At 43.2% G+C, this 144,179-nt stretch overlaps 1 protein-coding gene across 3 annotated transcripts; it reads right to left on the minus strand.

Annotated features, from left to right (window-relative positions):
• Nucleotides 1-8,051: 8,051 nt before the first annotated feature.
• FAT1 (FAT atypical cadherin 1) lies at nucleotides 8,052-116,195 on the minus strand. 3 transcript variants are annotated; one of them, XM_087814103.1, is made up of 27 exons: nucleotides 115,776-116,195; nucleotides 95,074-98,353; nucleotides 65,681-65,995; nucleotides 53,660-53,721; nucleotides 50,486-50,815; nucleotides 49,952-50,162; nucleotides 47,632-47,771; nucleotides 43,757-44,354; nucleotides 34,766-38,833; nucleotides 34,046-34,242; nucleotides 31,408-31,561; nucleotides 30,389-30,622; nucleotides 28,935-29,324; nucleotides 27,238-27,452; nucleotides 26,834-26,971; nucleotides 25,451-25,594; nucleotides 24,779-24,976; nucleotides 23,572-24,373; nucleotides 23,101-23,232; nucleotides 21,622-21,779; nucleotides 20,558-21,020; nucleotides 18,993-19,146; nucleotides 18,759-18,869; nucleotides 16,424-17,055; nucleotides 15,456-15,593; nucleotides 10,524-10,559; nucleotides 8,052-9,500 (listed from the first exon to the last, which is right to left on the minus strand). In XM_087814103.1, exons 2-27 carry the CDS (start codon nucleotides 98,333-98,335, stop codon nucleotides 8,875-8,877), a joined length of 13,908 nt encoding a protein of 4,635 aa, XP_087670229.1. In that variant the 5' UTR covers nucleotides 98,336-98,353; nucleotides 115,776-116,195; the 3' UTR covers nucleotides 8,052-8,874. The 3 variants fall into 3 exon arrangements, with proteins under 3 accessions (XP_087670229.1, XP_087670230.1, XP_087670231.1); XM_087814104.1 differs by lacking the exon at nucleotides 115,776-116,195 and adding an exon at nucleotides 113,088-113,151; XM_087814105.1 differs by lacking the exon at nucleotides 10,524-10,559.
• Nucleotides 116,196-144,179: the final 27,984 nt, after the last annotated feature.

A 144,179-nucleotide genomic window follows, 5' to 3' on the forward strand; every position in this document is an offset into this window, starting at 1 on the left:
GGTGTCCACCTGACCCTCGAAGGTGTCCACGGAATCTACAGCCTCAGTAGTAACTTACCAGCCCCCGGGCCTTGGGAGAGTCATTCCCGAAGCCTGTGTGATGTGGAAAGACAGGCCTGGCAGTTTCCAGCAAAGCGGCCGGATGGGTACTTACCAAGGAAGCAAATAAATGCACCTCTGACGGGGCCTCCCCCTTTCAGAGCCCTCCTGGCTCCCTGCCTTAAGGATAAAGCCCGAGGCTAAAGGCAATTCCCTTTCATTCCTTAATGTGCTCCTTCAGGAAGCAGTTTACAAACCTGGCTCAAAATACGGTCCTCGCCCTGCACATGGCCGCGTGCACCGTGGGTGTACAGAGGGGATGCAGAGGAGAAATGGAGACTCCACTAAGAATGAGGGCACTGGGAAGGAATCAGTGGATACATTAATGAGTTGAGTAATAGGCTTTTTAATGAATCCATTTTATCTTAGAGCCATTTTAAGTTCACAGCAAAATTGAAGGAAAGGACAGAGGTTTCCCGTATGCCCCTGTCCCACGCGCACAGCCTGCCGGCTGTCCACATCCCGCACACGGCGGCACCTTTATTAGAATCTATCGGCTGCACCCACGCAGCATCACCCAAAGGCGCGGGGTCACTCCTGGGGGCGTACATCCTATGGTTGGGACAATAGTGTAAGGACATGTATCCATCACTATGGTGTCACACGGAGTATTTTCACTGCCCTAAAAACCCTCCGTGCTCTGCTGATCCATCCCTGCCCCTCTCAAGCCCTGGCAACCACTGTGTGTGTGTGTGGGGGGGGGTATGAAGTGCGTGAGGGAAGCCTTGAAACCTGCTCTGCCTCTTGTACAAAACAGACCGAGCCCCGTTGACTGTAACCCTCTGCTTTCCCTCCATCCCATGGCACCTAGCCAGTTGAGTCCATCATTGTCCTTTACAGGAATTACTGTCACCGACTCCTAATTAACACCCCCCCCGGCTCCTATCTTACTCCCCTTCAATACATTCAGCAGTCAATGATTCCCCCCCTCAATTTAACTATAAAGTTCCCTTGTATTAAAAGCACATAAGCAGATACGCCCATCCACACGCCCTTCCGGGGGTGCCCACGGCTCCTGTGAATCAAGCCAAGCTCCACAGGTTTCCCAAGAACTTTCCTAACTGGGCCTCCCGGCCTCGACCTTGCTAACCATCCCTCCCGTCGCCCGCACCGGCTCGGCTCTCCAGCCCCGCGAGCCTTCTCTGGTCCTCACGCGTCGCTCTCACCCTCTGCCTCCCAGTTTCCCACGTTCCTTCTGCGTGAAACACTCCTGCCACCCGCTTCCCTGGAACCGCTTGGATGCCCGGGGGCTCCTCCCCCAGGTCTGGGCCACGCTCCCCGCCGCCGGGCTCCCCCAGTTCACTGCGTGTCCCCTATCCTGATACTGACCACGGGCCACCCTGCACCTCTCTTTTCTTGCTGGAACCCCACCGCCAGACTGCGAAGCAGCCGCAGTGTCTGGTATACAGTGGACACCAACGATTACTTGTTGAATAAAAGGAGGAAATAAGAAAACCCATTACTGTCCGGTGGCTTTACGGTAACGTGCTTTCCATGAATTATGCCTTTTATCGTATTTGGAAATTTGTAATTTATCAGGGAAAAGATGCTGTTTGTCAGATTAATAGATTTTTAATGCATTTGTCAAAGTCATGAGACTTTTAAATATTTATTTCTGCTGTCGACAGCCAGAAGGAAGCATGCCTTTCACTCAGAATCTCTGTATTGCGCTATTGGCTCAGTTAGCATGGGCTTTATCCGTTTGCACCGCATAACTCTAAGACGTAAAACAATGCAATGCAAGGATTTACATCTTATTTAGAGTATATATAGTTTTACTAAGTATACGTGTATCCTGATTTCAAGTGCTAATTATACCATAAAGTAAATAATCTTTTACTATTCCTTAATGTCATATTCACAAAGTTTCATTCTATTCTAATCCAAGTAAAATGCCGCTCACAGAGGAAAACAGTTTAAGGAGCATTATGAAGGGCTCGAGTTTCCTGTTGATGTGCATGAAAATACCTGACAAACGCAGGTTAGCAACGCGCCCGCTCTGTGCGCTGTGGAGGCGGTCATAAAACAGATGTCCCCGTGTTTCCGCTGGAAATCAGTGGAATCAGGGAAAGGTGGCTGCTGGTGTAAAAGCAAAGCGCCTGGGCTGGGGTTGGCAGGGGAGGGGGGCTTTGCCAGGAAGGCCTGAGACTTTCCTTCTGACGCAGAAGCCTCGCCTGCTGACCCCGTGGGGATGGCCACCACCTGGGGCGCCCGTGCTCGATCTTAGTATCTTGCGGGCCTATAGAAGGCACATTGAGAACATAGAAAAAAGTGGCAGTAAATTCAATATCAAGTTCCAGAGCGTGTATTTTAATACGATTTCTCCTAGAAAGGTGAAGAAAAAAGCTTCATGAAACTGAAAAAAAAATAGAGGCAACTTTTCCCCAAATGATAGGAATAGATAAGAATTTGGATAAACAAAACCATGGGTGTGGGGCCATTTCAAACAGAGGGGAAGCTATTGTCACAGGTGCCGAGACAGGAGGAAGGCCGGCCCCAGGACAGGGAGTGTCCTCTGTCCCTGCTCACTGAGCGATCTGTGAGAAGCTGCCTCATTCGTTTCTTTATAGGTCCACTTGCTGCACCTCCAAAAAATTACCGAACACAAAAGCTAAATCCGTTAAAACGCGTCTTTTTTCCTGTCATCTAGAGAGAAGATGATGAAGAAGTGGCGTGCGAACACACACACATCAGCAACCCCCCACAGCCCTAGGGTTTTTCTGCTGCCGAAACGAAAGCAAGAGAGACGTGCCAAGGACCGACCGGCGCGGGCTTCCTCGGCGTGCCAGTGAACTTGAGCCAGGAGCTCCTCTCTGGAGCCGGGGCCTCATCCTAAGCCTCCAGGGAGGGGCTTCGGTGGACGTGATCTGAGCAGGAGCCAGGCTTCTCCAGGGCCCCCACCAGCTCGCATCAGGGCCCCGGCCTGGCCTGCACTCCAGGAACCGCTGCTGAGCCCCTCTGAGAAATTCCAGTGGGACTCCGAACACGGGACCGTTATTTCAGCAGGAACATACACTAGAGCTTTGTAGGGGGTGGGAGAAAAAAACACTAAGCATCACAGTTCAGTTTTTATTAAATGTGTTGCTTCACATGCATAACCCTTGGCCACGTGGACACATTTTTTCTCAAAGGCCAAGTTTCGTTCACTTCTCTGTGCACAGGGTGTAGCCAAGAGTCAAGACTAAACAAGTACTTGTTAACACATCCCAACAGAGTAAGTGGAACTGAGTAAATGAATGATGGGAGGCGCACCTGAGCCTCAGGAGCACCCGCAGGTGGAGCCAAGGGGAAGTGGAGAGAGCACTCTTTCTATTCTGCTAAAGGAATCGGGGGGAAAGATGAGGCCGTGAGCTGTGGCCTTGATCCTGTCCACCCTTCACCTCGTGGTGAACACAGCTTCTGGCTTTCATGGGCTACAGCAGACACTCAGAAATTACTTTGGGATAAATGAACAGCAAGAGTAGCACCTTCAGACATCACTGCACCCGCATCACATAAAGTCTCCCCTGTTGAAGGCACCAAATTGGTCCAAAACAAGAAATCAAATGACCCAAACTCTCCTGGATTAGAGTCAGTTTGTCCAATGATCTAAACTAGTAGTTTAGGAAACATCTATGAACTGTAGCATGTTCTAGAGTGGTGCTTAGCACGCTACACTTTCTTTGGATACATTTTTAAAAAAATGAAGATTGGGATGGGAGTGGAAGAAAGCAGTAACCACAGCAAAGCATTTACTGAACACCTGCTTTGTGCCAGAGCTGCTGTTTTGGTTTGTGGGAAGGAGCTTTGGCGCCAGAGTCAGGACTTTGATTTCAGTTGCAACACTGAGCTGTGGGGAGTGACCTTCAGGAAGTTATCCTCTCTGTGCCTTGGTGTCCTGATCTGGAAAATGGGAATAATCATCCAGGGTTGCTGGATGGGTGCAGAACGTGTAATGAGCTCTCAGTAAGAACCACGCTCATTCAGGCTGCTTGTATTGATTGCACACAACCTCGATGGGGTTCTAGTCCACTTGCTTTTCAGCCGAGGAAACTAAGTAGGAGAAGTTAAGTCGTTGGTTCAACATCATAGTTAAAAAGTGATAGGCCACAGTTTTGAACCCAGGCCTGTGGCTCAAAAACTGCAACCAGCTTCTTCCTGCCACTGGCATCTGCAGGCCAACATTGCAGATTTGACAGACATGGAACTCTGCCTTGAAGTCTTAGAGACAGGCGTGGGGGGTCCACACCTACACCCCAGTGGGGATAGATTAACTGCTCCTTTCCCCGTATTTTCCTCTATCCTAAAACTGTTAACGTAGCATCCATGAACATGAACATGAATTGCCGCAATAGTCATGCATTTTACCCCTGGATATGACTGGATAAGCTCTGATCTAAAATCACTGCGCTCGTATCATCGCTTCTCTGCAGGCCCCGCGTGATGAGCTCTTTACAAGACGTATCTGGTCCAGTGATGCTCTCGTTCAGATGTTACCCACTTACTTTCTCCTCTCTGTCCAGCATAGTCTGAAAATGCAGCCTCTTCTATGGTCACGCTTCCCAACAGCCCAGTGACAAGTGTGCTAATTACCTAAGTGCTCACACAGACAGAGGTTTTCTTGGGAAAAAAGTACTTGTCATTCTTTTCAAGTGGCTCATTCTGTTCGAAGTGGAGGCAGGAAACTGCAGGCGAGAAAATTAAATTCTGACAGACGGCACCCTCTCAGCTGGGGCGCTAATTGAAATGGAACCTGCGCCTTTGACGAAGCGCCATCAGAAACGACACAGAATGTGTCCCCACACGTGAGAAGGCGGCCGCACTGACCTGCAGCTACTGAGCGGGGCCCGCAGGCCGGGGGCCCCGGGGGACCTGGGGCGAGGGGGTGGGAGAGTCTTCCAGCTCTGCGAGGTGGCAAACGTCGGTAGCACATTTATATGAAGTCCCTGAAAACTGAATCACAATGCAAGCTCATTTTACCAAGGTGATGCGGTTCTTGCCTAGACTTTATTTTTCATAGGATAAATCATAGGAGAGACAGCGGGATTCCTGGAGATCTCTGCATCGGAGCTGCCTTCCACGGACGTGCCGACTCCCCAGCCGCCTGGCAGTCGGGAGGCGCCCAGGGCCTCACCATACACGGCGGGCACCTCTGGGTTAGAGCAGCCCTGTCCCTTCCTGCGACGGTGCTGTGAAAATATCATCATCTTCTACACGTGCTGTGACGTGGGAAAGGCGGGGAAAACCGCTGCCCCAGAACTATCCCAGCAGAGCAGCACATCAATGTTAAGGAGAGGTGAGCGCGTAAAGGTGCCGCCTCTTACGCTGGTGTAGTTCTAGAACTTTGTTCTGTTATATGCAATATTTGAAAACAAGTAAACCACACATCTAGAAACTTGTTCCAAAGAGGAGCAAAAATGAAGATGTTAATGTTGGGGTTTCTGTGAAAAATTAATACCATCTTAAAAGTAGCAACATAGTTAAATGAGTTATAAATCTATACTGTGAAATGTGATCCTAAAATAGATCGATACTGCGAGGTGGGGAAAGCAGGGTGCAAAATTGGATACAAGACACCAAGTGTGTAAACCAATTTAGGTAGCGCCCTCAGAAAACAAAATCAGATTACACACACACACAGATGATATATGTGTTTAAGAGCGAGAAGGTTATAATTCTAGACTTGTTCAAATACTTTTTTTAACCAAAAACAATGTGATTTATAAAACGGCAATTGAAAAAAATCTTGATTATATTCCAGAAATCTTAAGAAAATGTGTCTGAAGTGATCAATTTTGTTTCTACTCTACACACCTGTACATGTTTGGGAATGCAGTATAGACATCTTCTATGATTTTTAAAAATTGAAATATATAAAAGATGTCACAAGACTTTCTTCTTATATAGGTGACTAAATGAGACTGACTGCTTCCAGCGTCATCTGAGATTTGAGCAGATGTAAGCCGTATATGACCAGGAGTGTCATCATGGGAACTCTAATAAAAGGGCACAGTTCTGCACACACATGTGCTGGTGTGGATGGCCTGCTATCTGTGCTGGGTCTGTATCACCCCTGGCAGCAGAAGTGCCAACAGGTAGCCATGAATAGAAGCTGTGTTTCCCCCCCTTGGAGTTTATTAATCATTAAGCTCAACAAGCACCTTTCAAATGTCTTATAATGCTTATGTTTCGATGTTTTAAACCATTAAAAGTGTTTGAACTGTCCTGCCTAAGAGAATGATCCCAAGATTCTTGGAGGAAACCAAGAAAAGAGCTACAGTGAGCATATTTGGAGCCTGGCAGTGCCTGGCACATAGTAGAAGTTCAATGAACAGTTGGTAGATGACTGAACACACCCGGAGCCCCTCGTTTAATGCAAACAGGTTGCAGGAGAAGAGTGTTCAGTATGTTCTTGTCTTAAATTGCCACCAACTCTCGTAAGCAGCTTTGCATTCCCAGGATCATGTTATCATGGTCTTCAAGTTACTCACGTTCAGCTCCTGAAAGCTCTCCTGAAAGAGGCGGCTCTGGGTCCCAAGCAGAGGGCTGTGCCTGGCGCACGTCAGGGCCCTGCCCTCCCCCGTCCCAGGACCACGTCCCCACGCTCGCAGACGTCACAGGGGAAAGAGCTCAGGCATCCAAAGCCTCCCCCAATCCCTGCTGACCACGTGGCCACTAATCTGTGTTCCAATGATCAGGAAATAACAGCAGGCAAAATTTCTATGGCAGGTCATGCTGACAATTCAAAGCACTGATTTCCTACAGGTTGGTCTAGTGTTTTCATTAAAAGGAGTATTGTATTTCTGCCCAATTTCTTCTCTTGAAAACTCAGAGCAGGGAAAGGGGAAAAAGTTAAACAGCTCCATTCTCAATGCAAGTAAGAGGCTGCTGTTACAGTGAACTGCTAGCAGTTCTAGCAGTTCACTGGGCTCCACACTGCAGCATCTGAAGACAGATGGCAGAGAAGGAAGCCGACCTTGGAGCCCACAGAGGAGACAGTGTGACTGGTCATACGCACTGGGAAGGGTGACCACTGGGGCGAGCGCCAGGCATCTGCCTGCTTCGGGACACAAGGGAGACCCCAGATTCTCAGTTCTGTCCTGAGCAGATCATGGGGAGATAACAAGGGTCATGTAGGGTTTTCTAGGTTCTATAGTCTTCCTCTAATATCATACTGAGTCAACAGACAGTCCTAAAATTAGTGACCCAAGGAAGAAACTATATATATATATATATATACATATGTATACTTAAAAATATGAAAAGAAAACTAGAAAAACAGCTTAAAGAGCTATGATTAGAGTGCATGAACTTGCAGTTTTTTGTTAAACATCTGATCTCTCTTTGATGTTTAAACTACATATATATATAATTTGATAAAATAAAGAAGGCATTTACATAAAGGGAAAAAGTGTCTTTCCAAAGTTCTAATACTCGATTCTTTGTAATTCATATCACAGTGGTTGGCACACAGTAGTTAGTGAATAAATATTTGCCAGATGCATGGATGGATTTGATTATAAATACGCAGGGAAAATAGCACCTGGATTTTACATTAAATCATATAAAAGTAGGGCGAGTTATTTGACAGCAGAAAGATAAAATGCTTCAAAAAGATTTTTTCATATAAACCATAGGTGAAAATTTAAATTACAGCCAATAAATAGTAATAAGATAAAGATATATATAAAGGAAAACTTAAGGTTTTAGTTAGAAAATACTTATAAGAGTGCTGTTTACCTTTAGCCTAGAATTCTGAGCCGTATCATGTAGCCATATACTGCCACCTAGTGGTTACATCTGTAATTATTGCCTGGTTTTGGCAACGGCAAAGGGACTTCGCTTTGAAGCCACACAGAGCTATTTCTACATGCGTTCTTCCATCCATCCACCCACTCATCCATCCATCCATCCTTCTCAATTCATTAAATAAATCCTGAACAGGAGTATAAATATGAAAGAAAAACAGGCAATAAAGCTAAAATATTTTATTAATAATTTATTGTCAGTAAGAAAGACTGGCTAATGGTAGTTTTCAGTAAAAACCTTTACAAGACCATTGCATCACAAATATACAGACACTATAAAAACTGTGTCATGATGGTTTTGGTTCTAAACAGGTATGCAGAAGGTCCCCGTTACACTTTCCAATAATGAAAAATGTTTATAATTCTAAAATACAGCAACCCATTTAAGACGTGTCATGGATCAGATCTTTTCTCATCTTATGTACAACTGGAAATGCATGACTACATTGAAATGTACGAATGAAATGTCAAACTTCAGTGAAAAAGGGCATAGAGTGAAACCCTGGTTATAGCAAAAGATCAGGGTGCTAGGCAATGACACTAACACCACCCAAATTCGGTCCAAAAAAAAAAACACCCACAAAATGTCCTGAAAATCGAGTTAAGCCTATGGAAAATCAAATCTGTACATAAAATTTACACACAAAAGAAGGGGACAGGAAATTTAAAATAATCAAATCTATATAAATACATGAATCATGCTAACAAGATGGTAGGGCTGATTTTCGTTGCATTATTTTAACACAGACAAATGCCAGTACAAAAAAAAAAAAAAACTTCAGACATGGCACAGCCGACTATACCTGCTCCCGTTACAGTAGGTTAGGACACTGGAAATGGCTAACACGTGGGGGCATGGGCCTCGGCGCAGCCACGCCCATTGCAGCTCACCGAAGGAAGCGGTAACAACACTGCAGAGAACAACGCAGACCACTCATATAACCTCTCGGTTCACTAAAGTCCAGGCACTTCAGGGGGAGTTGGAGCGTCAGACTTGCGTGTGCTGCTGGGAATCCAGTGGAGGAATTGTCACCTCTTCGAAGTGGCCGTCGTCCCCACTCTCATAGTCACTCATCATGACCTCAGACTCCACTTCGCAGCACGCCGACACGTCGGAGCAGGAGGCCGTGGAGTACACAGACAGGGGCAGGTGCTCGACGGCGGGCCCGTCACAGTTTCTGGGATACCCGGGAGGGTAAGGGGCGTAGGGTTCTCTGCGTGTGATGCTCTGGCCGGTGCCTGTTTTCTGAGGTTCAGACATATCGACAGGATAGAAATTGGGCAGGTACTGGTTCAGGTTGAACCGCTGCCGGTTTCTCGATGAGGAACCCAAGCTGCCTGTGGCAGGCATGTCTCTGGGAGGGTGTATGGATTCGAACTGGTCGCTGAACTCCGGAGGCAACGGTGGCAGTTCGTCCGGCGCAGGGAAGTCTTCTGGGGGGGGTGGGAAATCGCTCTCAATGTCATACCCTCCGGGGTAATAGTCTGTGTCGATGGAATTGGGATCTGCTGAGTACAGGGGTGTCTGCTCGTCAATGACCTCGTAATTGGGGAATTCCTGTATGTCTGGCAGAGGAACAGTTGGCATCCAATCCGATGTGTCCCAGTGGTAGCCTGGGTAGAAGAAAAAAGAACAGATTTTAATGCGTTTTCTCCCAAGACTGGGCCACGGAGAAAGTGCTCGGTGCATCAAACACACAAAGGTGCAAAGGCTCACACGCGTGCAGGCTCATCATCTGGAGACCCCTACGCTTTGCTTTGAATGCATCCCCCAGCCCCAACCCAGTACTGAGACCCTCTCAGAACTAGGTTCACTTTCTAAAAGGTGGTCTCAGTTTTATGCAAGTGCCTGACATTCAAAGAAGCACAGTTTGAACAGAAGCCGTGTGCTAGCATCTAATACATGCACTTTCCCCCAGAGGATTCCAGCCCTTGGCTTCCCTCCTGTGATGCAGAACCCATGGCTCTATGTGAAGATGGCCTCAGTCTTAGGGCATCAGGAAAGAAGTTCTGTCCTTTCAGAAAGAGGTCTCCATGTAGTAAAATATCAAATGTCGCCTGATTTGCACTAACTACTTGTCCTTAAAAAATACTCAAGGACGCAACTCTTTAAAATAGTAAAAGTAATCTTTAACATGCTAAAATTTAAAAAATAAATTTCCCATATAATAATGTAATAAGCTTCATATTAAAAAATTACACTATTTTTCATTAGCCCTAAAAAAACAATGAACTATATTAATACAGGTGTGTATCGAAGCATGCTTCCAAATCAAGCAAAATGCAATCAAACACTGAAACACAGCATGTTTTTGACAAACCACATCCATCAATTTGTTACTTTAAAAAAAGTCTACAGACCATTTTAGACGAGATAAAAGTATAATTATTTTTTAAAAACCCTCCCAATGTGGGGATATTTTTCTTCTGCCTTAGGATTTTGAAATCCTTTGGCAGAGAGGGAAAGGCGAGAGAATGGCGTTTAGAATGCAGGGCACAAACAAGGAGGTGCTTGGTTACTGTGGCATCCACCATCCACCATCCACCGAGCAAACAAGGGAAGCAAGTCAGCACTGGGGTCAATCTCTACCAACTTTTTTAGCGCATATCAGTGAATGACTGGCATGCATAAGTCACCTCTTGATTTGCTGAGGTCAGGAGCAGCCAAAGACTCTTTTGGTGGCAGAATAGAGAAAAAAGAAAACATTTATAATTAAAACAGAAAGATGGCTGCAAAGGAAATAAAGACAAGTACATGATACAATGCAAACCGTTTATGAAGGCCCAGTCAGCCACCAAGCCTTCAAGCCATTAGCTATGAAAATTCAAAATGCCTGAGACATTTATGCAGCACAAATATAACAATGGGACGTGAGAATGGAGAAACAAGATGACCGATGATGAACTAGCGACTCTGCCCAAAAATGCAAACATTATTTTCCTTTTCTTTTCCTTTCTGGCAATCTAAACCTGAAAGCACAGAATTTTGTTAGGAATAATTAAAGTATATAGACTGTCATGAAGTGTAAATTCATTTAAAAATTAAAATCACACCTTCATGTTACTGAGAAATATCATGAAAGCATTTCTGTCTAATACCAGGTAGCACTGGGTCACTTAGGTGATAACCCAAATGCATCTAAAGCTACATAACATACTGAATAAAAAAACACTATAGCCTTCCAATGTATATTAAAGTCAGACACACTCAAGAATGGACTTAGACACTTATAAGTAACTAACAGTCAATCTCTCCAACCCCCCACCTGAGTATGATTTGGTATTTATACTGTTCACCTTTCCTTGGAGGGACCATGAGCTACATACACTTACTGCTCACGCCACCCAAATCTGGAATTACACTCACTCTTTCCCGCTCTCATTTTATACACAGAGCCCCAGCATGAGTGAGAGAAAGCAGATGTAAATCCCAGGCCCACGGGGGCTGTTTAACCCGGCTAAGCTTCAGGCTCTCATCTTTGAAATGAGGGAGGAAATCCCTTAGAGTTATTACGAAGATTAAGGAAGATAACGCAGGTCGAGCCCTAACTGCTGGCTATCATCAAAATTCTTATGGTGACAGCTGTGATCATGATAGAAGTTTGGTTACCCTTAGTGATTTTCTAAATGCTTCCTATGACTTTCACAAACCCACGTAAAAAAGTAATTTGAAATGAAAAAAATTTCACTGATGGTTCTCTTCTAGGAATTTAAATCAATAACTGAAAAGACCATGGTGGCTCTAAAAATTAGTAAGCCACTATTTAGTTAACATGTATCTAAAAATTAGGTTTTTTCAATAGTCTAGTAAAAATGCAGTAATTCCTTTATAAAAAGAGGATTGACAACCTGTTAATAAATAAGCACTCAATAATTCTTAAAATTTAAGCCAGCTCTCAATTTTAAATTCAATTTACATTTCTAAATATGCCAAAAAAATATTTTCCAATAAACGAAGTTGCAGTGAAAAAACCATTCCAATTCTGCTTCTTTAAACTCCATCTATATTAAAAACATTAGGATCTCATCATGTTAAAACTAAAATTCACTCGGGCAAAATACAGATATTGTTTCTGATTCACCAAACAAAAGCACGGTCCTTCTTAGGAAAATAAGCGTCAGGCTCATCAGTAACTGTGATCGGCAACACTGAGGCCTCTCGCCTGCCTCCCGCTATTAAATGTGACCCAGAACCATCCCTCCTCTCCCCTCAATCCTGACATACATGTCCCAGCAAAACGGGACCTCGAAGTCTTATGTACTCTTGGTGGCCTATGCCCCTGGTTCTGAGAGTACGATCCCTAGGCCAGTGACCTCAGAATTCCCTGCGCACTTGTTAAAATGCAAATTCTCAGGCCCCCCCACTCAGAAGCTCTGGTGCTGGGACCCACCTTCAGGCTGGCTTTTAACAAGCCCTCCGGGTGAGCTGATTAATCCTGTGCAATTCGCATGATTACACAAACTTCAGTACACTAAGGGCTAATTTAACTTAAAGTAATTTTAAGGGAGGTGGTCAATACCCTTCCTCACAGTCTTGGAGAGATCTATGAGGATCTCCCTTCTGCCAAGCTCACCCATCTTCCTCGCGCGCACGTGGGGAAAACTCCAAAAGTGAGGCGTCAGCTGTAGGGGTTTCTAGGCACTGTGTGTTCTTTCTCCTGTTCATATGAACAGGACTTTTTTATACTAAAAATATTTTTAGGTGGGCAGAATTACTTCTAAACTTCTTGCCCTATAGAGGCAAGTTGTCGGGATCCTCTGGGTAACATGGGATGTCCTGGAAATTCACTACGAATGACAAAAGGTGACAGAAAGACACAACGCAGACAAGAATATTCCTGTGATGGACCTGGACTGCGACTACACACACGTGCACCAAATAAAGGTCCCAGCCCCTCAGAAGCAAGGTTACTTCTGACACTGCGTGAGGCGGGACGCACTCCTCTAGGACAGCCACCGGCACACACAGGCACACGCATCGCGACTGTACCTCCGTTAGTCGCCGTGTCAACCACGGCGCTGACGAGGCGTATTACAGTCACTACGGAAGCTTGCAAGAAGGGACAAAGGGAGGAAGTTAGGAAAATCTTCAATTCGTTAGAACACAGTACATTAAGGTTTCTCTATGTCATTTCTACCTTGAAATTTAAAAATGTGAAGGAAATACATCAACATAACTACACAAAACAGTTATGCACGACTCCTGCGCTCTTTGCTAGGCCCCATCTCAGAGATTTTACTATTCAAGCTAAATATTTGTTGTTATTAATCAAGGAAATAGAGTAACCATATCATATTGTAATTGAGGGGGAAAATTTAACTGTATGTTTTTCTACAATTACAATTATGGATCCAGTCATGACAAACAATCCTTACTTTAACAGCTCATGAGCAAAAGACTTCGCATCCAAAGAGTAAAATACTTCCTAAGACAATTTTCTGGGTCCATTTAATGAACTCATGCGTTGTTCCAGGAAAAAGAAATATAAAGAGCTACATAATAAGGTAAAATATGCAATATAAATACCAAAAAATAAAAAAGAGCTTTGTCTCTGTTCTATGTACTCCCAGCCCAAATTTCTTGCCTTTTTGTGGACAGGTTAACAGCTGGTAAGCGAACCCACCAGCAGAAAAATGCAGACTGTCTGCCTGGCTGTTTCCTGTGTAAATTCCTTGTCATTTGTACATCGGACAGTTTATGCCAAGAGAAGGGGGTGCACATGTCGTAGGGAGAGGGATGCTCTCGAAGATGCCACGTCCTGACCCTGGGAACTTGTGACTGTGTTACCATCCCCGGCAAGGGAGACTGTGCTGATTCCATCATGTTAAAGATTTTGCAATGGGAAGGTTTTCTGGAAGTATCTGTGTGAGCCCAGTGCAATCACAGGGTCCTTACAAGGGGAGAGCCGCTCCCAGCTGTGCTTGGAGGGGAAGTGACTGCAGAAGATGGCCAGCAAGATGCAATGTCGCTGTCTCTGAAAGACGGGGGAGAAGCCACGGGCAACCTCCAGAAACCAGAAATAGGAAGGAAACCGATTCGCCCCTGGATTCTCCAGAAAGGAAAGAGCCCTGCTATACCTTAATTTTAGCCCACTGAGACAAAGGTTAGCTTTGCAAGCCTCAGAGCTATAAGATAAATTTATCTTGTTTTCAGCTGCTGTGTTGGTGGTAATCTGTTACAGCAGCCTTCAAAAACTAAAAATATAAGTACAGACTCTTAATACAGACTTAAATTTACAATTGATAATGATAAAAAAAATATGATCAAGACTAAAATACAAACTCCTGAGTCTATCTTTTTTTCCCCTCACATTATATTATCTGGCAATTAATTTTTATAACTAATTTGACCATAATTTATTAAAAGTATTTAGGAGTTTTAAGAAGAATGTTTCAAGGGAAAATATTAGAAAATAAAGAAAATTCTGAAATGTATATAAAGAGCATTTAGAGATCAAAATATAGATTGTTATATAAACTGACAGCTATAACATTGTAGAATTAAATCTAATGAAAAAAATAATTCTATTTTGTTATGGTTGGTTTAATAAGCAAAGCTATGTTCATCTACTGCAACACTAAATAATAAACAGGCACATTCATCATACATAACATGCCTGAAACCAGAAATGAATGGAATGTGCTATGGTCACCTTTAGTTTGGAAAAGTTTGGTTTGCAATATATTACGGGCTACATTACTCCAGATTTAGAAACAAATAATTAATAGTGGGTTATTTCTTTCCACCAATAAGATATTTGAAATTTTAAACACATTATATTTTTATGCAAAAAGAAAATTACAGTCAACCTTATTAATTCTGGAATTTGAAAATTTCCCACTAAAAACTCACTTTACTGAACACTGACTATCTTCTCTACTGTTACGTGTTATTATGGCGAAGCTGGTTATCAATGCAGTTACCTCAGGGAAACCAGATACACGTGATGGCATCACAGACCCCACTGCCAAGCCTTCTTCATTAGAAAGATAAGGAAACTTACTGGCCATCTCTCACACTGTGCTCTCAGTCAGTACACTCTGATCCAAATGGGAGCTGGGGCCACAGGGAGTGGGGAAGAAACAGATAAAAACCTTGTAATACCAAAGGTGCCACTGAAGTGAACGCTGCAGACCATGCCCTCTCCTCTTAGAGGGGTGGGAGGGGAGGAGTGAATGAGGGAGGGAGTTGATGCTCAACAAAGTTATTAGGGTTTTCTTTTAAAAACCCACAGAACTTCTAACATTTTCTGTTGTGGAAAAAAGTCAATACAAGGTTGGCCACCAAGGTGAAAATTATCCCTCAATTAATTACATTTTCTTCCTTACTACCGGTAAGTTGCTCCAGTTCAAATTCCAATCCACTGCGAACATTTCAAATAGTTTCCCCAGCAGATGTTCATGCACATCTGTACTAGGTTATCAGTGGTCCAAAGTGAAACGTGGAAACATCGTGAGACGTAATAAGGGGACCAGGTGCATCCACAGTAGTATATATGTAACACCACGCGATCAGGATTATGACCAACAAGCAAGCGACCACAGCGGATCACAGTTCTGCTCACTCACCGTTGTCATCGCAGGACTCGGACTGAAAGGAGCTGAGGGACTGCACCTCGGACAGGCTCTCCCGGGCACTGTACGGGTGAGAAGGCTTTTCCTCCAGAGGCTTCTTGGAGAGACAGGGGTCCAGATCCACTACTTTAGCTAAAAGGGAGAAATGACAAACAGGCTCCATGAGGGTGTGGCCTGTGTCCTGTTCACGGCTGTACCTTGGCACAGAGCAAGCACTGCCAAGACTGAGGTTTATTGAATAAAAAGCAATGGAAAGAAGGTGAAACATTTGGGAGGAAAAAAAAATCAAACACAGAAATCCCAAACAAAAAACCTATAGCATTCTTGCAGATTCACAGAGTAGAAATTCTCAATACACTTGCCCATGGAAATAATTAGACCATATGGGGAACTAAAGTTTTGTTTTAAAATTGTACATAGAGTTCTTTTGAAAGCATCAAATATATGTTAGGCCACTGATATAAATATAGGGGTGAGCAAAAAGAGGTTTACAGTTGTGACATTCTTTTGAGTCAATAAAGCTGTTGCAATAATCATCACCTGCATGTCTTTTTCCACACAAACTGTAAACCTACTTTTGCCCAAGCCATCTTGTCTTTTCTGGCCATGTTTTAAAAAAATATCTTTATCATACAAATGCCCTCCCAATTTTTTTAATCATAAAAGCCCCCTAAATTTATAGCTGAGGACCCATATCAATTACAGAAATGAAATGATCTTTCCAGATTAACCGGAACAAGACCACATTCAATTCCTTAATTAAAATACCATCATCGCCACGATGTTCAGCCAGGGCTCAGGGCATTTGGAAGAGTTTTTCAAATCTTTCCGAGGTCTACAGAGCACACTGATCACTAACAAAGACCACATTTGGACTCGAAACAGCAGAGGCCCTGGCAGAACTTCTCATCTAGCTGTTCCTCTCAGCGACACTCCCCTGAGATGGGAAAAGTGGTTCCTACCGTCATAGTCGAAGTCCCAGTTAGGCTTCTGGATCGAGTCGCTGTCAGAAGGGGAGTTAGATGGGGGTGGTGGCGGCAAATTGGGGGCGACGCTGCAGACGGCCACTGCTTTGCGGTGTCCGTGCACGGACTCGGGGTTAAAGGTGCTGAATTCGGGGTGCTCTGGGATAGCAGACCCTTCGAAGGAATTCCGGTCCAGATTGTTCCTGGAGTCGCTTGGAATGCTCGGCGTGTAGGAGATGGGGCGGACAGGCACCTGGGGTGGTATGTCGGAGTAAATGTTTTTATTCAGTTTTGAATCAAAGTACGGCCTTTGTATGAAAGCTGTGCTGGGTCCCAAGTGCTTGTCCTCCGGCTCGGCCTGCTGTTTCTTCTTCCGACTGACCATCTTGCGGCAGAGAACAAACACCACCGCCAGTAAGAAAATCCCGACAACGAAGACGAGGATTCCTATGCCTTCGGCCAGCCCGATGTTCCACGGGGTCGACACGTACTTGTTGGGAGCCGCGTCCTCGCAGTGCTTCCCGTGGAACTCGCGGCTGCAGTTGCAGTGGTAGGAGCCGTGGGTGTTCTCACAAAGGGCCCCGTTGCGACAGGGGTTCCCGGCACACTCGTCAATGTCGCTCTGACACCTGCCGAGAGAGCCACGGATGAGGAGAGACCCTGGCGATGCGTGTCAGACTCTAACAGGCCTACTGAGTCTTAGAGAGGAAAGGCTAATCTAATGTCCCCCCCTTATTAAATAAGTTTTTTATTGATTTCAGAGACAGAGGGGGGAGAAAGAAAGAGAGACATCAATGATGAGAGGGAATCATCAATCAGCTGCCTCCTGCATGCCCCTTACTGGGGGATAGAGCCTGCAACCCTGGCATGTGCCCTGACCCGGACTTGAACTGTGTCCTCCAGGTTCATGGGTCAACACTCAGCCACTGAGCCACACTAGCCAGGCTCTAATCCCTTCTTAATAACATATTTCAAAACAAAATCAAATAGATGACAACCCAAAAACACATTATTCGCAATGATAACTACAACAAGAAACCTCCTGTGGAGTAATCAATCATTTGTTTCCATACTCAATGGGCATTTGGGAGATAAACATGAGGTCAAGCCTATTTAATTGCCATTTTCCTAGGACTCAGCAGATCACTAACTCATTGGTTGAACATCAATTTGTTTCTAATTCTGATCCAGAAATTTATAATGTGCACTTTGGTAAATGGTTATGCTGTTAACTGTTCTAATAGGTTAGGTTAAATTTCTAAGAAAAATCTTCCTCTAGGGGATTATGACAGTTCCATAAAACATGTGAAAGGCAAGGAAACTCTGTTTTCCATTTTAAATGTGTCTCCCTACTGAAAACCTCCCACAGCTCCTCACCCTTACAGAACGGTTCACATCCAAGTCCCTGCCACTCTGCCTTTCCAAACGGGCATTTTTTGCACCTGTGTGGATCTACCTGACACTTCTCAAACCCTTTCTCCTTTAATAAATATTTCTACACACCACCCCCTACACCGACCAGGCATTAAAATTTGACAACTGAGACATTTTTGTCCATTACATTAAGTATTAACGGATTAGAATTAGGAAAGTCAGTTTATGAATTAAGACCATGTAACTGGTGACAAACTTCAGGACGACAACCACAACTAGAGCAAAACCACATGGGAATACCTACACGCAGGTCACACTTACAGCTTCCTGACAAGACTAAGGGTGAAGGCTCATCGGAATGCCCAGCACTAGGCACTTACGAAAAACACTCACTGTGCAATTTTTTAAACTAAACTGGTAAAAAGTCTAAGGTGAAATGGCATCTGGAACAAAATCTATCTCTTTCAAGGTTTAAAACACTGCCTCATTTTCTGTCCTGGAAAATAATAATCACCTCTTAGGATTATGGTAAGGATTACAAAAGATGAGAGAGCTGGAAAAGGTTTCTAGAGGCTACAGAAGAGTTACAGTGTATTATGAAAAGACGTCGTTATCATCACTTTCAAAGACAGCAGACCACAGGTGTCTGCTTTAAAAAAACATAATAATCTCACTCATTCCACAAACATTTACTTCCTGCAAAAACCCACACGCTCTTTTTTTATAAATAATATCTTAAAAGCATAGGAAGTAGGTTTTTTCCAAGCATTATAACATGATATTCACCTGCTCAAATTTTTATTTTAAAGAGCAGAAAGATAACTAATATAAGAAGCTAGTACGAGAAGTGTCGAGTTCTGAAGCAACGTCATCCCAATTAAAAAAAATTTCGTGGCATCCGTTCATCTTTGTAACGTTACAGAGAGGTAGAAATAAAGTCTTGAGAAAAGCCAGTTACCTTTCTCCCCTGAAACCTGAATCGCACTGACAGACAGCACCATCCAGGCTGTCAAAGCAGGTCCCACCGTTTTTGCAGGGCTCGTCCTTGCAGTACGGACTAATCTGGCACCTAAGGAGTAAGTGACAGGCATAAACCCAGCAGTTCTACTGCCAATAAACACGGCAAAGCAGGAACATTAACAAGTGAATGGAGATGTTTCACACAGAAGTTAAAACGGAAAAATGCACACACCTCTGACCGGTATATAACCCTCTGCACTGGCAGATGAAGTCTCCACTGTCCACAATGCAGGTGCCACCATACAGGCAGGGGTTGGAGGAGCAGGGGTTGACGCTCACCTCACAGTAGGGCCCTATGTGCAAGGCGCTGCATTTGCAGTAATAACCTAAGTCAGGAGAGGGGAACAAAAAAGTCCCGTCGCTCAGTAGCTCACAATGTAAGTCTTAGGGAGTCGGCGTTTGCTTTGAGGTGAAGATTTAGTTTCCTAAGACCTGTAAAAGCCAGTAACAGTCCCATTCCCTCCAAGTAAGACATCATCTGTACCAAGCCGCTGCTGGTAACAGAAACACAGAGCACTAAAGACAGAACTCATAATTAGCTTTAGTTCATCCTAAAGTATGTAAGGTTACTGGGCCAAGCATACAGAACAGGGAAAAGGTAATCCTGTGCCCGAGTGGCCGCTGGATTGACAACACTTAGTGCTCAACATCCCAATTTATTTGCGGCTCACAAGCTTTTAAGGATTAAATGACACATTAAATGAAAAAGCTTTGAAAACCATAAGCTACCATTTTAAAAAAGGTGATCTGCGAATTTGTGTAAAGGAGCAAAAACAATGTCAGATTCTTCATTCTGTGAAGGCTGACAGGTATGGTGGAGACGGTTTCCAACGACTGGTCTTTGGGGAAGACGCAGGACTGCACGTCCCCACCGCCACCTCTGGAGCTGGTCATGGCCATGGGATTTTCTTTGGCCACAGAAGTGTGGCACTTTGGGCTCGGTCAGAGCTTTAGGAGCCACTGTGTGTGGTACCTGTGTTCCCTTCTGCCTGCTGCTACAGCGGTCTCAAGAAAATTCGACTCTTGGTCCCAGCCCTGATGACACAGTGAGGACAGCCTCCTTGTGCATGTGACAGGAGTACACTATAAACCTTTGTTCCGAGTATTACCGTGGGGATAACCTGGCCTACTCTGCATCTAGTATGCATAGACACGTTCCAAAGAAAAAAGGAGAAAACCAAGTCTTTTGAAATCTCACTTAATGAAAGGGTTGCTCTGACTTCTGTTCATTACACAAAGCTCTAGTTACTGGGCAAGACAACTGTCATTTTCATAACCGTGTTCTGTTACTGATAAGTGGACATACGGGTCCAGGATGCAGAAGCCAGAATCCTCCACTGAGCTAGGGCTTCAAGACAGGGATGGCAGCACTTCAGGAGGGGTCTAAGGCCTCTGGCACCCCATCTATAGCTAGTGGGTCAGCAGATAAAGGGGGCACGCAAGAAGAACTAAATGGTGCCAATTCTAAACCCCGCTGGGTCAGTGTCTGTGTTTGGAAGGAGAGGTCAGAAGGAGCTGTGGTTTGCCCACGGCCCCTGATGCGGAATGAGACGTGGCTGCAGGAGCTCAGCAGGCAGGCAGCTCCCGTCAGCCAGGCTGCTCTGCTCCCCTATTCGTAACACATACTGATGAATGTCTGACGATGACCTGAATAGAGAGAAACAACAGAAACACGCGCAGGGCGTCCCCTAAGCGCACACGTGTGACGTTAGAAACCAGCGACGTTACGCAGCCTACCTCCCGCGGGTGATGGGTTGCACAGGCCCCCGTTCTGGCAGGGGTTACTGGAGCAGTCTTCTGTAGCTGTGAGTAAGCATCCGGGAGACACGTCCACCGACTCCTCAATGAGGGCATAGCTTCTGGGCTTGTTATTTAAGGGGAGCTCCTGCCCATTCAAATAAATGGAGTCCATACAGCCCCTGAATCCATTCCCAACTTGGGGGCTTCTCCCATGCCTCGTGCCTTGCTGACGGATGTGGCCACCAAAAAACACGTGGTTATCCAGGTTCAGGGTTTTCAGAGTCCCCGGGGCGGTGCCTGACGCAGTGTGAACCTGGTCCAGGACCAGTCTAGCATAGTTGCCGGTCACTTCCAGGGACACTGCGTGCCACAGCCCATCGTTGACCTGGATGCTCTGAACAGACACGATGCCAGGGCCACTCCCACAGTCAAACTTGTACTGCAGTCTTCCGTTATGAATCTACGGCAAAAACAGCAACACTTCATGTTACTCCACAGAACCTCTGGTTATAGTCTCTGATCAGAAATTGGAGGGAGAGGTATGTGGGGCAACTGACAGACTGTTTGTTCATTGAACACATGATAATGGAGCTCTGGGGATATAAAGTTCAAGTGTGAACTGCACATCCAAAAAGCATCATGAAGTGACTAGTAATTAACTACTAACTGAACAACCACCAAAAATAGCATCGAGTAACATCAAAAGTCAAAAGTTAATCATGCTGGAAAAAAAAAAAGGCAGGTAAGATAATTATCACTTCAAGCTTATGCAGGATCTCTGTACAAAATCAACAAGATGTAATACTGCTTAGAGTTTCGATATTAACTATCACAGCTGCCTAAACATGTTTGTGAAAAACAAGTAACTCTCTGAAGTTACTGCACAGCAAACAGAGCCGCCTCACCCCACAGCTGAAAACCTGTGGAGGCATCAGTGAACTAGTTACATGAGGAATTCAACCACTTTACTTACTTGAATTATTTGTCAAACAGGGACAATCTGAACACAAAGTGGAATTAATATTTTTAAAGTCTCCGTAACCTGAGGTCCAGAAACCTACCTCCAAGATGCTGTAGTCAGTTCCTCGCGCATACATCACAACCGCGTGAGCAGAGTACGTCCTGAGCCTCATGGTCAGTTTCATCTCCAGCTTGTTTTCATTTTCCTTCAGACGGTATTTCACAAAGCTGTTTCCAGAAAATGTTACAGATGAACTCCCTGCGAATCACAGAGGGGGAAAAATGAATCAGAACCAAGTATAAGCATATTTTTTAAAGTGTGATTTCATCCGCCCAGAGGCTGACCCAAGTCTTTATTTAAGATTAGAACGTGATAAAATGCAATGCAACGGGACATGTCTAGTTGCTTAATAAACAGCCTAGCATAACTGGGTCTCCATTCAGAAGAGATGAGACTCCTGTATTGTAAAGAAATGAATTCTGAAACTACGAAAAAGCTAATTATAAAAACATTCAATGTAAAATTACTACAAGGCACTTAAGGAAAACATTTATATATCCTCAAAGTGGTTTGGGAAACCTTCTGAAACAAGATATAAAAACAGTCCGAATTCTACAAAATGATGAAAATGTATGTACAACTGACAACACAGAAATTAAAAAAGATACTATTAAACAAATCAAAAGATCAACGCTATACAGACAGTAGAATGCAGACAATGTTAACACTGTAACACACACAGCTCCACACGTGAAAATAAGAGACAAACAAAATAACCCCGATGACCAAGCCACTCACACAGGAAAAAATGTTCACAGGCCATGAACAAGTGAAAAGACAACATTGACAAGTAGCCAGAGGAATGCAAAGTAATTAGACCATCATTCCATGCCCATTACACAGGTATTTATTTTTCAAGTGAAAATCTTCGATACTGGCAAGAGAATGGGGACTGAGACCTTCACACAAGACTGGGAGAAATAAAAATTGGTATACATTTTTGGGAAACTGACACAATGGTTTGTTTAAAAATTAAAAATGTAGTTAGTTTTTGACATAGTAAGTCCTAGATTCAGAAATGGATGCACCAGCACCAATACATAAGGATACATAAGGATTCTTTTTTTAGCAGAAGGAAACATTTCAAACTATTCACTTGGGTGAGCTATCATTTAACAGGAAGGGGAAATTACTAGTTAAGCTTTATTCATCTCTACAACTGACATGTTATAGTAGACTTAATTTTACAATACTTTTCAACTCCATTTGAAAAAATGATTAGAAACACTGAAAGTAACTTTTAAAAATCAAAATATGGCCCAGCCGGGTGTGGCTCAGCGGTTGAGCATTGGCCTAGGATCCAGGAGATCGTGGTTTGATTCCCAGTCAGGGCACATGCCCGGGGTGCAGGCTCGATCCCCCAGGAGGGGGGCATGCAGGAGGCAGCCGATCAATGACTCTCATCATTGACGTTTCTGTCTCTCTCCCCCTTCCTCTCTCTGAAATCAATAAAGACATATTTTAAAAATTAATTAAGAAATAAAATAAATAAAAGTATGCCTAATCACTGGACTCTTACCTGGGCACTGACCAAACTTGCCACCGGGACAGACACAGGTATGCTTCTCCTCTCTGGGATCAGCGACACATTCCGATCCCTCAGGGCACGGATTGTCTTCACATCCATGACGGATAAGCGGGCATGTTCCCTCTAAAAAAAAAAAGAGGGGAGGAGAGAGAGCTAATTAATAGGAATTTCGAACAAACGGATCTTTAATGTGTAACTTTCAAAGACTGTACATAAAATCGTGTGCACACCCGAGGATATTTTTCCCACTGATTTCTAGAATGGTGGGGGGGAACACACAGACGTGAGAAACACTGACTGGCTGCCTCCCACACGTGCCCCAACCAGGGCCCAGGTGATCGAATGCACAACCCTGGTACGTGCCCAGGACTTGAACCTGAGACCCTTTGGTGCACAGGCCGGTGCTCTAACCACAGTGGCCAGGGCATGTACCACCTATTTTCATAGCCTTACGGGTGTTACCTTTGCAGAGACACACAGCCGTCCTGCGGTGGCGGGGGGTCACAAAGCTCAGTCTGGCCGTGCTGTGTGTGGACATCACATTCTCATCCACGGACACCTTTTCATCGCAGAATTTCCGAGGGCAGTCGAGCCCTGCGCAGAGCTTCTGGAACACGTCCAGTACCCTAACTCCAATGATTTCCTCAATGTCAGTCACGGACGCATTGATCCTGTGCAGAAGCTGCCTGGAGGACACCTGGGCGCCGCCTGACTTCTCTACGAACAGCAGCACGTCCAGGTGGGGGTGGGGCTCCGAGGGCTGCACGCTCACGACCTGAATGTCGCTCCTCCGCACGCCCAAGGCGTTGCGCAGGGCGCGCTGGAAGTTGCGCCAGTAGTCCCCGACAAACTCCTCGGGCGTGAGGTTGGCGAAGCGGATCGCGATGCTGTGGTTCAGCATCTCCTGCGTCACTTGCCGGACGTGCACCGTGACATCGGCCGCCGCGGTGAATTTCCCATCTGTCACGCTGACGTTGAGCAGGTACTGCCCCAGGTCCAGCTTTTTGTGTGCAATCAGCTTCCCCCCTGCGCTGGAGACGGAGAAGAGGTTGTCCATCTGGGGGTCGAGGCTGTAGGTTAAAGTGTCGTACACGTCCTGGTCTGTTGCGTGAATCTTCCCGATGACGCCGCCCGAGTACTCCTCCCCGAAAGCAGTGATGAAAATCTCCAGGGGCAGGATCGCGGGGGGATAGATGCTCTCTTCAATGACCATGATGTCGACGTAGGTCAGAGATGACAACTGAGGCTTTCCGTTGTCAGCCACCTGGGAGAAAAGAAAAAAAAAAGTCACCACCGTCTGCGTCATTGTTTACAGCTTCTTAAAAATGTATTCACATGTTCAAGATCTTAGAAATGACCAATTATCAGGTACTTATTTCTCCACGTTAGGAGCATATCAAGGACAAGGACATGTGGTCCCTTACAGCCCTTCCACGAATTGGTAGAGTCCAGCTCCATCAATGCCTACGATGAACTAACCAAATGAATCAACGAGCCCCCAAAGTGCCGTGGAATAAAAACGAAGGCATGGCAAAGAACAAAAAAAAAGACCACAACTCTACACACGTTTTGTTTTCTCAGGCAACGCAAGCTGTTTACACACAAGGAGACCACCAAGGCAGCGCTTCTCCGTGAAGCCACAACAAACCACGAGCACAGACATGGATACCTGCACACGCAGTGAGTAGCGATCTCTCACTTTCCTCTCCAGGGCCGCGGACGTCAGCAGGACTCCTTGCTGGTTCACTTCGAACGCGCTGTCGTCGTTTCCACTCTCGATGGTGAAGAAGAACGGGGGGCCGTTATGCGAAGAGTCCTTGTCTGTCACCACCAGCTGGAGCACACTGAACCCCACGGGCTTATTTTCCTGCACAGGTAAAAAACAAAAAATGCACACAGCTCTCAACAAAACCACACCTTTAGGGTAAGAGACCCATGCAAGTTTACTATAGTATGAAATTTATGGAAAGAAAAACCTTATGGCTGGTCTGTTTGGAAGGGAGAGAGAGAGAGAAAAGGAGGGGGGGCTATGATGGGAACGAAGGAGGGAAAAGGGGGGACTGGAAGGAAGAAGGCACTGTGGTGGGACATCAGAACGTCAAGAATCAGACTGGTGAGCGCATCTTAAAAACCAAAGCACATAAGGAGATAAAACGCTTGGTTGCATCTTAAAAATGCTCCTCCTTTAGTATTGATGAAGACCCCTCTAATTTCACTCCTCTCATTTTTCTAAAATGCAGTGTTAGGAAAAGAAAGACATTTCAGGCAAATAACTGAGGCCAATGAAAGAGCTCATTTCAAAAGGACTGCGTGCAAGGATCCCTCGGGGCCCCGAGATTACCTGGATGATCACACTGTAGTTTCCCTCGGAGAAGACCGGAGCGTTGTCGTTGACGTCAGACACGTCGATGTTCACCGTGGTCGTGTTGGCTCTGGGTGGACTGCCATTATCCGACGCCTGAACCGTGAGCGTGTAACCTGAAATCTTTTGGGGGACAAGACAGAGAGATGGCATGTCCCTTTTCACAAGGCCGAAGACCAGGATTTAGTCAGGAATGTACTCCTGACAGCCAAGAAGGGCCGATCTGAACGCCTGTCATCCTCTGCCATGTCCTCGCGTGGGCGTTTCCCTAACCTAACCTACAGCAAGTACGCTGCCAATAATGTAGCTGCAAAAGGGACTGTCTTTGCTCAACAAAGATGCCGACGGTGATTAGATTCTCTGATGCTTCTCCAATATGCACTCATTCTGTAAAGTGTTCAAACTTGAAAAACGTATGGATCTATTTCTTAAGACAGAAAAGTATCTCTAAGGCTGTGATAACAAGGGCGGCAACCTTCCCTAATGTCCCTCCCGGCCAGAAGGAGACGGACATTAAGCGGTTTCCCACCCTGAGGGCTTAGTGATTTCAACACCTCAGGCCTTTCCACATCAGCCTCTCCCATCAGTTTTACACTTGGACTGTGGTCAACTGTCTACAACTCCAGAGATTATCCCTTCATGACTTCCTATTAAAAAAGAGGAAAAAAAATGGAGTGAAATAAGGCAGCTTCTTTTCCAGGACAGCTCCCTGTTAAGCTCTCCCTTCCAGAATGAGAGGTGGAAGGAGCCGGAACGCTGCCGAAATCCCGGAGTATGTTCTGCAGCCCTTATCTCAGCACCTGTGGTTTTCCAAATGTCTACTATTATTTAAAACCCAGCTTCTGGCTCCATGAAGTGCCTCAAAACACTGGAGCCAAGAGTAATTTCTTCCTGACTGTAAACTCTTATCATCTAAACTTCATGTATGAAGCACATCTCTCATATTCTTACTGTATTTCCTTTTTTTTTTAAACATGTTTTTATTGATTTTAGAGAGAGAGGAAGGGAGAGGTATATAGAGAGAGAAACATCGGAGAGAGACATCAACTGGCTGCCTCCTGCACGCCCCCTACTGGGGATCGAGTCCACAACCCAGGCATGTGCCATCCCTGGGAATCGAACCCGGGATCTCTTGGTTTATGGGTAGACACTCAACCACTGTGCTACACCAGCCGGGCTCTCGCTGTATTTTCCTATTGTCATTGCTTTTCCAGTACTTGTATTTCACTTGTCAGTTCCGAAGGACAAGGCTGGCTGCACCCTGTCGGCACTCCCCACCACGCCGGCAGGTATGAGTACCAGGCACTGCTGGTTACTGATCTGGTAATCGGTGAGCAACTGAAGCCGAACTTTTTCACTTACTGTTTCCCGGTCTAGAAGTTTGGTCACTTTCACTTCTCCCCTGGCAGGGTCGATTGTAAACGGGCTCCCTTGATTGCCATCTATGATTGAATAGTGGATGTGGCTGTTTAACGGTCCATCGGCATCATCAGCCATGACCTACAAAATAGGACACTCTTGCTTAGGAGGCAGTGAAGGAAGGGACAGAAGTCTTGAAGAGAATTTCTGGTATCAACAGCTAGTTGTCGTAAGGCAATTATTTATAATAGAGTCAGTAACTAGCCTAACAAAAGACACTGCCATACCTTCTAAATATTTTCAAGTAAGGCCACGACAAAAAAGCTGGATCAATCTTATTAAAACAAACAACAACACACAAAACCTCCTACAGAAATCTAGGAGGAGAAAACTAGGCAAACACACACCGTGATGACGGGCTGCTCGAGGACAGCGTCCTCACTGATCACTGCCGTGTAGGTGTCCTGGCTGAACACCGGGGTGTTGTCGTTGATGTCTGTCACATTGACGTTCACAGTTGCCACATCACTTAGTGAAGGACTGCCCCCGTCAGTGGCTTCCACAGTCAGGTAATATTCGTGTGAGCTTTCATAATCCAGATTCTCAATGACAAATATGGCCCCTGTGCGAAAAATCAAAATTACTCCCAGCACTTTACAAATGCCACTGCTTTCTCGTGACTGAAACAGATGCTTTTAAGTAAATTTAACTTTCACTTCAAAGGTTTACTTACCACTTATGTATGTTTTCTAAAAAATTCAACAATTAAAAATGATGAATGTGCCCATCCCTGATCCTTACTTATATCTATTTTCCTGATATTCTCTGTGATATTTAAATCACTTCCCCAATCAATACCATCAACATCCCTGCTTATATCTATTTTCCTGATATTCTCTGTGATATTTAAATCACTTCCCCAATCAATACCATCAACATCCCTGCTATAAAAATGATTATATTTCTCATCTCTTCTAAATCAGACTTCACCCCGATTTAATAAAATAAAAACATAAAAATTCTCTCTTTGGCTTCCAGTTTCCTTTCCCTTCTCATACTTTTCTTTTATAGAAATACGCATCCTTTTAAAAAAAAAATCTCTAGAATAACTACTTCTCATCATTAAAAGAATTCCTTTTTAACAACTGTTTAACATCTTTCCTTTTCATCCCCTTACTGTCCATACTACTTAGAGCCCCCAAAATAAGTTTTATGCTGTGTTAAAAATAAATTTTAAAATAGCATCCTCGCACACTTACTCTTCACCTGAACTAGTTACATAGAATTAAATACCGTACGAACGGAGCAACTTTTCACAATGTTCTAAGACTTACAGCTATTCAGACCACAGGTGAACAAGACTAGGAAAGTATTTATGCAGCAAGAGTCTAAGCTCCTATGACTTCTGACTTTGTTGGCAGTCATCCAGCCAGTGTGATTCGAAGAACTACAACTGTTATATGTAACAAGCATAATAAAAAAGTCAACTGGGACATAACTGGGACAATTATCAGATGTCCCCATAGAAACTAAGATCAAAGAGGTGGGAACTGCTGTTTCGCTGGGAAGTTACTTCCCAGGAGTTCCACAACGGGGATGACTCTACTATCGTCCAGTCTTTATCTTCACTAACTTAATGCATCTCACATCTTTACTAAATCACTGGAGTGTGATCCTTTCATTTTCTATTTAAAGTTAATTTGCTTATAGTTATAATGGATATATCAGAAATGTACAAGGTGTCTCCCAAAAAAGTATACACACTTTAACAGCTGATTCTATTACATTCTGAAAAATGAAACGTATTTTAATAAACACTGCCTTTATAATTATTCAAGCGTGTAGACATTTTTTTGGGACACCCTGTATTTTATTATGTAGAACTATAAAGTCTTCGAAACCACTTTAAAAACCCCATTCGAAATAACAATACAAAGAGTGAATTTTATCTTTTTCATCCAATTCAAAGATTACCAATTTGATTATCTTGTTAGAATTATCTACTAACAATTTATGACCAGTCCCTTTGTATCAGGACGAGTGCCGGGCAATCTATACTTTTTTGCAGAATAAAGGGCATCCTCTGATTTACGTGGTAAGTTACCTGTTTTAGAATCTATGCTGAATTTCCCATGTTCATTCCCACTGATTATCGAGTAGGTGATCTCTGCGTTTGCTTCAATGTCCCGACTGGCTGCATACACCTGAAGGACTTCTGTCCCAATCACAATGTCCTCAGACACCGAGGCACCGTACTCCCGGTACTCAAACACGGGTGGGTTGTCATTTATATCCAGAACTGACACAACCACAGTGCCAGTCGCTGTCAACCTCCTTGGCAAACCCTGGTCCACGGCTCTCACAGTGAGGGTGTACACCGCCTGCAGCTCTCTATCCAGAGGCTTCTCCAACTGAATGATCCCGGAGAACTCATGAATGGAGAACTGCCCGTCGGCGGAGTTAACCAGAGAGTAGGCTACCTTCCGGTTCAGTCCTGTCAAGAGATGGCATGATGTCAGATGTTTTATTTCAAAGAATTTAAATTATATTTCTGGAAATATAAATTAAAAGGAAAAATGCTGAAACACATTTTAAAAATCCTTATGATTATGATCTTAAATAAGTAAACTTTTAGATTAACAATTTACTGAGTTCAAGTACGTATATTTCAAAGTTATCCAGCTTTTAAAAACTATGTTTTATACGAACTTACGCTATAATACTCAGTAGATCTTTTTTTTTTTAATCTTCACCTGAGGATATGTCTATTGATTTTATTTTTTAAAGAGAGAGAAAGAGAGAGAAATATGGATGTGAGAGAGAAACATGGATCGGTTGCCTCCCGCGTGCACCCTAATTGGGGACTGAATCCAAAGCCTAGGTATCTGTCCTGAAAGGAATGGAACCCGCAACCTTTCTGGTGTAGGGACAACGCTCCAATCAACTGAGCCACTTGGCCAGGGCCCCTGGTGATCTTTTAAAGTCTATTTATTATTTATCTACAGTGACAAAGATTTATTTGAAAAGTAGCATTTCTGCCAGTCTTCGAATTCTTCCGTATCAGTGTGACTGAAGTTATTTTTACTCTTATCAAAATGCTATGGACATCCTACACTTTTATTTCTCCACAAGAATTTGAAAGGTCTGTAGAACTGTAGCAATACAGCATTGGCTACTGTTATGTTCCTACGATACTAAAATATCTTAATGTCACTAACGGCTTAGTCACAAAATAATACTTCATTAACTCAATGGGAAATGAAGTTCCGTTAATAAAGTCACTGAGCAGAATTTTAGGGACACCCGATACCTTATAATAGCAAGTTTAGTGGGCACAATTCAGAGGCTTCAAATACTCATTTTAAAAGTGAATTCATTATTCTAAGTATTTCATCTTTCATTTTTAATGCTAAGGAATGAAATAACACAACAATGATGAGTTATTCGACATGCATGGGGTAAAATAATTCAACAGTCCAAATCTGGGAGGTGTTGTGCAAAGGAGGTTCCTAGGATCTGAGAACACAGTCTGAAGACAAAGTGCCGCCCAGGTGGTACCTGCATCCGCATCTGTGGCCTGCACTCTGGTCAACAGCGTCCCTGGCTCCGTGTTCTCGAACACGGTAATGGTGTGAGGGTCAGCAGAGAATTCGGGGGCGTTATCATTCACATCTTCTAATGTGAGCACAACGTTAGCCTGACAGAATCTTCCCCCTCCGTCTGTGGCCTTGACTAGAAGATTGTAAACCGCTTGCTCCTCGCGATCAAGGGGGGCTAATGTTTTCAGTTCACCTAGAAACAAACAAAAATAAAAGGACTCACCTGAAATTTAGGATGTGAACTGCAATACCAAGTCTTAAGTCTTCCCCTTTTCGCTTACAATTGCAAAATCTGAGCAACAGCCTTCCACTGGAGAGCAGTTTTATCAATTAAAGGGTCAGCAGCTGTGAGTACAGCAAGTTCCAGGTTTCTAAGCCCTGCCAGGTCCCAGAGATCCCGAGGCTAGAGCCTCCTGCGTTATATATAATGTCACGAAAGCAAAATAGCTACCTGATTTGTCTGATTTAAATTTTTTTAAATAACTCAATATTAGATTCAGATGTTCATAATTAGTTCTTTGGTGGGGAAGAGCTTAATAGAAAACTATTACTTGACCCCAATTTTAACGAAAGACAAATTATAACTGGAAAACAAGCCTAGCAATTTAAAGATGGGTAACATACCATGAGTTATTTTAATGAATATGCTCATAATAATTTATGATCACAAATTCGTGAAAACAAGCTATATATAAAATGAACAGAGCAAAAGTGAGAAGTATACTTTAACTTCTGAGTTCTGTTTTTTTTAAAAGGTGATATAAACTATTTTAAATCCTTGGTTGGTGATTTTATTATCTTACCCCAAATTTTGTACATCAAATTGCTTTGAGATTTCTAAAAGATGATCATTTTATAGCATCTGAGTACATCTGACAAGAACAAAATGTAATTTCAAATTCTGAGAGTGATCTAAAACTACCCACGTATACAATTTTGTTGGAACACAATTAACTTGGCCCCGAACTCCGTGATTACCTGTGTCTGGATTCAGTTTGAATTTCTCTGCACCTGGACCAGATAGTGAGTATGTGATCTCAGCGTTGGAACGGATATCTGCGTCCGTGGCGGAGACCTGCAGGATCAGCTTCCCGGGGAAAGCATCTTCTGGAATTGTGTCTGAATATAAAGTCTACGAAGATTTAAAACAACATTGTTAACATAAAACACTGAAAGCCAACATGACTGCCAAGGGAATAAATCATTTAACTTTGGCCACAGAAAACACAGGTAACGACTAACGTTAAAATCCAAGGAGCTTTCAAAACTGTTTTTCTTATAAAACAAGGAGCCAGGGAACAGTTAACAACTCCATGCTGCTGAAAGAGTCTGACTGGACATTTAACCGACAGGTTCTAAACACAGTAATTTATATCTCTGACTTGGGTTCATATTTACTTTAAATTCCTATGGAAAAATATAAGTAGTGCTGCTCCATATTTACCTAAAGATTGGGAGAAAATAGATCCGTTACATCAGATCTATTGATTTCCAATACAGAAATGTATCGTTTGCAATAGTTCTTAACACATATCCAAATGAACACCGTTGAGAAAGAAAAGAACTTCCAGTCCTGGGAGAAAACAAAGATTTCCCAAGGCCACGTGGCGGGAATGATGCTCAGGCCAGGGCCCTTCCCTCACCTGCTCTAGCCTCTCTCTTCATACCCAACCGGACTCTCCAATGAAGGGTTGCTTCCCATTCCAACTATTTAGAAATCCATGCCATAAACCAAAACGTAAGACAGGTAAGATTTTGTTGAATTTATTTTCTTAATCTGAACTCAATTTTAAGTGAACTACATTTTATGACTCATGAAACGAAATAGTTTACAATACTGACGATGTCAAATGATCTAGTGTCCCAATTTTACTATTCCCAAAGTTGACAGGGTACTACATTGAAAAAATATTAAAGTGTTGAAAAACACACGTTTAGTTTCTATAACACAGAAAATACCACCACCAGCGCAGTTTCACCTGGAGCCATCACGCGTCCACCCGCATCACCACACGGAGACCGCCATCTCGGAGCCAGGCACCATCCAAATGCTCCGCCTTCGGTCTCAGTCACATCCTGCTCGCCACCTGCCTCCTCGAAACTCCTCCTCCGCTCTCAGCCACCCACCCCGACAGCCACCCTGACCCTGACAGCCACCCACCCCGACAGCCACCCACCCCGACAGCCACCCTGACCCTGACAGCCACCCACCCCGACAGCCACCCTGACCCTGACAGCCACCCACCCCGACAGCCACCCTGACCCTGACAGCCACCCACCCCGACAGCCACCCACCCCGACAGCCACCCACCCCGACAGCCACCCTGACCCTGACAGCCACCCACCCCGACAGCCACCCTGACCCTGACAGCCACCCACCCCGACAGCCACCCACCCCGACAGCCACCCTGACCCCGAGTTCTCTTCCCTCCGTCTCTGCCTCGGGAAAGACCTTTCTGCTCTTTCCCCTTCTGGCTCCTACCCTCTCAAATGAATTCAATAATCAGTTATCCACAGAAACTGTCAAATTCACACATCCTTCCCTGATAGCCACCCTCAATCTCGCCATCTCTTAGACGTCTAAAAAAACATTCAGCTCAATGTCCCATGACCTTAAATGGAACAAATTGGAAGTGGGACCCAACACGCTTCCTCGAAAAGCAACTCCCCTCCAGGCTTATCTCTGGTCTCTCTCCCTCACTCCTGCAGAAAGCATTAAAGTCAGTCTTGACATGACATGCTAGCCAGGCCGTCACCTCCAGGCAGGGCCAGATGCTCCCAGAATCTCTGTCCTTTCCTTCCTTGGCCACCTCTCCTTACTCCCCACTATCCCCTGCTGTCACTGTTGCTCCCCAGATGGACACAATTCTACCAAACTCGCCTTCCTTAAGGACCTCCTGGTTCATGTCCTCTCCACGTTTTAAAGAGAACAGGATTCAGAGTCCCCATCTGCTCTAGGACAGAGGCCCACTTCCCCGGAAGGACCTTCGCAGCCTCTCACCCAGTTGACCCTCAGGCCCCATTCCTCGTCCACCCAGTTACCCCAACCAGCATCTCCCAAAGGAGAGTGTTCCCGTCCTCAGGGACAGTGCTCACTCCTGCTCAGGTCCCCAGGCTGCACCTCCCCGGGCGGCTCTGCTCTGGCGTGTCTGATCTCATGTGAAATGGTGGCTCCAGGGTTACAGGAGCCGCACTGTGAACCTCGTAGTTTCACGTGTTAAGAACAAGTGCCTCCCAAACTGTGAAAGCAAAACTGAGCTCTGTATAAAGAACTGCCGGCCAGGCACTTCCTCCAAAATCACCTCATCCCCAAATAAAGGGAATCAATCTCTCTCTCAAAACTTTACAGGGCATTTTTAGAGTTAAGCACAGCTGTAGTCCTGTCCGTAACTTACAGCATTTTTGAACAATGTTTTTAAGCCATCAGCACTCCCTGAAACAGTTCTGATGCTAATCCATCTCTTGTCCCATTTCTCACTCACCTCTGCTTAAACAGTAAGAGGTCACAATGTGAAACACACCTAATGACACCACGGCATCGCAGGACAGTCCTACCAGAAGGTTAAGAAAGAAATCTCAATTTGCAATCTAGAAATGTAAAGGAAGCGAGGCCTACCTTTTCACACACTGGACTGTTGTCATTTGCATCAAGAACTTTCACTTCAACTATAGCTTTTGATGAGAAGGTCCCATCGGTTGCCGTGACCGTCAGAAGATAACTGTCCCGTTTCTCCCTATCTAGAGGGTTTTTCACATAGACCTTCCATTCATTCTGTGTATTCTCAACAGCAAACTGCCCCAAAGGATCCCCTCCTATTAAATCAATGGAGAAGATGACAGTCAAACTTGTTGAAATAAAGGAAAAAATAAGTAACAGGAGAAATAAATGATACAATAGATTTATAATGTTATGGTTTAAAAAAAAAAGTTTTTAAAAAATAAATACTTTTAAATTTGGTATATTAGCTCTCCCATTAAAATTTGTATTTAAATACAGCCATAAGCCAAATAAAATATAAGGACTACTAAACAACACTTTAGCCTACACTGAAACTATAGCTCTTCTTTATAATTACAATATATTTATTATGCACTAAACATAAAGTTCAACAGAAAGAGTCATAAAAATAGAAAACAGTCTAATGAAACAACCGTTTCCTTTGCTCAGGCCAAGAACTTAAAATGTAGCTTAGCTGATGCTATTTCTCCCTATTTTCTATATACTTAACTAAAATCTTCCCCTTCACCTTCCGAGTTCCATACAATATATATCTCAGGATTTATACTTCTCATATACTTAGTTTTAAATTAAGCCGTTCGGTTGAAATTTTTTTACCTGTTATGTAATAGGTAACTTGTCTGTTAATTTCTTCAGAATCAGCATCTGTAGTACTCAAAATGGCAATGACACCGCCTGGTGGGTCATCTTCACTCACAGTCCCCTTATAAATCTCCGCAGTGAATCGCGGGGGACTGTCGTTGACGTCGGTGACGGTAACGTCCACGATGGCTGTGGAGGACAGCTGGACCTTTTCCCCGTGATCTGATGCCACCACTTTAATCTGGTAATTGTCTCTCTTTTCATGGTCAAGCTCCTTTAGGGTTGTAATCCAGCCTGTCTCCATGTTAATGGCAAAGGACTCGATGACTTCCACACTCTGGGACTGATCTAGACTATACATAACTTGGCCGTTGGTCCCCGAGTCCAGATCGGACGCCCTGATCTGGATGACTCTACTGCCCCCTGGCTGGTTTTCAACAATAAATGCCTCGTATGGGTTGGACTCCAAGACAGGGCTGTTATCATTTGCATCTTTCACTTGGATGCTAACATCCACAGAAGCCACCACCTCCTGGTCATCGTGAGTGCTCCTGGCGAGTATGGAAAACTGGTACCACTTTGTCGTCTCGTGATCAAGACCCTTCTCCAGCTTCAGCCTCCCGCTCTGTCTGTCGATCACAAAGAACTCATCCCTGTTGCTTTCAGGAGTATTCCCTTTGACCAGGCTGTAGAGGACAGTCCCACTGTGTTCTGCTCGGATGAGATCGATCTCCGTGCCAATGGGCATGTCTTCTGACACTGTGTAAGTGTAAAACGGTTCTGAGAATTTGGGAAGCTGCGTTTCAGGTGGGAGTATTTTAACATAGACGGGTACCACAGACTCCTTTGGGGGAGACCCGTTATCCACAGCTCTCACAAAGAAAGCGAAGAACTCGTTTTCTAAGCCGATTAAGCTTTCCTTTGTAGTGATGATGCCAGACAGTTTGTTAATTTCCAAATTCTCTTTAACACTCTCAGAATCTGCTTCCATGGCGTAGGTGACATCTGCGTTGGATCCCTCGTCGGCGTCACTTGCAAGGACTTTGATGACGGATGTCCCTTTGGGAGCATTGGATCCGATGTTGACTTCATACCCGGTTGCTCGAAACTGGGGTGCGTTGTCATTGTCATCGGTGAGGATGACATTAATGGTGCAGAAAGCAACTTTTCCTCCAGCATCCTTTGCCATTAAACGGACTGCGATTACTTTCTCCGCTGGGATTTCTCGATCAAGTTTTTCCAAAGTAAATACCTGTCCCCTCTCATTTGTGTAAAATCTGTCTTTAGCAAAGTCATTTACAATATGGTAAGTAATGTGGCCGTAAATACCGGCATCCCCGTCGGTTGCCTTGACCTCAATCACCAGGGTGTGTACGGGAGCGTTTTCAGCCAGCTCCACCTCGTACTCATTCTGAAGGAAAACAGGGCTGTGCAAATTGCCTCCAATTACAGTTACATGAACCTGAGCTGAACTTCTAAACACTCCATCCGAAACAGAAATGTTGAGACTGTAAAATGGCTTCAAGGTGTGTCGGCGGAGGTTTGAGAGTGTGATAATCCCCGTTTCACTGTCAATGACAAAATTCTTATGATCGTTTCCAGACAGAATGGAATATTCCAACTTGTCTATGTCTGAGCTGTCTGCATCATAGGCTTTCACACAGGTCACAAAATGCCCGTGGGCGGCATGCTCGCTAATCTTGGCCTCATAAATCTGCTGGTCAAAGAGTGGCGGGTTATCGTTGAGGTCCGTGACGTCCACTGTGACAATCACATCACTGCTCAGTGGAGGCATGCCACCATCGACAGCCCTCACGGAAATCTTGTGCTGCTGGAACTGCTCATAATCCAAGGTTCTGACTAGTGAAATGAGACCAGTGCTGCTATCAATGTGAAAATGGTCGTGACTCTTGCTATGATTCCCAAACATATGGTAAGAAATCCCCCTGTTGGGTTCTGAGTCAGAATCTGTCGCCCTAACCTGAACCACAGACGTTCCGATGACAGAAGCCTCGGACAGCGTGGCAGAATACGACGGCCGAGCAAACACAGGGGGGTTGTCATTGATGTCCTCCACTACTATGTCAACAAACACTTCAGCGTGGGCCCCAGTCAAGGAGTCAGTGGCTCGGATGCTCAGTTTATATGCTGGGTGGGACTCAAAGTCCAGGGGAGCTATGACGTTGACCACGCCGGTGTTGAAGTTAATGGTGAACTGGCTGAAAGGGTCGCCGTCAGTGATGCTGTAGAGCACTTTCAAGCCCTCCGGGCTGCTGGCCTGCACGTGGACAACGGGGCTGTGCACCTGGATGTTCTCCGGGATCTCGGCGCTGTAGAAAGGCTTTTCGAACACAGGCATTGCTTTATTCATCACAGTGATTGGAACGATAACTTCGGCCGAAAAGGCTGGGTTTCCTCCATCTTTTGCCACCACCGTGACGAGATACTGTTTATTCAAGGTGTCGGGTTCGAATTGCTTTTTCAGTGAAATTTCGCCTGAGGGCCCGATCTGAAAGTGCTCGTGATGTTCCTTCAGGTAGTAGTGCACCTCCCCGTTTCTGCCACTGTCTCTGTCCACGGCAGTAACGTAGCGAATGGTGTGGCCCACCGCGGCGTCCACCTTAACAACGGCATAGTAAGGGAGGTTGACAAACACTGGCGCGTTGTCATTTTGGTCTTCGACGGTGACCTTCACCACCACGTGGGCCACTGCTGCAGGCTTATGTTCCTGTGTCACCTCGACGACCACATCAAACGCCTCCTGCTGCTCCCGATCGAACGGGACGCCGGTGGTGGACAGAACGCCCGAGGTGCGGCTTATTTTAAACCTGCGATCTGGGTTGAGGATGTGATAGAACAGAGGCTCGTTGATCGGATTCCCAATAGCAGTGATGACGGCCAAGGTTCTGGCCTCAGTGGAATTCTCTTTCACGACTGCAGAGTAGAAATCTTGGGTGAACTTCAGCTGACTTTCTTTGCTCTCTTTCACGTTGATCTTCACAGAGGAGAAGCTCGCGAACCTGCCGTCAGAAGCTCGAACGGTTAGCTCGTAGCGGCTTCGCAGCTGAGTGGTGTTCTGCACCGTGACGGAGCCGGTCCTGTGGTCCATGGAGAACTTTTCCCCGATGTTGCCCTCCGTGATGGAGTACATCAACTGCGAGAAGGCGCGTGAGTCGGCATCTGTCGCGTTCACCGTGATGACTTTTACTCCTTTGTACGTTGGCAACAAGAGAGATGCTTCATACAGCGACTTGGAGAACACAGGCGGGCAGTCATTAATGTCAATTACGTGTATGGTCACATTAGCCGCGTATTCGGCAAATAACCGTGGTGTTCCCATGTCATGCACTTGCACAGTAAAGTGAAAGGTACTTGTTTCCTCATAGTCCAAACTGAGTACTGTATGAATAGCACCAGTGCTAGAATCAATAGCAAAATATTTGTGTATAGTTGGTTCAACAATGTGGTACACAAGCAAGGCATTCGACTCTTTATCAGCATCCGTGGCCCGAATCACTAACGGGACGTTCTTGTCCGTCAGGACCACGCTGTTGACGGAAGCGGATTCGCTGATGAGTCCTGTGTGTTCTGCCTGCATAAAAACGGGACAGTTGTCATTCTCATCCTGCAGGTGCACTCGAAGCGTTGTGTTCGCAGACAAGCCGGCCATATTCGTTCCCTGTATTGTCAATGTGTAAACGGGCAGAGTTTCAAAGTCCAGGGCTTTCTGAGTGATGATGCTTCCAGAATGTGGATTAATGTCAAAAGCATCAGCTATGTTTCCATCTTTGATCTCATAGACCACCGATGACTGACTATGGGCTGTAACCATTCCGACAAAACTCCCAATGCTGATGGTTTCACTAATTTCGACAGAATATTCTTTAGATGTAAACCGAGGAGAGGCGTTGTCAGCGATTGTGACAAAGATATGCACAGAGGTGATCTCACTCAAAGGCGGGCTGCCTTTATCTGTGGCTTTTACCATGAGGTCGTATTCCACTTGGTTACTGCGATCCAGTTCTTTGGCAGTTTTGATAGAGCCCAAGATGGGATCAATTGTAAAAGAATTTCCAATATTTCCTAGGAAGGGGAAGAAAAAAAACATGTTAGAGAAAACCACAGGGATCAACAGAAGTAGTATTTGGAAATACCGAAGCGAATGAAGATAACTTTAAAAATCGTATTCTGAAATTAAACAGAAATTCAGGGATTACCAATATGTGAATGGAACTTGTTTCATTTTTTAACTTGTTTCATTTTTATCCACGTAAAAAGGGCAGACTTTTCAGAGTTTTGTCCATAAATAATGAAAAACAAGAAACAGAAGAAATATCACTCTGTACTGAACACCAAATGCACTCTTTTGCCTGAACCAGGGATGTGCTATGGAAGGATATGGTTACCCTTCCATAAAGTAGTTGAGTCCACAATTTTCCAAGAGTCCTCAAAAACCCACTGGAACGTATTTATATTTTCAGCACTTATCACTTGAAAATACTCAAGATTCTTTTTACTTATAAAAGGGAAGACTTCAATTCATAAAGAAAATTGAATAAACTTTAAGAGAATTGCCCCTTATTTTAAATATTCAGGGAATTGATAATAAGCTTGTATATAACCTGCCCCACTCCACAGGTTTTGAAGATTTCAGTAACATTCTGTTCTGAATCTTCTTTAGGTCAGTGTATCCCCTAGGTCAGTGGCTGTCAAGTGGGGGTGACCCTGCCTAGAAGGGGACATTTAACAATGTCTGGAGACATTTTTGGTTGTCCCTACCTGGGGGAGAGGGTGCTACTAGCATCCCGTGGGTAGAGGCCAGGGATGCTGCTGAACTTCCTGCAATACCCAGGACGGGCCCCCCCACAAAAATTTGTGGTTCAAAAAGTCAGTGGTGCTGAGGCTCGGAAACCCTCCTCTAGCACAGATTGTTTTACTTGCTTTTCACTGGACCTTTTCCACCTGTATGACATGCATGTATTGAGCTGCAATTGCAACTCTGCAGTATTCCATTGTTGTGCATCATCGATTGAAATCCTCCTGACGAAAACCAGCAGTTGACGAGAGTTTAGCAGTTAACTAACTACCTTTTGGAACAGATTAAGGCAGTGAGAGGGTACGACCCGCCCAAGAACCCTTCCTTCTTTTCTGTTTTATAAACAAGAGTCCAGATCCATTATCCAAGATGTACAACTGAATTTATTTTTTGTGAATGAACTATTATTACATTTACCCCAAACAAGGCCAAACTGCTTTCTCAAACTGCTTTGCTCCAGGTTTGCAGTAGAGTGTAGCACTTTGTAGAACAGCATTACTTAGTGTGATTTACAAACCAGGGGATTAACCACCAAGCACTCCTCTCTCCACATCATTACTGGTAAACGCTTCCTCTACAGCCTTCATTTCCTTCCTTTAATACATCTTCCAAAAAATCCATGATAATTTTTTCTGCGGCTAGACCCAGCCTGGTTTTCATTAAGCCTGCCTGGCTCGGCGTCCAGACCCCATGGCCACGCCTCAGTCTGCAACGGGGCAGAGGCCCAGGCTCTCTCCCGGCTCCAAAGCTCTAAGCTGAACCCTGGCCCATGAACTGGGTCACGCTGCCTCCGCCAGGCCTTGCAGACACCGTCTCTGGCTTGCCTGTATCTCAGTCAACAATCCCAGATTCGCTCTGTCTTAGTCAGTCATCAAGGTCCTATCTCATCCTACCCATGCATCATTCCACCTTCCCAAACTGGGACTGGCTGCCTGGATCACGGAGGAGACTCTGAAAACCTTTGGACAGCTACCTTCATCCCCAGCTCCTGGACTTCCCTGTCTGTCCTAAAGAAGCCGCTGACCTACCAGATTTTATATTCATTCATTTATGTGCATTTCTCTCTTGTCTTGGACAGTGAAATCTTAGTGCTTCAAATACGCAGGGCATCACATTCTTCAGTAGCCTGACTTTGATAAAGACAGCTCCGGTCCTGGCACTGATAACAAGAAGGTAAACAGGAACCTGGCTGTTCAATTAATACATGGATCCCACATATACATAAACCAAGGCAGAAAGCACCAGATTTGCAGATGAGAGAGCAACATGGTGTTTATGTGGAAAAACACTGAAGGCTGCTGAGTAGCTTGAACATGTCCATCAGATCTAGTCATAGGCACGCTCACCAAATAGTGAAACACACGTATGGCATTTCTGAACAAATTCTGAAGTCTGTACTTGGTTGGGGGCCTTAGCTGGAGATACTGGTGATTTCTAAATAGCCTTAAACTGTCCTCCCTGTTGGAACAAACTTGCACATGTGTGCTCATTAGCTATGACTGTATGACACACAGGCACAGGGCATGTCAGAGAGCTGTGCACAGGAGTCTGTGTTTTCCCACAGTGGACATGCTGTGGATGCTGACCGCCTGCCAGTACAGCACCTCTCTAAAGCTTCAAGTGCAATAATATTTAACCTAAGTTTGGGGAAGAAAACCAATTCTGGTCAATAAGCATATTTACTGAGTGTCTTTGATTTCTAAGAGTTACAACAGTTTTGAAGTTATGACAATCTACTTTAAGAAAATAAAGACACCACCATCCTGCCTAGAGTATGGTGTTCATATGTCTCCAAGCATATAACTCAATTGTTACTGAAAATACCCTTTCATTAATTCCTTTTCCTCTAAAGACTCCTAATCAGACCCAACCTTTTGCTCAATAAATGGCTGCTAATTAAACATGCAGTGTTATGGTCTGAATTTATAACTAGTCTTTTGAACTTTCTAAAAGTAATTGGACAGAAATTAGAAGCAGGTGATTATGAATAAACTGTAAATGAAAAGGTGGCATGACCATTTTATAGTCCCTGCTCTTCTAACAGATTCACACACACAATTCTACAGCATTTAAAGGGAGTCGTTTCCTGTCAAGTAACCATTTAGCACTACTTTTCTATTACCAAATCTAAAAGAACTATATCTTCATAAAAGTCCAAGTTCTATGCCGGAATAGGCCCTTGATATTATCTATTCTCTGAGTGGAGATACAGTTCCATTCTTGGAATACCAATTACTAATTCCGTCCCTTGTTACAAGCATTTAAAGAATGCACATGCCCTCAGTCAGGCACCAACAATCACATTTTAACCACCCAGTTGTTGAAAATTATGTGAAAGCTAAGGGAAAGTTTAGCATTTTCTCCTACACAAGCCCAGCCAGTTTGTCTGTGGGGAAATGATTTTATTGAAAGGCCCAGGCATGCACAGATGGAATGTGCTGTGTTTTTAATGGCCAAATTTCTGAGCCAGTGGGAAAACCTTTAACTTTAGGCAAGGCACTAACTACACAAAAACACATTTGAATACTGCAACCATGGGCAGTGTGTAATGGACTAAATTTGGGTATTTTCAGTGAAATAAATGAAACTTCAAATATATTAAGAAATAAAAATAGTCTGACCATATAAAACACATCAACTAAGTTGTTTTAAAAAAATTACTCCCCAGCCTGGCCGGTGTGGCTCAGGGGCTGAGCCATGAACCAAAAAGTCACGGTTCAGTGCCCGGTGAGGGCACATGCCCGGGTTGTGGGCTCAATCCCCAGTAGGGGCATGCAGGAGGCAGCCAATTGATGTCTCCGTCATCAATGCTTTTCTCTCTCCCTCTCCCTTCCACTCTCTCTCAAATCAATAAAAAATATGTTTAAAAAAGAATCAGCATTGGAAACACTTTAAACAGCATTTGGGAAAATGCTGTTTAAAAGAAAAATTACTCTCCATTTGCTTGGCTTTTGAGTATAAGATCTATAGCTAATTTATACCTCTTCCAATTCTAACATCTCAGATAGATACAATTTCTAAATATGTAGAGGTGGGGGCTTAACAACAAAGTCAAGTTAAGTGGATGATCTCAACACTCTAAGATCATTATAAAGGCAGGACAGCGAGAGAGACATTGTACTAACCATGACCCTGAGAAAAGATAGAAAAATGAAAGCTGCCTTCTCGATACGGAATCACTTACTCGTACTAGTTGGCATGAGTAGGGAAAGTCGCAAAGCAAGGCCATTTCTGACTGCACGAATAATATGCTCTACGGCACACTGACCCCTGTCTCAAGCAAGGGCAGATTTCTTTTGCAAGAACATACCTGTGTGGACCAATGGTAACCCCCACACCTATCAAGTTCAAGTATGGATGAGTCTCCCGCGGCACCTGGCATGTAAGATGAGCTCAATGAGCCCATGGGATGGACGAATGAATGGCTGAGTAGCGGCATGAGACGGAACAGAGAACAAAAACATTTTGCTTTGCCACGGTGCTTCCTGGTGATCTTCCTTCCTGTAACCCCCAGCAGGACTCTGATCTCCTGCCTCATCGCCCCGAGAAGCACTGTCCACACTTCCAGCTGGCTCCCTGCCCCGGCTGCCTCTTGCCCAGCTTTGGCCCCTTCAGCTTTTCAACATGTCTAAGTCCAAATCCCATCCCCAGGACCTACTGCAACGACCCATGAATGAAACACACAGTTCAGGCTGCATGGGGCTGACAGGCGGCAACACCAAACCTGGGAGGAGCAGAGGCCCGACACCCTCTGAGATCTGGCTGGAATGTCCTGCTCTGCCCAGGAGAAAGCACCCCGAGGAGAAGCAAAGCATCATACTAACAGGCCAGCACTTTCCTAAGAGCGTTTCCTAGGTTAAGAAGGAAAATGACTGTGTGGTTAACAAGTTTAGAAATGCTGAAGTGGTCAAATCAAGTTTTCTTTACGGCAGGACTGCTCGGCCATGAATTACGCCAATATTTTGAGTTTCCAAGAGCCTGACCCAAACTTAGTTAGGACTCTCTAGCCTAGCTTTCCGAAGAGTTAAAACTTAAAATTTTTCTTTCTTTCTCCTAACATGTAAGGTCAATTCAAGTAATTTTTACAATGATACACAGAAAAGTTTTAATGTCAGAACTAATTTTAGAAACGAAGAAACGTGCTTTTGAACAAGTGCCGCGTCATAAAGGTGCGGAGCGCTCACAGGTACCTGACTCGATGGAGTACAGCACCTCGGCATTGGGCCCTCGGTCCCTGTCCAGCGCTGTGACCTGCAGCACCGCGGAGCCCACGGCGGCCGATTCGTAGACCCGCCCTTCGTAGGAGGAGCTCGTGAACCAGGGGGCGTGGTCGTTCGTGTCGCTGACATTCACCAGGACCCTGGCAAAGTTGCGCTTCACAGGGACGTCTTGATCTCGTACCTGAAAGAATCGACACATTATCAATCCTGCGGGGGTTTTCCTAACTGACAGCCAGTCTCCAGCGAAAGCCTCCGGGAGCTCAGGGTGGCAGGGCAGGGGCAGGACGCCTACCATGACAGTGAGGACATGCTGGTGGACGGCTTCGTGATCCAGAGCCTCAGAGGTATAGAGAGAGCCCGTGGCAGGGTCCAGACGAAACTTCTTGAGACTCAACGGATCGACACTGCTCTGCAGGGTGTAGATGAGTTTGTTTTTCTCATCTTTATCCACAGCACTGATCTGCAAAATTTCTGTTTCGGGCACTGTGTCTTCAGGAATAACAACTTCGTATTTCGATGTAGAAAACTGAGGACGATGGTCATTTGTGTCTATTACTTTGATGAATACCTATAATGATAAAATGATTCACATAATGATATTCCTAATTATGACATTTTAGTAAATAGGGAAAAAAATCAGACGCACATTGAAAAAACCGATTTTTTAGCAAAATGAAATACAAACATGAGAAAAGCAACACAAATCTAGAATCAAAATATCTTTAATGAGAACTTTCTAAATAGATGAGACTAACTTTGGAGAGAAAGTGTAACACCTTTCACATTTCCTTATGAAATGCAGAGGAGATATTCCTAGATTGCTCACATAACACTAACAGAATTTACTCTACCAGGGTTTACAGAAGACTAATCTCCTGTATCAGAGTTGCATCTGTAACTATCAACCTACCGAGGTACGAGGATGCCACTAGACTGTCGCAGTATCTAAATTTCTGGTTCTAATCTGAGATTCCAAATTCCTGTCAATAGATTTTTTTATATTTATTTAAAAAACTGAGAAATGTGCTTTAAAATTCTTATACTTCCGTGATCATAAAACCTATGTATAAATAGTAAACACATTTATTTCTTAAAAGCAATTAAAGTACAACGAAAAGATAAATTCTCTTGGCCCGGCCGGGCTTAGCTCAGCGGTTGAGCATCGACCTAGGATCCAGGAGATCGGGGTTTGACTCCCAGTCAGGGCACATGCCCCGGTTGCGGGCTGCAGCCGATCAATGACTCTCTCATCATTGATGTTTCTATCTCTCTCTCTGCCTCTCCCTCCCTCTCTCTGAAATCAATAAAGATATCTATTAAAAAAAAAGATAAAGTCTCTTAACTATATTAACATAGAATAATAACCTTAGAGAAAAAAAGTTAATGTTAAAAAACTCATTCCTGAGTAAAATCTTTTTACTTGACAGTAGGAAGATTAATTTTCAGAATGCAAAGAAAGAAGGCACAGTGAAAATCACTAATGATTATAAAAGATGGTTTAGTTATGAACAAGAGATCTGGGCTCCGCTGGCACATATGGAGCAACAGGGTTGTTTGCTGGTCCAAGTAGCACAGGTGGCCAAAGTCCCAGGAATGCACAGGTAAAGCTATTACCCACGCTGCTGCAGGCATACGGACCTGAGGCCTCTGCAAGAAGACTGTACCAGTGCTCAGAGAACACTAAATCAGTGATGGATTGTAACAACAAACTTTATGTGAATACTAAATGCAGTCACCAAAGCACAGAAAGGCTTTATGTGAAAGTTATGTAAATATTTAAAACTACGATGCCTCGCTCTTAAATGTCAATGGTGATCCAGAAGGGATGGGTAGAAAGGCAATTTCTATAAATTAAATCATCATATATTTATTTCCACTATAAATTTAAAAATTGTTTTTCTCGTGGAGTGGTCAGAAATAGTTTAATCCTGCTCCAAGATCATTCATCGCAAATAAACAGGAACAGGTAAAGTAAACACAGCCATTTCTGATAAGGTCATTCAACTGAAACATCTACTGGGCACTGATATGGGCAACACTGAGAGTATAAAATAAATGTGCCAGCCCCCTGCCCTCACAAAGCTGTCAGCCTCAGGGGCAATGTCTTGTACATACAAAGTCTAATGCAGTTTCCTACATGATCCAGTAAGTCTTTAAGAGTCCAGGGAGGGGCTGGGACATTCAGAGAGCTGTTCAGGGGGAAGTACGGCTTTGCTTGCATAGGTCTGGGGCTGGCAGATGACAATGTATAGCTATCTGGGTAGGAGGAAGAGCTCGGTCACAGGCATGAAGGCGAGGGTGGAACAGAACACCTTCTCTCTTAGGGACTGGAGAGAAGCACTTGGAACGGGACAGTACATGAAGGCGCAGTGAGGAGGTGGGATCGGGTATGCGGAGCCCGACCCCAGGGCAGAGGCTGCAGGGTTTCCGTGCTGTGTGCTCGGAACCTCCTGATCAGAGGACATTCCCCTTTACCCTTCCTCCCAGCCGGGCAGGCCACTCTGGCAGCCGGCGGCACAGGATGAATCGCAGGAACAAAGAATGAAGACAGGGAGGTGACTCGGTGTCGGGGGGGACCAGAGCCCACACCAGTGTCCATGCGCAATCCAGACACTTTGCGAGCGCTGACTGGTGATGGGGTCTGCGGGCGTTAAGAGCAAGCCCCCCCCAAGTCATCTCACTTAACCCAAGGAGGCACCCAGACGAGAAGGAAGCACAGAGGGTGACAGCCACTTGGCCGTGGACAAGACAGGCAGAGAGCCTGAGATTCAAACCAAATGGCCTGCTCCAGAGTATGCAGTATGGATGCTCGAGAGACACTGAAAGAAAGCATGAAGGCAGAGCTGTTTCAAAGAGAGAAAACAATGTCAGCTGGGTTTGATCAATTGCCTTGAGGTACGAGATAAAGCAAAGCAACCTGAATTAACACCGGTCAGCATCCTAGGCAGAGAACAGCAGGACAGCAAGCCAGAGAGCTGTTTCAGCAGAGCACTGGCACCCCCGCCCCCCACGGAGGACACGGGGCGGCGCAGTGCCACAAGCTCTCTAACGACAAGCCCATGTGACACCTGCGGCTACTGACGTCGGCGCAGCAAACCCGCCGTTGGTTCCTGAGCTGCGCCCACAAACAGGACTCTCCCTTGCACGCTCCTGCGCCTACCGCCCCGTTCTCACCTGTGTCCCTCTGCAGGTGCCACCTGCTGCTCTGCTCCCTGTTCTCAGACCCGCACCGGGAATGCACACCCAAGCACTGAGCACACGCAAGTACTCAACAAATTACCAAAACAGCCCACACTGAGAATCACAGAGAATTAATAAGAAAAAGCCAAATTTAAATTTAATTGAGAGGGTTTTAATATTTACATTTGAAATCCCAGTATCTGGCCATCTCTTAATCATCAGGAACAAATAAAGATGCTAAAGGACTTATTAGAACAATGTTATCAGTTATTTTAACACAGCCCGAGTTGGGGCAGCCAAGGCTTTAATCAGCTTCAATGAAAATGCCTTGGACAATTCCTCCTCAACAGGGATAGCCTTACACTAACACAGCTGAGTAAAACATGAGAAGATCTTGATGACATAACAAACAGTGTGTTGTTTTTACGTCTTTCAAAAATTTCAAAACTGGTTAATTACATGCAGAATCTAAATTGGGGTTTGTAGTTCATTTTCTTTCCCTAAATAAAAATTCTTGGTGTGCATGTGTGTTAACTGTATCAACATAGTAACTTCTGATTGGAGAACCTCAGGCGGCAGAATGAACTGTTCATATGCCTGCGGACCCTGCAATCACAATGTTGTCACAAATCCTCTGACAAACACATCCCTCATCGTTCCCTTACCTGAGTCAGTATAGTGCTGGTTCCATCTGTGGCCTCCACTGTGAGGTTATAGTTTGATTTCTGTTCGGCATCAAGAGGTTTGGCAACAATGATGGTTCCGGTGCCCTTGTCCACGTCAAAGTGACTGTCATAATTGCCACCTGGTTTAAATTAGGACAAATAAAAAAGTAAAAACAGGTAACAGGAAGAAAACCTGCCAGTTATCTTGTGGCTTTCTAATTCTTAATGGCAGTAAAAAAAAAAAAAAAAAATTTCTGACACATTCATCAAACTGATCAAGGTGATTCCAAGGAGCTTTCATTTTGAAAGACAAGGAAAGAAGGGCGATGAGAAAGGCATTGCTTTTAGTAAGGCAAGGTGGAGACCTAGCTGTCGAGGAAAAACTGAGTGAAAGAAAGTAAGAGAGCAACTCTAAAGGAGAAAAACATTGCCGACACTGCCCATGAATAACTGCCAATTTGCTTTCTACGGAGTCCTAAATATCTCTTTCATTTATATCTCAGTAGCCATACAAGGTATCATTTAGTAACCACAGTTGGCCGTTTAAAAATTTAATTTTTTTTTGAAGTTGGGACACTTTGGGCATACTGCCCTAATAAAAATACCTATTAAAAACAAATGTTACTTGGTAAAAAAAAAAAAAAAATAGTGGTAGTTAACAAGAGTTAGTCATGACTCATAAACTATCTGAATTTTTTTCCAATGTTGTCAAAGGGTAATGAAGCAAAAGTTTCTGTGCTGCTTACATTATCCAAATGCATTGCCAATTATATTCTAGGTAAACTCTTTTTTCAAGTCCACTGAACTTGAGATACTTACATCAATGAAATGGAATGAAAATGTCTGAAGGTCAAAATGAACTTCTACTAAATCTTACCAAACACGACACAAAACACGCACACACAAAACAAACTCTTCAGCTAAAACTAAGGTTCTAGGGAAGGATGAGAGTCTTTGCAGTTAAAACGGATGACCATGTGCACACTATGGAAAGCAAAGACAATGAAAGGTAGTCACTGGAAATGAAACAGCTCTAAAAACGGATGCTTTTATTGTAGATCTCATAATCTGAGGCAAATTATGTGATCTCAGCAGATACCTTCTGCTGTACAGTTCAGGTCACAAGTCATCTGAAAGATGTAAAACACGTCTCTAGCCAGTGTGTCTCCTGGCACAGCCAGAAAGAAGCAAGCAAGCATGGAAGAGAGCAGAGAAAAGGCAGAACCATCAATCAGACCGGTCCAAAGGCAGGCAGGTTAAACGGAAGGGAGAGGCTGCCCATCTGGAAACACGACAGGAATTAACAGAGAGCCAACGAGCTATTTGACTGTGGCTGACTATGAAAATAATCTTTTTTTTTTTTCTTTAAAACTAATTTGTAATGGTTTCATAGGTATGGATGAAATCCACAATTTCAAACATTGACCAAAATTATGAAAACAGCCTGTCTAGTGTGAAAGTTCAAGAGGAAAAGCCTGGACCACCTGCCTATGGTCCCTCAGCCTATGTCCTACCAGGCTCAATTTGCTGAAATAGCATTTGGGGGTACAGTGGCTGAGGGCTAGATGAGGGAATAGGGATATGAAGCTCCAACTAGAGATGACTCACAATACATGCTTTTGATTTTAAGTATCCCTATAATTAAAATAGTGTAAAGAAACAGAATAAAAAAAGCTAAGATGTCAAAGTCTAACGTTAGAATAGGGTATTACATTCTATGTCTAAGCTAAATTAAATGACAAAAAAAACCGAACTGGCTTAGGCATGTAATTTTTATCACAGGATAATTTAATCTAGTGATTCCGGCTTCATACTGAAAATGAGGTAAATAAAACTTATAAAGTCACAGTTGGCACTATCGTTTTTAAGTTATAAAATTAAAAATGTTAAACTTATTCCCTATAAAATACCGATGTGTGACAATCACATGGGCATAGTTATTTCAAACATTAGATGATATTCACTGAAAATACTAATGTGCCATATGTTACGTATCAAGAAGGAAAAATTAAAAAGCTGTACCTTTGGACTGGAAGTTGTACTTTTGGACCAAAATGTTTAGGTTTCTCTGTAACTCCCTGATGTACTTAAAAAAGCCTTATCTTTATACTGAGATGGTACATATAGAGCACTTATTTTAAACAAGTTTAATATACATTGGATATTGTAATAAATTTTGCAATCATCATACTTCAATTTAAATAAATTGGCCTTCCTCCCCTTCTTAAATTGTGAGATGTGCACAAAAATCCGAAAAGCACTAACAGGTTCTCCTCAGTGTAACCCACACAGGGACAGTGACTTCCACGAGAACACTTACCAATGATGTCGAACCAAAGAGGGGTACCAGGAGGCTCAACAGATATCACCCCAATCATGTGAGCAACTGGGTCGCTTTCCATGACCGTGAAGGTAAAAACTGACTCTTCAAAGGAAATGGGCTCAGGGGACGGTTTGGGTTTGGCGATCCATTCAATATGGAGTCGAGTCGTTGACCACTTTTGGGGGCGACCATTGTCAACTGCTTTAATCTATAAAATATGGGATAAAAACAGCAAATGAGCAGACGTAACATCCCATAACCGAAACACAGACTGGCCTGATCTTAGCCTGGGCCAATCTCAAACATTCGATGTCTGTATTTGCAGAGTCCCAGCGTTTAATGCTTGGTAAGAAGAGCAACCTCTTCACGCCACACTCAACAGATAACAGCTGAAAAGAGAAAGACAAACCCATACTTCGCCTTGTCATACCGAGGCCACTTACTGAACAAAGCTATAAGAGAAAGAGACATAAGGCTAGATTAATAATCAACATATCTAAGAAAGAATTCAAAGACCAGATCTTAACTCACTGAAAGAATATCATATTCTCCAGCGCCAGAAAACTTCTTGGATGAAACCAGGCCGGTGTTCGGCTCAATGAAAAATTTGCCGTGCTCGTTTCCTTCCTCGATGCTGTAGGAGATCTCCGCGTTGGCGCCCGCGTCCCGGTCCGCGGCTATGACGCGGTAGATGGGCTCGCGCCTGGCGCTCCGCTCCCGCTCCGCCCGCTCCCGCTCGGGGAGTCTGATTTTGTAGAACTTTTGCAGGAACTGAGGCTTGTTGTCATTTTCATCAAGGATTTTCACAATCACTCTGGCAACAGTTGACTTGGGAGGGCTGCCGTTGTCTGTCACCGTAACCTGTTTTTTAAAGGCAGGAGATCAGCAGATGTTTTTCAAAGACACTATATAAAAACCTCTACGGGTCACAGAGCTCTGACCCAAACCGTGTCCTCCGCTTCTGACGACAGCCCTGTGCGGAGGCAAGGCCACGGCTCTCGTTTCAGACAGAAACTCGGGGAGGGGGCAAGGGCTAAGAAAGAGCTGGCTGTGACGCCTAACTTCTCCTTACCAGGCCACTTCTCTTCCTCACACTACCACTTTTTAAAAAACTTATTTTAGAGAGGGAGAGGGTGAGGGAGAGGGAGGGACAGTGATTTGTTGTCCACTTACTTATACATTCATTGGTTGATTCTTATATGTGCCCTGACCGGGGACTGAACCTGCACCTTGGCGTATCGGGACAGCACTCTAACCAACGGAGCTACCAGGCCAGGGCCCTCACATCACCATTACCGTACTGTGAACATCACCAAAATGTTAAGCCATCAAAAGCTTAGTATTTTTAAGCCAAGGGAGAGATAATACATTAAGATTTTGCTTTAAATATCTAAAGAGTCCTCTTAAAAATATATACACTGCATACACTTAAAAATAAAATCTCCACATAGTACATTAAAAAACTATTATTTTTAAGTTTCATCAATAAAATAAGCTAAATGATCCATTTAAAATGTATGTTAAGCAGCATGCCTTTTAATACTAGTAATCATTTTATTTTGTATTTTGTTTGGCTCTTGCACAGAAGTTTTCCATGTTTAGTAGGGTGAACATAAACATTTAAATTTAAGACCAATTTATGAAATAAAATTTTCAGTAAAAGAAATGTAAAATAACTTTTATTCTAAGTAAGTTACTGTGATCAGTTTAGGAATAAAAATCGAGGATCCCTGAGGATGCACTGGGGTGTGCGTCTAGATGCGTAAGAAACAATCCTACCCTGAAATCCAATGTCCACTTTTACTTCAGTGTGTAGATTAACGGTAACGGCCTTAGTAACAGTTACCCCACCCTCACCCGCATCCTCCCAGATTAATTACCGAAACACTAAAAACTAGAGCCCGCTGAAGTTTCCCACAGAACCGTTTTCTGTTTGAAGCTTGGCAGGTGTAAATCCTGTTATTTATGCAAGTTTGAATGGGTCCCAACCGTAGCTGTCAGAAGTATTTAAGTAAAGTAGTTGCTTTCCTTCAAGTACACACAATTTACCTTCCCAAACTCTCAAAATAAAAATTACTACAGTAATTTTAATGTCTCAAAACATTTCCTTTTGATCAGTTTTCATGCTATTTGGGAAGAAAAAGAGAAATACGAGCAAGCGTTATGCTTTATAGAATTCATCATCAAACTGTTCCTAAGCTTGGGGTTCAACGATCAAGAGCCAATAGCACGGTTTTGAACACGTGACTAAAAAAACTGGCTTCTTTAAGATTTAGTAAGATCTTCGAAGCCGTCAGTATCTGAGACCTGCTCCCACTGACAGTCACTGACACGAGCGGCTCTGGCGTGAGGCACGCAGCTGGCGGGGTGCAGCAGGAGCAGGTGTGGGATCTGCTGCTCCAGACAGTCTGCCATCTGTCTCTTCTCTTCGGGAACCATACTGTCCCCTCTGTCAGTCACACTAGTGACTGAATGAAAACGGAAAACTCTGATGTATCATTAAAAAAATGAATTCAAGGGAACTATACAACTTATGACTAAACAGTTAGATGTAACACATGAAGAAATTACTAATTATAATCGTGGTTGTGAAACCGCCTTTTCTAGACAGGATATACACACACACACACAATAACACGTGTGTGTGTGTGTGTGTGTGTGTGTGTGTGTATATAGTCTACAAAATGAAATATTTTACTGAAAAGTCAGAACATTTTGACTAAACATGAAATGAAATTAAGCAGGTGGCATTATGAACAGCAATAATATAAAAAGACAGGACTTTAAAAAAAAAAAATCACAGTTTAGAATTTTCTCAGTTATGCGTACGGAAGAGATAATTCACAATTAAACGAAAGCACTGGTCTTCGCGAGGTCTGGCTGCACTACTCAACACCGGCCACTAACGTGTGATGGGGACACGTTAACAGAGGTCACAGGACTGCGTGCTCGGTTCCCCTCCCCTACGGTGGCCTTCTCGCGGCCCCTCCCGGGTTCAGCGCGGGCAGGGCACCTGCAGGAGCGTCAGGCTGCGGCCACATTCCCTGCTACCTTCCCCTGCCAGGCATCTCCTGTCCACCAAAAACAGGGCAGGCAGAAAAGATGAGGGGTCTTTCTTCTGCCAAGGACTGGAGGCATTTTAAATACCCCAAGAAAAAGATGCCTCATCAGAAGAGAGCATCTTAGAAAAGTCAGTCAGACTTTCAATCTACTTTTATTTCAGAAAATTTTTAATGGCAGAAACTTTATATAATTCAGTTTAAAATGCATAAGCAATGCAACTGTTTAAGGGGGAAAAACTGGAAACAGGCTAACTACAGTTTAAAAAGTTGAATTAGATCTACTCACATAAGTCTATGTCAAAAGCATAATACTGAAGAAAAAGATGTATAAGACATACAAAAAAATCACTAATGTAAATGAAAATGAAATTCAAATAACTGTTTTCAGTTGTGTTTCCTCTCTGTGTATGTGCATGTACAAAGTACAAAAATTAGAATGACAGTGGTCTTGTATTCTGGGACAGACAGGGATATACAGGGGATATAAAATATATTCACAATGTTTTATTTTCCTTCTTATTAATGACAGGAAACTAATTAACAAAATATTAACAGCTATGAATGCGAGTTAATGTGAACAAGACTGCTCTTTCCCATGATATTTACAACTAAATTTTTAAAGTAACTAAAAATAAATGCTCACTTCTAATATGTGTTCATCTTGCTGCTCTCGATCTAGTTTCCTTGATGTAGTTGTGATGAGACCTACAAAAAAATAAAATAACAGTTCATTAATCCTCACAGCAAAATAACCCATAACCTCACATAACCACACTCCGTACACACAAAGCTGAGCAAGCCTCTAACTTATTCTCAAAGGAAAAAACGATTAATACTGTACAAGAACAGTTAATCATTTTACTTTGTTTAGCATACTTTACAGTCTCATTTCAATAAAATTCTTCAACACAACAGGCATATGAGAGAAGTATTAAGAAAGTGAAAAGCTCAGATCAGTTATATCATTTTGTTGAGTAGTTTCAACATGCACTGTCAGGAAAGGTTTTTAGAACTCGGGTTGAAATGATTCAGAACCTCAAGCTCATCCGTATCTCCTTCGACTGCTGCAGGATCTCTCTCTCTCTCTCTCTCCTCTCTAAAAATCAATTAAAAAAAAAAAAAAAAAAAGCATATCCTCGGGTGAGGATTGAAAGAAGAACGACTGACAGAAGTAACTTCTGTAAGACAGTGAAAAGGGCCACTGGAAAATACAGTGTTGACGATGTTTCCTTACCTTTGATTCATCTACTCTCAAAAATGAAGAACTGTTACAAAAAGAAATGTGATTTCCCAGGTAATGCTGCTCAAATAACAATCATTCAATTCCCAATAAGAGAAGGGGAAATAAATGATCCCCACAGAAACTCCTTTCTTTCTTTGATTTTTCTATCAAACTACAATGTCCAATTTCTCTCTCTCTCCAGAACGCTGACAGCTACCTGGCAAATTGTCAACATACGTTGGAACCTAAAAGACCATTAAAATGGATTAAATTTGTTCTTGGACTTCACACAAAAAAACAACAACAGAATTCCCCCAGTGGCCAACATGCCCTCCACCGCCTGTGTGGGTAACGGACCCGTGGGTGCCGCGTGGCCCGACACCCGTCCTGAGGGTGGGTCCAGCTGGGCTCAGCAAGACAACTGCCAGGCTAACCTGTCCCCGCCCCGCCCCGAGGCTTCAGACAACTCCTACTTCATCACTCTAACCGGTTTTCTTAGTATCCTGTTTTCACAAAACTACCAGTTAAAGGCTACTCAAAATGCTTCTCTAATTTGTAAACCAAGGGTTTGGGTTCCCATGTAATTTGAAGTATTTATTTTTCAATAAAGCAATGCTCTGTTTTTAATGAGAACAAAAGACTATTTTGTACGTTAGAATCTGAGGTTTTCTCAAAACATACTTACAGACTTTTTAAGAGAGGTTTAAGGAAAAGGCTTCGCCACGCTTAATGGTGTGAAAATGTTGCTTTGGCACGAGTCTGATTTTCATTAGTTAAGAACCTTTTAAAGTTAAGGTCTTTTTTTTTCCTATCAGCAGCTGACCACCCCTCCTGATTGCAGTTTTAAGTAGTTGGAGAACGACAGGATGAGCCCCCTCTAGCTGCCCCAAAGTGCCCATCGGAGAGGCATCGCCAGTGGTAACCTGGCAAGGGCGAGCTGGCCACGCTCCCAGCGGGACACACTGCCCCCGGCAGGCGACGGCCACAGCGAGTCCCGGCGGCTCGCACAGAGGTGCCCCTTCCCGGCCGACACGCGGCACTTCCGACGGCTGGTCGCATGTACCGACAGCCTCGCCGCCAACCGCCGAGGACACAGAGCAGGCTGACCATCGCCTAGGTTCGGAATTACTTCTTCTACAAGCTTCAAATGAACTCTCCTCTGTTAAGTCAAACGCAACCTTAATTCCATCCAAATGCCGTGAAGTCTCCTGTCCCTTTACCATCCGTGTTAGCCCAGCTCCCCTATCCACGCCTTCACCTCCCAGCTTACCCGTGGTCTCTGAGGCCTCCCTCCCTGACTGGCTCAGCCTGGGGTCCCACAGCCGGGCCCTCCAAGCTCTTTCATTCCCTCTGTCATAACAACACCCCCGGTAGGACAGTCGCTCATGTGAAAGTCTCCTTTTATACAGTGCAAAGCCGGTGGGACCACACTTTGTCTTTCGTGTAAATCTTGGTTACACTGCTGTATCTCTATTGCTCTAAAATAATGCTTAAATGTGTGAGCATGTGAATTCCTTAAAACTATAAAAGAGCAGAATTTAAAATATGTAAATAATGACACAATCTTACAGCTTACATATGTATCAGCTAAAAGAGAACCATTTAACATGCATTCACAGGCAGCATGTGTCAGGCCCTGCGGCAGGTACCTAGGTGACAGTGGCGTCCGGCGGACTGACATTTAGAGGCACAGATGGGAATTGTGCGAGGCAGACACAGGGATCTGCGTCGGGCCACAGTGCAGAAGAGTCCGGGAAGAAGAGAGCGGCAGGCCTACCGGGAAGTAAAGAGATTGGTGGCCCAGTCCTAGGAAGGGCCACCGATGTCCAGAAAACCATGGAGAAGCCCGCGCAGCAACAGCTGGAACAGAGCCCTGTGTCCCTGAAGCCAGGGCAGGGGGTTTTAAAGAGGGAAGCCCTCCTCCACCTCCGGAGGAGCGGGAGCCAGGAGGCAGGGAGGAGGCTGGCGGAGGCCCTCCTGTAAGAGGAGCCCGCTTCCCTGGCCAGCACCCAGCGGGCGAGTGGGGGCTGCAAACTGAGGGGCAGGACCTCACCTGGGCTAACCCACACCAGCCGCCAGCCTAGCGCGGCCAGTGACACGCAGGTGACACGTGAGACAGCTCACCAGCGTGTGCGCTATTTCAGACAGACAGACAGACAGACAGACAGACGGCCGGCCCTCTCCAGATTTACACACTCCCACTGAAAGGAATCCTGCGTCGCTCCTTTCTCTGCCCTAATGCCAGCCCCAGAGACAGGCTGTGCCTCCTCCACAGCTGGCACAAGGTAGTGAACCACGAGAAGCGGGACATCAGTGCTTCTGGGACTTTCATACAAAATCAACGCTGAAGAGAAAACGAAGTTTCCTGATGAAGCGGGAACAGGCCAGGCGGGCGGTGGTCCGAAGGGGCAACACCGCCTTACAGAAACCTACCTGGGAGCTCACCGTCCCCAGACGCTGTCCGGGCAACCCCCCACCCTCCCGGTCCAGCCAGAACGCGCGACGCATTCCAACCTCCTCTCACGTCGCAGCCCCGCTAACCCCTGCCCACCCCCACCTCTGTGATAAACATCATTTCAAAAATGAACCCAGTGTGTGTCTTTCCTATATACTGGCACATGTTATTAACCTTGAAGGTATTAAACAGCCTACCATAGGGCATCCATTTCTCTATTTTAAACATCTGTGCTCATCTGTAATGTTTATTACTAAATCCCAGAAAGACATATGCTTATTAGAAACAGGACAATATTTCCAAACTGCAGAGTAGCCTTTAAGATGCTCAGGTATCTGAGCCAAAGAGAAGTGAAATTGTTCCAAGGTCATCAGTAAGTCACTGTCAAAGCCAGGATTAGAATGTAGTTTTCCAGACCCAGAGGAGAGGGTTTTTTTCCCCTCCCCATTGCACCACACACTGCTTAATTGATTGCATTATGGTATTTCAATGCTCCATAAACTCCGAGCTGTGGCTTATATAAAAGTTAACAGGTTTGGGGGGGGGTGACAATAGTTAATCAGTATTCATTTAACAGGTCCAAAAATGCAAGTTAGAAAATAAAACTGTGAGTGAAAGCAGGCAAATGCACACGCAAGTGCTGGCTTCTGTAACTTTGTGCTTTATCTTTCTTTTCTGCGAAGCACTGTTAAATTAAAAATAGAAATGAAAAGAGAAAACTTTCTTTCCTTGGCCTAGAAAAACATCCCATTCTGTAGACCAGCGATTTTCAGCCTTTTTCATCTCATGGCACATAAACTAATTACTAAAATTCTGTGACACACCAAAATAGATATTATATTTTTTGCCAACATGACCAAAAAAAAGTTGTAATTTTGATTCTTTCACACCGGATGGTTATGGTTGTGTTGACTATCGTTATTTTTTTTTTTTTATTTGACAGTCTAAGGGGAAAGAGGTCAGTGCCCGACTAAATGGTCAGGTATTGCATGTTTTAAAAATTCTTACAGCTCATCAGTTAAAAATTGCTGCTGTAGATCAACACTATTATAAATGTGGGTGGGCTGAGAGAATAGATATCGTATCTTCTCACCAATTAGCAGTTCAAATTTACCCCATAAATGTATATAAAACTAAGAAACCAAACTTTCCTATGTTTTAAGAATATCGTTAATAACTATTCGTAGCCTTTCTAGGCCACTTTAGACATTTAGAGAAGAGTTCATTTAAGGAGAGAGAGAATGGTAGGTTAACTGTCATGCTTCACTAGAAAATTGTATTCTTTGACATTTCTTACAAATCAATACCAAAAACCATCAACAAACTGCTCAGTTTAAGAGATCAAACAGACTTCACAAAGTAGAATGCACATACAGGCGAGTAGTAAAGGATCAGTAGGTAAAGAGAATGTGTCCCAGGCCCCACAGGTGAAGCTACCTCGGCGTCTGCATTCAGCTACTTTGTGCCGTCCACTAAGAATACAGGTGATTAGGACAGTCTTGTTTTCAGAGTGTTCAAGAAACAAGGAGGTGGGTAGAAGACAAAGACTACGTTCAAGAAACAACAAAGGGGGGGGGGGAGATGCAGGGTGGAGGGGATCAATGGGGAAAAAGGGGGACATCTGTGATACTTTCACCAATAAAGATAAATTAAAAAAAAAATACAGGGACTAACCAAATCTATGGAAAATAAAGGAGGCAATAGAACTGATAATCATTCTAATTTTTAAAGTAAATTATTAAAGTAAGCAAAGCACAGTGAGACGGGGAAGCAGGAGACAATAACTGTAGATGCCACGTAGCACATGATGTCACTCTGTCCACACTTCACCATGGGACGGTCTAGTCTACAGATCTGTACCCAACCAGCTTTAATAAGTAAAAATGTTCTCGGAACAAGGCTGTTTACTGGAATTTACAATTTCACAGCTGAGGCCCTGAGGCCTGCACAGTAGGTGGACAGAGGGCTCCACAGTCCACAGGCAGGCAGGAGAAGGGCAGAAACTAAACCAAGGGCAGCACTTTCCCGTCCAAACTTTCTAAACCCTCTCTTCCAACAAGTAAAACGGAAATCGTGTCAATTTCGCTAATTTTTAAAATCTGTAACAGTCAACTGGAAAGTAAGTACTAAGCGGCAACCACACACACGCTCAGTATAGTGTTTGGTTCTATGGTGGTTACAATAAATGAACGCAGGTGGGCCTGAGCCCGGACTGGATGCCCACCGAACACAGGCAAGACCAGCACCCGCACTGAACACAAAGGCAAAGCAGACCTGCGGAAGAGAGTCAGGGAGGCTGGGCATCGCTAGCCCTAGCCCCATTCTAAAAATACAGATGGCGAACGCTCAATTTTTCCTACGGTTATCACTCAGCATCCATCCCCTTGGAGCTTTAGGCCATGAGCTCAGAGATACTCCACAGCATTGCGCTGTCTTTATTTAGGTGCTGTTCTAAGACTGCATCTAACTGTAGCCCGTCTAGAGCTCTTCTGGCAGCTGTGGCCGTCTGAGCAGCTATTGTCTGTCACTGCAGCCCTGGTGCCGGCAGGATTAGGCCTGGAGCCAAAAATGGAATTCTATTCATGGACCGACCAGTCTGGAAAGGAGCTCAGATCTCATGCAGTTCCAACTTTCAGTCCCAGAGAAAACCCTAATAAAATAGATCAAATGACCAAAGTGAAGTCACACAGGTAGTGGCTGGGCGGGAATTTACACCCAGAAATCCCTAGACTTCTCTCTGGCTTTAATTCTATCTTAGTAGCTGTTTCTTATTGGAAACTAATGGCATTAACACTCAAGATACACATAAGATCAAAAGCCACGTGTGACTTACTGGAAATTGCCTTCATCATTCCTATAAATGTCAGATGTAGCAGCAGAGATAGAGGGGGAAGAAACTCAACCCATTTTTAAGGTTAACCCCATGTTGACAAAAAAAAGTGTAACTGCACTTAGGCACTTAAATGCAAAATCTTAAAATATTGGTCTTTAAATCATTTTAGCAAATGATATTAAGCAACATGTTAAAAAAACTAGAATACCACTTGAATCCTAAGGATTCAACATTAATAGAATTTAAAAGAAAAAGGTATCATTTCAACCTGGATAGAGAAAAGGGAATGAATAAAATGTGACTTCTTTCAGACTTTTAGGATAACACACTTCGCTATAAAATTAATACGCAGGAGAACAGGTAAGAGAAATCTATAGATTCTTCCTTATAATATTTGCATATCTTTGGGAAAAGAGTACAAATAGGTAAACTTATTTTTTTTAAAAATGAATTCCTGCCATTGTGAAGTGACTGGACCTTCACTTCCTTCCTCTGCAGCTATCAAATGTTACCGGAAACCCTTGGAAGTTGTTTGCAGCTGTAGCTATTTCCTATTGCACTTTGTTCAGCCTCTGTTCCAGCCACAATAAAATGCCACTCACTCTGATTGAGAAAAAAATAGTTACAATATGATACTGGACTCTTCTATGGATGACTATTCCTATTAGCTACTATAGCATTTTATGGCTTTACCATGCTTTAGGAATTACTACATAGAAATTATATATACATATGTGACTAAATCTGTCTGGAATCAAATAACATTTCCTATATTGAACATAAAATAATTCCATATTCAATACTCTATCCTACATGTAAACAAATAAAAAACAGGCCACTGTACAAAGTTGTCCTCTACAAAGCATAAGAAGCTAGAACTTAGTAATTTCAGCATTAATTTCTCAACTCAGAATAAGGGACTAAAAAGATGGATAAAACGGTAAAGATCTGGTAAGTATACATACAGTCAACTGTGAGACCTGGAGTATTATTAACACACCCGATGAAAAAGCAACAGCTGAACTTCCACTTCTAGCCAGGGGATCACACTCACCCTCCAACATGAAACAAACAAAAAAACAGACAAAATAAATGAAATAATGGTTTCTGGGACACCAGACAAAGAAGGATGGTAACTCCTGAGAGATGGAAACGAGGGAGGTGAGACCTACTGCCCTGAGACAGTTTCCAGTTGCTCCCTCCGAGGGGAAAGCCAAGAGAAATGGAAGTTCACGTCCGCACAGAGACTCACTCTCAAATGTTCACAGTAGCTTTATTTGCAATAGCCAAGAAGTGGCCAGAACACAAATGTCCATCAACAGGTGGCTGCATAAACAAACTGTAGACCGTCTACACAGGGACACACGGCAATGAAAGAAAGGAGCATACGAACGATGGGACTCACGACAACATGTGTGAATCTCAAAGAGTAAATATGCCCCCTGCAAGAAGCTTCACCACGAAGAGAGTGCACACTGTGTCCATCTATCTATAATTTTAGAAAATGCAGACTAATACTCAGGGACAGAAAGCAGATTAGGGGTGGCCTGGGGACGGGGGCAGAGAGAAGAGGGAACACTGCGATGACTATGTTCACTGCTTGACTGTGGGGATGGTTTCACAGTTTCATAGCTATGCCCAAACTGAGCAAACTGCAGACTTTAAATATGTGCAATTTACTATATGTCAATTATACGTCAATAAAAGTTTTCAAAAATAAAAAGCAATAATTGCTTTGTGTCCTAAACATGGAAAATACCAAACACACAGATAAGAGAAAAAAACATTGGTCTTTTCTAAAGTTAACACTGCAGAATTATCTGCCAAGTATAAGCAGCATATCACTCCTCCAAAGTTAAAATTGAAAACACTGACTAAGAAGAGGCTTTGTGAGGGTCACTTCAGTTTCCCGAGGCCACTTGTAGACAATGAAACCGTGAAGCACACTGGTCCCCATTGTTCGGGACGCCCCCCCTTCGCTGTCCTTGACATACCACAAACGAAGCTGTGACGCGCTTGCCTGCAGGGGCTGGGGCTGTGGAGGTTCAGACAATCTAACATTCTGCACCCTTATCTGTCTCCCACCCTGAGCAACTGCACAATTTATATTAAAAGAAACAAATTTACCCTAACTGATATTGGATGTAATCAAACAATAAAAATGTTAGACAAAATTCTGGTGTCAACAAAATTGTGCGTGTATCAGGAAAGGGAAATGGATCGAGTCTCTTCGGCCTGTACACCCTGGAAAACAACCGCCCATCATCCTGCTTATAAACAATATAATGAGAACCATCTGAGGAGCAGAAAGACAGTTCCTGGCACCACATTCAAGCACACAAACTTTGGCGAAAAGATAAAAGACGTTCGAAAATGTTCATTCAAGCTTGTCATTTAGAACCCAAAATTCAGATGATCACATCCAGTCCCAGGAAGATTTTGTTTTGTTTTTTAAATGTTTTGCCACATTATGACACAAGGAGAAAGGGGTGCTGTGGAGATTTCTCTTCTCCAAAGTGACTTCGTGAGGTCACTGGACTCATGTTTATACAAAATGTTCCAAGGGACTGCATGGAGACCCTTGAAAATAGGTCACTGTTTATAAAAATCACAAATATCACCCTTTAACCCTTACTCTGGGAGTTAAGGTTTTCCATCAAAGGTAACCATTCTCCCAGACACCCGTTAAACTGTGTCTCTTGGCCACTAACTTGCCACTCCTTCCAAGTGTCCCCCACCGTGAGGCACGGCCCCACTTCCTCCAAAGGTGTGCATTAGAGCCTGTCCCGCACTATCGATCGCACACCCACCTTTCTCTCTGCTCTTTCACCCACGCAGACCAACGTCCACAGCATCTCTTAGCATGCTGCATGCAGGGCAGAAGCTCGGCATACGCTTGATGCATAAACACATGATCTCAATGGCAATGAATGTAGGCTTTCTCCAGCCTGCCGGACAATCCCCAGGGTCCTAAATTTATCTTCCCCACTGAGGAGCAAGTTCGGCTCATTTTACTTCATCAGATTTGTTTATCCAAAGGAGATGCACAAATATATTACCTTCTGTATAGTTAACAGAGCAAACATCACATATGCAAGTGAGAGAGGCTCTGGAATCTTTCCCACAAGCGGTTCTGAGCGCGCTGCACTCTGCACGCAGGTGCCTTACTGACCAGGCGTGCACACACAATCACTGATCACAAAAATGCAGGCGCCTGGAAGCCAGTTTCCCCAGGATCCCAGAGGTAAAGCCTCACTATTGCCCAACCCTCTTGATTTCCAGCCCAGTAATTTTCTCCCTCAGCCACTAATTATTAAGGAACATGATTTAAGATCTCCAGGTGGTGTTCTGGGTCAGTAAATCATGGGAACTTTCTCTACCAGACTGTCTTTCATCAGCTTTCCCAATCTGGCCTCCCATAATCCTGACCTACCCATTAACAGTAAGTCTGCTTTGAAAGTTTCCAGAAGTATTCTTTGAAGCATTACACTTTGGACCCTGAAGATCATGCCCAAATTTCCTGCTGAGTTCAGGGAACACAGTCATCTAGAGACAGACCCTGTGAAAGTGTATTCAGAATATTCTATAACAATGCCCATGCTAAATATGGTTATTTCTTGATCATAAGAGACATTAGGGGACTCACGGAGCGATCAGACTTCTTTACTAACCATAGAGTCTATAATATACTTCACAAATATGCCTGCGTAACTAACTATAGTTATTCTGCACTGCCATCTGCCTTCAACCTATAAGAAAATAAACCCTCTTTGCAATCCCCGTGAATCTTCTGCTGTCCTGGCAGCAGGATGCGTGTGCCTCCTACCCAGGGGTAGCACGTGCGTCCTGATGATAAGATGTCTCTGCAGACACGTCTTCCAAGCGTCGTCAGGACAGAGGGATGTAAAGGGAGTGGCAATGCCACACTAATCCCATAGGCACTAGCCGTAACAACGCAGCAGTGATACCATTATTTCAGAGGCACCGAGATAGCCAAGGCTTCAAGGCTCCCCACCCACAACAGCTCTAGCATGGAATTTCCTTAAGTTTCTTTCTTCTTTCTCTTTCTCCTCAAATATACATTAAGTCCAGACCTGTATTTGCTCCGACATTCCAAAGGCCATTTATGGCTTTCCTGCCTGTCTCTTCAAGAGAGAAGTTAGCCTAATCTAAAAGACACCGTAAGAAAAATAAAAACATGCTAAAGTCTAATCCATCAAACATTTTTTAAAAAGGGGTTGTTATGTTACATTCTTGAACTACCACCTCAAGGCTTTGACTTTTAGATTTCTCTCTTTCCCAAGGCCTGCGACACCCTGTCCCCTGCTTTCAGGCAAATTGTTCCTTCAAAATTCTTATTAATTTCTAATCTTTCTTCTTTTACATTTTATAGCTGATTTTTTAGCTCTTAGTTTTCTTTCAGCTGATTTCACAAAAAGAAGGCTGAACATGTGCAGTAAAAAGAGTATGCAACGACGTTGCTTAAACAGGCCTTTTATTAATCATTCAGAGATGCTGTGTCAGGTCTTCATGTTCTTGTATAATCTCTTAATTCCAGCCCTTTTCCATAGGCTCAGGGTCCTGCGCCCTGCCCCTGAATGCTTCCAAAAGAAAAAACTCTCAGGCCCCATTTCTCTTCTATACAATTAAATTCTTATATGGCTCAATCACTCTTAAAATTCAATTGCTGGTTTTCTATGACTCCATACCTCCCTCCTATGCTCCATCAGAGGAGCACATCAGACTCTTGCCAAACAGGTGACTATCTCAAAGTAAAAGTAAATCCTAATACACTCAAAATCCATCTTAGATTTATGTTTACTTTTAACTATCAAGAAAGACAGTCTCTATGAATGCCAGGTTGAAATATGCTGACAAAAGGTTTAAAACTAACATTTTAACATACCTTTCAAGACAGATATTACACACATGCGCACTCTCTATTAGGAATCTTTTTATAGACATTTGGGGACTCGAATATTGAACTCAAGATTCTTTCCACCTTAAGGATTGCTTTCTTTTAAGTTCAACAAAGGAAATTGTGAAATAAAATGATACCAAAAAAAGGAACAACAAAGATTGCTAAGGATGCTGAGAATGTCTTTTTTTAATTTTGATTTCTGTATATATTTTCTTGACATACATCAAACAGAAAACCCAGTAACTGAACAGGCGGGCTCCCTAGAATAAGGAAGGACATAAGCAAAACCATGACAGAGGCATGCAAATTACAGTGACTCACCTCCCTGAGAATTCCTAATGAGATGCTACAGAAAAGTACTGAGTCACCGAAATGTCTGGGTTCAAAGGCCAGCTATCTATTTGATAAGAAGTTTTATTTTCTTACAAATAAACTGTCCTCTCAACATCCAATGGCGGTTCTTGTTTTAACTCTAATCAAGAAACCGCAGAGCAGGAGTCCAAAGGTGACGCGCTGGGTGCATCAGTGGTCGCCAGCTTCCATCACACAGGCGGCAGCTACGGGGAAGCTCTTTGCAAAATAATAAAAAAGCAAACCAAGGACTGAGAAGGTAGATGTACTGTCCAATGTAAAAGAACAAAGATTAGATGTTTGTAAGGACTTTGGAAGAGGATTTTAGAGTCAAGAGGCTTTCTGCTTAGAAGTGGGGGGTGAGACATTGAGAGGAGAAAACAGAGGAAGACTTGAGGACCAGTTCAAGAAAGTCACTGCTCCCCATCTGAAAACAGCTGACTCCTGGTCCCTACTGCTACAGAGACTGCTTGTGGGAAAATTCCAAACAACCTAACAACAACAGAACTGCTGCGAACTGTGAAATAAAACTCTTTTGATATTCTTCATAAGAGGTCATTAAGAAAACTGGAATACTTCACAGCTGTAGAATTTGCAGTAAATTTAAGATATATCACTAATTTAGGAGCTATTACTGAAACAATGGTTGCTTTTTAACCTGCAAGTGAAAAACTCTACTAATGAGCAAAATCATAAAATAGCTTTACAAAAGCAAATTCAAAGAAAAACCACATTTGGATTAAATTTTCATCTGGCAAGAGACCTGTTTGGAATAACTCAGACACAGAATAATTTATTAAAAACTAAAGAAAAGCAGAACTTAAACTTTCCCGTCGGGAGAGCACACACAAGAACATTTCACACAGTCCTATTAACACGTACCTGTCTTAGGGTGTATTGAAAAGAAGCCCTGTGGATTTCCACTCGTGATTCTGTACGTCAGCTTGTCACTAGAGCTGGAGTCCGGGTCCAGTGCCTCGATGAGGACCACGGACACATCCTTGGGGGAGTTCTCCATGACTTCTGGGTAGTAAACGGGCTCCGAGGCCCGCGGCGCGTTGTCATTGACGTCCTCCACCTCGATGTAGACCTCGATGAACGACGAGAGAGGCACAACGCCCCGATCGGTGGCGTAGACCGTCAGCCAGTAGTGGGAGGTGGACTCGCGGTCCAGGCGATCTGAAGTCTCTATGACGCCTGGGGACAAAGAAGGAAGACATGAAGTAGCGGGCCAACGGCGATGAAAACAGCCACGCTGAGAAAGTGTCAACCGCAGTGACGACTCTGATTTACTGGGCGCTACGTGTCACAGCTATGTGACCTGAAGCAAGTTAGCTAATCTCTCTGACTGTGTCCCTTCCTATGAAACAGAGACAATGACAGTCCATTCCCCTGAGGTTGATTAAATGACCTCACACACACGTAATGATCAGAACGCGACTTGGTACATCACACTGGCTATTAAGGTATTTGTCATTATTAGGACTGGGTGCCAGGTGCTATGTGAAGCGCTTCACCAGTATCATCTAAGTCTCAGAACCACCCAGTGAGATGGATGGGTACTCAGAGATCACCTAATGGCCCGATACTTTGCTTTTCCAAGGATGAAATTCATGGTTGGTTAAGATTTGGTGACTTTTCTAGATTGAATCAGGGAGCCAGAGACAAGACCAGAGCCATGGCCCAGATCGGAGTCCCCACCATCTAGCACCCTTGCTCCCCAGCTGCGCTCGTGGGGCCCCTGCTCCAGTTTAGTGGAGGCAGCTGGAGCCACGCTCCTCCACACAGTCTTAGTTTGGCAGACACACCCTGCACAGCAGCTAAGAAACACAGAGGACAGCCTTTCAAAGTCCAGAGTACGGGACTGCTCAGGTCACTTGTGGACTGAAAGCCTGGGTTTCTTTTAATCATAAGCACATGGCAGGACAACCAGTGTGCTAAAAATATACATTCTCCCCCTTACACCATAAGCTCCAAAAGGGCAGAGGCCACATGTTTTTCAAATATTAGTACACCCAGCACTTTACCCAAAGCCCACTAATTATTCCTTAAATGAATGAACAAAAATGAATAGATACCTTAACTGGAGTTGGTACAGAAAAGTCCTCAATTAAGACCCAAACTAGGACACATATCTCATTAAGTCAACTGGGAAAAAGGTGGAATTATATAATTACAAAGAAGAAGGTGTGAGTGTATGGTTTCAGCCCAGCCACTGAAATTAGTCAAAATCTCACTTGATCCCAGGATTAACCTCTTCTCAGGATGATGAACAGTGAAAATATCCATTTCTCTTAGGCAAATCATGTCCTTCGGCGTTCCCAAAACATATCACTGCATTTTTTTCTGGTGCATTAACCATTCCGAACGAGTACTGCTTTTAGGGTTCAACACAATGGTCCATGTTGGACTCTGAAAATCCTACAACTCTTGAATCACTGAAATTTCCCATTTAATGCAATTCTCCTTCAAAGGTTGCTAAGAATTAATGAAGTGAGAGTAATTATAAGCTTGTGAATAGCAATAAACATTCATTTTATGATAATCTAGTTCACATTTTAATATTTAGTAAGTTTGCTATTTATAAGTTATAAATCTTTTGGGGAGTGTTACATATTACCTAATATGCAAAATAAATGAGATTTTTCTCCTATTAACTACCTCAAATAAGCAAATATTTAAATTTATAAATGGATCTGGAATACTACTCATAGAAACATGGAATAGAATCTCAGAACTCTTAAACAAAAACGAGCTAACTGGTCTATGTAGCAGAGACAACCATCAGATAAACTCAAACACGTTTTCCTTTCTCTTTGGTCCAAGCATAGTGTATGTGCTCTGCTCACTAAATTAGTAAAAGAGTATGTTTTAGCTTGATGAGTGCCCTTAGCAACCAAGAGAAAATAATCTTTTCCAGTTTCAATGTCTCCTCATTCCCATCAGCGGAGGGATAGATGAAGGCAGTCGGGGAATACCAGGCGTTCTCTCCCCTAGGATCGCATGTTAACAAATGAGCGCACACAGGCCCCTCTTGTGTTCTGCCATGTCATTAAAATGCAAACGAATTCACCTAGCAGGTGAAGGATTATTAGAAAATTTCAAGAGGGCAGGTACATGGTGCTTGTCTTCACCTCCTTCCAGTTCTAATCCTCAAACAGGTCGTGCTGCTATCATCCACTTTTGTAAATTGTGTCCCTCGAACCGTGATTTGTAGGCCTTAAATGACAACAGTAATTATGGACCCAGATTTGTTCAGCTTCCTGTATGCCAACCTTGTGATAACTGTCTTACAGGCATTACCTTATTTAATCCATCCAACCTGCCTACATATCATGGATGCAAACCTGGGATTAAGAGAGAGGAGGAATGCTCCTGGGGTCACAGTAAATGGCAGAGCTGGAGTTCAGACACATTCTGGCTGCAGCGCCAGCAAATATCGTCAGTCCTGCTGTTGGTGAGACAAAAGTGTAGCACACAAAATTGAATGTGAAAACTCTGAGAAGTCTAGTTGAACCTCGTATTTTGTCCATTTCTTAACATGTCAGTATTCAGGAGGAGTGTTAATTGTTTGCGCATATAGAATAGCTTTTCCTAGTGTCTGGGTGGAAGAGAAAACTGTAAAATGAAAGTGTACTATGAGGTTTAAACCACTGGCAGCCAGCTCTTTCTTTTCCATCAAATTCCACTCTGAGTCTGGTGTGAAAGTGTCCAGACTGCACGGAACAGTTGTGGGTGGGGTGCCTTCTGCTGCGACAGGCCCTGGGGGAGCAGCCACAGCCTTCTTGGCGTGACCTCCTCGGGGGAAGTTTCCGAATTTCAGGTAATCTCCGGAAACTAATGAAGGTAAAAGTGAGAGAGCAAAGTGGCTCTACTCAAATATGGAAGAAAACTAAGACTGTACTAATTAGCAATTTAAATACTAAATATGCATAGCAAGATGCTTAGAGGTTCATATTTCATTAATTCATAGACTATATTTTCATAATGTATAGTGATTGCTATGATAGTTATGTTGTGATGTATTTTAATTACTACATGCTCATAAAAGAACAAGACTATTTAATGAAACTTACAGGTGACTATAAAATAAATTTTGACTGTCAAAGGGGAATGAGGGAATACTGAATAATTTCTAACCAAAATGCTCAAAGTCATATTAATGAAGTATACTTTCTGAATTTATGATAATTTAATAATACAAATACTTACTGTATGCCAAGGACTACACTAGGGGCTTTACATGCATTAAATCGCTTAAAGAACACAAAACTGTATGATTTTTATCCCAGCTTTATAAAGGTGAAAGCAGAAGCTTAAAGTAATCCACTTGCCCAAGCTTTAGAGCTCAAGAAACAAATCCATGGTCAACACTGACTTGGTTGAGCTGGGATCTGAGTCAGACTGATTCCAGAACTCAGGGTCTTCACCATCGGGCCAGACTAGCGATTTTCAACCTTTTTCATCTCATGGGGCCCAAGCTAATTACTAAAATTCTGCAGCACACCAAAAAATATATTTTTTGCCAATCTGACAATAAAAAAAGGTATAATTTTGATTCCTTCACACCAGATGGCTATTTTGTGTTGGCTGTTGTCATTTTTTTATTTGACAATCCAAGGGAAAGGGGGTCAGTGCCCCTGACTAAATGGTCAGGTAGTGTTTTGTGTGTTTTTTATATATCTTTATTGATTTCAGAGAGAGGAAGGAAGAGGGAGAGAGACACAGAAACATCATTGATGAGAGAGTCGTCATTGATCGGCTGCCTCCTGCACGCCCCCTACTGGGGATTGTGCCTACAACCTGGGCATGCTCCCTGAACAGGAATCGAACCTGTGACCTCCTGGTTCATAGGTCAATGCTCAACCACTGAGCCACCCCAGCTGGGCAAGAGAGCAGGGTTTTTTTAAATATATCTTTATCGATTTCAGAGAGAGGAAGGGAGAGGGAGAGAGAGAGAAACATCAATGATGAGAGTCGTCATTGATCGGCTGCCTCCTGCACGCCCCTCACTGGGGATCGAGCCCGCAACCCAGGCATGTGCCCTGACCAGGAATCAAACCTTGATCTCCTGGATCCCAGGTCGATACTCAACTGTTGAGCCACACCCGGCCGGGTCAGGTACTGTACGTTTTCAAAATTCTTGCGGCACATTGGTTTAAAATCACTGGGCTAGACTGTCATCGTTAGCCGCAGCATCACTGTCACACACCCCACAGCACCAAGGATGCTGGAGACCATGGGGGGAGGGGGACAACAGCCATGATGAGAGGCTACAAGTTTTCAACAGCTGAAATAAGAGTCCTCCCCGCACTTAAAGGACACTAAAGGAGAGAAGATCCAAGGGCTCTGCTTGGCCACAGAGTTGCAGCGTCTGGTGCCTAAGCACTATTCTAACTGTACATCCTAATTCTAGGCACTATACCAAAAGCATAAAGCAGGTGGGGAAAGGACATACATATGCAAGGCTTTGTGTGTTCTGCTTTTTAATCTGTCTGTTCAGTCACAAGATATAACCCCCCTTGACCCCCAAGAACAAGCTGAAGCCCTACACTGAGCTCCCATCTGGAACCCAGGAAGAGAAGTCAAGTTTAGGAGAGGCTAGAAACAGACTAGACAATCTGCACAGAAAGACTAGCATCTGAAAGTCAAGAACTGTAGACTGGGAACCCCTTAGAAATCCTCAGGGCAGCTCTCTTGTTGTTAAAGAAAGTTGGAATGTTTTGCCCAACTTCAGGAAATTACACATACAGATTCCAGACTCCAGAGCGAGGCACCTGCTCAATCAGGGCTCATCAGAAACCCAACCATTCTTCACACGGATCCGGTTTTAAGTCCTAATCCCTACACTTCTGTTCCCAGTCCTTCCTAAAGCCACAACTAGCATTTATAGCTGGATTTCCTCTGTAACTTCAGCATAAACTTAACTCATAAAACGGAAACAACTTTTCAAAATTGTATTATGAAGATTTCTAATTAGTGCCTTTAACATAGGAAACCAACACAAACTTGGCACCTGGTCATCACTGGACGTGAACCCATCAACCCACTGGGTTCGTTCTCAAAACTCCCTCACTCCTCTCTCACTCAATCCATGAGCTACCATCCAACTTTCAGTAACTTACTTTTTTGCACACTGAGTCATAAATTCACTTTTCCTGAAGCAATTCCCTAAGAAACCAACAACACCTTTACCTATTTAAGCTCTAATTTTAAGTATATTTCTCTTTAACACATACCCACAATAATACTGCATCTTATATACACCCATATACAAACTCTGAGGCCTCCCTCCTTCAAATATCTTACCTCCTTTCCCGCCATCTCTACTCCTATTTTTCATTTCCTCTTTTACTGTCTGAAACTACAGGAGGCAACTAGGTGACAAGCCCAGGCTTTCCAAACTCCCTCCAGCCAGACAAGAAGAACATCAGTGTTGTCAGAGAAAAATGCAGTGAGAAGCAGAAATGACACACCACCAGGTTATAGTGCACAAGCAGTAGTTAGGGTAGGAAACTGCTGCGTGATTCTATGTATTGTGCTCTATTGTATATTTTGAGCACAGAAGTATACACAAGCTTGCTATATAGACTTCCCAGTCATGTTTATAAGGAATCATGTCTTTGCTTTAATGAAACATTACAGAAGTAAATGCCTAGCTTTCCAATCTCAAGAACACAATGAAGACATTCACAGGAAAAAGTCGTTAATAAGATGAAAAAATGGAAAGAACCCGAAATCGGGAGCTATGAAGTAAAAATGTTTATCATTCCAAACATACTCTCCAGGACTCCAAAACCACCACCAGATGTCACTATGGAAACTGGTTTTAAATGTGAATACAGTGGAAAAACCAGACAGAAGGAAGAAAAAACAGTATAATTGTTCAAAGGGCTTGGCCAATGTCGCTGAAAATCTAGCTCAGGACAAAATTTCTTTCTAAAAGTATTCATTAATGTTCATATATTTAATTAAACAGGGACTCATGCTGTCTTCCTATAGCCTGATGATTGAAAGGTTATAAGGTACAATATTAGGTGCTCCAGTAAGTGGTCCAAAGGTTAATAAAGGTTTCAACAAATAACTAATTTCTACTACCCACCACTGATGTCTAATGCTGTTAACTCAAATTGTCCCTGAACAGGAAAAGCCAGCCTCCCTCTAACTGACACGGGTGGAGCAAGATGCTTTCAACATAGCAATTTCTAGGGCAAAAATAAAGTTATATGTAGCCACCTCTCTGCCAAAAATAACTTAACTGACTCAAATTTCCATGGCCACAGAACACCTTTCTTCCTGGAATTTTCCTATTTTCTTTGTTTAACAGGCCTTGGCCCCCTATCAAGTCCTGGTGCCAAAGCTTTCAACAAAATCTTAGTCTTTCTTCAGCTACTCCAACCCCAGAATACTCATAATCAGCAACGACCTGGCAACTTACAATTTGCTATAAACCCTACCCACTTTTCTGATATACACCATGTTACATACAGGGTGTGTGTGTGATATATAAAGTGAGATTTCTGGAATTTAACCACTCTTTAATAAAATTACTACATTAATTTAACATGCAATATTATCTAATACATCAAAACCCTTTAATTCCTTAGGAAATATAAGGACAGTAAAATATAATATAAACATGTTATATTTAATGTTTCTGCCATCAGTTGGCAAAATTATGTTGCTACTGTTGACTAAATTAGAGGAATAAATGAGATAAGAGTCTGTGTTAAGTTGAAGGCATTTAAGACTCTAAAATGGCTATCCAGTCCACTTAGAAAATGACAGAGAAACACTTTCAGCACTCAAATAAAAGCTTTATATTTCCTTTCACCTCAAGTATATAAGATGTTATTACTGCCTTTGCTGGTGTTGATAATCATAAAACATATGGAAAATACAGTCATGTTTAATGGCTTATTTTGCAGAGGAAAATTCTCTGCAAAAACTTCTAGTACTTTAAAAATAGAATGAAATGTACAATTAATTTTTTAATGCTTCAGGTATGTGTAATTAAAATTTTAAAATGCTTGAGACCACAAACATAAGGTAAATATCCTATGCTTTTGATAATTTTAATAAAGATATGTAGAATAAAGTCAACTAAGAAGCATTCCTCACGGGCTAAGCGAACAGCTAGGCAGCTACTCATATACCGCACAGTTCAAGAAACACCTACCTCTCTGCCCTCTTACAGCTAAAAACCAAGTAAACTCCGTTGGAAAATCACCTCTCCAGTTTAACCAAAGGCATGGTACCAATTACTACCATGAGACAACCTCCCCAAACCAAGACCTGCCATGAGTGTCATTCTGGGAGAAACATTTGAGACTGGGAGCAGAGCAAGCTCAGTGAAACGATGATGGTGATGACATTATCCAACAGCAAATACATATACGGAGCTCATGACATGCCAGACATTATATTAAGCACCTCTCACATACGAACTCATTTCATCTTTACAGCAACTCTAAGAAGCACTATGATCATCCCTGTTTTACAACTGAGAAAGCAGCTGGACGACTCGCCCCAAGTCACCGAGTTCAGCAGCGGTGGCACCGGGGTTCCATCGCACAGGGCCGGCTCCACCCAGACAGCCCGCCGTGACACCTCCGGGGCTCTGGCTGTGCCTCCTAATGGCGAGGAGCATGACAGCAACCGAACACAGGCTGCAGCTTCCAGAGGAAAGCTCCGAACTTCAATGGGATGGAAAACTGTATTTACCAGACGGGAAAAACTGGTTTTGTTGTTTCCCCAACATCTGGGGATCTGGGTAAGGTATCGATGCGGCAGAAACCTTGCTGTTCTGTGCCATCAGGACATTAAGCACATTCCATAGTATCTAGAGAAAAGGGGGCTGGTTTAACGTACAATGGTGCCTAAGATACAGCTTTAAAATAAGATGTGTATATTAATCACACAGAAGAATGTCAGTGATACACAAACTGAGCGAAAAAATGTAAACCTTTATAAAAGTGTACAAGTATGACCGTAGTTCTGTTTAGTTCCATTGCAAAATTTAAAAACCCCTCAAACACACACAGGGTAAAAAAAGGCCTAGGATAAACAATGTGATGAAGGGGAAATAAAGAAAGTCACCCTAATAAACTAAATTTTTTTAAATCTGTAGATTTCTAGAAGAATACATTTTAAGCCATATTTAAAATGCATACAATAAAAAGCCAAATAAAAGGTACCATCAAGTGCCTCAGAAGTTTTGTTAGTATAACCTTCCTGTTTTATTTTCCCTTTGAATCTCAGATATAGTTCCATTCCCAGTATGTATCTGTTTCGTTCAATCTGAGTAGATGTTTAACAACAGATATTCTGACAGCTTCGACATTTTAATATTCCAAAAGTACTTATATATGAAGCTACTTACAAAGTTTTGGTTCTAGGAAATTCTATAATTATAATGCCCAGAATTAGGTCATAAGTTAATCATTAAAAGGAAAGTTTTTTATAATAGCAACTGTCAATCTGTTTTTTTTCATTATTCAGACTGCCTGTTTAAATCATTTTAATTAAAATGTAGATCTGTCAGCTCTTTCAATCAAAATTGTTGCAATAACTTTAAAATTAGCTGAGGAAGCTTTCTGACTTACAAACTCACTAGAACTTAACATTAATTAAGTTCATAATCAGATTTTAAGCATCATGTTTCAAGTCCAGGGATTGCTTTAACTTTGTGAAAAGTCATTCCCATAGCAAGCTCTGCGAAACCACCTTTTCAGGCTCTGTGAGAAATGATTCCAAGTTCTGATTTCCATGTCAGAATAATTAATACTGTTAATGAGGGTTTTCGTGGATAAGCTCTCTTGAAGGGGATCATCCTTGGGTATCAAAACTATCATCTGAACACATATTCACTGGATAAAACCACATACACAAGATAGCCTTTGGGGACATTGAAATTCAAAGGAAACACTTCCCATGTCAGTGGCAATGTTCCTAGCAGTTTGTTTAATATTTTAGAAACTAATGTTCATCACTTTTACTGCCTTGTATTTACTGGACACACACTCAGCAAATGCTGCAGATATGCCCCGCTGTTTAACGCTCACAATTATTCTGTAAACTTGGTGGTCTTTCCTCATTTTCCATATATAAGTGCCGAGGGTTATACCTGAAAAGTCCCTAAAGTCACTTACTCATCATAACAGTAATATATTAATCATCAAATTAATTATTGCATTCCCTTACCAGTTAGCCACCCAAGAACTTTACATTACTAACTCGTTTAAGACTCAAAAGTTAAGTAGTTGCCCTAAGTTACCCAACTAGTTATCGAGTAGCAAGATGCAAAACCTGGCTACTAGCTCCACACAGTCCACACTCATAACCACTGTTGCTCTGCTTTTCCTACTCCTATGGGTTGGGTGGCAGAGTGTAATTCAACTGATATGTCTGACTCTCAAGTCTGATTCTTTCCTTGTAAGCCCAAAAATAAATCCACCACTGTTAATGGGGGAAAAAATCAAACACATCAACGAAAGTTTACCACCTCTAGCCCATGGTGGGAGGAATGACATGACTTAAAAGTATAAATGCAACTAGCTGTGGGCCAAACAGATCCCTGTACAGAATTCAAGAATGCAGGTAACCAAGTCTATTTAGAATAAAAAAGGAAATAGGATATACAGTAAAACAGAATCTAACATTGTTTTATATTCAGGAGGTTGGTGTGATTTATCATACCAACCTTTTAATGTAAAAATGCAGACTAAATGTATGTCAAATGAAACCTAACACATCTATGGCATTGCGTAATACTGAAATCACTGTGAGACCATCATAATTGAGCTGCAAATTCAGTTTTTATCACTAACTTTAAAATACTCAGGGTGGGTGGTAGATCCAGAGTTCTAAATCACAAGCCAGTTGTAAAAGTTGTGTATCAGATATTCCTCTTTAAAAAAGAAATCTGGTGACTTTTTAATCTAGTCCCCCAATACCTAAATAACAGTCTTTTTAAAAGCTGTACCCTATACTACCCTCTTCATCAAAAAGAATTTAATGTTATTCCTAATGGCCTGGGTCTTGCTAGAAATTAATCTGGGCCCTCACATTATTGGTTTGTACCTTGTCTGGTTCATTCAACAAACACAGGGTTCCTTCCTACTATCTGCCAGGCATGGGACAAGGCGATGAAGAATCCAAGAAAAGTAAAACAAGGTCTCATGGGAAAGATAGTTAAATAAAGAGTAATTTACTCCCTGGAGCAGCAGGGAGAGAAGGAAAGAAAGCACACGTGTTTCAGAAGGGCAGCCTTATATTTTAACAACCAGTTTACTTTAATAATTACTTCCCATCTGTTTTATAAATATCTCTTACACAAAGGTCAAATAAACCCTTCTTAGGTGATAAGCCCCAGCCTGAATTTTATGATGCAACACGTAATGATGTCATTTTTAAAAATAAATTATAATTCCATTTTATGAGAAAAGAGAGGATGTATCTAAAAACGGTGGGTTATGGGAATGAATTTTTTCTTCTGTGTCAATATTTTCTAATTTCCTACAAAAAATACATCTGCATTGCATAAAAATATTTTTTTAAACCCACATGTAGAAAGGATTAATCCAAAGTGCATTAACAGAACTCGAGAAATTCCAGAAATGTAAAAGCAGCCTTTAAAGGTTAAGAAGTGACTTACAGGTCTCCATGAGCCGAGTAACAACGGCCTGAAACATCTGTATTGCAAAGTATGCTCTAGCGTGAAGACAAGGCGCTATTCAATTATTAAAATGTCAATTGAAATGACCGAGCTTGTGCCAGACTCCTTGGTACAGAAGGGATGGACCGATCCTGCCGCCACGGCCACGGCCACGGCCACGGCCACCGCTCCCTGGCCCCTGTGTAAACACAGCTCTGCTGGGCCGCGTCTAGGGCTGGAGCGCACAGGCCGGGAGAGGGGCACGCTGTCCCTCTTCTAAGGCTTATTTAGGCTTCTGTGAGACAGATTCTAAATCCACAAGGCTGCAAGCAGTATTTATTTTCCTTAAAATAAAACCTGAGGCCCACATGCAGTCCAGCTATGCAAAAAGGAAGGTGTGTTTTACATGAACTGAACACCAGTTGAAGCAAATAAAAACCCCACTGACTTTTTGGCGCCGGTGGTAATGAACCTGTATAACACCCCTACCCCTCTCCTATCCACTCCCAAGTAGCATTTCTCTTGAACTTTTGATCAAGTGGGAAAAAATACCAGTTTCTCTATTAAGTTCTATTTTAACTATAAAGCAAGTTTTTCAGTTTTAAAAATCCAAATTATTTTACAAATTGAAAAGGTGTAATTTAGAGACAATATTCAATTACTTTTAATATTTAATTTGCTGCCAAACCCAATACCATAAGAATTCAGAAACTTAAGTTAGGTGAAGCTAACCTAGTTATGAATTGACTCACTGACTCTAACGGCTCAGGAGGAACTTCAAGTATACCATGTTTTGTGCTAACAAACACTGCAAATTAAATCAAACACCTACAAATAATGACCTAAAAGCATTGCAAGATTTGATTATTTAAACCTTACTAAGAATCTGTTACGATAAAACATCAATTTGTAAATACATCACCCCTTAATTTACCTATCTAAATTCAGATTTTCTTTAATGAAGAAAGGAATGAGTGACAGACCTGAATGTAGCTGAAGGTTACTAATTTAATACATATTTTAAAATCACAAAAGGCAGGGCACCCCTATATTCATCAGTGGATTCTAAAACTAGAGAGAAATAATCAAGACTGAACAAATCTAGAAAATCCAGCATTCACTCACAAACAGAACAATCACAGCCAAGATTTCCCAGTGGCACTGTGATGTGTACATAGGGATTATATAATCTGCACTATTTTAAGCAATCTGGAAATTTTTCATGGAGTACATACTCTGAAACACTGAATTAAGGCACCTGGAGAAAGATTCTTGCTAATTCATCAGTTTAGAGTATATGAAGATATAATTCTTACTTGAGATAAGAGCCTACATAAAGAATAGATTGGTGGGTCTTAAATTACTGTCACATGTCTACATTGAAAAAACTAAAGGCAGGCCCTGGCCAGTGTGGTTCAGTGGTGGAGCACTGGTCCGAGCGACGAAAGGTCTGGGGTTCGATTTCCAGCCAAGGGCACGTACCTGGGTTGTGGGCTCTTTCCTGTTCCCCGGCCCCAGTTGATGTGTCTCTCTCACATCGATGTCTGTCTGTCTGTCTCTCCCCCTCCCTCCCTTCCCATCCCTCTCTTCTACTGTCTCTTAAAAAAAAAAATCAATGGAAAAAATATTCTGGGGTTAGGATTAACAAAAGAACCTGAAGTAAAGAACTGAATTAGGGAAAAACCAAATACACAGAATAAATAACTTCAGAGAAAAAGCAACTTGCTTTTAATGATTTTTCAGAAGTAGTTAAAACAGCAATACGATTTCAAGGGTTTATATCCAGAAGAAAGTCTATTACCAAGGAGGAAAATTGGTTTGGAAAACCATCAAAAATGAACAGAGCGGTCAGACGAACAGAAAGAGCACTTTGCTCTTCTCCTGGTCGCTAAAGATCACCAGCCACCACAGAGGCCCCCGAGGAGCCAGGCTTAATGCTTGAACCGGCTGAAATTCAGGGCAGGCCAGTGGGCAGGCGGGAAAAGGCGCACCGAGCAGCGCGAGGGCAGGGCTGCCCCTTCCCGGGCCTGTCCCGCGCCCCCCACTCACCGTGGGCCGCAGGCCCAGCGCACCGCCTGCCCCGGCCCTGCCTTCTCCCGCCTGCCTCACGCTCCCACCCTCACGGCCTGTTTGCACCTGGGGCCACTACAAAAGTTGTCTTCACATGGCTGGCTCTCCATTCCTGTCATTCCTGTCATTCAAGTGCCCGCACACATGTCCTCCAGAGAAGTCCTTCCCTGAGCCCTCAACCACCAGCAGCGCCCGGCCCGGGCTCTTTCCTCTGCAGCACGTCTGGGCTGAAGGCAGCATGTGCCCACCTTCCCCACGCGTGCACCAGGCGCGTCCTTGCAGGAGGAGCCCCCCGAAGGCCACACAGCAGCGCGCACCCCAGCAGCGCAAGGCCCGGCCCTGCACAGGCTCGGCAGGCGGGGGCCGCGGGGAAGCAGCGGGCGGGCAAGGCCGCCTGCCATCCCCCAAATCTTGCCGCTGTGACATCTCCCCGAGCGTCACTTTCAAAGTCCCCTGCTCCAGGGACCAGGCAGTGCTCGAGAGGGCGGATGCACAGTCTCTGCGGCACACTTACTCTCCCCCTCCAAGCCCGAGCTCCTTTCCCCCCAACTTCCTGCTGGGGTCCAGGACAGTCCAACCAACTGGCTTTTCTCCCTAAGGGCGCACACAGACCCATCAAGGATCCTCAGGGCTCACTGTCTGGTTCTCTCCCTCTACTCATCTGGACTTACCCGTCCTTTTAGGGATAAGAGATGGCTTTGAAAGGGGTTAAAATTCCCACAGTGACCCCTGAAATGTTCACAGAAAATTAAAAACCACCAAAAAAAAAAAAAAAATCACTAGCTATTTCACATAAAAATTTAATAAAACTGAATTTTCCAGTTGTTGTTAAGAGTCACGACCTAGTAAGATTACTGTATCATCCATTCCCCTGGGCCAACATAATGCATTACAGGCATTATGTAATTCACTTATGCAAAGAACTGAATAAGGAAATTAACAGTTTAGCTAGAACTATAGATATAAGCTAGAATTTGTCATGTTTATTGTATTTAAGAATGTATTAAATACACAAGAAATTATCAACTTCATAAGAGTCTTACCTACCCCACTCCATTAGGTGACTATGAACTATGTGTATTTAACAATAACAAACTGTATTATCTTCTTTTTTAAAAAAAAAAAAATGTCAGATGTTTTTAATTACACAATTTTTCTTTACAGTGTGATCTAGACTAGCTCTCCTCCAGGTCCCATACGTGCAACCCCTGACTGAGGTCCTACTGCGCAGTCCCTGCTGGTGCTGCCGAGCCTGACACCAAAGCGACTGCTCCAGAAAGGCCAGGTGCGTGCCCGCGCCAGGGAGCGGCGCTTCTGTCCATCTCCTGTGGGCTCGGCTGTCCCGCAGGACTCCCGCCACCGGGGCTGGGCTTCCCCCAGAACGCGCCTGCCTCCCACACCTGACCGGTCCAGGGCACGCAAAGTGGAACCGACGCTTGGCCCACTTTCAACAGAAAGAAAGGGCCAGCCAACTTCTTTAGGAAACTTTAAATAATTACCATGTATGTCTCCAAAGCAATCAACATTCCTTTCACAACTGAATGACCACATGTTAATCGTTAACTTTGTGGGGTAACAGGAAAAAAAAAAAATCACAGGTCCCTTTAACCTACCAGTCAGTATTAATGACAGCACAGTGCAACATTTTCAGACAAATAATCTGAATAGGGAAACTAAACTAAACAAAAAGTTAACAAATCTAAACAGCAAGGGTAACCTTTGGGTAGGGTAACATATTAAACAAAAGAGGTGTAGTTTTCATTTACTATTTTGAGTTCAATTTCAACTAACTAAAAATGTCATAATCTCTTTATTATTTTTGGCAACTTCTTTTATGTCCCAAATCAAGTCATGAATTTCAGGAATTCGGCAGGCCAGTCCCATCTGTGCATGAAACACTGTATCTGAAAAGAAGTCAACCAATGTCTATCCCCATAGGCAAAAAAGGTAAAAGATATATATAGTCACAGTCTCACAGCCAAAAATGACAGAGAGGTAACCAAGAAGCACATTCCTGTCTTATCTGGCCTGACTTTGGCTCACCTCACCTTTCTTTCATTACAGGAAGGGGACTCCAAGGGCATCACCCTTAAACCAAACAAAGCATTCCAAAAAGGCAGAGGTAGTCACAGGAATCTCTTCTCACGGGGAGAGAAAGCAAGCTCTCCATTTCATGAATGAGCAAGCTGCAATGCAGCATTTCTGTGTCCTTAAACACAATTTTAAATAGCCGATGGTACATGAGAGTGCAATCAGAGAACGTCAAATGACTACAATGAGAAAGTAAGAAAGCAAACTTCCTTAGTTTATAGAAGGAACATAAAACATATGAAGGCCTAAAAATTCCAACTTCAAAGGGAAAAAAAATCTTCATTAAGATTTTCTTAAAATCACAGCAGATCTTACAACCAGCAAACAGTGGCCTGGGACTGCTTTAGAGCTTTTAGTCATTCCATAGGTAGGGATTATGCATTCAACATGTTATTTTCTGCAGTTAACTTCTCTTTTTAATACATCTTAGAGGTTCCTTTCTTTAACGTCCTGAAGCATTTAGCCAGTAATTTTCGACCTGTAAAATGCTTTCTATATATGGGAGTCTGCAATTAAAACAAAACTCCACTTTCCATAAAGCATATATTTGGTTACTGTAAAAAAGTGAAGATTTTTTTGTTAACTCCTACAACAGACTATTTTATTTCCTTCAACATAAGAAGCATTATCTTCTCTACTAAAAAGAAAACAATGGCAGACCCTGAATTCTCTGTTCTACTTGGTGGGTTACACTGTCACATGAAAGTTTTGCTTGTGTACCTGTAGATGAAACCATTTCTAAGCACACAAGTTGTGGTAATCTGCTGCAAGGAAGTCTACTTCCCTTAAACAGTGTGATCACAATGTCACTAAAACATTTAATCCCTACTCTAAATTCTTTGACTCTCACTCCCTTATGAAAATCCCTAAAGCTGGAATTCAAATATATACAGGAAGTAAGCACCGGGGAATAAAGCCCTGAAGAAATGTAATCAACCAACTATTCCACTGAAACAGACAACCACTGTCTGGTTTAGAAAAATAATGGAATGTCTACTTCCACATGATTAAAGATGCATCCATTCAGTACTGTGCCTTTAGAATTAGTCCCCCATGGCACAGTAAGGCAGAAAGTTTGTGTACCATAATTATTCGTGAATTTTTTTCACCTGAACTCTCCAGAAACCTGTAGATTTTTTTCCAGCAAAGTTCCTCACATCTTTATCATTTTATTGGTAAATGAGACTCTAAATGCAGTTTTTATGAGTTACTGCAATTATAAGTATGAAACATGAAGTTAATAAAGAATAAAATATTTGTCAGTTTCAGAATGAGTGTTTTTTCCAAGGTTCAATCAAATCATCTCAGCATATTTAAATCAATGTATTAGCTACAACATCTGGGTCTAATCTATTTACATGCAGCACTCTGCCTCAGTACAAATCTAGTTTTCATATTTAATTCTTAGATCTACTGCATAATTAACCTAAAACTTTTATCACTTTGCTCTTTTTTAAAAACAGTTCTTTGCCCAATTGTTTTGAATAAAAACCTGTCTTTTATTTATTTCAGTCTTTCTCAAGTACTTCAGTTAATCGCTGCCAAGGAATTGCCTACTGCCAGCCTAATAACAGAGCTTTGATAATCTCTTATCAAATCATCTCATGAATACGGTAATTTGTTTTAATTCATTCACACTGCTGCTGAGTATGTATCAGCTATGAGCATGGTGAATTAATTTACACTGACCACGTAGGGAAGAAAGAGAGGAAAACCGTATTCTTGGTTTTAACAATAAAAACATTTTTTTATTTGAAAAGCCTCAGAAGCAGCTAAAATTAGAAATTCAAACTGTGGACCCTGAAAAAGAAGATACCTACTAAGAAGGCCTCTTGGTGGCTAACTGGGCTGAAGTTTAAAAATCAGAGCCTAGCGGCCATTTCTCCACAGGGGCCTCTAAGGCAAACCCCCTGCAGGGAGGAGCCTGCACTGAACTGCCTGCCGTCAGGGCCGCCCCCACGGACAAGCTCCTGGGATCCTGCTTCAACCAACAGGCCTGCACAGCTGTCCCCCGGTCACACTCCACCCATCAGAGTCGCTCCATCCTGACCACTCGGGACAGTCTTTTGGACCAATCAAACTGCAAGGATTTGGAGTCCTCATTTGCATGAGGATGGGCCAAGCAGGCACCAGGGGTGGGGACTTCTGTCTGCATAAGGGGGTTCCCCAGTGGCTCAGAGAGCACCTGCCCTTTCCACCGAGGACTGGAGGCACGTTTCCCCAGCAGGCCTGACAGCCTGAAGCTGTGGCGCAGACGGGCAGGGCGCGGAGCTGTCTCCTGGGGAGGGCCTGCCCGCAGGGCCACCCCACAGCTGCGCTGCGGTACAGCCAGCCCTGCTGCTTCATCGTTGAACTGGGACACTCTGGAGCGATTCCGTGCTGTTCTCAGCCAGCACGATCACCCCTACGCTGTTTCAGACTGAATAAAGTTTCCTTCTTCACTGTACCCCCAAACTGGGGATTCCTGTTGATGCTGAATTAACGCCGATGACCGTCAGTTGATAACACTAAACGTGCTTTTATAGAATAAAAAGTATCTAACCAAGAGAAATAAAAAGTTCAACCTGCATTTTAGAGATATTTTTTCATAGGACCTTTATCTGGCGCCTAAGGAGACACTCATTTTTAGAAAATTAAATAACAAAGAAATAAGTCTTAAGATGCCAATGGGGACAAAGATCTGAAAAAGCTAAGTTAAATCAGAGAGTACTGTCTCAAAAAGTTAGTTTATAAAAATAAGAATTTTCTCAACACAGAACCAGAACTACAGGCACAAAGTTAACAATCACTGTTTTGCTTATGAGAGTTCTCTGAATGGCGTAACTTTTTTCACCAACAATGTTGGAACCTTTTTGGTTTTTGTTTTTAAATCCATATATTCAGTTGCAGCCAAGAATGCAGAGATGAGTCCTCTCCAACTATAGATGAATCTTTTTCTTGATGAAAATGTAGCTATTTGTTTTGTGTCAAAAAGCTTAAATTTTTACCCGGCCGGTGTGCCTAAGCAGTTGAGCATTGACCTATGATCCAGGAGATCAAGGTTTGATTCCCAGTCAGGGCACATGCCGAGGATGCCAGCTTGAACCCCAGTAGGGGATATGTAGAAAGCAGCCCATCAATGGCTTTCTCATCACTGATGTTTCTCTCTCTCTCTCTCTCTCTCTCTCTCTCTCTCTCTCTCTCTCTCTCTCGCTCTCCCCTCCTCTGAAATCAATAAAGACATATTTTTTTTAAAAAAAAAGTTCAAATTTTTATTTCCTTTGATCCACTAATACCACTTCGTGGAATTTATGCTAAGGTGCCAGAGAAATACACCAACAAGGAAATAATTTATTAAAAAGCTGGGTAAAATTATGCATATTAAAGTTTATCTGTTACGGCCCTCCATACTCTCTAAGTAAACTCAAGAATCATAAAAGGCTCTGGATATATTAAAACACAGTCAACAGGAGAATATGGGCAGTACATGTTTACTTTTATTTTTAACCCAGCACCTGGAGCTCTGGAGGTAGGTGTGTGTGTGTACAAATTGCGAAAAATCCCAATGGTGCTCTAAGCAGTAGAGCTTTAAGGAGTTTCTTTTTTCTTTACAAAAGTCAACATTTTCCCAGACTTCTACAATGGTTATACATTAACTTTTTTCACTGACACATAAAGCTCACTTTTAAAGTTAGGGCACTTGTCTGCCAATTTTGCTCCAATGCAACGGAGAGTCAACTCTTCAAAGAAAAGAATCAACATTAAGTAATTTCCCAACTCTCCTTCCTAGACCTTAAAGGGGATTTCTAAAGCCAACACGCCCCAGCAGAAAATACATTTGCAACTGAACGGATGCTCCCACAGAGATGTGGCAGATGCATCTTCGGGGGCTTTGGCAACAATTTCCTCTTATTATTCCTTCACTCCCGAGCGCTTTTCAATTCGCCCAGAAGCCTGAAGAAGTTAACAGGTCTTAAATATGTACTCCGATGCCTGAACTGATTGCCCTTCATGAGATAATCGTGAGGCCCCATGCGGCCCTTTCACAGGGGCCTTAACAAACCCCCCCTGCCGTGCGGTGGCCCCGGGGCAACTCTGTTTTCAGAGGGCCGGGCTGTGACCTAATCAACGGGGGTCCAAGCAGGACAATCCCCACATTCAGCAGTCCTAAGAAATGCAGGGGGAGGGGGCCGGGGGGACCAGGCTTTCCTGAGGAATGCTATTTACCTGTCACGGCCACGGCGCACCAGGCAGCCGTTAAAGAAAATCTCACGCTGCTTCAGCAGATTCCCAGCCAGCAGCCAGCACAAAACAAACATATTTACTTAGGCTTCATTCACAACTTCTGATGTGAAACTGCTGAGGCCCAAACGGGAACAGGTAGATGTGTGAGCTCCTAGCAGTGGCAGTATGCACAGGTTTCCACAATTTTTACTCATTTAAATGCCGCGAAAAGTATCCCGTGTGCGACCCACAACTTACACAAAGAATTCCCATATCTGAAATGTGACCCTGAATCAACACAAAGGGCAAGTCTACAGAAGAGGGACTAGTTTATTACCCTTAATTCCAAAGAGAAGCATGGAAAATAGGGGCTTTGAATGAATTACATAGGTTAACAATTTTGCAAGCCCGAGGGAACTGGTCTGTTAATTACTACAGGCTTTGTTTCACTTGGATATGGTGGGCCTGATCTAATCAAATCTTTTGGGAAATTACTCTGAAAAACAATGTCTTAGGGCAGCGATTTTGAACCAGTGAGCGGCAAGAATTTTTAAAACATGCAGTACCTGACTATTTAGTCAGGGGCACTGACCTCTTTTCTCTTAGATTGCCAAATAAAACAATGACAACAGCCAACACGACAATAGCTGTCCAGTGAGTGTGAAGGAGTCAAAATTATACCTATTTTTCGTCAGATGGGCAATAAATATATTTTTTGGTGTGCCACAGAATTTTAGTAATTAGTTTATGTGTGCCATGCGATGGAAAAGGTTGAAAATCACTGTCTTATGACATCACATGCTTTCATATAAAAAAGAATGATGTCTCATTGGTGAAATAAATTTCTATCTTTAGATCAGAATTATGCTACCAACCTCAAATCGGCCCCAAAGAGCAATGTGAATGAGACAAGTTTAATAGCTGATGTTTATCCTGAAAAAAATAAAAGACTCTTGATTCACTCAGGACTTTACAAAAGCTATCAGTGGACAATATTTAACTGAAAACACAGTTCTAATTTAAAATGAGCCATTCAGTTGTTTTCCTACATCCATTAACACAAAGCAAGAGAGAGCGAGCCCAAGTGAAATGATTGCAAAATGAGTTTCCATCGAGCTCTGACACTAGTTTAAATCACAGGAATTGCTTCAGTGTAATATTTTAAAAGATATGCCAGGATCTACGCTATCAGCATCTTTGACAAAGAAATTTTTGCAACACCAGCAGAATGGTTTTTATGGTCCTCACTGAATGCCATTAAAGGAGAGTATCTGGCTCCCACACAACACTAAGCTCAACATGCACGCCTTCTCAACTCTTTCCACCTCCTCTTCCCACAAGGTGTGCAACCAATCACGGAGGAACAGGCCATGGGGCATCACCTCAACTAGGTGACTGAGCCTTGCTTTACATGGATAAATTTTCCTTAAAGTAGTTGAGCTCTACATAGATCTCCAAACCTGCGCTGCGGTTCTGGGCACATGAAATGGGGCTAGTCCCATTAGAGATATGCTTTAAGTGTAAAGTACACACCGATTTAAAGACTTCATGTGAATACGAGAATGTGAAAGCTCTACCTCATTAATTCTTTATATTGATTACGTGCTGAAATGATACGTTTTGATATGTTGGGTTAAATAAAATACATTAAAATTAAGATCACCTGTTTATCTTTTCTTACTGTGGCAACTAGAACACTAAAGTGACGTATGTGGATAGTACTATCGAGCAGTGATACCTTGACCTGTTCAACTAACTCCTTTGAAGATCTGAAAAAGAAATATAAATACTGATAGGATTTACACAATGGTGCTGCTATAAATTGTGAAAATCAGCCTACCTTTTTCATATGGATACTCGTAACTAACAGAATCTAAACAACAGCATTTCTAATAAATGTTGTTATGGTACATTCCGGGGTATGCAATGTTTTGTTGTTTTTCGTTTACACAGGTTGTGCTGACTAGGTGCCCATTACCTCTAATGCCAACACAGAGAATCTAAGACTCCTAGTCCCGTAGATAAAATGATCTTCTGTACATTATTATCAAGATTCACTATTAAAATATCAAATTTTAGGTTGGCATCTCTAGATTAAGTTTCTAATGAAACCTACACTAAACTTCTGCTATGGAACCTTAAATTTCATCCCATGAATTTTACTGAAACGAGACCATTCATTCTGATGTTTAATGAGCTCTTCTCAAGCAATAAAAAAAAAATTTAAAAAAATTATGCTTTACCAAGCATAGTGTTGACTTATCTTTTTCATCTCAAATGGTGATTATTTTTGGCTTCCTTGTTTTTTCTAGTCTGTCTGAGGAGAAGAATACTAACAGGGGTTTACTTATATCTTCTCTAAAAAACCCTGTGAAAGATAGCCCCAAGTTTCCTTTTCCAGAGTGTCCAAAGACACTAACTTCCAAAATTCCCAGAAGAAAGCATCGGGATGCTTAGTGCATCAATACGGTTATGACTTTTTGTTTCAAATCCTGTTTTGTTTTCAACTCACCATAGGGCATTTTCCTGGTTATTCTGGTGCATATATGTCCCATAACTCCAATACAAGGTAAATTTAGTGTAATACTAAGTGGCATTAAAATGTATCTTTAAGTTATTTTTAATACCGTTCCATTTAAGCTAAAACTTGAGCAGAGATATCAGGCATGTGTATTGAAGCCAAATGACCAACATGTTCAGGTTTTGTGTTCCTAAGGGCAAACTGATTGACTTGGGAAAAAAAGGTAAAAAGACAGCAATATTGCTTCCTGGATTAAATTGCCATATTGAAGTCTTATGATTTCTTTTGTTTATGCCTGAAGATTTTCTAAAACTCCTGAAGAGAACAGGCAATAGAACCTTCGCCAGTCAGCAGGCAGTGTTCCAAAATGTATCGGTACCATTCGTGTGGCCACGGCAGAGGGCTGAAAATAGGGCTGATACACAGTAAGAGTTCAATAAACATCAACCATGATTATACACCGACCATGGTAAAGAAGAAAAATTCACCAGTGATAAGAAGACATAACAAGGTTAAATGACCACAAATTAAAAAGAAGTCTTCAGAAACAACAGAAATAGCTGGGTAACTTTTATCAAAAAAAAAGAAAAAAAAATCAATTAGGCTAAAGCTAATAAAAAAATAAAATACATTGAGTAGACTTTCCCAATATCAAATAAATAGACAAATGTTCAATATAGCACCAGATATGCTGAGGAGAGATGGTCTACGTTAACGGGCAAGGCAAGTTAACTGATAAGACTGGCCCTTGAAGGATATATGTGAAAGCCTCTCAGACTCACTAACACTGCTGTTAGACTGGCTAACTGCCAGTTCAACAAGTACAGGCATGTGCCCCTGAATGGCAATCTTCCCAAGTCCATGTGTTCCCAGTAACAAAGGCATGAAAGACTGTGCCTCATGGCATTACATCCTGTAGGGTGAGCATGCACTATTTATAACCATAAACATAATGCAAAGTAACACACTATGTAAAATACAAACTAATAGACAATAAAAACTTGACAAGTCCAGCCTTCTGAACTAAAATAAGCCACAAAGTTAAAACAACAGGAACTAAGAGGTTAAGAAGAAAAAGGCAACATGGACAAACACCTAAAGTTTAAAATCTACTCCATTTTCATAATTCGGCAAGGTGGACGCCATGGGAAAAACACACCAGATATTAACTGAACATTAAATATGTATACACCAGCCACTCATGAAGTTAGGAACACAACTCTTAGGCACTCTTAGAACATAAAAATGGTCCCCTGCCAAGACCAAGGAGAGCCATGTGCCCTCACTTTCGTGCCACATACCAGATGGCTGGTGAGCACAGCTGCCAAAGCCAGGGCACCAAGGTAACGATGTAAGAGAACATGACTTTGAGTAACCTGCTTCGACGGGGAAGTGCAGATTAAGGTAACTTCAGCTACCCTGGGGGTTAATTTGGTTTCAAAGGTTAGCTAAAACCCTAATGACCATCTAAGATTTTGTTTTGATGAGAAAAGACTCCAATTAACATTCTATACAGTTCAGATACGCAGTGGTTTTTTTGAGATCCTACTTTCACAGCTGAAAACACAAGTAAGATACCTGTTCACCTCAACGAGAGCATGATTCACCCGCTACTGATGACCTCACTGGAATAATCTTCAGGAGGTGAAATGCCACCACTTTGTAACTCTAAAATCCTGTTCTCCTAAATGTGCTAAAGAGCAACATGCCATTCTGAGAAAAAATGATGGAAGAAGACTCTTAGACTCTATACTCCTTCAAAACGAAGCCTCAAATCTAGGATTCAAGTCTCCAGCCCGCCCCAACCCACAGCAGCCCAGAGCCCCACTAGTAGTTTCCCAATGGGCTCCCTTAGAGCATCTCAAGATGGTCCTTTAAAAGTGAGAGGCAGTACAAGGTGGCGTTTGCACCCAAGGCTCCCAAGTTCGGCCACTTAGTACCCAAGTGCCTCAGGCGAGTTACTTAACCTCTCTGTGAATGTGTCCTCTATCTGGCAGGTGTAAGGATTAAAAACTAATACGCACAGAGTGCTTGGAACAGCACCGGGCTGTAACAGCGTCTGTGGTTTATTACTATACTGATGTCCATCATCATTCCCATCGTCACCACTGAAAGCATGAGGCGAAAGAGACCAGACCTGAAGCTGTCTCTGCCCTACCCCGTCCAAGTTCTGGCCCTTACATCATTCAGGATGATACAAAAGCACTGCCCCGCCTCACCTCAGTCTGCTGGACGACAGAATACCACCCTGAGTCAGTTCATGCAGCGTCATCACCCACCCCCAACCCCAACCAGGACGCCATCAATACTGAAAGCACCAACTTGTTAAATATCAAGCACAGAACTAAAGAAAAGCAGATCCTGTTTTCTCTGAAAACAAAGCGGAATTTCCTTAGGATTGCTAATTAGACCCTACTTTCACCTAAACAGCCTCCTGCTTCAAAGGAGGATCCTCCCCAGACATGATTACTAGGCCCCGCCTGGACTCAGAACGCCCAGGCACAGAAGAGCAGAGCTTCACTCCCAAACTCGGCCACAGCGCACAGGATCCTAACAGAAGTCCTGCCCGGGCCCGACTTCCAATCCCACTGTGGCTAGGAAATCCATTTCTTCCCTCTCAACTTTTCAAGGACCAAAAGTCAGAGCAGGACAGCAGCTGCAGCCACATAGGGAGGAGACAGCCACACAAAAGTCCTTTCACCAGCACATTTCTGAACTCCCTCCAGGGGCCTCCCACCAGCATCTACTTAAGTTCCTGCTGCCAGGAACTCTGGACCCAGCTCCAACCCAGGTAACTGGTCCCACCACAGTGGCGCACACTTCTGACGGCCACTTACAAACTTTCTCGTCACGGTGCTTGAGCCCACTGATATCCTCTGCATTCTATTTCCTGGCATGAGAGAACAGGCCCTAGGGAGAAAAACACAGGTCCCTGATTGTATGTAGAATATCCCACTTGCAGCTGAGGAAGGCTGTTTTAAAACTTGAACAATTTAAATAATTCAGAGTTCTGCCAAACCAGACAGAAGCCCCAGGAACATTCTCCCTCTCCCTGGAATGCCCTCCTGTTCCCACTACACAAACGCGTTCGTCCTGTATCCCCCTAATTAAGGAAGGCCAGGAGCCAGTCTGCAAACGGGTAGCACAGCAATGGCTCGGTGACGCTCCCCGGCAATGAGAAATGGCCAGATTCTCTCAAGAAAAATGGGGTCCTAATTCCCCTCCCATATTTCACCACCAGTGATTTATCTTGTTACCACAGCTGCGCTTCCATATTAATTCACTCCACGTCCTTTCATCAAAACGTCAGTTTCAATCCTGAACCTCCGATTGGGATTCTAAAAGTAACACAGCACTAATAAGTTTAGAATTTGCTCTTATCTTAATGAAAAACATGGTCTCCCTAAATAAATTGTCAGAGGGGGAAACACTCTTATTGGGCTGCACTGTAAAAACAGCCAAACGCTGAAACAAAGACCAAAGGGAGAACACACTTACAGGCATCCCATTAACACACACATCGGGGACAGACCTGCACAGGTTCCTATTAGCAATTCGAAAAATCTTTGGCCCGCCATTTTTCTGGACATATCCTTAGTTTTAAAAATTAGCAAAAAGCTGCACCTTTGTATTGGTGCTCAAGTAATAATGAACTTGGATGGGTATCCATCAGCCAAGAACACCAAGCAGAACTGATTCCACAAAACTAAGGACAGAGGCTGCTCAAGACTGCCCCGCTCAGCTTTGAAGCTGACGACAAAGGAACCAGGACACATGTGAAGTGAGAATGGGGTGACTGCTGACAAGCATCAAGTCAGGCAAAGCGTAAACGTGCAACTTACACGCCTCAAAGACACCTGCCCCACCAACCCTCCGGTTAAATCTGCTTTATGATCCTCACTGTCAACGTTGAAACAAAAAGGAGAATCAGTGACAGCACTGGAGACTGGCTCTCTCACAAGACTGACTTTGCAAATACTTTTTCATATCCCGGGCTACCCTTCCACACCTGAAATGGACGCGCGATCACACACATGGGCATGGCTTGTCAGAACAATTCCTAACACCCACCCAGAGGCTCTCTGGGAGAAGCATATGATGTGAGGGATTATCGGGTGAGTCAACTGACTGTCACACCCACACGGCAATTACCAGTTAGCTCCCTGCAAAGCCAGTTATAAAATACATACAAAATCCAGATCTGGCAGGACTGTACATATTTTCGGTAGTCCATAGCATTTCTATCTCTAAAAAAAGCTACTTTTCAGGGTATATTTCAAATGTAAGCAGATTTTATTTTTTTAAGAAAAGAAAGGATCTTGCCCAGCTGGTAGTCCGGGTTCAATTCCCAGTCAGGGCACATGCCCGGGTTGCGAGCTCAATCCCCAGTAGGGGACGCGCAGGAGGCAGCCGATCAATGAGTCTCTCATTACTGATGTTTCTAACTCTCTCTCCCTCTCCCGTCCTCTCTCTGAAATCAATAAAAACATTTTTTTTTTTTAAAAAAAAAAAGGATCTTAAAAACAGTAAGAACTAAATTCAGATTTCTGAATATGTTCTCTGTCCTATGAGAAGTATACAAATAACACACACATTTGACAATGCTGAAATAGGTAGAACATCCCTAAAACTTCGTTATGATACTGAACCAACACTATAAAGTTAAGTCAAAGGCAAGAATCAAACAGTGAGGTGGGCAGGTTCTTGGTGTCCAGAGGCAAAGCACTCCTGAGAGGGCCCACATCAGGTAGCCCAATAGAAAAGGCACGACTAGGAGAGAAAGTAAGAGCTTGGCAGAGGTGGGCAGTGAGCAGACACTGACATTGCAGGCAGGTGCTAATAAACCTGTGAGCCAGGCCAACTCAATTCACACTGTGTCAGTGCTGGGTCCTACGGGGGCCCCACTGGTGTTCCTGAACTGCTCCTGCTTTTCTTCATCTGACAGGCTAACACACTTCCAACCCGTCCTAGAAATTAGTCAGGCAAACCCCAAATGAAAAAATTAGCATATCTAATTTTAGTATTTCTACTGCACAAAACCTACTGACTTTCCCTGAAGGAATTCTACATGATGGTATCAGTTCACTTGCCAGGATTCTCTGAAATAACTTGGGCTTATAATTCTACTGCCAAAAATACATCTTGTAATAGATACCAAGCCAATGTGTAAATATTATTATATCACTTTAATTTCAAAAAGCATATAAGTCTACTGTACATTGCATCTTTTGTTCTGTAAAGCAAGGATTACAGAATAGGTGACCTAGAAACTGCCAACTTTACTCTCACCTTTAAATCTCAGTATTTATACAAATGCAGAACAGTCTCATATACACTTCCCAGCCTCACTGCTCATAATCCTCGGCCTCCCACAGAGTCCCCCCTGGAAAAGTCTGGCCCTGCCACGGAGCTGGAAAACTGCTGCAGACCTATTTCAGGACACGCCATGTTGGGTGGGTTGTTTCCTTTTATTTCTTTCTTGGTAGTAAAAATATCTCGATCCCTTAAATTTATAGGTGAAAAGTACTTGTTTCTAAATGAGTCTTTAAAAAGCAACCAAAATACTCTTTTCACTTGAAAGAAGAAACCCAAAAGGCAGTGTATATATAATTTAAGTCATCAAAGAAATGTAAATTAAGGTTTTGGTTCTATTTTCTGTCTGAACTTTAACTTACAACAATTCTTTATAGGCTCTCAGAACCCACTTTGGAAAAGGAAAGAAAAGGTAGGAATAACTGTCCTGAGAAAATACAAAACACTTCATACTTCAGCTTTAGTTACTAACTTTTGGGTATTTTTCTCTATTGACCTGAAAAGTCTAACTAATTATTAATGTTGGAGAATATGACCAAAAAAAAAGATCTATTCTACTCTTCAGGTGAGTGATTACTGATTGCTGTTGATTATGCTATTTTGGGGGTATTTAGATGAGTGGTATATAAGGTATGTGCGTCTGTGTGTATAAAATACTAATACATGCTAGTAGTATTTAATTCATTAGAAAAAGAATCCCTTGAATAAACTAGAGCACATTAAAATATTATAGCATCTAAAATAACTTACTTCTAGAATACTATATTTTTCATGTGCTATGTACCTATTAGACGTGGAAGTGGGGACTGGGGTAGACATTGACTGTATACCCAGTGGTATTAGTAAAAAAAAAAAAATTAATGTAATAAGAAAGCATCCCTTTTTAGAAGGGAATTATTAATAAAGGAAACAATAAGAAGAGTAAATAAATTGAGCTCCATCCATGGCTAATTGATGCTCTGATTACCCAGTTTCCTTCTGTTTCCACTACCATTCTCAGAAGGCAGGACATATAAAGCCAAAATAATTATTAATTTAATCATTCAGTCTTTTAACATTTAACGAGCAGCTTGTTCATGACAGGTACCTTTGGCTAGATGCTGAGGATAGAAAATGCATGTGCTAAAAGCCTGCCTTTAACGGTGGTTTGTGGGTAAATTATAACACCCAAAATTTATGTGTTGAAGTTCTAATCCCCATACCTCAGAATGTGACTGCACTAGGATACAGGGCCCTACACAAGATAAACAAGTTAAAATGAGGTTATTAGGGTGGTCCCACACCCAATACAACTGGCGTCCTTATAAGAAGAGATTAGGACACGGACATACAGAGGGAAAGTCATGTGGAGACACAGAGAGAAGACATCCATCTACAAGTCAAGGAGAGAGGTCTGAGAAGAAACCTAACATACCAACACCTTGATCTTAAACGTCCAGCCTCCAGAACTGTGAGAAAATAGATTTCTGTTGTTTAGGCCACCCAGCCTGTGGTACTTTATTAGGGCAGCCCCAGCAAGGTAATACAAAGGCTCACGTTCCATCCAAGGAGAATGACATGACTGCAGGCAACAGCTATGAAAAGGAGCTAAATAAAGAGATATGTACAAAGTACAAAACAGTAGCCACTCCAGTGTAAGTTGGCTATTCTGGATGTTCTGGTCTGGGGACCTTTTCGAGGTGGAAAAATATCCTAACAAAGCACTGCTACCATTTCCAAGACATTAATAGACTCTAACACATGCTAGGAAGCTTTCCCATGTTATTTCATTTTATCCTCAAGTAGATCTTGCGGTAATTTTGAGTGTCCCCATCTTACAGGTGGAGCCAGTCAGTCTGAAGATAATCAGCTTGTCCAAGATGACCCAGTTAACAACTGAAAGAGCCAAAACTCCAAGCCAGGTCTTCTCAACTCAACATTCAACTCAACTCTCAAAGAAGACCTGGAGGAGGCACCAAGCAAGGCAGACGACGCAATGAAGTTTTAGCAGAGTCTTCTCTCTGCGTTGCGTAACTCGGCAGGTTTGCGATGGCCTCTGAACGGCACGCAAGGGGGTGGTAGTGACTGTGCTAAGTCTGCAAACTTTGCTAAGAAACTTTGCTAAGGTTTCTCCAAGTTAGGCAAAGCCACAATGATGTTTCTGATAAAATGAGGTCAGTATCAGTGGTCATGATTTCAAGGTGTCCTTATTTTTTACTCATTTTAGGGCAGCTCACCCAGGTTCCTCTGGTTCCATCTTCAGGACTTACTACACACAGAGACACCTGCAACAGGACAAAACCATGCACACCCACTGCTATCCTGAGCCCTAAGAGGCCAGGGGGGACTACGGGCAACTGGGAAGGAGCCAGCACAGAGCAGATATTCACTGGAGAGAAAAATGGGAAGGGAGCTCGAACAGAGAAATAAGAACTTATTTACCTGTTTCTTCATCTATTTTAAAAACACCAACACCAGAACCGTCTCTAATGGAATATCGGACCTCCCCATCTCTTCCCATGTCCTCGTCGTGAGCTGACACCTTCATTACTGATGAACCAATAGGGACATCTTCTTTCACTAGACCCCTTTCCACGAAGCTGGAAAACACTGGTGGGTGTAAGTTCTCATTCACATCAATGACCTCAACTTCCACGTAGCAGGTGGATGACAGAGAAACTGGCTTCCCTTTGTCTTTGGCCCTCACTGTGAGATTATATACTTGCTGCTTCTCAAAGTCCAGCTGCTGTACAATCCTAACTGCTCCGCTGAGCTTATCCACATCGAAGTTTCCGTCTCCATGGTCCAGGAGGCTGTATCTCACTTGACTAGACTGCCCTAAGTCGGGATCATAGGCCTCTAACCACATGATTATGGTTCCTTCGGGAAGGTCCTCTCGAACTTTCACGTGGTAATTAGGTGGAATGAACTTTGGGGGGTTGTCGTTAACATCCTCCACTGAGACTTTCAAAAGTACTGTGGAAAACAGCTGGGGCTCTTCCGTGGCTTGATCCCTGGCTTCGATCTTTAAGTAATGCACCTGCTGGACTTCGGGGTCCAGAGGCTGCACGACTGTCACGACTCCGGTCACGCTGTCGATCGAGAACTTATCTGTGTCTGTGAGGATAGAGTACTTGACCTGTCCATTTGGCCCCAGATCTTTATCTGTGGCTTCAACCTGGATGATTTCACTTTGCATCTCCTTATCTTCACTCACTTCAACAAAATAGCTCTCCTGTAAAAACTCAGGGGGATTATCGTTGGCATCCAGAACCCTGACATCTAAAAGCCGCCAAGCGGCCTTCTGTGGTATACCAAGGTCGGACGCCGTAATATTCAGGGTGTATTTGTCTGCTGTTTCACGGTCAAGGGGAGATAAAATTCTTAGCATTCCAGTGTCCATGTCAATAATGAAGCAGCTGTCCTCATTTCCTCCGGAAATAGCGTAGACCAGTTTCCCATTGAAGCCAGTGTCGAGGTCAGTAGCATTCAGGAGAATGACACTGGAGCCCACGGGATGGTTTTCCTTCACCTCAATACCCGCTGGAAGACTACTTCTAAACTGTGGTGCGTGAGCATTGACCGAGTGAGAATCAAAGAAAACGTCCTCCACCTCTCCCTGGTTGTGCAACTTATTTGCCTGCAGGAGTTTCTCTGCCAGCATTTTGGCGACGCCCGTCTCTTCACACTGCAAGCGCACTGGCTTGCGACTGACAGCCACCGTGATGTTGACGTACAATGGCGTGGCAAAATTTTCCCCGTCTGTAGCTGTAATTCTCAGACTGTGAAACGACACCTTTGCCCCTAAACCCTCCATCAGTGACTGCTTTAGTGACAATACCCCGGAGTTGGGATTTAAGCTAAACAAATCTAGTTCATTTCCAGCTTCAATCTGATAGCGGACCAACTGCAGTTCGTCAGCATCGATAGCAGAAACAGTAGTGATTTGCTCTCCCACCCCTAGATCCCTGGGAATTGTTCCTTCACAATTTATTTTCTCAAACAAGGGCGTGTTGTCATTCAGGTTATTGAGGGTAAGGGTAGCAAGGACTTCAACTTCCCGGCGGTACGGCAAGCCCCAGTCCGACGCTCGAATCCTTAGGGTATAAACCCGAGGCATCAGCTCATAGTCCAAGTTTTCTGAAGTGCTCACAGCACCCGTGAAATGGTTGATCACGAATGGCACGGGGTTTAAGTTTGCAATACTGTAAGTCACATACCCGTTCTCACCCTCATCGGGGTCTACAGCACTCACGCTCATGACAGTCGTGCCAATGGGCACGTTCTCGTCAAAAGAGGCCTTGTACGATGTCTGGGTAAATTCGGGGGGATTGCTGTTAGCGCTTAAGACTTTGACCAAGACCCTGGTGGAGGCTTTTTTGTCACCTGTTGTTACTTCAAGTTCAAAATGAGATGCCTGCTGTCTTTTAATTGGTTCTAAAATGGAAATGAGACCGGTGTTGTGATTTAAGCCGAATTTAGCTTTTCCAGGTGCACTTTTGAAAACATACCTCAAATGAGAATAGCTAGGCGTGGCTTTTACCATGACCACAGGGGTGTTGGCAGGAGCCAACTCGCTTATTTCTGCCCTGTACACATCCTTCTCAAACCTGACTGGCCCAGCTTTGAACCGTGGGGAAGTCACATGAATCACTTTTACAGAAAACTGGGGAGGAGTTCCTTTATCTTTCGCCTGGACGGTCAGATTGTAGCCGAGAGGATGACTGTCCCAATCGATGGCCCCAATCGCTTTGACTTTGTACTCTTTGCTCCCGGAAGGGGACCTCACGATTCTGAACTGTGGATGGGAGTCGCCGGCCACGACGCTTACAGAAGCAATTTCCCCACTGGCGCCCCGGTCACAGTCATCCACCGTCACGACCGCATAGGCGGGGTCCTCGTCCGGCTCCGACGGCGACAGCGTCACGGCCGTGATCACGGGAGCACACTCGTTGGCCTGCTCCACGTGAACCGTGAGCCTGGCCATGCTGCTGATGCCGCTGCTGCCGTACAGTTTCAGGCCGCGGTCCACGGCGAGAATCTCCATCTCATAGAGCTGGGTGTCCCCGGAGTCAAGTCGGCCAGTTAAGACGATCACACCGCTTGTCGGGTGAATCGCAAACATGTCTGTTCGGTCTTTAAAACTGTAGTAAAATTCTCCGTTGGTGCCTATGTCTGCGTCGGTGGCACTGACTCTGGCGATGCTGGTCCTTATGGCCGTGTTGTCGGGTAAAGACACACTGTAGGAGGTGGGCGAGAATAAGGGTCGCAGGTCATTTGTATCCAGCACCTGCACGCTGACCACCGTCCGGGCTTCAGCGTTGGTGTTTTTTTCAACTGCTTTGACGATCAGCGTGTAGTGGTCTCTCACTTCTCTGTTAAGAATCGCCGTGTTTCCTCCTTTGGTCCTTACTCTTAGAAAGCAGAAGTCCCCAAGAACGTACTCTTCGGCTTTGAATAGGTTTTCATTGTCTCCCGAGACAATTCTGTACCTCAGTTCCCACGATGGATGGGCAAGGTAGATGCCCATCTTTGTAGGGTGCCCCACGTAGGTTTTGGCCGCAGAGTTCTCGTGCACAGTGACATTGTACTGGGGCTGTGTAAACTGCAGAGGAGGCTGCTCAGGTGTCTGGCTTCCAGCACTGTCTCCAAAATGCTGTAGGAGCAGCAGCAGAAGCAGGAGCACGGCCCAGTGTCGCCCCATCGCGCCGCTCTCAGGAACCTGAAACACAAGGGGGAAAGGAGAATCATCACTTTGGGGAAAGAAAACCAAAACAATGTCGTTTTTCTTTTATAGTTTGTTTCAGACCTTACATTTTAACAAAGCGTTTTCCATCTTTGCGGAATACGAATAAAAGCAGTGGTTTTAGATTTTTTTCTGTTTTCCAATATAAGTACCAACACTTCTTATTTGTCTGGAGATATTAAGTTTAAGAACACTTTTTTCACATTTTAATAGCTCAAGTTAAAGAATCCTAGTGAACATCAGATGAAAGACTGCCAACTATAACTAAAGTGTATTCTTATACTTAAATCTTCAAGGCAAATAAAGCAATTATTAAACAAGTACATTGTTTTCATTTACTTACATACAACAAATGCTCAAAAGCTCCCCAACTTAATGCTACTACTGCATCCTGAACATAGGAAGCTTCAAACAATTAATTTAAAACAAAACAAAAAAAAAAACCTGACAATGGTTTTATACAACCTCCCATAACGATAACTTGTAATCCCATCTCAAAATTTATCCTGAAATTCCCTGGCCGGAGTGGCTCAGTGGTTGAGTGTTGATCTATGAAGCAGGAGGTCACGGTTTGATTCCTAGCCAGGGCACATGCCCAGGTTGGAGGCTCGATCCCCAGTAGGGGGTGTGCAGGAAAGCAGCCGATGATGATGTTTCTATCTCTCTCTCCCTCTCCCTTCCTCTCTCTGAAATCAATAAAAACATATTTAAAAAATAATTTTATCCTGAAATTATTTCTTTACATCATTAAGTTCACTCCCTACATAATGTAAGGGTTTACTGTCTCAATAATATATAACAACTAAAGTGTATTAAAATAATTATATCATTCAAGTGTAATACCAAGGTCATTTTTGAACCACCCCGAGCCCAAAAAAAGTCAGTTTACAGAAGGAAAACCTGCAGCTCATGATGAACAGAACTTTTCCTCTCTAAGCCAGCGAAGCACATCTCACCAACCACATTAATGTTTTATCACCACTGTTGTCAATAGCCAGCGGTCAGAGTGTCTACTGTCCTCGGGGCACTGAACAACCTGTCACCTGAGCACAAGACACACACACACACAGAGCCAAATCAGCCAAGGTCATGCAGGTAGAGGGTCCAATCAATGCAACAGGTGGCAGGCACTGCAGGTCAGAGGGAGAGGTCGGGAAGGGAGGCAGTCCACGGGCTGAGGTCTGGCAAGGGAACAGGACGATTATCTCCGGACCATCTGTTCCCCTAAATGCCAACAAACTCACCTTGTAACTAAATGTAGCTTCATACAACATGCCAACACAGAGAGGAGGGGGCGGCACTGTTCCCTTGGGAAAGGGACCCGCGAATGAACGTTCACGAAATGTGACTGCCACCCACGGTGAGGGACGGCAGACTGGAGGGCGGGATGAACAGCCAGGTGGAAAGAGTACGGCAGCATTAACTGACACATCTTAGCTCGGCTGGCTACTGCCAGCGTCGCCCCGTTACTCATTTCATCAGGGAAAACAGAGAAGACCTGAGAGCAGCTTAACTGATACTGAGTCACGTTCAAGTTGGGCGCCCAAACTCGTTCCTTAGATATCATCATAACCTTCAGCTCCGCAGAGAAAGTAGGGAAATTAGTCCGATTTGTGGCCGCACGAAGAAGGATTCTCATTTCAACAAAATAACAGAACAATTTCCTCCCAGAACCATTTCTTAATTTGGTCAACAGTTCTAAAACTCAGGGAAATTTGAATATTTTGTAATGATCCAGTACTTTTATCAAAACAAATGAAAACTTCAATTCCACCTCCAGGTACTGAGAGCCAGCTATGGGACAGACCATGCAAGGTTCATGGAGTTACAGATGATTTTAAAAGACAGAGATCCCCATCCTGAGGCATTTACAAACTAGGAGTAAATACGTATATATACAAAATGCTTTCAAGAGCAGCTAAAAAGGTGATGTGAAACAAGCACTGTCTTTGCTTTAGGAAACATATTATAAGTAGTATCCACTTTACAACAAAGTATTATACCAGGATTCTACTGTAAGCAATTAAAATATTTTTTCTTAATCCTACCCATAAAATATTATGCATTAAAGAGAGTAAGACAGCATTCTATATGTTGGTGTGTAAAGATGTCCACATATATAGTAACTGGAAAAGCTAAACTGACCCCACGTATGTTTGCAACAAAAGGGAAGGGAGATGAATTGTGTGCAGAATACATCAATGTGCTTAAAAATGAAAAGAAACATTCTGGACACAGATAAAAAATAAACTGTTAACTGTGATAACTTCTGGAGAACAGGCGGCTGGAGAAATGTTTACACTTTCACTTTTCTATCCGAATTTTTTGACATAAGCATATGTTTTATCTTTATCATTTATTCACTCTCTCATCAATTATCTACTTCAGTCAATGAATATGTAATGAGCAACTACTATGTGCAGGGAATAGTTGTAGATACTGGGGATACTAAAGTGAACCAAACAACCTACCAACACATTTCCTGGTGAAAAACAAGCAAATGGAGTATATCAGACACTGACGATTAAGTGCGAAGGAGAAAAATAAATAAAGCAGGGCAAGAGACTGGTCATAACCAGAAGGGAAAGAGGGACCCCTAAATCAAAAGGACCAGGGCTTCTCAGCACTATTGACATTTTGGGATTTTTTTTGGGGGGGGGGGGGCTTTGAGAGCTATCCCAGGCATTATAGGATGTTTAGTATTATTCCTGGTCTCCACCCACTCAAAGCCTATAGCATCACCTTCCCACCAATTTAAAAGTATCTCCAGATATTGCCAGATGTCTCCTGGGGCTCAAAATCCCCTCCAGTAGAGAAGCCTAGTTAGAGAATCAAGAGACCCCTGTGGCTAGGGAGCATGGGTGAGGGGAGGGCAGTAAGGAGGACCTTTTTTAATGTCTTTTAATTTTAGAATAGTTTCAGATTTGCAGAAAAGATAGTTTCCCCTATTGTTAACATCTCACTATTTAAATCCTAATGCCCTTTTTCTGTCCCAGGATCCTACCCAAGATCACTGCACTAAACTGAGTCATCATATCTCTGGTTCCTCTGGACTGTCAAGTTTCTCGGATTTTCCTTGTTTTCAATGACCTTGACAGTTTGGAGAAGTGCCGGTCAGGTATTGTCCCCCAAATTGCTCACTTGGCTGAAGGAGTGCTTGCCAGGTTTCTCCACAATGAAGTTACTTCCCCTCCCTTTCTGTACCATTTAGAAGGAAGCCACTATGCTCAGCCCACACTTAAGGCATGGAGACTTCTGCTTCATCAATTACTGAGAATTCTCCTACAGGGGGGATTTGTCTCCTCTCTCCCATCTGGGTATGTATTCAATCATTCCTTTAGATCAGTATGAACTCATGGATTTTGAACAGACAGGGAGTGACATGCTCTAACGTAAGTGAAAAGGGGGCCTCTGGTACCTGTGCTGGGAACAGATGCAGGGGGCCAGGGCAAAAGCTGGAGGGAGACCTTTCAAGGTGAGAGACCACAGTGGCTTAGCCCAAAAAACGGTAATGGTGGAGGTGGGGAGAAGTGATCAAATTGTGGATCTATTTCAGGATTTGCCGATGAACTGGAGAGGCAGAGGGGAGGAGAGGAAGAGAGAGGCATCAGAGAAGATTCCAAGGACGGTGTGCTGAGCAGGAAAAACGGAGCTGTCAGGTCCTGAAAGAGGGGAGACTGAGGGAAGAACAGGTTTAGGGAGTAAGATGAGTTTCGTTTCAGACCAGTCAAGGTAGCAATGCCAGCTGGAAAGATAAGTGGGCAGTCAGATGCATGGGAGGGGTCCTCCTGGAGACATAAACGTTGAGAATGATCAGAATAGAGAAGCTGGTATTTAAAACCACAAAATTGAGATCACCGGTGGACCAACAGATGGAACACAGATAGAAAAGAAAATGACCCCCACTGCTCCCCAAGATTTAGAGGACAGCTAAGGAGAGGACCCAGCAACGGAGACAGCAGCTGAGGTAGAAGCAGGGAACAGTGGTGTGATGGAGACATTAATAAATCTTTTGATTTATCTAATACCAATCTGAAGCCTGACATTAGAACTTAGATAAGAATGACCCATAAGTACTGGCTGGTGCCATGCTGCACACCCCACCCTCTGCCACTGAGAGGCCCTGGACACCCCCTTCACCCCAGGTCACTAGGGAGACACCCAACATGTCAAGTTACTGCAGCTGTTTGCTGGCCATGGCATCTCAGCCACTCGGTCTGACCACAGCCTCAGCCCCTACCCACTTCTCACAACTGGATTCCCAACACCTTGGTCTCCTTTCACAGCTCACCCACCACACTTCTTGTGGGGCACATGGCAGCTGGAATGAACTTTCTGCACCACATTATTAACGAAGACCCTTAAAAGCCCGGAATGTTCCGGGCAAAGTTGGCTAACAGAATGCCACTGTAGGGAGATTACATTATTAAGTGCAGTTCTTTGGATCAGAAAAAAGTCCACTTTTTAGGAGATACTGTTAACTTTACAGTAATATAACCAACAACTATGAACTCGGGTTTCACTATAAAATGCTATGATCAAAACACAAACAACAAACAAACGAAAAAACTATGGCTGCTACTCTATGCATAACAAACAATAAAGATGAAAGGAAAGAAATAAGACACTAGCCCGGCCGGGCATGGCTCAGCAGTTGAGCGTCGACCTGGGATCCAGGCGATCGGGGTTCGATTCCCAGTCAGGGCACATGCCCGGGTTAAGGGCTCCATTGCCAGCTGAGGGCCTGCAGGAGGCAGCCGATCAATGACTCTCTCTCATCACTGATGTTTCTCTCTCTCTGAAATCAATAAAGATATATTAAAAAAAAAAAAAAAAAGTAAGATACTAACACCATTCCATCTAAAAAGTCGAAAAAGTACATCACCTAGCATGCACCTTATGAAAATTTAACTCCAAAGCCATTTAGTCAAAGGCTACACTGTGATATCTAGAAGGTGATCAGCTACTTAAACTCACAGTAATTCAGGGTTTCTTCCAGCCTTCCCCAAAGTGAAAACAAAGAATGTTCACCCACTGCAGCCTTTAGGGAAAAGGGCCTCAGGTCCAAAGCTTAAATATCTTTAGTATAGATCTCTGAAAATCCATAAATAAGAAAGAAAAATAATTTTTCTAATAGATCTCGGATACTAACATGCTCCTACTTCTGCATTAGGCAGACCCTCATGTGGAGAGTTCCCGTCAGTTACTGCGACTGCACGTTCTCCGCAAACAGAACACAGCCCCGTGCTGAGGACACGACTGCCTATTTTCAGGCTGAAAGGTGAAGACTCAGAAGTGTTTCACGTGCTTGGAGGCAGGACATTACGTGGGCCACAGCGTTACCCGATGCACAGATTCTACTCGGCGTTGTGTATTTATGATTTAGCCATTCTGGCCCTCAATGCAATAGGGAAACAGTACTAAACTTTCCATTCCACATTGAAAAAAACACACACCACCACCCGAGAACTCTGTTCCCTCCTCATGCTCTCCTGTCTCCCATTCCCTACCAGCATCAGCATCAGTGACCCAGTCACTAGAATGTAACTGATGACTGAAATTTACAGCTTAATGTTGGGTTTCAAAAGTGTCACATTTTTAGAGTATTTTTTAAAGATGTCTAAATTGCAAGGAAGGTAACTGCATTTTCAAAGAAAAATGTCTTGAAGTTGTAAACAAAAACAAAATATAAAATTAAATGACTCCTGTTTTTTTAAAAAATATTGTATGTTAAATGTTTAATGATCTCTAAAAATCATTTAATAGGAGTCGAATAAAAGCCTTGTATCTTACTAAGACAGCCTATTTGTTACTCAGCTATAATCAATTCACAGCTTCCAGATAACATTTATAACAATAAAAAAAATCTGCATTTTTCTAATTACATTGTAATAGTCATAGACAATACTTCTAAAAGCTTTCGCTCTTACACAGAAAAATTAATGGGTAGATCTTTATGGTCTGGGTACATACTAAATCTTTTTAAGCTATCTTAATACATTTTTCAATAAAACTGGGTGGGGGCCCAGCCAGGAACCAAGAATTGAACAGCAGCCTTAGGCTTAGTGTATATATCGCATAACTACTTCTGGTAACTCTATATGTTGTTAGTTTTTACTGTTGTTGCAATAAGTCTGATTACTCCAGCAATAACTTAATTCCAATACTGCCTTCAAATGATCAACAACTGATTCCAAGTTAACTGAAAAGTCTTTAAACTACTGATGCTGACAGTGAATTAGCAATCTCTCTCCTTGGCACATTGTAACTTTCAGAACATAAATGTCAGCATTTACATGATTTAACTAATCCCAAATAATTTTTTAAAAGTTTTCTCGCCCTGAAGAAAACTAAACAGACTTCCTAATCTTTAAATAGCATCCATATAAAATCTACTATGTAATTTACCGGCTGCCTGAGCCTATAAAACATGTCTGTGGGCATTATGAAGATGGCTATTGCTGGCGGTTCTGAGCTACCGTGACATGAGAGACGAGACGGGCCACCAAGGGCTGTGTACATTTCTGGCCGTCTGTGGCGGGCCAGGCGTCCCTGAGCCATTCCCCTCTCTCCCCCCACACCTAGAAACATGACGACACTCTCCCACCCACACTCCAAGGCAAACTCCCCGCCGAGCAGCTCAATAACCAGGCTGTTCACCTCGCTTTAAGATCCTCCTACCTGATGCATTTCTCTCTGCAGCAGGAATCACTGAAATGAGGCTCGGGCCGGGCAGCCAGCAATTAGCACCGGCCGCTCCTCCAGCCCGGCTGAGCGAGGCTCTATTACAGGCCACGCTCCCACGCTCCTGTGTGCGCGGATACACATCCAGGCACCTCACTCAAAAAATCGACGCGGGCTGTGAATGACCATGGGCAGGAAGAAAATGGAAGTCATCGGGCAGAAACTCCCTCCTTCCCGGGTCTCGAGAAGGGGCCACCCGGCTACAAACAGAGGCGCCGCTCGCTGGGGCCCTGGAAGCTGCCTCTTCCTCGGCTCCTCCCTCAGTGTCCCCCACCCAAAGGGCACTCAAATGACCCCTCCCCACATCACCTTCTGCAGAGCCTACAAAAACGCACAGGTTCATCCCAACTTAAAAATAAACTTCCTTCAAACTAACACCCTATTTCCCTTTCCTATCCTGGCAGAGAGTTCCAAAAAAGCAGTCTCGCAGCCACCTTGACTTTCCCCGAACTCCCTCCTCTAAAGGCGTGACTTCTGCCCTCAGCTGCCCCAGGCAACCTCAGGGCCACCCAGCAACAGGAACAGTTTCTTCTGGCACCACAAGCTCATGCCAAATCAAACGCCTTTTTCTCAGTACTCATCCTCTTGAACTTAGTGTGGCATCTGACACTATCCATCCCTAATCCCCAACAGCCTTGCGTCCTCTATGTTGTCACAGACTGCCCAAAACAAAGAAGGGATCCCTAACATGGAAAGGATAAATGACCCAATTTTCCTGACTCTCTCCAACACTTTTATACTCCACACTGACTCTTCCACCTTGAAGTCTGGCATTACAAACTTCTGTCTGCCAACTCTGTATACATGCACATATCATGACCCTTAACGGTCTCATCCACTATGCCTTAATCATAAAGGATCGCCGCAGAATCCTGCACTCCAGCCCTGAACTCCCTCAGATGCCACGGGACACTCCGCCTGAGATGCCATCGGACCTAAGCTATACAGCTTTTTCACCCACTCCCCCTGCAAACCCAGGCATCCCCAGGAGACAGTGTGGACCCTGCTGCGCACCGCCATAATAAAGTAATGTTGCAACAAAGCAAGTCAGGCCAATTTTTTTGTTTCCCAGTGCATATAAATGGACTATATTATATTGTAGTTCATTCAGGGTGTAATAACATTATGTCTAAATAAGCCATGTACATACCTTAATTTAAAACATACTTTACTGCTAAAAATATACTTTACTGCTAAAAATACACTTTACTGCTAACCGCCATCTGAACCTTAGCATAATCTTTTTGCTGGTGGAGGGTCTTGCCGAACTGTTGATGGCTGCTGACTCATGGGGGTGGTGGCTGCTAAAGGCTGGGATGACTGTAGGAATTTTTTCGAACAAGACAAGAATCAAGTTTGCTACACTGACTGAGTCTTCCTTTCACAATTTCTCTGTAGCATGTGATGCGGTTTGATACCATTTTACCCACAGATCTTCTTTCAAAATTGAAGTCAATCCTCCCAAACCCTGTCGGTGCTTATCAACTAAGTTTATTTCAACAATCTTCTAAGAATCCTCACCAGGAGTAGATTCTATCTCAAGAAACCACTCTCTTTGCTCATCCATAGAAGCAACTCGTCAGGGTAAAGTTTTATCCTGAGATTGCAGCAGTTCAGTCCCATCTTCAGGCTCCACTTCTAATTCTATTTCCACCACATCTGTAGTTACTTCCTCCACTGAAGTCCTGAACCCCTCTCCGAGTCATCCATGATGGTTGGAATCCACTTCCTCCAAACTCTGATTAATGGTAATATTCTGACCTCTTCCCGTGAATCACAAATCTTGTTAACAGCATCTAGAATGGTGAATCCTTCCCAGGAGGTTTTCAACTTACTCTGCCCAGATCCAACAGAGGAATCACCAACTATGGCAGCTATAGCTTTATGAAATGTATTTCTTAGTAATAAGACTTGAAAGTCAAAATTACTCTTTGATCCATGGACTGCAGAATGAGTGTTGTGCCCGCAGGCATGAAAACATTAATCTAGTTGTACATCTCCATCACAGCTCTTGGGTGACCAGGTGCACTGTCAATGAGCACTAATAAATTGAAAGGAATCTTTTTTCTGAAGAGTAGGTTCCAACAGTGGGCTTAAAATACAGGGTGGGGCAAAAGTAGGTTTATAGTAGGTTTTCTATACAGTTGTCTGTATAGAAAATAATACAATAATAAATAATACAAGAAACTGTTTCGCATATTCACAACTGCAAACCTACTTTTGCCCTACCCCATATATAGTAAACCATGTTGTAAACAGATATGCTATCATCCGGACTTTGTTTTTCCATTCATAGAGCACAAGCAGAGTAGATTCAGCATAATTCCTGAGGGCCCTAGGCTTTTCTGATGGTAAATGAGCACTGGCTTCAACTTAGTCACCAGGTGCACTAGGCCCTAAAGAGAGAGTCAGCCTGTCCTTGGAAGCCAGGCATTGACTCCTCTCTAGCTGTGAAAGTCTAGATGACATCTTCCAATATAAGGCTGTTCTGTCGACATGGAAACCTGATGTTTGGTGTAGCCACCTTCATCTATTACCTTAGCTAGATCTTCCGGATAACATGCCATAGCTTCTACATCAGCACTTGCTGCTTCACCTGCACTTTTATGTTATGGAGACAGCTTCTTTCCTTAAACCCCATGAACCAGGCTCTGCTAGCTTCACACTTTCCTTCCAGGCGGCTTCCTCATCTCTCTCAGTCTTCACAGGACTGAGGAGTGTTAGGGCCGCGCTCTGGATTGGGCTTTGGCTTAAGGAAATGTTGTGACTGGTTGGACTTCTACCCAGACCAGTAACACTTTCTCCATATGAGCAATAAGGCTGTTTCACCTTCTTATAATTGCTGTGTTCACTGGAGTAGCGCTTTTCATTTCAAAAACTTTTTTTTTTTTTAAATTCACAACTAGGCTAACTATTTGGCCCACCTTTTGTCCTAACTCAGCTTTTGACATGTCTTCCTCACTAAGCTTAATCATTTCCAGTTTTGATTTAAAGTGAGAGATGTGCAACTCTTCTTTCACTTGAACACCTAATTTCAATTGTTGTGTCTCGGGGAATAGGAAGACCCGAGGGGAGAGAGGGGGGAAAGGCCTGCTCAGTGGAGCAGTCAGAACACACATACTTATGGGTTAAGTTCTCGGTCTTACAGGGGCACAGTTTGTGGTGCCCCAAACAATTATAACAGTAACATCAGAGATCACTGATCGCAGACCACCATAGCATATAGAGCAATGAAAAAATCTGAAATATTGTGAGAATTACCAAAACATTACCCAGCAACAAGAAGTGAGCAAATGCCATTGGGAAAATGACGCTGACAGACTTTCCTGACTCAAGGTTGCCACAAACCTTCAATTTATAAAAACAAAACAAAAAAACCCCACAATTTCTGGGAAGTGCAATAAAATGAGGTATGCCTGTAGCAAGGGTTCCACTGTTTTTTCCTATTTCGGGGAAGTTTCACCTCTTCCAAACAAAACCACCCAAGTTTGCAATCTAAGAAATTAAATAAAAAAGGAGGGGCTAGGAGATACAGACCTATGACCTAGCCCCAACTTTATCACTAATCAACTCTGAACTGAAGGAAATTACTTAATCCTTGGATGCCATTTCATCATTTGAAAAACTAAAGATTGGACTAAAATCTTTATAGCCTCCTACCCTCCACAGATACATATTCCTTCACCCCTTCCCCCGCTCTAAATATACCCACACTGTCTGAAAATCCAGGATTTCTATGTTGTTTTATTCTTAATTGCCAAACCTCCATGTCTACCAAGTTATCTAGACTTGACTTTTTCTTTCTCAATTTCTCAAAACTGTTCCATTTCCCTTTCTGCTGCTGCCACCTAGTTCATATTTGTATTTGTTCAGGCACAGTATCTGCATAGCCTTTCGGTTTTCCTGCTTTCTGGCCCCCATACTATTAGGCCTACACTGCAATCAAATTAAGCTCATTAAAGCTTCTTTGTAATATTATCCCCAAGTTTATAAATATTCAGTGTTTCCCCTTAGCCTGCTGATTAAGTATATTCTTCTAGGCCTTACATTAAAGACCTTTGATAATCTGACCACTACCTACTTTCCTAATTTAATCTCCCAATTTTAATTCCTATTTCAAACCAAAATGGTATATCCCACTTTCCTAATTTAATCTCCCAATCTTACTTCCTATTTCAAACCAAAATGGTTTAAACCCACCCTGCTGAAACCACAGGCTTGAAACCACCCTGCTGTCCTGAGCTAATGAAACCACCTAGTGGTGAGGGCTCTACACTTGTAACATCTCCACCTCATTACCTTCTAAAAAACGATGCAAACATTACTCTTCTACTTTCTCCTGCCTTTCACTCCTCCCATACAGTTAGTTTCACCTTTTTCTTCCATATTTTTTATTTCCTTCTCTTAATCTCTGCCCCATAAAATCATCCTGCCCATCTTGGTTAGCCAATGTAAGCCCTACTCACAGACTTTCTGTTCTACCCACACAAAGGAAAGAGATGATTCATAATCAACTGAAAAGAGAATTAAAGAAGCATTGATGATAAACCAACTAACCCTCTTCCTAAAGATAACACGGCCAGTTTAGGTCTCAGGTCTCTCTTCTCACCATTTATCACACCACAGTCAAGCGCCAGCTAATCCTTAAGCCTTAAGAAAGACTTGACAACTAATTAAGGTTTCTACAACTGCTTTACAGCACCTCATTTCTGTCCCTTGAATTGGTCCCTCCTGACTGGCTCTTCCCTGAGAGCTCGCCCTATCCTAATACCCACCTACCCAGCTCCCAGCCCACTAAGGTGTTATGATGAACTGCCCTGACCCTGATGGGCCTCTCAGCACACTGGATATAACTGAGTATTTGCCCTTCTCCCCCACTGGACAGTAACCTCCTTGAAGGCAGAAAACGTGGTTGGCTCACACTGTCCCCTGTGTCTGGCCCAATCAGTATTTGGTGCAGAGGAGAGCCACAGTTGTTGAGTTTGTGAACGGACAAATCGGTGAGAATTAAGAACAGAGAATGGAAGGCAGAACTGAAGGAGAGAGGAGGGGAAGGAAGGAGGGATAACATGGGATAATAATACATTCACTGCTCCAACATTAACAGAAAATCCAGGTGCAACCGCCAGGCCAGTAACACCACTGCAGACGGCTGCCCTAGAGAGGGCTCTAATTTCCAGCAGCTCAGAAAGAGGTCACCACCCATCTCAGAACGCTTCCAAATTGGCTGGAGGTGATGCTAGATCACTGTCTACCCTGCAGAGCTTATTATGAAGCTCTGCACTTGAAGAGTCCATGAAGGGTAAGAGCTAAACAATGACTGATGTTCCTAAGTGGTTTGCAGAAGACAATTATAGATCTATCTCCATATATAGAATAAACTATGAAATTAAACATGAATTTTGGCGATATACTTAAATCTGGGACTTAAAAAAGATGAATTTTTTAAGAAGTTTAAAATGTGAAATATCCAGATTCTTCATCTGATCAAACACATTTCTGAATTAAAAAGCTCCTCTTGGATACGAGAAGAAAAAAAATGGCAACTTTCTGACCTTAATTAAATGAGTTAACTGCATCACTCATTTCAAAAACTCCTGTCCAGTGCCTAAGGATAAACTAACACTTGCAAATTGAACAATTAAGTGAGACAGAAAGATACAGTTTGGCTTCATCATCTATATAATTTGGTCAAAAGAGCGCTTACCTACTGCAATTTCCCACTCATAAAGATTAAACACACACCTAGCCTTATGGCTTCCAGCTATTAAATCAGGTCCTTTAGACCACAAATTAGGCCACTGAGACAACATTTAATGCAACAATAATGAACTAATTTGATTCAGCTTATTGGCTCTATGTAGCATCTGCCAAACCTGGGTGAACCCAGGTTGTGGTAGGCTTGGTAAGGGAGTGCTTCACCTGCAGCATTCAAAGAAACGACTGACTACGCAAAGATGGCTCAAGAGCTAAGTCTATGGCGGGGGATCAAAGGGATAAAAACTGTTAGTGTGCACATAATTTTTAGATTCCTCTTTTGGCACCTGTCCATAATATGGATTTAAATGACCTATTAACATTATAAGAACCTACTGGGATACTGCTAGTGATTAATTAAAAGATACAAATGAATATACAGTTGGCCTGAATGATTCTATGAAGTCTCCTAACGATCTCAATTCCTTTCAGAGTGACAAAGAATCTGGCTCATCTGAGAAGTTCCTTTTTGCAAGAAATGGGCACAAAGCCCGGCCAGGAGTGGCTCAGCGGTTGAGCATCGACCTAAGATCCAGGTGATCGGGGTTCGATTCCTGGTCAGGGCACATGCCTGGGTTGCGGGCTCGATCAATGACTTTCTCATCACTGATGTTTCTCTCTCTCTCCCTCTCCTTTCCTCTCTCTGAAATCAATAAAGATATATTTAAAAAAAGAAAAAAAAAGAAGAAATGGGCACAAAGATGCACCGTTTATTCAAACCAAACCTTCCGCCAAGCTCGTTAGATGCCATGTTTGGCGTAGAGTTGTATCAACTTTTTAAAAAATTATGTAATGTATTAAGTAATTTTACATCCAGCTTAAAGCTTATACATACCAAGGAAAGAGGAATAATAATTGTGGAACCCGAGCTGTCCTTCCAGAACACTAAGCTGAAGCCAAGTATCAGAATTAACCTATATAACTGGAGAAACAAATTTTCATGAGTAACTTTACTAACTCGAGGTGCTGGATAACAACCCTGACTCTAAGAGTGATGTGGAAAACCACCACTATACCCAGTTTTAACACGTGCTGATATCCTCTTAAACTACTGAAACCTACGTCTGAATATATGACTCTGCTTTAGTAAAGATAAATAAATAACGAGATAATTTGCCTTTTAAACCTTTTCCTGATTGTAATAGTACCTGTAAATACTATTTAAAAAAAAAACACACTACTCTACCAGGCACCGGGGAGTTGCTTAACAAAAGCCACTTAATGAAACCATAGTTCAGAAGCATGAAAAAAAAATCCCTTTAACTGCACAGAAAATATTTATGAGTTTACTCTCCTAATGCATACAATCGCGTCCTTGTTTTCAAAGCGCTGCAATCCACATCAGTGGGAACAAAAAAATCTTAGAGAGACAACAGAAAGTTAGCTAAAGAACCAGAATCTTCCTTTAAAAACAGATCTCACAAGTCGCTTCCCGAAAAGACAGAAACCAACTGATACGCAGCACACTGTGCAAAGGTTTAGCCCGCAGTTTAGCAATCGCACCCATCTGCATTCAACCGGTGCGCACCGAACCCTCAGGGCAGCACCCCCGCAGGGCGCAGAACATCTGGGAGCGCGCGGCGACTCCATTTCAAAAGATGCCCTCTCTCGCCGACCGGCCTCCCTTTCCATCCCCCCTCCACCGTGAAGACTCTCACGAGCTGGGAGACTCAACCTGGCGGAGAGGCCGGTAAGCCCCCCGCCGGCGCGAGCGTCCCCGGAGCGCGGCGCGCGGGGCGCGCGGGCGAAGTTTCCAGCTCCCGGGCGCAGCGGAAGTCCTCGCCCCGGGGCCGCCCGGGACCCCGCGCGCGGCGCCGCTTGGATTCCAGCAATGGCTCCAGGACCAGAGCCGGGCGGCCGGGCCGGCTCGCAGCAGCACCCGGCTCGCTGATTCCCATTCGGTTCACGTCGCGGATCGTCCCCCGCCCGCCCGCCCCGCCTCCGCGCCCCGCCGCCGAGTCCAGGGCCAGCCCTGAACTTTCCAGCGGGCAGGCGCCGCGGCGCTGCCACCCTCCAGCCCGGCTCTTTCTTTCATCCCCTTTTCCAGAGCTCGGGGCGGGCGCACGGGCCGCAGGCGAACCACCTGCGGGAAGCGCCCAAGGAGCCCGAGCCGACCCCGCGACGCAGCGAGGTGCCCGCCTCCCCCGCGCTCGCGGCGGCGCCCCGCGCCCACCGCCCTCAGCTCCAACTCCGTTCCTATCAAACTTACAGCAAAGTTGGCCCCGGGTGGCGGCGGCGGCGGAGGCGCCGGCGCTTTCGGGAGCCGCACACCTCGTCGCCTCAGCGCGCCCCCGAGCTGGGACCGGGTCGGCCGCGCGTCTTCCCGGGCCCGCGGGTCCGCATGGTGTCGCCGGCCAGGTGCCGCCCGCCAGCCACTCGCCACTCGTGCTCCTCGCTCCCAGGCCGGCCGGCGCGGCCTAGATCCCTCCGCCCGCGGCCACGCCCGCGAGCGCCGGCGCTCGTTTCTCCAGCTCGGAAACCCGAGCCGACTTTCTCCGGCCGCAGGACTCGGAGCGCGCCGGTCCCGGGCGGTGACACCCGGCCACGGGTCAGAGCTCCCCCGGCTACGGCAGCCAACTCCTAGCGAGCAGAGGAGCGAGTACCCAGGGTGATCTTGCGACACTCCAAGGGACAGTGTGGGGCTGGCTCTGGTGCCGATGTTAGTTATGGCCAGCACGGATTTGTGCGGAGAATTAATTTGGAATGTTTCTTGCTGGGAAAGGGGAAGTTCAAAAAAAAAAAAAAAAAGGTCAGCCAAAAAGCTTCCCACGCCTCCCTTGGGATTCTCTAGAACCTTCAGGGAATTCCTAAAGCTGCATTTGAATGCCTCGGTTCCGGGTCTGCGGTAGTTTATGGGGGAGGGGGTATAAAATCCTCCAAAAGGTCGGAGAGGAAGGCGGCTCCATCGGAATGACTTCCTCCGCCAGTCTACATTAAGATCTAGGAAAATGAAAGCTCTTCCTCCGCGACCTCTGTGTGGAGCTAGTTAGACCCCATAACCTCCCCGACCCTGGCCAGGAACCCCAGCGCCCGCCTCCCCCGGCCCACACCCCCGACTCCCTCGTCGGCGGGACAAAAGGCAGCTGTGCCGCCTCGTGCGCTTTCCCAGCCGGTAAGTCGCACCCCGCAAACTGAGCCCATTCTAACTTGAAACTACAGGTTCCCAAGGGAGCGAAGGAAGCCCGGGGCCTGCAGACTCCCCCCGCTCGGGGAAGTCCCCACGCCGGGGCGCGCAGCCCGGCGTTCCCGGCCCGGAGCCCATGCTCAGCGCCAGCACAGCTCCAGGCGCGCGGGCGCCGCGCAACGGAGACGCCGCGGAAGCCTGGAGAGCTCGCGGGTGTTGGGCAATAGCCCCGGGAGGAGGGCGGACGCGACCTCGGAAAGTTTCTGGGGCTCGAACATTTTAACTCTGTAAGGACAAAGAGATCTGATTTCCCCGGAACTGGGGGAGGGGGCTGCAGGGGGGACTGCGAGGCAGATGGGGGCGAGGGAGTCTAGGGTTAAAGAGAATTTCCTTCGTTGAACGTTTAATGCGGTCTCCTCTTAAGCCATTTTCAAGAAGGTGAAAAAATAAAGGTGTCTGGCAGGCTATGGCTGGGAAGGAAAATGCCTGCAGAGTCCTTGTGCTGATTCGTATGTAACACTAAGAAGAGTACGTGGTGTATTCCCTGCGCATTATTTAGAATACACACAAATTCGCACACACAACAAACACTATCATCCCAAACACTTGGCCATGGCCACAATGCGCAAAGTGCTCCTGGAGTTATAGCTCAGTTTCATACATGGAACACCACGAAAGTAGATGACCTGATCTCCAAGCTCAACCGGTTTGCGCCCTTTGCCGAATTCTCACTTAACAAATCACAGCCACACAAGACACACCAACAGCTGGGGCGGGGGTGTGCAAAAGTAAAAAACCACCATCCTGTAACATAAAATCACAAGATTTTTTTTTTTTTTAATGGCACGAAAGAATTCCTGGAGAAAATTACCATTCATTAATAAATGATAACATTTACTCGAGCTAAAACATCTGTGTGGGAATCCCCATGTTCCAGACTCACTGAGAAAACCCAGTTGCCTGGAAGAAGTTGCTCTGGGTCGCCACAGAAACGCCGAGAGCCAGAGATGGAGATTTCAGACTCCTGTGCTGCCACGTTTTTACTGGTCCTTTAGCCCCAACGGATCGAACTAGAGGTGCCTTTTTGCAACCATTCAATTACCTTCACACGAAAGAGAAATGTAGTTCAAGCTCCACGTTTGTCCTTTCAATAGTCGACCCTCCCTAACCCTGTTCCCAAAGGCTCTTGGAAATTAGGGGCTTCGATCGGAATGACCTCACAAAAAAAAACAAAAACGCTTTCCTCCGGCACCGCCTCTGAATCCAGTCCACTCAAGCTAGTATTTGTCAATTACAAATAGAATGGGCCGGAGCGGGTGGTAATTAAGGCCGGGGTGGCGGCCACCGAGCTCACGCCCACGTCCCAGGAGCAGGTCCAAGTTCGCGGTCCGCAAGGAGCCCGGCGGGGAGCGCGCGCCGTGCCCGGGGTGGGGCCTAGAGGGCGCTGCGCCACAGCGAATCCCGCGGCCTCGGATGCGCCCTCCCTGGGCACCATTTCTATAATAAGTTACATTCAAAATAATGCACAAACGGCATAGCTTTTCAAGTTCTTTTGAACAGTGCTATGTATGTATTTTATGAATTCCAAAACCTATGCATACCGATCTTTCATTCGAGAGCCAAGCACAGCCAGAGGGGCGTACAGCTCTCCAAGGGGAGAGCCCGTAGGGATGCACACGCTTCCCTGCTCCAGCTTAGGGCCAAATACCCCAACGTAATTTAATTTACGTTGAAACTTAAATACATAAGGCTTGCATTAAACAAAGAGCTCACCAGTCCAGCCGATTCCTCGGTGCTCCGCTTTAAAGTCCTCGGCAGCTCCGTAATCCCCACGCGATTTGGATATTTGCTAGAAGCCGCGTCTGAAGTACCAACTTTGCCTCCCTGGGATCTTCAGCATGTCCCCAACGAGAGCGCGATCCACCCGCGCTGCCCGGACCCAGGTGGCCGCATCTCCCGGAGGCTTCCGTCCTCGGTGAAACTTGAGGACCAACAGGAGGCGAGGTGAGAGTGCGCGGGGGCTGGAGAGAGGGCCCAAGAGAAGCCAAGTTTGTCCGGACTTGTCCAGGCAGCGAGCCGCCGAGTTTGAGAGTTGCGGCCGGGAGCTGCGGCGGCTCACTGCCTCTTCCCCCACTCCCTCGCTCCTGGAGGAACTGGGGGAGGGGACGTGACGTCAGCGCCCCGCCTCGCCCCGGCCCCACCGCCTGGAAAGGATTCTCCGGCGGAGTCCGCCTCCGGGACAGTAGCGGCGGCTAGCAGGGCGGCTGCCGGGGCTCACCTGCCGCGGCCGCGCTCCCCCCGCCCGGGCAGCGGCCGTGCGTCTCCCCCCGGCCGCGCCCCCGGGCTCCGCAGACCGCCGGCGATCCCCGCACCCAGCCCCCGAGCGGCCCCGGCCCCGGCCGCGCGCGCCTCTCGGGCTCCCCGCCTCTCCAGCCCCCTCCCGCAGCGGTTCCCACGCCTGGGAACGCGGGGGATGCTGTTCCCCTTCCGCAGCCGAGACTCGCCGCGACGTGTCGCCTGCGGGTTTTGCAGGCAGGAAGCTCGAGCAGCCTCTGCAGACCGGCCTGGACGACTTGGACTTTGTAGCCCTCCAACTTCGGGGGGCGATATAGTCTCAGGACTTCTGGGGCTCTGGCGCTGCCTGCGGCCTTCGCGGGGCCTCTCGCGGGGCCGTAGCTGGATTTCCAGATCCTTCCCCGAAGGATCCTACGTTTCTAGACCGCACTCCGAGGCGGAGGAGGTTCCGAGGGGTGGGGGAGGAGACGGGGAGGAGCCAGGGTCCGACGTCTGCGGGTCTCCCGTGGCCGCCGGGCCGTCCACGCCGCGTGGCACAGACTGAGACGCGGGCCAGCGCCGCCGATGTTTAAGGGGCGAGTGACTGCGGCCTCGCTGAGCGCCCAGGCCCCCGGAAAACGGCTTCTGCGGCATTTCTTAAAAAATCGCTAAAGTACCAAAATAAAATATCTCCAGAATCGCGAGAAATTCCCGGGGAGCCATTTCTGTGAGTCGGTGGACACTGTTCTCAGAAAGTTGGCTTTGAAATTCCAGGATCCCTGGAGCGGGGGGGGGGGGGGGGGGGGGCGCGGGGCCGTGAGCGGCTTCCCCTCCCCGCACGTGCAGCCGGTGGTGTAAATCTAGGGGGCACTTTAGTTGATCCCTGCCTTTGAGAGGCAAAGAGCAAAACCCGGAGAACACGGCAAACGAGACAAGAAATTAAACAGGAGAATAAAAGATTAAATACTGGAGTATTGTATGTGCTTGAGGAAGTCATATAACTCATCTAAATGTGAGTTTCCTCACCTGTGGTAAAGGAATAATGTCCCCTCCATAGGTAGTAAAAATGTATTCCTGTATTTGTCTATTCAGAAAATAGGTATTGAATGCCACTTGTTCGCCCAGGGGATAATATTCATTATTGTCCATTCAAAAAACAGGTATCAAAAGCCACTTATTTGCCTGGGGGATAGCGTTCATTCATGCAGTCAGCACTGTTACAGAGCATCCTATAAAGTGTCCAGCAAGCATGTGGTAGTTAATATTCGTTTTCTTACCCACCCTCGCTCTTTGTGATGCCTCCGTTTTCTCATCTATGAAATTAGGATGAGTTGAAGGGAGGTTGTCACAGATAATTCAAGGTACTATTGGGTTTGGAAGGCGAGAGAGCAAGGGGAGGCTAGGGGCCTGGAGAGCTATGGAAAAGGAACTTAGACGCCCCCCACTGCCGCAGGGCCAGGGGGCTGCCCCCAGGTACCTGGCACTAGGGAAGGAAGGAGGCCGTCAGAAGAAAGACTGGCTTGAAGGCCAGCCTGTTGGCCAGAGGACAGACTGCTTCGCTGCTGTAACCACACAGCCTCGCTCCTTTTATGTCAATAGTTGAAATTAGAAATTGACCGTGTTTTACAAGTTGTATAAATGACACAAGTAAATCCCCCTCAGACACTGCTGTGCAAGTCAGTTGGATTTGCTATACTAATCTTTAGAGTTATCAAAGCTAAATCTAATTATTTCTATTAAAAAGAAAAATACGCATGAGAGGAACTTATATGTAATAATCGATGGAATTAATCAAAATCACTGCTTTCAAGAATAAAGTGAGAGGGGCAGAACACTTTTAATGAAACCGATAGGCCTGCCAGGTCCGATACCATAGCCACAAGTGGCTATCAAATTAAATTAAACTTCAGTTCTTTAGTCTTACTAGCTACTTGTTAAGTATTCAATATATGCTTGTAGCCAGTGACCACCATGTTGTTCAGGGCCGATTAAAGAACATTTTCATTATGATCAGCACTGTTAAAGACTTTGCTATGATTTTCCAAGACTACATCAAGTATCATAATCTTAATGCATCCAATACTGAGTCACTTCCAAAGTAAAAAAAAATAAAAAATAGAATCACAGAAGGATCCACTCATTCCACAAATATCTACCAAGCACCAACTATATACTTAGTGAAATTAGAAGAACTCAATATTTAATGAATTAGATATGTTTGGTGATTAAGAAATATGAACATGACTTGCCTTGGCCAGGTGGATCAGTTGGTTGGGACCTTGTCCCACACACCAAAGAGGTTTTGGATTCGAGCCCCACTGGGGGGAGAGTATGGGAGGCAACCTATCGATGTTTCTCACATAGATGTTTCTCTCTCTCCCTCTCTCTCTAAAAATCAATTAAAAAGTAACAAATAATAAATGATTTTTTTAAAAAGTAAAAATAGATAAAAGGCTGATAGTTGATGTAGTTAAATTAAACCATAACTATTGCTGTTCATGGGGCAGGTGATTATAGCCTTCAGAGAAAGGCATAATCTAAAAATTTTAAAAATAAGATCCTGAAGTTTTTGTTTAATTGCATCAATTTATGTACTTATGTGAATTTATAAATTGCAATAAGTTTTGAATAAGGTTGATCTTGTCTAATAAAAGTAAATGAGTCTGTGGCCTGATTGCTTTCAACTAAAAAGTACATACAGTACTTGGAATTGTGTTCTTAATGGTTGTAGCATTGGTAATATGCAGAAAATGAATTATACACACACACACAAAGAAAGAAATATTAGCATGGCTTAACATGCCCTTTCAGTTGTTTTCAATCATTGCTGAGTGCTAAAACTGGGGGAAATACTTCATTTAAAGCAAGAATGATTTCTAAGACATTCTTAGGAATTGTCCTAGGACTAAATAATTATAAGTTGGCTGACTGACTGCCAGCATGCTATGCTCTCCGACCCTTTTCACTGCTTTCTCATCTGCCTGCACCCCTTACTACCTACCCTTCCTGAAGCTGACATACTACTCATCCCTTCCCAGTTCCCCAGGTTTTGGAATTATTTCACCCTTTGCCTTGAACTACAGCTCTCCTCTGGATTTTGCTTATATCCTCCAAGGGGGGCCATTAAGCAGACAACTAGTCAATCTGATAAGAGTAAATAGTGGTTAACTGTGAGTATGAATATGTTAATATTCCTGGTCCCTTCCAAGTTCACTAGAAGAAGGATTTTCTTAAAGCCACACCTGAAAGATAAAATTTTACCCTTAATGGGGAAATTCCAGATGCCATGGCCAGTTGGGAAAATATTTGGAGGCATTGGAAATCACCTACTGGATGGCTATTAACAACAATAAAGGAAAAAGTATACCTTCACTTTAGGGATAAATACATAGTGGAACAGGCTGGTTGTGGATTTTTTTTTTTTTTAATCCTCACCTGAGGATATTTTTTCCATCGCTTTTCAGAGAGAGTGGGGGGGGAGAGAAAGAGAGAGAGAGGGAGAGAGAGAGAGAGAGAGAGAAACATCAATTGGTTGCCTCCCACCTCCCACACTTGCCCCAACCTGGGCCAGGGATTGAGCCTGCAGCTGAGGTATGTGTCCTCGGCTGAAATTGAACCTGGGACCCTTCAGTCCTCAGGCTGAGGCTCTTACCACTGAGCCAAACTGGCCAGGGCTGGTTGTGGGCATTCTATGCCTACAAATATAAGATCAACATTCCCAATAGATCTTGCTAGAAAAGTATAATTCTTGTGATGCTTTCCCAGCTCAGTGATGGAAGGATTCTACCACTCTGAACAGTAAGCAATGAATCATGCAGACACATAAACATATTTTCTCAATAGAGGTAGTAGAAAGAACATTACACTTGAGGTCAGTAAATCTGGTTTGAGTTTCGTTTTGCCACATAAAATCTAATATACTTGGTTATTACTGAGTTTGAGAAGTCTTACTTTCCTCTATAAAGGTGCATCTCTCAAATGATCTTTGAAAAATATGCCTCTCTGATTGTGAGAGATATCAGTAAAAGAGGAAGGTAACGACTACAAGGCCATCATTCTACTTGAATTTACCCACTATTTTGCACTCGACCACTCCCAACTCAGTTATGAGACTTTGTAGAACCAATAGCAATAAGTAACATTGGTTTAATGCCTATTATGCTCCAGACTCTGTTCCTATTTCTTTATATGCAATACCTCGTATAATTTTTGTAAAATCCTATAAGATAGTAGCAATACCCTACGTCCATGTTGCAGATGAGAAACTGAGGTTTAGGTAGATTAGGTAACTCACACTAAACGGCCTTTTGGATTGAGACCCAAGGATAGCTGTCTCCAGAGCCAACACTTGTCAATGTGATACACTAGCTCCTTACACTCATTTGCACCCTTTATGAACCAAGGCAACTGTTGTCAGCAATGCTGTGGTTTAAGAAGCAACCTAAGAGGAGAACAAAAAATTATCAAGCAATGACTGGAGGAAGATTCTTTTTTCTAGAAGCTACACTGAGTATGGATTTTTTTAAAAATTGTTTAAAAGTGGGCCTTTTAATCACAGAGTGAAAGCATTGCTGGTTATGTTTAGAAGTATGTATGTAGCACTGTACAGCCATCATTTGTTTGGCTTACCTATTTTCCTAGGTAGATATACATGCTCTTAAACACATTTCTTTTCAATTCAGAATCGCCATCTGGCTTTTAACTTGTTTAGTCTGAACAGCAGAAAAATACACACCAGTGATTCTCAATGAATTCTGACAAGGACTATCTCACAGGACTTCATGATCAGCATTTCAATTTATACTTTGCTTTTCCCTTTGCTGGTCTGGATGAACTAGTGTTCCTTGATCTCGCCAATTCTCCTTTCTCTCTTTCACTTATTCTTTCTCATGACAATATGGGAAATTCCCTCTATCCATATGCATTTATTTTTACTATTAAGAGCCCATCTCTCCTCCTGGTAGAAATTTTTGGTCATAAAAGCTAGTCTGATAGGGAAATTAAGAGCATCCCATTTAGGAAATGAGGATTGCGATAGATGCCAACATCCTTTGTCTAACAGGTCATCTATCTAAGTCCATCATGGTAGTTCTGTGCTCCTTGTCATGAGCATGTGGACCAATTGTAGCCAATGAGATATTAGAGCAAGCTTGCTGGAGACCTCTGAAAAAAATTTTCTCACCCCAGCTGGTGTGATTCAGTTGGTTGGGTGTTATCCTGTGCACGGAAGGGTTGCCTCTTTCATTCCCAGTCAGGGCACATGCCCAGATTTCAAGCTGGATCCCCGATGGGGCGGCCAATCAATGTTACCCTCTCACATCAATGTTTCTCTCTTTCTCCCTCCCTCCTTCCCTCCCTCTCTCTCACAAAATCAATAAACTATTCTTTAAAAAAACATTTTTTCCTCTCTCCTAAAAGAGGTCCACAAGAGACATTATGTCTTTCAGGGGACATGGACAGGTTAGGATGCCATGCCTGGGACTGCTACACTTGCTGACGATTAGACCTGAACCAGGGAAGGCAGACCAGGGCTCTCAGGGAATGGAAGCAACCCTTTCTGAAGGCTGTCTTCACTCAAAATTTCTTTTTATGGGAGAGCATAAGTTTCCATCTTATTTAAGTTGGGTCATGTCAGCATTTGGGTTACTTGTACCTGACATCATATCATCTCCCACAGCTAGGTAATCCTCTTTAAAATGTACTCGGAATTATTTGAAAAAAAATTAATGAGGTACCTCCTCAACTCATTGGTCAATAGAAATTGAGTCTGAGTCTAATGACAAGAAGGAAGGGCTCTTGGAGCGTTCGTTCCCTTAATGGTGAGAAAGGAGTTGTTAAATACAAAATGATCCAGTCTTGCAAACTGCTCCCCTCCCCCCCTTTTTTTTGTCATAACAAAAATGAAAATAAGAATATGAAATTTTATTTGTTCAATTAAAAGATTTTTAGACAATATTGTGGTGAAAGCCTGGGGAGGGGACAAAAGGAGGGCGGAAGCGGTCAAGGGGGGGGGAACATCTGTAAAACTTTCAACAATAAAGATAAATTTTTAAAAAAAGAAAAAGATTTTTCTTCATTCCTACTGTTCTTTCCTCTCAAGTGTCCAAAGCCTTTCTAGCATATTTTCTTTGTAAGGATCTCCCAGAAGTAATTTCTTAGAATCTGCAATGAACATAAACCCCACCTTGGCTTCAAATAATTAGCAGGGCATAAAGCAGTCAGCCGGAGGGCCCTCTGTCGGCAAATCCATGGCGTTCGGGATTTGAATGTTTGTGTCTTCGATTGCCAATACCGAATGCCACACCAAAAAGTGAAATCAGTTTGTATACCATGGCCCGCTTTGTCCACACTTTGCCCTTTATTTAAAATAGAATTATTTTTAAAAATATTTTTAGATTGAGATGTGCTGTGGTTGGAGATAAGGCTCCCCTTGAGTCAGCTTTGTTGTTTTGTACATTTAGGAAGGAATGTTTGCCCCTGTTCTTTTTCTCAGCAACAATTTGTAAAAAGTCACTTCTCCTGGGTGGGTATGAGAGACAAAGGACAAGGTAATCTTCCTCTGATTTCTTCCACTGCACTTGATGTTTGTTCTGGAGTAGAGTTGAAAATAAAAGTATTTATGACACTTGGCAAGAGAGTAAGGCAGACTTTATTCAGGACTATTGCGACAGATGTGGGGACCACTGCAATGGCATTTTGCAGCAGAAGGGAGAGCCTGGGCTCACCTCAAAATACAACAAGGAAAAGTGGGGATTTATAGCCAAGGAGTGTGGGGGGGGGGGTCAGTGGATAAGAAATTACTAAGAGGAAACCATTAAGAGTAAGGGAGTAAGAGGGGATTCTGGCTAAGCCCATCTGACAGGATTCTTGCTGAAGACCGGCCAGGGTGATCAGATTTGGTTAGATATCCCGGGTAGGGGACTCTGGCTAAACCCGCTTAATAGGATTCTTGCTATGACTTGGTGATGCCGGCTGGACAAAAAAGGGCACCAAGTTCAAGGCCTGTAGGCAGAGCCTGCCTATAGTTTAGTCAAGGAGGAAGCGTTGGCCAGTAACATTCTCCTTCTGTTCTTTCTATTCTCCTGTAACTGTTTTGGGCTTCCTTTTTCCCCCCTGAAAAAACAAACAAAAGGAAAGAAACAATTATTAATCAAACATCTGAGACCCTTTGAATCTCAGCTGTAATATTTGCAGGTTAACATTATTAGTCTAGGTCATTGGTTTACAAAAATAGCCAAATTGTTTAAGGAGGTTGAGGTGAAGGCAGAGTGCTGTGGAAGGAGTGAAATCAGAGGACTTAGGTGAGAGTTCTTGCCTCTAACATTTACTAGCTGTGTGAACTTGGCAGGTTACCGAGCTTCTTAAACAGCAACTTGATTGGCTGGATTTTAAGAGGGGCCCCAGCCATTACCATCTCTTGACATTCACACCCTGTTAATCTCCTCCCAACCAGGGTCCAGGTAACAGTAGAAAAAGCCAGAATTTATGGTATGTGACTTCTGAGATTAGGCTATAAAAGGTGATAACACATCTATCTCATTATTTCATTATCTGTTCTGAGCCAAAAACCCACTTGTCGGAAACTGAAAGCTTTTAACAGCCACACGAGTAAGATTGAAAGTGGATCCTTCAGCTCCAGTCAAGCCTTCAGATAACTGCAGCCCCAGCATATAGTTTTATTGCAGCCTCATGAGGGACCCATAATAACAAAAAAACCTGGAAAACACACAAATGTCCGGCAATAAGAGAATGAATAAATAAATTGCTGCATCTTTATGAAACTTACACAGGGAAAATAAATGTACAATTATTGTTACATGTAACAATATGAATGATTTTTAAAAATTTAACGTGGAGTGAGAAATAGATGTAGAAATTTGCTCAAAATACAACAAAACTAAACAATATGTTGCTTAGGGAAATGTTCATAAGATATAGCATTATCATTTTTAAAAAGAATAGTAGTTGCTTGAGAGAAGGCTGGTGGATGGGGTAGGGAGATACAATAAGGTACAGGAATATTCCAGTTCTGAGATAGGGAATGGGTTCCTAGTTGATTATATTCATTTTGTGCTTATTAACTTAAAAACATTTTACCCAGGTTCTTTTAATAATATATTACTATTAGAAATATTTAATACCAAAACAAAAGCCAAGGAGAATGCTGTAATATAGAGATCAACTGTAATCTAAAGTTATCAATGTGTCCATTGAATACCCTTTTGACAGGTACTTGAAGAGGAAGGTAGCAAGAATGGATATAACCTCAAATAGAGAAATGAAAGGAAATAGAATAACCTTCTGCACATGTGTTGACCTGAGAATGACTGTTACAGTGGGTAGCAGAGAAACGGGCCATAGATCAGAAGAAGGGAGATAGGACTGCCTTGATAAGAGTGTGATCCATCACAAAAAGCTTTCCTAGGTACTTAAAATTATGAGAGTCCTGCTTTGAGTGAAGATGAATTCGTGGAATGAAGCGGGCAAGGCCACCAGGTGCCCTTGGAGAAAAACACACACAAAAGTTTCAGCATGTACAGCTAAGATATCTACTTGGGCCTTTTTGCTAGCCTGCAGATGGATGTAACCTTGTAACATGAGCTTGTGTCAGCTGTTTTAAATGAGTGTGTGTGGGGATGAGCAGAGTTCAACTTTTACCTGTATTCTTAGATCTTCAGTACAAAACCCCAGGGCCTAACAAGATTTGTACATTCACTTGTTGGCTGTAGGGAATTAACCCTATTTGAAGTGTGCCATCTGTTTCCAGTTGGGACCCCAACTGATACAAGCAGGCCTATTAATTAACTCTCTCACACCAGTTATTGGCAATCCTGGGTGGGGTTTCCTGGCAGCCATGAGCATACTATTTGCCTATATTCCTTGTAAACAAAGGTGTTAGCACAGAGTAGTGATTCTCAAAGTGTGATCTCAGACCAGCAGCACCAGCATTTCCTGAGAACTTGTTAGAAATGCCAAGTTCAGGTCCTACCCAAGGCCTACTGAGTCCAAAACTCTCAGGGTGGGCTGAGCAAGCCACTCTAATAGACCCTGCAGATGCTTCTGGTATGTGTTCAAGTGTGAGAACATTAGCATAATGGAACCTAATGAAACTTGTGAACACTGACAAAAAAGACACCTACTAAGAAGGTGGCTAACTTGACTCAAATTTAAAACAAACAGAGCTGAGCAGCCATTTCTGCACACGGGCTGCTCATGCAAACTGCACTTCACAGAGAAGCCTGAGCTGCCTGCCAGCCCTGGTCCTGCCCTGGGCCAGCCCTTTAGAGGAGGTCCTGGAATCCTAGTTGAACCAATAGAACTGAGGCTGTCCCCATCCAATGGGCTGCTCAGATCCGACCAGTTAGAGTGGCTCTATTCTGACCAATCAGGACAATGCCTTTTGGACCAAAGTGCAAAAATTTGGAGTCCTCCTCATCTGCATGAGAAAGGACCAATCAGGGACCAGGGTCCTATAAGGCAGCTCCCCTCTGGCTCAGAGAAGGCACTATCCCTTTGGGTGGAAAACTAAAGGCTGGGCCCCCCCTGACTGAGCAGAAACACTGAAGGGTTTTGCCAGGGTAGAGGGGAGCAGAGCAGCCCAGCACAAAGCAGATCAGCAAGTCAGGAGGCAGAGCTGCCTAACCTGAGCCTGGCCCAGGCCCGCCCCACAGCCCTGCTGTGTCACAACTGAGCTGTCTTGCACTGGATAAAGTTTCCTTCTTCACCACACCCAAATTGGGGGTTCCTGTTGGTGTGGAATTGGCCCCAATGACCACTGGTTGACAAGCTAGTAGCAGCCAAAGTGCTATTTTTTTATCTTTAAAATAAAAACTTCAAGGCATACGACATGACGCTTCGATGCACATGTACATAGTAAAATGATTACCACTGTCAAGCGAGCTAATGCACAGCTCTGTCTCCGCACACGCTTACCTTCGTATGTGTGCCGAGAGCACCTCCTGAGCACGTGCCCAGCACACACCACAGTGTGTTAACCACACTCCGCCTGCGCTGCGTACATCAGCTCTCTGGAGCTCACCCCACATAGCTGAAACTTTGTGCCCTTTGACCCGTACCTCCCGATTCCTTCGCCTCCCCACCCCTGCTAACCATCATTCTACTCTCTGCTTCTATGACTTTGACTTTTCTAGATTCCACGTGTAAGTGAGATCATGCAGTATTTTTCTTTCTGTGCCTGGCTTCTTTCACTTAGAATAATGTCCTCCAGTTTCATCCGTGTTGTTGCAAACAGCAAGATCTCCTTCTTCTTAAAGGCTGAATGATATTCCATTATATAGATGGGTTACCTGCCAATCTGCGTCTTTCATTTAGTGGCCCTTACTGAAAATAAAAGTTGATGGTGAGATGGTGGTACCAAAGACAGGCAACACAAATTCTGAGTTTTTTCCCATTTTCTGGAATCATGTTAGAAAAGCGCACAGTCTGTGTCTGGATGACTAAGATTCTCTAATACTGTACAAGTGGAAGAAGGTATGAGGGCAATTTAAAGACGGGGGGCGGGGATGCGTTTCTCTAGATGAATTTAATGCGGGTTGAGTCTCAGGGGATCATTACACCATCGTGTTAAGTAAGTGACTCAGGGCTATTTCAACAATGTCCTACATAGATGACTTTATTGGATATTAATGAACTGAGCGAGTCTATTGAAGAGATTTGTGTTAATGGCACCGCCATCCAACTCTACAGCCACACCCTCCCCAGATTTGGTAGTGAGAGAGAGAGAAAAAACTTCAGCATGTGGTAATTATTCTAGTTGTAGTAACACGGCAAAAGTAGACCAGGGCCTAGTACTTCAAGTTCAAGAAAGAACTTGGTGACTTATTGGGGAGATATAACTTACTATGTTAATTTTATGTGTTGGTGACAGTGGAGATAGAAATGCTTTTTATGTGCCAGCAGGACTTACCATCTGAGAGGAGGCATTGGGGGATCTCAGGGACTCCCCCTACCTTTCAGTGCTTCTTGGAGAAGTGATCAGCCGACAGTGTAAGCGGACAACGCTGTGTTTGGGAGAATGTTATGAGAGCTCAAAGAACCGTTCTCGAAAGTCCTGTTCATCTCAGATAATAACTAGAAATGATCCTATGAAAAACTACATTTTTGTCATGGCCTCATAAATTACTTCCAGCATAATATTCCAAGATTGCTACCACCGTCACCTGGCCAGCTCCTAGGAATTAAGGTCTTCCTGGGGTTCAGTATTTAATGTCTACTGCACAGGGCACAGAATCTACACAGACAACCTATCAAAACCTTATTGCTTAATCTTTAGTTTAATAGAAATGACTGTTTCTTCACTTTTAACATTACTTGATTTTTTTTTTTTGATTTTTTTTTTTTGGGAAAGCCTTCTTAATTGTGTTCCTTAATGCCTCTCGGTGGTAAAGCGTATTCTGGTTAAACAGTCAGCCATAAAATGCATTTACATGTGCTTCCTTGGGCACGGATTCCCTGATATCACAGTATTTTGATATGAAATGAAACATTCTGAAAATGAATTGAGTACTTTGACTAAAGAAGCCTAAATAACTGGCTTATCTCTGTTTGTTTTTGGTTCTGTTTTGAACTTGTGCATTTGTCATCTGTGATCTGTTTACTTTTCACTGTGAAAAGGGAATGCAGAGATAAAGCTCTAAATTTTGTCTGAAATAAAGGAGATAGATATGTCTATATCCATTTCCCAGAAATGTTCTAGTTCTGAGATGTCCTATTTAAGTAAAAATATGTATAATCTGCCTTTAGATTCTGTGTGTGTGTGTGTGTGTGTGTGTGTGTGTGTATTTTGAGCAAGTTTAGCAATGGGAATATATCCTGGGGTTTTTTTGGGTCCAAATATTTCCTGTTGAATAGTTATTTTTGAACAGTGGTTTTATTTTAGTACCTGTTTTAAGTATAGTGAGTGATTCTATTAAGAAGGCTAACTTTTTGGTAGACTTTAGCTTAGCAATTCAAGTAAACCCACTTCTGAAAATCTTCAGGATGCACTAAATTCTTTCTTTGTTAAGTTTAATGTACTGAAATGGATGATGAATTAGCTTTTGAATTCCACTGTAGAGGCAACTTCTATTTGGTGCGGCATTCTATTTTAAAACTTTTTGCTGCAAAAATGTAAGCAGTTTCATAGCTAGCTATGTGGGAAAGTTTCAAAGAGAAGCAGGAGGCGTCTAATTCACATCACAGTGTGTAGACCACCTAGTGTCCCCACGACTCGTGCGGTCCTCCACAGGCTGCGCACCCAGGACACAGGGCAGACCCGGCCCCGGGAGACACCCCAGACACGTGTTCTGTTCATCAAGCAGCTTTTCCATAACCATTGTGGCACTGGGGTCATCGCCATGACATGATCTGCCAATTCACTTTTGGGCAAGATTACAGAGCCAAGTGAAGAAAGCTACTTTGAAACACCCACTTTAAAAAGTGGTGAATGTTTTTAATGCATTCTGTGAAATCACCTACCAGTCACTTTGTTCCAGGCTTAGATCTGACCCTTACTGGGGTAAGTTCATAGTGTGCTGTTCTGTGCAAAGACTTCTTTTAATCAGCTACCCAGTCACCATTTGTAGGAACTTGATGAAAAGGTTGTTTTGCTGAAGTAAACAAGGGATACACTGGAAAGCACGTGGAGTTTGCTGCTACTTGTGATGTGGGACAAGTTACTTACCAGCTCAGAACCTTAGTTTTCTTATCTAAAATTGCACATAATGTTTACCCAATAGGTTATTAAAATTACATGTGTAAATACATAACAATGTCTGAAGTACAGCAAATCCTTAAATATAAGTTTCAACTTTCTCCCCTTTTTAATGCATTTGTTTTCTATTAACTGTTGTAAAATGTATTCAAATTCTATTTATTTAAAAACCTAAAAGTCTGTTTTATATCTTTAAAAGGCATAGATTAGAAAATTGTCATGTAGGAAATTTGATCTCCTATTGTAAATACAACTCCTCAAGCTGAACTCTGATCAGCTTTCTTCTGAAGGTCTGGGTCTTTAAACTATCTTTAGCCCTGTTATCAGTGTTTCAGATAGGGCCATTTGGATGCAAATTAGCCAGAAAATGAACTCCAAAAGAAGCATTCATTTAGAGACCAATATTGTCGGACTCTGATCCAAAGAACTTCCTCACCAAATGGGATCACACAAAGGTCAGTAGTAATAAAACAAAACATAAATCAAAGTAGAATCTTCCTCTAACTCCACAGCAATACACTCAAATATCACATCAATCAAAATCATTTACAAATATGTCATTAAATAGCGTAGCATCTCTTGGTTCTTCTTCGAGTTTTATAGTTTATGCCGATTGAAAATACTTTATGATCCTTTGAGATATAAAAAAGAGCTCCATTGTTTAGTAAATATCTGTCACTTCCCTACCTTAAGGACATTAAAGAGCAGGCACACTCCGGTTACCTACCCCAAGGTGCTAATTACCGTCAGTCCTTTATTCTTCTGTACTGGTGGTTCTCAAACTTTATCAGGCCTCAGGACCGCTAAGAGCTTGTGGAAACCCAGATTGCTGGACTCCACCCACAGCGTTTCTCATTCAGTAGGTCGGGTTGTGGCCTGAGAATTTGCATTTCTAACAAGTTCAGCTCTCCCACCCCCACGCCCTGTGGTGAAGAGCCCGAAAGGAAATGCCTAAAGCTCTGAGGGAGTAGAGAACCCCCCTGATGTCTTCCTCTCCCTTTTCTCTGCTCTCCCAAGCCCCAGTCTTAGAGCTATAGTAAGCCACTCTCTTACTAAACGAAAAATAGATGTTTTGCCTTATAAATGTCTGAGATTTAGGGGTTGTCAACCCAGCAAAAGCTGACTAATGCATATCAGTGCGTTGCAATGTTGTTTAAATGTTGCTTAGGACATTTGGAAACGACCTAAATATTCATTAAAAAGAATAAATAAATAAATGATGGGATATTCAGACTGGAATAAAATATAGCAATTAAATTGAGGGAACAAAGGCTATATCTATCAATGTATAAATATTAAAAGCAATAATGAGGGTGAAAAAAACCCCACTGCAGGAGGCTGCACACAGTATAATATAGTTTATATAAATTTTAGAAAATGCCAAATACTATTTGTATTACTTATGGATATATACTATGTGGTGAAATTATTATAATGTGAACAGGATAATAAATTCTAAATTCAGAAAAGTGGTTAATCTCAAGGGGTAGAGAAAAGAATGAGATTGGTGGGGAGTGACGAGCAGGGAGCTTTTGTGCGTCTGTCAAGTTTTGTTCCTTCAAAAATGAGAACCAAATGTCAAGATTTGACAAGGCTGGGTGATGGGTGCATGGATGTACTATTCTGCATCCCTCATAGGTGCAGTGGGTCAGAGCACAGTGAAGCAGATCTCTCAAAGAAAAGAGCTTTTGTTAGCAACGTTTTATTGACAATTCATTGGGTCCAGCAGCTTTAGGTGTGAGACAGACAAGGGAGGCTGGGATTTTGAGAAACTTGCAAATTAAAAACACAAAACAATAGAAATAGGGGTTCAGAATGTTTGAGGATTGGCCTTGGATGTGAAACACGGACACAGATATCAAGCCATGTAGTGCCGATCAATAATCATGCAGGTCCAGTGGTTTTCTTTCTTTCTTTCTTTCTTTCTTTCTTTCTTTCTTTCTTTCTTTCTTTCTTTCTTTCTTTCTTTCTTTCTTTCTTTCTTTCTTTCTTTCTTTCTTTCTTTCTTTCTTTCTTTCTTTCTTTCTTTCTTTCTTTCTTTCTTTCTTTCTCTCTTTCTCTCTTTCTCTCTCTCTCTCTCTCTCTCTCTCTCTCTCTCTCTCTCTCTCTCTCTCCTTCTTTTCTAATGCTGATTCACTTACTTGGTTGGAAAGTTTGGTTTGATTTGAATCCAGGAGAACTGTTTAGATAGACTTTGAGAGATGAACTGTTAACCCAAATAGTCCCTATTTTTTTTTTTTTTTTAATGAAGTCATGAAAAGAGAATCACTGGGGTGTACGTGATTGTTTCAAAACTGTGCCCACTTCCTTTCCTCACCCTCAGGAGAAGGCGCTGGTGTAAGTTGTTTCTAAGCCCTGTGGTGCATTAGGGGGATCTGGAGTGCTTTTAGAAAGCTGTGGTTCAAGCCAGCTCGGCCTTCTTGGAAGGTCTGCAATAGCACTGAGCAAAAACGATGGTCAGGCCGATCCAGGGAGGCATATAAACTGGGTCTGCCACAGCCGACCCACAGTGCAGGGGGCAGAGGACAGGACTCTGGGGCATCCTGTGCCAGGAAGTAAGGAGGCTGCCAAACTTGGGTCTTGTCAAAGGGACACAAGGGCCAACTTGAGAACACCTGTTGGCCAAAGACATGATAATTTCAGGGGCAAAAAGATTAGTGAGTGCCAGGGATTGCAACACATCAAATGCATAAAATAAAATGTCATGAATTAATAGTGATATTCCAAAAAATGATGGTGATTAGCAGAGGCAGAGGGTGGGGGGAGGAGGAATTGCGTGAAGGTGGCCGAAAGGTAAAACTCCCAGTTCTAAGTACAGGGGTGTGCGTGCGTGTGTGTTTGCACGCGTGTGTAATGTGCAGCGTGATGACTCCAGTTAACACTGCTCTATGGTACATTTGAAAATTACAAATGCAATGAAAATTAATTAACCAATTTAATATAATTTGAGACTGTTTATTTTGCAACCTGTAATAAAATAATGAATCCAGGCAGTGATATCAGAGATTTTTAAAACCATGAGCTGAAAGGTTAAGCAGAAAACTTTTCAAGGAATGGAGCTGGCTGGCAGCACCTGAATCACTGGGCAGTCTCGCCAGTAAAAGCGGAACAGACAACCGACGTGAAGTTCCTCCTGAGCAGGGTTCATGCCTCGAAAACCGAACCTCAGTCGAAGCATCTTGATCCACCAGTTTGTTGGCAATAGGAGGGAAAGAGGAACATGTCAATAGATACTCTGAGGATGCAATCTGCCAAATTCAGAATGAATTCCTAAAGCCATTTTCAACGAACACATGGCACGGAAACATGAGCGTGGGCGCAGGGAGATGGTAAATATTTAACGAGGCTTAAAAAACATGTCAGCCAAACATATTTTTAGGGTCTTGTTTGGATTTTGATTCAAACAAACCAACTTTAAACTACATTTAAAGGGAAATCTGAGAAAATTGGACACAAACTGGGTGTTTGATGATATTAAAGATTTGTTGCTAATTTTAGGGTAAAAATGAGGGGATGATTTTTCTAAAAGTCCTTATCTGTTAGATATACACACTGAAGTATCTATGGATGAAATGATAGCATGGCTGTGATTTGCTTTTAAAAGTTGACAGGAGGGCCAAAAATCTTTTTAAAAATGGGAGGAACAAATGACAAAATGTGTACAAAATGTTGCTAGTTTGTTAAAGCTAGACAGGAATATGTGGGGTGCATTATACTATTATCTGTATTTTTGTGTATGTTTGAAAATGTCTATGATAAAGGGCTAAAAAATTAAAATTATTTAAAATAAATAAATAAAATTAAATTTTTTTATTTTGACAATTTTACTTAAATAAAACATTCAAAGTAAATAAAATTATTTATTAAAAAAATAAAAGGTTAAAATACATGAACAAGTTCTTTTTAAATAAACACACACGCTCTCCAGCTGATGTGGATGAGTCAGCCAGTTTGGGAAGTTTAGGTAGAGAGGACGCTGGAGTGAAGGCGAGGCAGGTGTAGAGAAGCTGGAACAACCCCCCTACCACTCCTCTGGCCCCATCCCTCCCCAGACTGTTCTCCTTGCTTTCCCAGGCCCAGGGGCAGCACCCCCAGAGTTGGTCATTGGATTATTCTCAAGGACTCACCCTCTCAACAATGCAGAAAGACTCAGGATACTTGAGCACCTGCTTGACGTTAGGGTTAGTAGTTTTATTAACATTCCTCCTCCAGAAGAAGAGAAAGATTAATGAGTGTTCATATTTAGCTTCTATTTCCATGAGAAAGCTTGTGGAAAAAACATTTTGAGAAGCATCTATGGTAACTAATCCAGAAAACAAATCAAATTAGTCACTGTTGAGGGCTTGCATTACAATTCAAAATAAGATACATTTTTTATGATGAGTGGCATGCTTGAAGGTAGAACTTTATGGTGTGTGTTATGACACGCAACTTGCTATTAATTATTTCAAAGTTGGTTTAGCTCATACTCTAATGTGATGCACCAAACTGGATGTCCTACAACCCAGGTTTGAATTTGGGATCTTCCATTGACCAGCTATATGATTTTCTCCAAGGTACCCTCCCTGAGGCTTAACTTTGTCATTTCAAAGCAAAAGAAAGCTGAGGTCCTCCCAGCATAGAAATTTTGATTTTCCATGAATAAAAATGTACTCATTCCTTTGCATGCACTTTCATGTACCCCTAATGATAAACGTACGATGTACCTTTTATTCACACCTGACAGATGTGGAAACTAAGAATTTGAGAGAATAAATAATCTGATGAAAGAGATTCTCAATAGATGTTGATCAACAGAACTTCAGGTGTGCCCCCAATTTTCATTCACGTAGAAATAGTGGTTTTTTTTGTGTGTGTGGTAGCATTTATTGTTAGTAGTTGAAGCTCAAAGGATTTAGACATATGAAGTCTTTTGAAGCTGTGAAATATTAGAAAACTTTAATTTCTCTAACCATTATGAAAAGTTTGCATCTCAATACACACCATCATTTATAAAATATAATAAGAGCATTTTTACAGAATAGATTCCTTTCCAACTGAATTTTCACGTGTATACATGTGTGTGTGCATGTGTGTAAAGGTAAGTTTCCCAAAATTTCAAGGGAATTAAATGAATCTATTGTGTATATTAGATATAAAATGTCATAAAATAAATGAAAGATCGGTAAAGTTAAAGAGATCCAATTCATTTATTTAGCAAGTATTTGGTAAGCATTTGCTATGGAGCCCTTTATTCTAAGTGACTTTGAATGTTTAGTGTGGTTTAAGAATTACCCAGACAGGATTAGTGTCAACTCCAGTCTAGGTGCTTTAAGATAGAGTCTGTTACCTGCCTGATTTTCAGGGTCATTGCCCTACTAGACCACACACAGTACATTTTGGCCTTGTGATCAACATCCTGGCATCCATGAGAAAGTTCAAAATGCCAAACCACTTGCAGTGCATGACAGAACATTGCACATAACACAGGTACTTGGTGAGTAAACATGGAATTGAAGCTGACATGAACATATGCTCCTTGAGGAAAACAGTTGCCAGGTTTAAGGCCATTTCAGCAGGTGAGCTTTCAGATGGCGATAAATCATGTTAATATTATAAGGGCAATACGTATCTGGGTGTTTTTTGTGTGGTTTTTTTTTTTGGTGTGTGTGGGTTTTCTTTTGCCAAACTAACCTTGTGTTGTTCTAAAGATTAGACAGTGAGAGAAAGATTCTTGTTTTTTACTTTCTCTTTTTTGGTTTGTGTTCACATTGGCAGGTGAGCATTGACTATTATCATTAAAAAAATGGTAAGTGACCAACTAAATGAATTGAGTCAATCAAAAGCAATTAAAGATGACCAGAGAGCATTAATTTTTTAAATATGTCAACATTTTCATTTAATTTAATTTGAGAAAAGTTAATTAGTATGTCACCTACATTTTTAAGTGAAGGATTCTTAAGTTTTTGAAAACAGGCCCAAGACATATTCATGGAGATGATTATTTTTGAGGCAGCTTTCAAGCAGCAGCCACGGGAGATATGACCAAATGTTGTTACTCTCAGTGACATGCAGAATGACAGGAATACAAGGTAGGGCCTCTAAGCATGAGGAAGCTGCCAACGAGCTGGCATCAGGTGCCCTGTGGGTGAACAACTATGCGAAGAACAGGGGCCTTTTTAAAGCCGCTTACTTTATACTTTTTCAAACATTTTGACTATTGTATTTGCTTTTTAATGTCAACTCTTTTTTTAACCTCATTTAAAAAATTTTTCCATTATTTTATTTTTCAATTACAGTTCACATTCAGTATTATTTTATATCAGTTTCAGGTGTACAGCATAGTGGTTAGACAAACATACACTTTACAGAGTTGTCCCCCCAGTATTTCAAGTACCCACCTGGCCCCATCCATAGTTATTACAATATTATTGACTGTAATCCCTGTGCTGTAATTTACATCTCTGTGATTATTCTGTACCGACCAATTTGTCCTCCTTAATCCCTTCCTGTCAACTCTTTTTAAAAAATAAAAATAAAAAAATGTTTTTATTGACTTCAGAGAGAGGAAGGGAGAGGGAGAGGGAGAGGGAGAGGGAGAGGGAGAGGGAGAGGGAGAGGGAGAGGGAGAGGGAGAGGGAGAGGGAGAGGGAGAGGGAGAGGGAGAGGGAGAGGGAGAGGGAGAGGGAGAGGGAGAGGGAGAGGGAGAGAAACATCGATGAGAGAGAAACATCCACCGGCCGCCTCCTGCACGCCGCCTGCCAGGGGTGCAGCCTGCAAGCCTGGCACGTGCCCTGACCGGGCCTGGAACCGTGGCCTCCTGGTGCTGGGACAACGCTCGACCAACTGAGCCACACCTGCCGGGCCTTCCGTGTCACCTCTTGGATGACATGTTTATGTAAACATCAGCTTAAATTTTATGTGGAAGATGGACAAACCTCATTTTGGGGGGATAGTGGCTATTCGTGCTAAAAGTAATGTAAGTTACAGAATAAGCAGAAGTAGACCCTGGAGGCGGCGCTCCCCGATACATTATTGGAGCTCTCAGTGGTTACAATGCTGTCCTTGTTGGCTAAAAATTCTGCTGTCACCTATTTAGGTCTGAATGCTCTGGTGAAATGGAGGGGAATTTGAGGGTTGTTAAATCAAGAGGTATGTTACCCTGTTTTAAGTTGCATGGCCATGAAAATTATGTCTTTACAAAACGATTTTTCTAATTTACAGTGCATATTAATAAGCACTTTTCAGTTGGCGAATTCCCAGTAGCATGGAGCAGAAAGCAACAGTAGGTGGCTGATTAATATTTTATGTTTATCTTTAGTAACTAACATGTTAACATGTGAGGATGTGAAAAACACGACATGTTCAGAACAGACTTCCTTTGCTGTATGATTTCCTCAGGATATTTCACTTTTAAAAGTGTTTATATTAAAGCCTTTAAAATGCTGTGCAGCTTATTCAAATAGTGTTTGGAGCTCCTATTTAATACAATTTATGTGAGTTAAAGGTGGAAAATGATTGGCTCAACAATTGTTTAAAAAAATTTCCTTCCTATAATCACTTGCTAATTTAAAAATATCTTTTTGAGCCCGGCTGGGCTTGGCTCAGGGGTTGAGCGTCGACCTAGGATCCAGGCAATCAGGGTTCGATTCCTTGTCAAGGCACATGCCCGGGTTGCGGGCTAGTCGATCAGTTACTCTCACCATTGATGTTTCTATCTCTGTCTCTCCTTCTCTTTTCCTCTCAAATCAATAAAGGTATATATATACCTTTATTGATTTATTGAGAATTATTTAAATCTTTATACTTGAATATACTTTGGAATAAATTGTTTATGTCCAGGTCATTTTGAAAAAACTCAGAGTTTTTCCAGATTTTTCTTTATGTTAGCAATAACCATGTTATTGTTTCTGTCTTGTACCATCAAGCACCACTAATTTACACTTTCCCAACTCCTCACCAAGAGCTTGGTGTGCCAAATCTTCATTTTCCTGGTGATACATCTTATTGAGTGAAAGGCATTATCTTTCTTAAAGGAAGGAATTTCAATCAATATCATCATTGAAAGGATTCAGGTAAATTTATTGATGAGAAAGACCATATTTTATAAATACTTATAAAATATTCCAAATATTTAACAACTGATAAGGCTGGGGCCCTGACCAATCAGAATAGCCATGAGCCATAAAGCTGGGCAAAGTCCTTCAGGCTCCTTTGGGAGCAGACTTTAACCCTTTAGTTGTTGGGTCCTGAGAAGATGAGAAGAAGGAGGTGGGCCGAGAGAGGCAGAGGAGAGGTGAGGAAGCTCCTGGGGGCTCATGATAGTGACTGTCTCCCAGGGTTTCTCAACATTGGCACTAGTGACATTTTGGGACCAGTAATCCTTGTTTTGGGAGCTGTCCTATGCACTGTAGGAGGCTTAGCTGCATCTTTGGCTTCTCTCCCCACTAGGTTCCACTATCACTACCCCCTCAGTTCTGACAACCAGAAATGACTTTAGATATTGTCAAATGTCTCCTGGGGAGGAAAACCACCCCAGCTGATAGCCACTATTATAGACCATCCAGTATAGAAATATTTCAATATTTCAACAATTGTTACATTCCTACCATCAAACACAGAGCCTTGAACTGTTACCTGCCTTGTAGCGCTTAATAAAGGTTTGTCGAATAAATGAAGGATTCATCCAATCGGTCAGCACACTGGGAACAACCTTTTAGGAAAGGTTGATTCATAAGTCATCTATTGTACTTTGAATGTGGGTACAACCTGATTTATGACTAGACAGGTGTTGAGTGAGACCCTTCACCGTGTCGACCACAATATTGGACCTTTGGGGGCTGCAGAAACTTGAGGCCTAGGATTCCTCCTCTGCCACTGTCCTCACTTCATACATTCTCTTTGGACCGTTTCCTCCACTCCCATGGTTTCCACTTATATGCAGATAAATTCTATATTTGCATCTCTACCCCTCACCCTCTTTCTGAACTTATGTTGCATCTCTGTGGCCAAGCGTCTATTAGGCGTTAAATAGGAAATGTAAAGCACTGAACTCAGCTCACTGCATCAAAACAAGCTCCAGGACCTCTTTTCTCTGGACTAATCAGATCATTATCACCTCATTCATGTGGTAATGTATAGAAATAACACTTTCTCTTGCGACTGCTACATGTAAGAAATAATCACTGAGCCTGTTAACCTAACCGCCAAATAGTTTGGATTTCATTCCCTTCTCAATTAGTCTTGTTCTGCGGGACTAATTCCAGTGTCCCGACTGGCCTTCCCGACTCTGGCCTGTCCTCTCTCAGATCCCAACTCCACACTGTTCCTGGGGCCATCTGTCTAAAAGGCCACAACACCGTGTTGAAATGCCTGCGTTTCCCAAAGGATAAAGCCTCAGCGATTTAGCGCAGCTTTCTTGGCCTCCCCAAGCGGATCTCCGCGCGGCCCCGGAGCCTCCAAGCTGAGTTTCCTGCTCCAGCAACTCGGAACAGCTGTCGCCTCACCGCTGCCCGCGATCAACTTGCTCCTTCACGAAAATGGCCTCTTGGCCCTTTATGACCTGACGAAGTCCCTGTCCTTCAGTTCAGGTGACACCTCTTTTCCAGGAAGTCTCCCAATTGCTTATCCTGCGTTCAGTGGCTCTTTCATTTATGTTCCTCTGGACCCTCCTGAATCATAACATTGTCACACTAGGTTGAAACAATCTGTTTAACTGTTAGGTGGTTTATTACTTGAGGGTCTGAGACTATGTCTTATACATCTTTATATCCTCAATCCCTGGCACTGTTGCTTAGGAAATGTTTCTGGGGGGAAAAGAATAAAGTAGATATGCATCTAAAAAAACACAACACTCAAAGGATAAACATGTAACACAGTGAGATTCTATATTTTGACACTTTATTGGCACTTTCTCCCACTTTGGACACAAGAAGTATTGGTGTGAGGCTGCTCCACATTTTTGCATTACTAAGAAAACCAGAGTTGCTTTGCAAATTTTGGGAAAGCTGGGAAGGAATGGGTGAAGGGGGAGAGGGGAAAGAAGGGGACAATGGCACTAATAAAAGCGTAAACTTTGCTAGTTGGATAACCTTAAACCAGTGCTCTCCAAACCTATGATTCTACCTCTACTGGGAAAAATTTAAAAAGCGTAACAGAAGCCCAGTTATAACAGTTCTACTTTCTTCCTTTGAGAAGTGTGAACCAGGCCCACACCTCCTTTGTCACCACACCACACTCTAAAACAAAACCAACTTATTGAAATAAAAATTAAGTTTTGTGATCCCGTCCTCCGCCCCCCCTCCACTGCCGCTTCCAGAACTCAAGCTCAATTGAGGACATAAGGCTAGCAGATGGGCATAGTTTTAAAGAAGTTATACTATTTGGGATGAAATTCCCTACTCTGTTAATTATGGCCCTGAAGACTTCTTGTCACAAAAGCAAAACTTCACAACCCCTTGACATTAAGAATGTTGATATTCAGGCCCGAGTGCAGCTGTCTGCCCATGAGGCCAACAGATGGGCATCGTGTTAAAAAAAAATTTAAAAATGACTGCATCACTAAGGTTTAAATTCTCTATCTAACCCAGTCACTGTGACTCTGGAGGCTCTTGCATGAAAAGTTGGCTTGTTACCTCCTCATCTGAAGAACCTGTTGGTACTTCGGTGCCTTTCCCGTCCCAGCCCAGCTCGTACTTGGAGCCAGACAGAGGCCAGGGTGTTAAGAAGCCGTGGTCAACTCAATGAATATGTCTTGGAAGATATTTCTGTGGCTGGCTTGCTATGGACCCTAACCCTCACCTGGTGTTCCTCGGAAGAACACTTAGCAATAGGGCTAAAGACCACAGAGTGGAAAACCAAAAGATGATCATGTTTTCATATTGTTTCTAGGCCTTGGCATTAAATTTGCAAATCAATGATGACCTACTGATAGTCTGTCAACAAACAATATAAGCGCTACTGAAGCTTTTATTTACAACGACTTCTTAAAAGAAACATTTTCTCCCAATCCACAAGTTTATTAGCTTGATGAATATCAAAAGAGATGGGCCGGTGACTGTAGGAAAGGAATGTCGGCAACCTAAAGGAAACTGATTTCATCTCTGGAGGAGCCAAGTCCTATCTTCAGTGTGTGGTATGTTGGAAAGAGCATAATTTTTCATCCAGGCAGGCCTAAACTCAGATCTTATTTCCCCGGATTTACCAGCCATGTGACCTTAAGTAAGTCACTTTATCTCCTGACCCCCAATTTATTCATATGTAAAACTGGAGGAACAATAACCCCCTGACAGATCTCTTTGAGCTTGGAGATTTGTTTAAGGTGTTATTGCTCATTAACTGCTACATTCCTAATGTAGATTCAACTGTTCGTCAGAGGCTCACACCCGCCTTTCAAAGGCCCTACCCTCCGCCCTCAGGCGCTATGAACCTGGCCGCAGTTTCCTGTCTTCTCGGCGGGATGGGACCAGGGGCCGCAGTCAGCCTCCAGCTCTGCTTCAGCTCGGACTCTGCCGGTTGGGTGAGCTCTTCACACACGGCTGTTCCGGGCCCGCATCCTTTACTTTCTGTTTTGAAAGACAAATAACTAAGGGTTGTTTTGGTTTTTTGGTTTTTTTACTATTTTACTATTTTTTAAATTGACTGTAGAGAGATAAAGAGAGAGAGAGAGAAACATCTATGTGAGAGAGAGACATTGATCTGTTGCCTCCCCAATGCACCCTGACCAGGGATTGAACCAAAACCCAGGTATGTGTCCTGTCCAGGATTCAAACCCACCACCCTTCAGTGTACAGGACAACACTCCAACCACCTGAGCCACACTGGCCAGGGTCAAATAACTAAGGTTTGAGCTTCACTTATTTATATGTAGATAAATTTCCTTGCCCAACACACTGATATTAAACTTTTATGGGGATGAAAAAACTAGCTACAAAGACAGTCTAAGGTTATTAGAAACCAAAGATATTTTTTCTTTAATAATTTTTTATTTTTCAATTACAGTTGATGTACTATATTATATTAGTTTCAGGTGTACAACCCAGGGATTAGACATTTCTATGATTTACGAAGTAATCACCTGATAAATCTAATACCCATCTGGCACCATTCATAGTTATTACAGAATTATTGACTATATTTCCTATACTATACTTTATATCCCCATGACTATTTTGTAACTACCAACTTGTGCTTTTTAATCCTTTCACCTTTTTCACCCAGCCCCCCCATTCCCCTCCCCTCTGGCATCTGTCAAAACGTTCTCTGTATCTATGAGTTTGAGAAACCAAAGTTGTTCTTGGGATTAGTACCAAAATATTAATTGAAGATTACATGGATATTAACAGGGACTCTAAAAGATACTGACAAAGGACCTCCTCATAACATACATACTAATGCTGGACTATCTGCCGGGCAGCCCCAATATTTATGAGTGGCTAAATGCTATTCGCTTTAGTTAATGAAAAAGTGAGTACAGTGAAGGGCAGGGAGACATTTAGGTAAACTCTTTGTTCTTACTAACTGATTCTAGACCAAAAAAAGCTGCAGCAAGCCCTACCCATCCTTTTCAGGCCTGGGTTGACACCTCACTAGGGCAGAGAGAAAATTACTTTCTTGATTTCTACTAGTCACACACTCAGGGGAGGGCATGGGATAGGCCCAGGAGGCTAAGTTTAAGAAAGGGGGTTGAGAAGCCCTCATTTCTTTTTTACCCTCAGTTTTATTGACACACGTTACTGTATAAGTTTAAGATATACAGCATAATAGTTTGACTTACATGTATTGAAATGATTACTACAGTAAGTTTAGTTAGCATCCATCATCTCATATAGATATAATAAAAAGAAAAAGAAAAAAATGTTTTCCCTTGTGATGAGAACTCTTAGGACTTACTCTTAACAATTTTCGTATATACAGGAATGCGGCAAAAGTAGGTTTACAGTTGATAGTACGTGAAACACAGTTTATTTTTGTATTATTATTGATTAATTATTATATTATTTTTCATATATTTTTTTCATATATTATTTTTCAGAGCATTAACTCTGGTCATCCTATTATACATTACATCCCTGGTACTTATTTATATCACACTGGCAGTTTGTACTTTTGGACCACTTTTCCCCATTTGAGTTGTATGCTATGAGAAGCCCTTGTTTCTGTTGACTCTTCCAGACTGGTTACCAGTATGATCTGCTCTCTGGACACAATTGCTCTCCCCTGTGGAACTGTGGAACTGAGCTCTCTTCTATCCATTTGTTCCTAGAGAACAGATGAGCAAATAAAACTCTCCATATTAAACAAAAATCATATTTAATACTGGTTTTACACCTCAGCACCTTCTCACTTCTATTCAATGAACACTCCAGTCCAGGTATGGTATTTGAACACTTTCTAAGACTGCAAGCTTGTCTTTGGGCCCCAGCCTTTACTATTATTTTTTATTTGCTCATAATGCCTTTGGTATAACTCAATATGTATAATTTAATTTGAATTTTAAAAGGGGAGCAGAGGCACTCAATTATCATGCATAAGGCCTAATTGTGAAATGAAGTTTCTCCCATCTGCTAATGGAATGATAGGCACTGGCAAGCTGCTATGGAAAAATATTCTGTATTGGGGTGCTGGGAAGGGGTGGGTGGGAAGTTGGGGTCTCCTGACTAATGAAGTGACTAAACATAGGTAACATTGGAATAGATGCTTTGATGGACCGAATTATTTTGGGAGGAGAGTGGGATCAGATTTAGAATTTACAAAGGATTTTCTTGGAAAATTCAGAATGAATGGCGAATGAATGGAATTCGATTTGCCCAGCTTTGTCGTATCAGAAAGATACCACTGCAAATTTTGTAGATTCCTCCTTCCCTAAATAGATAAGTTTTCTTTCTCTCCATCTTTCCTTCTCTGCAACTTCTCATATCGACATTGGCTGCACACTCATCCAGAACTTAACACCGGCTCTGAAATACTTCTTCGTGGTTGTAAAAAGAAAAGTTTGTCTTGAATCTGACTCGGTGACCTCTCTCCGTGCTACCTTTATCCCATCGTATATTGCACGTGATGAGAAAGGCTTCATTTGAGACTTCCACATGAAATGCATCGTAAAGATACCAAGTGTTCTGTTCAAGTGCATTCTCCTTTGGTGCGCTTGTGCTACAGAGAACCTCATCATTTTCAGCGAGAACCAAAGACACATAAAGATTTGCTTACCTAACTGTCTTTTCATCATTTGGGGCAATAACACCAGCAGCAACAATATTAACCAAATAATAGCATTCTCAAATGCTTCCCAGGCTCCAGGCCGTGTTTCTCTGACCTAATTCATTGAACCTGAGTGACATTTAATTCGCATGACAATCTTACAGGGAAGGTACTGATCCTCTACTCATAGGGATGTACACTGAGGCCTGTGCCAGCCTTAAACTTGTCTAAGAAGCTGTCAGATGATGTGTTGTGCTTTTAGCTTGGTCCAGGAACAATTCTCTGGCAACCAAGTGCCTATAAGGATCCTTACCAAAGTGTGATCCAGGGAGCCCCGAGGCCAACATAGATTTGCAGGAAAATTAACTTAATCCTGTTCCTGGGCTCTGAACACATCTTTTCTCTTACTAAGAACAGTGGATTAAAGCAACTAAACAGGATACTTAAATCAGATCCAAAAGTCTCATAAAATGATTAAATACCGAACATGACCTATTGAAGGCCAAATACATCATAATTAATACAAAATGAGTGTCTGCAACACATTTCTAAAGTATGCTTTGCTTTTGTATCCACTGTAATTGGATTCAATTCAGTACTTCACTTTTTTTTTTTTTTTTGTAAAGAAGGGAATTGATGGGCTGAGGAACGGATGTATGTTCTAATGATTGTTTTCACTCTTAAAATCCAAGTCATTAAGTAAAATATTTAGTGAAAAGCATGAACAGATTTTATCCAAAACCGAACTAACTTAATTTCCTTACCACTCATCCACTGTACTGCTGCTATGTGAACCCTGGGTTTTGATCTGGTCTCTACTTGCACGACTTTGCTCAGGAGGGGAATTAAGGCTTGGTTAGTGAGGGTTTAAGTAACTCACACAGACTGACTCAGGTGAGTGAGCAGCTACAGGTGGAATTCAGAGCTGTGGGTTGGAGTGAGCAGGGATTTGTTAAAGATTTCAAAGCTTTGAAGCTGAAGACTTGACTTCTCATCATGGCTAAAGAATGAAA

The sequence above is a fragment of the Miniopterus natalensis genome, chromosome 2 (genome assembly GCF_054644295.1).
Source record: "Miniopterus natalensis isolate mMinNat1 chromosome 2, mMinNat1.hap1, whole genome shotgun sequence".
In the NCBI taxonomy this organism is placed as follows: domain Eukaryota; kingdom Metazoa; phylum Chordata; class Mammalia; order Chiroptera; family Miniopteridae; genus Miniopterus; species Miniopterus natalensis.

What these genes read in the sequence shown, in the direction of transcription:
- FAT1 (XM_087814103.1), bottom strand. Translation starts at nt 98,335, where the DNA reads ATGGGGCGACACTGGGCCGTGCTCCTGCTTCTGCTGCTGCTCCTACAG. An exon ending in GGCCACAGATGCGGATGCAG is followed by an intron (nt 29,325 to 30,388) that starts GTACCACCTGGG and finishes ATCTCTTGACAG; the next exon opens with GACTGAACCGGAAGGTAGCC. An exon ending in GGGTTATATACCGGTCAGAG is followed by an intron (nt 18,870 to 18,992) that starts GTGTGTGCATTT and finishes CTTACTCCTTAG; the next exon opens with GTGCCAGATTAGTCCGTACT.